General features: G+C 36.7%; 3 protein-coding genes, 1 long non-coding RNA gene and 1 other non-coding gene across 9 annotated transcripts; 2 read left to right on the top strand and 3 right to left on the bottom strand.

Moving 5' to 3' along the window:
• Nucleotides 1-25,877: 25,877 nt before the first annotated feature.
• On the bottom strand, nt 25,878-98,040 carry IFT74 (intraflagellar transport 74). 5 transcript variants are annotated; one of them, XM_070248532.1, is made up of 20 exons: nt 97,934-98,040; nt 90,987-91,121; nt 87,274-87,409; nt 84,941-84,989; nt 83,098-83,196; nt 82,891-82,951; nt 80,715-80,774; nt 79,443-79,504; nt 63,995-64,133; nt 62,316-62,378; nt 58,867-59,010; nt 57,633-57,673; nt 55,504-55,583; nt 42,305-42,358; nt 40,569-40,666; nt 39,418-39,544; nt 31,960-32,123; nt 31,288-31,413; nt 27,509-27,569; nt 25,878-26,184 (listed from the first exon to the last, which is right to left on the bottom strand). In XM_070248532.1, the coding sequence occupies exons 2-20, from the start codon at nt 91,104-91,106 to the stop codon at nt 26,066-26,068; spliced, it is 1,803 nt and encodes a 600-aa protein (XP_070104633.1). In that variant the 5' UTR covers nt 91,107-91,121; nt 97,934-98,040; the 3' UTR covers nt 25,878-26,065. The 5 variants fall into 5 exon arrangements, with proteins under 5 accessions (XP_070104633.1, XP_070104635.1, XP_001498259.1 ...); XM_070248534.1 differs by having other exon boundaries at nt 83,098-83,193; XM_001498209.7 differs by lacking the exon at nt 97,934-98,040 and adding an exon at nt 95,657-95,848.
• Nucleotides 53,536-53,615, bottom strand: MIR872 (microRNA mir-872). Its single transcript, NR_032998.1, has one exon. It is a non-coding gene; the product is annotated as a microRNA mir-872 (primary transcript).
• LRRC19 (leucine rich repeat containing 19) lies at nt 66,103-76,855 on the top strand. The gene is made up of 5 exons (XM_001917652.4): nt 66,103-66,210; nt 70,578-70,664; nt 71,932-72,445; nt 73,933-74,118; nt 74,616-76,855. The coding sequence occupies exons 2-5, from the start codon at nt 70,587-70,589 to the stop codon at nt 74,942-74,944; spliced, it is 1,107 nt and encodes a 368-aa protein (XP_001917687.2). The 5' UTR covers nt 66,103-66,210; nt 70,578-70,586; the 3' UTR covers nt 74,945-76,855.
• Nucleotides 98,041-136,804, top strand: PLAA (phospholipase A2 activating protein). The gene is made up of 14 exons (XM_001498176.7): nt 98,041-98,410; nt 104,957-105,150; nt 114,253-114,353; nt 114,437-114,557; nt 116,391-116,558; nt 117,026-117,161; nt 119,304-119,473; nt 122,861-123,018; nt 123,698-123,917; nt 126,532-126,603; nt 129,469-129,537; nt 132,178-132,279; nt 134,559-134,723; nt 136,069-136,804. The coding sequence occupies exons 1-14, from the start codon at nt 98,061-98,063 to the stop codon at nt 136,632-136,634; spliced, it is 2,592 nt and encodes an 863-aa protein (XP_001498226.3). The 5' UTR covers nt 98,041-98,060; the 3' UTR covers nt 136,635-136,804.
• On the bottom strand, nt 98,714-99,936 carry LOC138920376 (uncharacterized). The gene is made up of 2 exons (XR_011431452.1): nt 99,767-99,936; nt 98,714-99,353 (listed from the first exon to the last, which is right to left on the bottom strand). It is a non-coding gene; the product is annotated as an uncharacterized lncRNA (long non-coding RNA).
• Nucleotides 136,805-144,179: the final 7,375 nt, after the last annotated feature.

Raw genomic sequence — 144,179 nt, 5'->3', positions numbered from 1 at the left:
ACTATTTTAGATACCTCATATAAGTGGAATCATACAATATTTATCATTTTGTGACAGCCTCATTTCACTTAGCATAACGTCCCCAAGTTTCATCCATGATGTAGCTTGAAATAAGATTTCATTCTTTTTAAAGGCCAAATAATATTCCATTGTATGCGTATCCCATATTTTCTTCATGCATTCATCAGTTGATAGGCATTTGAGTTGCTTCCACCTCTTGGTTATTGTGGATAATGCTGCAATGAACACCGGTATGCATATATCTCTTCGAGATCCTGCTTTCAATTATTTTGGATGCATATATACCCAGAAGTAGAATTGCTGGATAATATGATAATTCTATTTTTAATTTTCTAAGGAACCTCCACAGTGTTTTCCATAGCAGCTGCTCCATTTTATTTTCCCACCAACACTGCACAAAAATTTCAGTTTCTCTACATCCTTGTCAACACTTAATATTTTCTGTTTTTTTGATAGTAGCCACCCTAATGGGTGTGAGGTGAAAATGCATCCCTTTTAAGTGTACAGTCCTATGAGTTTTGACAAATGTATACCTTTGTATTAACACCAATCCAATCACCCCAATTTCCATCACTCCAAAAATTCCTTTGGTCCCCATTGCAGTAAATCCCCTCCTCTAACCCACAGCCCCAGGCAATCACTGATATGTTTTCTGTACCTATTGTTTTGACTTTTCTAGAATATCATATAAAGCAATCAAATAGTATATAATTTTTTGAATCTAGCTTCTTTTATTTGGCACAATTCATTTGATATATTCATGTATTTTCTTGTTTGAGTAGTTTGTTCCTGAATGGGTATGCCATTGTATGGACATACCACAGTTTGTTTGTTCACCAGTTTATCTATTCACTATTTGGAGTGTTTCCAGAGTGGTTATGAATAAAGTCCTGATAACTTTATTCACCTGTACAACTTAAGCTGTATATCATTTGCGTACATATATTTTGTGTAAACATATGTTTTTCAAATCTCTCAGGGAAATCCCAGGGACTGGGATTGGTGGATTATATGATAGTGTATGTTTAACTTTATAAGGAACTGCTGACCCTTTTCTGTTGTGGCTGCACCGTTTTGCATTCCCATTACCTATATACAAGAGTTCTCATTGCCCTACCTCCTGGCACTTGGTATTGTCAGGTTTTTAAAAATTTGTTTATTTGTTTTCTAGCCATCCTAATAGGTATCTAGAGATATCTCATTTTAATTTGCATTTCCCTAATGACTAACAATATTGTATCTTTTCATGTGTTTATTTGCTATCCATTTGTCTTCTTTGATAAAGTGTTCAATTGTTTGCCCATTTTTTAATTCAGTTGTTTCTTTTCTTGTTGTTGAGTCTTGACAGTCTTTTATATACTCTTGTCAAAGATCTGATTTGCAAATATCCTCTCCCAATCTATGGTTTGTCTTCCCATTCTCTTAACACTGTCTTTTGCAGAGCAAAAACTTTTTTTTGTATTTATTTACTTATTTTTTAATTGCAGTAACACTGGATTATAACATTATATAGCTTGAGCAAAAACTTTTAATTTGGAAGAAGTGCAATTTATTACTTTTTTCTTTTATAAATGTTGCTTCTATGTAGTGTCTAAGGAGTCTTTGCCTAAGACAAGGTCACAAAGATTATTTTTTAGTTTCTTCTAAAAGTTTTATAATTTTTTGTTTAGTTCACTTATCCAGGTTAATTTTTGTATAAGGTTTCAGGTGTAAGTTCGGGTTTATTTTCTTGTGCGTGGATGCCCAATCATTCCAGCATCATTTGTTGAAAAAACTATACTTTCTCCACTGAATTTTCTTTGCACCTTTGTCAAAAATCAATTGGCCATAAATGTGTGGGTGTATTTCTAGATTCCCCATTCCATGTGTCCATTCTTTTGGGAATACTAGAATGTCTTGGTAACTAGAGCTCTACAGTAAATCTTGATATCAGGTAGCGTAAGTCCTCCAACTTTGTTCTATTTCAAAATTATTTTAGTTCTAGTTTCTTTGTATCTTTCTGCCTACTTTGGACTTATTTTGCTCTTTGTATTCTAGTTTTTTAAGGCAGAAATTTATATCAGTAATTTGAGACTTTTCTCTTTTAATATAATCATGTCATGCTATGAATTTCTAAGCACTGCTTTAGTCGCACTCTACAAGTTTTGATACGTTGAATTTTCATTTTCACTTAGTTCAAAATATTTTCTAGTTTCCCTTTAAACCATGAGTTATTTAGAAGTGCGTTATTTTCCAAATAGTTGGGGGCTTTTCCAGGTATATTCCTGTAAATGATTTCTAGTTTAATTCTATTCTGGTCAGAGAACTTGCTTTGTATGATTTCAGTTTTTTTAATTTGGTTAAGTTTGTATTATGGCCCAGAATATGCTGTCTCTTGGTGAATGTTCCATATGCACTTGAAAAGAATATGTATTCTGCTGGTGGTGGCTGGAGTGTTCCAAAAATTACAGTTAGGTCCAGCTGGTTTATAGTGTTATCTATGCCCTATACATCCCTACTGATTTTCTCTCTACCTGTTAGATCAGTTTCTGAAAGCAGAGTGTTAAAGGTTCAAACTGTAATTATGGATTTATATTTATTCTTTCAATTCTATCAATTTTTCTTGATGTATTTTGAAGGTTATTTGTTAGGTGTATTCATGTTTAGGATTGCTTTGAGTCTTCATAAAGTGACTCATCTTTATTTAATTAATATCTGTCTTTATCTCTGATAATATTTCTTGTTCTGAAGTCTACTTTGATACTGTGGTAATTTTTGAAATTTATCATAGCAGACATCCTCTCTTTTTCACAGTTACTTATTTATTCATATCTTTACCCTAGAAAGGGCCACATAGAAGAAGGGAATCTTGAGGTAGGTACTGAAAGCTGAGGTGTTTACAGGTGAACCATGACAATGGAAAGGAAGGAGGTAGGACAGACATTTCTGACAAATGGACCAGTAGGCTGTGCCAAAACATGAGGTATGAAATAATATACCATGTTAAGGGAAATGTAAGTGATTGAGAAAAGCTGAAATAAGGATGAGAAAGGGCTTGGCCAGAGATAAGGTACAGTAAATAGACTGGGTCCAGATTTGGTATACCCTACTAAGGTCTATAACAAAGGAAATAAAAAATTTTAAATCAAGGAGTGTCATGATCATATTTTCATTTTAGGAAGATCACTCTGAGAGCAATGGACATGTTAAATTTGTAGAGATTAAAGCCAGGAAAACTCACAATAGATGAATATTGCAACGTGGCATCTAAAAATCATAAAAGTCTGAACTAAAGCTACAGTAGCATCAGAAGTGGAGAGAATTACAAGTGTTAAAACAACAGAAATATTAATGTTAATGACTGTTTGGGGTTAATACAGAGGGAGAAGACTAAGATAAGTTCAAGGTTGCTGTTTTGTATAAAAATATGGACGTGGTGGTACTCTGTGAAAGGGCTACAGGACATGAAGCTCATTTGTGGGGTAACATAAAAAATTCAATATAAAATTTTATTACAGCTACACAGCTTTGGGTTGGGTACAGGATTGCCAGGTCTGGATAGATGCTCAGTTTTTGGTGGCTACATGGGTATGAAACCCATGACAGGGATCTGAGCATTGCTGTGGGGATGAATGAGATCACTCAGATGGCATGCAAAGTGAAGGACCCAGAGTGGCCTGGACCATTAGGAGTAGACAGAGGAGGAAGAGTGAGTAGAGGAGTATGAGACATGGCTCCAAGAAGCAGGAGGACAGCTTTTTGAAATGACTCTAATAGAGTTATTTATCACTCTGCATTATAATTCCTTGTTTCCTTTCTACGCTACAAGTTCTTCAAAGACCGGGTCCAGGTCATAGCCATCTTTGTATCTCCATTATCAAGCACCATGCTTCACTCACAGATACTCAACGAAGTTTTGGTAAGTGAATATAGAAGGGCCCATATTTCAGAGAAAAATTTATGACCATTCAAAACAAAACCAGTGCAAATGTCCTTAAAAGGCTGGTGGTAGGGGCCGGCCCAGTGGCACAGCGGTTAAGTGCGCACGTTCCGCTTCTCAGCGGCCCGGGGTTCGCTGGTTCGGATCCCGGGTGTGGACATGGCACTGCTTGGCAAGCACCATGCTGAGGTAGGTGTCCCACATATAAAGTAGAGGAAGATGGGCATGGATGTTAGCTCAGGGCCAGTCTTGCTCAGCAAAAAGAGGAGGATTGGCAGTAATTAGCTCAGGGCTAATCTTCCTGAAAAAAAAAAAAGAAGGTTTGTGGTAAAGTAGTTATCAAATTGCCTTGGATTCAACCCAGATATACATCATAGAAACCAGTCTTTAAGGAGCTGGTTTGTAGAAAACCAAAAAGTACGGGGCTTCAGAATCACTGATCTGGGAGTCACACGGACCCCACTCATTAGCTCTTTCACGTTGGGCTAACTCAGTTCTCTGAAGATGAGTTTCTTCATCTGCTAAATGGGGGAAATTAAATGAAATAATATTTAATTTATGTAAAGCTTGTAAGCATGTTGCCTGATAATGATGATAGCTATTACCACTATCATCAAATACAACCCACACATTTCACGAGTTAAAAAGCATCAACAACCACCTGTGACAACCACAGAAAAAGCTGAATGAGGCCTCTACTGGGGAATCTACCATGCTTAATGTAGAAAAATTGTCTGCCCATCCTAGACTGTGGGCTCCCCAAGAGCAGGAATTGTGTCATATGCATCTCCAGCAGCTATTTCTATAAAGGTTTATAGAGTTGAAACATGAAATACAGAGCCTTTAAACACTACTTAGAAGACATTCTGATTTGTAGAACTTTATTCTGATATCTTGGAAAACCAAATAAAGCCAGTTCACTAGTTCCTACATAAGCAGGAGTTTGTTCAGTTCAGTGCTGTTAGTACTGATGGGTTGAATGTCCATGAAAAGCTCTCTGAATAGAGGCTGTATTTTGCATATGAGGTTTACAATGTCCACCTGTATGTGCCTATAGAGGAAACTGAAGCTCTCCCTGCCAGGCCAGTCAGGAACACAGGTGTGTCACTGTAAAATAACTAAACAGTAACATGATCTCTAGAAATGCCTGCAGAATTGCTGGAAACTCAGACCCAAATTTCTCCCTTTGGAGTCCTTGGGGGTAAAACAGAGGGCGGCCATGGGGTATTCTCTTACACCTGGCTTTGGCCCCATGGAAGACCCCTGACTCTGAGACTCATGGCTGCTCCTCAGCTCTGTATTGTGAACTCTTGCCATGACCTGCAGTGCCCTACAGGAGCCGCCCTGCCAACATCTCCAGCTTTATCTGGAGCCGCCCTCCCCTCGCCCTTTGCACTTAGGCACAATGGCTTCCTCTCTGTTCCTGGAACATTCTAAACTCATAGTCCCATAAGCCATTCCCCCCTTGGGGCCTTCGTAATAAGTTTTCCCTTTGTCTTGAAAGCTCTCGCTGTTAATCACTTCAGTGAAGTGCAAAAGAGACAGAGAAAGAGAACAAAATTAACCTGGAAAGAATGTTCGATTGTGTATCATCTCTTCAGCCACACCCACCCACTGAGATAGCAATCGCAGTCCTTCTAGTCAGATACAGAAACAAACAAAAAAACAATAGTAGAGGAATTTAACAAAACAACTCAAAATAGAAACTAATTTTTTTTTTTTAAGTAAGGAGGTAGTTTTTTCTCCTGCATTTGGCAAAATACTCTTGTAAGTCGAAGGCATGGAGTCTGCCTGCGCTATAAATTTTCTGACACTGGAAAGCCCACATTTGAACTGATGTCTGAAACTGCCATTCCAGCATCACGTGAAGTTAATAACGTTAACTGATGATAATTATCTGTCCTTTAATCTAGCTTAAAGGACAGAAAATTCCTAAGCAGGAAAAACTTATTTAATTATTTGCATGTGTTTAATTTAAAATGTAGGTACGTATTAATAGCTACAGACCCATGAACATGTATTAACACACAGACACACAATTCATGCTATGGCAGATTTAACCAACTGGACCGTCTCTAAACTGAACCAGCGAGGGTCTCCTCCAGCACAGTGCAGCATGTTGTGAAGAGAACAGGCCTCAGAATCAGAAAAGCAATATAAATACCTAAGCCCACCATTTCTTAGCATGTTTCAGTAGATATTTAAGCCTCAGCTGCCTTATCTGTAATAGCAGTTTGGAAGTACTGACCTCATGAGGTTGTTACAAAGATTATATGAGAAAATGTATGTACAGTGCTTAGCCCAGTGCCTGGGACAGACGATGGATAAAATAAATATTACTAGGAATATTGTTAAAGCTTTAAAAAGGAAATTAATAGCCATCATTTGTATGAAGCTTGAAATAATGTATCTCAAATGATTAATTTAAAAGATGACAATAATTGATACAAGTAATGTTCATATACTTTTAAGAGATCACAAGAGAACGATCATAGATAATTCAAGAATGCTTCTGTTTTCATTTATTCTCCAAAGTAATGTTTTACTCAAGTGTGGCTTATGCCTTGATTACTTCTTTTAGAAACAAGAAACATTTGTTAAACCTTATTCTCCTTAAAACAAACAAACAAAAAACTTCAACAGGCAAATAGAGTTAAAAATGGATTTCTAGTTTAGAGATGGTGAATTAATCATATGCGTTAGCTACACCTCCCTCTCAAAAGCCATTAAAATAAAGTAAATGAATTGTTAAAGGACATAAAGCCAACCAAAGAAAACAGGAAAGGACAGAAACCATCAGATTTTGGAAGCTGGAAAACTGCTGGACCAGAGTTACCTGATGCAACAGGCACCAAAATGCTACTGCTAAGAAAACTTTTTCAAGTGACATCTCCAAGTAGATACTGAAATACTCTAAGAAAGATGACGGTGCTAGCCATAATGTTTCTTGTAACAAAGAAAGAATCTGCTTTCTTGATAGGGTAGCCTTACTCTTTGAGAACAAGTTAAGCAGTTCTATGTTTTTTAATTTTCAGAAAATACCTGTTTACAAAAGAGAAAGAAAAACAAGCCATTTATGCCATAACACAGGCCAGGCACTTACATAAATGTTATTATTCAATCTTCCACAACCTTGAAAGGTAGGAATTTCCATTCCCATTTTACAAAGAAACATTACATAAATAAAGTCGTAGATCACAGAGTATGTGGTAGATTTTCAATGAGTATTTATAGGAAGTAAACAAGAGAATGAATTTAAGTATAAGTCATGCAGGTAAAGCAAATTTCCACCCTTATACATTGCTAAGGGTGGAAATACATAATGAATGTAAGTATCGTTTTATTAGAAAGTTCAATTATTGTTCAACGTTTACTGAAATTTTCAGAAAAGGCTTCATTGAAAGGATGAGAGTTGAGTTGGTCTTTGAAGTGTGGACAGGATATAGATAAATGGACAGGGGGAGGACGACACTTCAGGTGGGGGCAGCTGGAGGCAGTCAGGCAAGAACACGGTTGTGTAGAGTGAAGCAGATTATAGCACTTTCCTAGGAGCATTTCAACTAACTTTTTTTTTAACCACAATATATACAAGCTCTGAAATCTATGTTTATTAATTTTATGCTTCTCTTAAGGCTAGTATTTAATTTTTTCAATAACAAATATGGAAATGTCAGTTAAATCATTAAGTCAAAGAACGTAAGAACAAGGAGACTTTAATGCAGAGTATGTTGTTAAAATTTTCCAGGACAACATACCCGGTAGGTCACAGAGTTGGGGCGTGAACAGACATCTCTGGTTTCTGAGTTCTATATTCACTCTACCTACGTGGCTTGACGTCTCATTTACAAATGAAGAACTGAAGCCTGGAGAGGTTATGTTATAAGTATTCATTAAAGAGCTAATTCAGTGGGGTTTTCTGTTCTGACTTTTCTGAAAATACAGAGAACAACAGAATACAAAATATAAACAGAACACAGCTAACAGGCTCCGTCATACAGAAATGGAGTCAAAAATACAGAAATGGAGTCAAAAGCAGAGGAACAGGTTAGGGAAGAAGATAATTCTGTTTGGTTTGTGTTGAATTTGAATTGCTGCTGCATATGCTTTGGATTTCCAGGGCACCCTTCTCAAAAACTCTCCAAATTACAAGAAGAACCACTTGGAGTTTTGGCAGATCATGTACAACTGTTTGTACATACGTTTGTTTATTCTAATCCTAAGGATTTTTCTTCCCCTCCAGTCATGAAAACAAGTTGTGAATCATCTCTTTGACAGTTAGGCATTAGGTGTGTGCATTTCCTTGGCTTGAAAGCTGAAATGATCCTCTAATCATTACCCTCTTTGAAGATTTAGACTTAAAAGAAGAGATACAGTACTTCTTAGTCACTCCCACGCTGGAAGACATGCCTGGTCTGCACCTTCTCCCGCTTCTCTTCAGTTCAGTGGAAACCTGATGAAGACCAGGCCTACGGCTTGTCCAAACCCAGAGCTGATGAAGAAAGACAATCTCAATGTTACTGCAGAAGAATTGTATATATCTTGCCCCTGACTTTTCCCAGGAATTGAGGAAGAATCTCTCTCCTTTTTCATGAACATATTACCCACTTAATTTGAGTTACTGTTATATTTTTTAAGAACAATAAAGTTGAGTCTGTTTAGCCCATTAAAAAGATGACAAATTTCTCAGTAAAATACGTATATAAATGTTTCCAGAATGCTCTCATCATAAGCATAATTGTCATGCAAAAAGAAAATGAAACTGATAAGAAATTAAGGTGTTATTCTCATTACCTAAGGTTCTCAATGTGTTGAGAAAGCAAGCTAATGAGAAGATTTAGACAACTTATGCTGAAAAACATACTTTCATATTTAATGAAACATATTCATAGGAGAGTTTGATTTATTCTTGAAATAATTAAAAATTTTACATCTACTTTGTTTTGAATTTCATCTCATGTTGCCTTTCTTAATTAGCTCACTTGCCCATGAATTAATGAGGCTCTTTTCTTGTTGATCTCAGGAAAGAGGTCTTACAGTTTGAAGTTTTTACCATTTTGAACAGCTTCCTTTTAGCCAATTTTCATCTTTCTATCATATTTTTTAAGTAAATGTGCAAATTAAGTATGCCAATCTTTCTTACTTATTATACATACACTATGCACAGAATTCATACTTTCTCATGGAAATTATTAATGTGGATATTTAAAAAATGTTAACTAGTCTCTATTAGTGTTCTTTCTATTAACAAGAATGGTCTGATAAACTTGTTTTATGAAGTTCCTTTTTCATTCCAACTTGTAAATCATGGTATTTTATTCTGCTCCCTACAAAGATGCACTGTAAACTTAGTGAATCGAGCAGTTAACTCTGCTAAGACTTCTCTTGCATATGCTGAAGGACTTGATAGCATCATCTATAGTTTCACAAGACAGTCTTTGTTCTTGGAACTCTCTCCCCTTCCTCCACTCCTTACCACAGAAAATTGGTGAAAAATGTTTAACTGGTATACATCAGCATGATGCACACCACAAAACATTTAGCCAAAAGAATAAGAAGCTAATGAACTTGCAAGAAAAGATGTGTAACAGTCATCCAATTGTGTATTACCAGGATGCTCAAACATCCTGTTTTAGGACAGGACAGTTATGGAGGGGAAAGTCACCTATTGAGGAAAGTAAACTTGGAAAGATTTCTATTTCAGTATCCTTTCTTCTTCGAGTCTCCTGTCCCCCGCCCCCATCTCCTACCCAACTCCACTTCCCAAGTACAGTAATTAAAAAGGAGGACATATCCCAATGGAATGCATCTTTGTTTTAAACTTCCTTACCAGAAGTTTATTGTTCTTTTTTTTTTTTAAAGATGTCACATTTAGTGCTACATAATTGTTATGTACAAGTGGCATTTTCTGTGAAAGTGACATAAAATGTTTTTACATTTCTTGCTGCTAGTGGAAAAGATTTATCAGTATCTATTAAAATTAGAAATGTAGACATCCTCCAACCTAGCAATCATACTCCTAGGAATTTATCCCAAGGAAATAAATACATCAGTAGACAAAGACACATAATGATGTTTATTGCAGCATAATTTGTAGTGCCAAAAAATGGAAACAAAATGAATGCTCAATGCTTGTGGAATTGCTGGATAGATGATGTTACATCTACATCACGGCATACTGTGCTGCCATTAGAATATGAAGTCATGTTATACCCAGATGAACTGGAGATGCTTCCTCTGGGTATTGGGTGAGGAAAGCAACATGCTTGAGAATATGATCCCATTTTTTAAATTAATGATCAAAAACCCCTTGTATTTGCATATGTATATAAGTATATTATGAATAGGCCTGCACTGAATTTATAAATCAAAGGAAAAAATGGATGGACACATATTTGGCTGTTAATACAGGCTACCATGGGATTGAAGTTTAAAGGAGGCTGAAGTTGGGGTAAAGAGGAGATGACATTAAAAAAAAAAAAACCTCATGGCAGCAGCCTGGTGGCGTAGTGGTTAAGTTTGTGTGCCCTGCTTCAGCCGCCTGGGGTTCGCAGGTTCAGATCCTGGGCGTGGACCTGGTATCGCTTCTCAAGGCATGCTGTGGCGGTATTGTACATAAGACAGAGGAAGACTGGCATAGATGTTAGCTCAGGGCCAATCTTCCTCAAGCAAAAAGAGGAAGATTGGCAACAGATGTTAGCTCAGGGCCAAGCTCCCTCACACAAAAAAATAAATAAATAAACAAAACAAAATACTTCATTATGAAAGCATGTATATGATCACATCTACGCATTTCTAAAATTATATATATACAAATGTATTAATAAAGAAATGAACTTTTTTTTCTCTGAGGAACATTAGCCCTGAGCTAACACCTGAGCCCATCTTCCTCTACTTTATATGTGGGATGTCTGCCTCAGCATACCTTGATAAGAGGTGCACAGGTCCGCACCCAGGATCTGAACTGGCAGCCCCTGGGCCACTGAAGCAGAGCACGAGAACCCAACAGCTATGTCACCAGGCCGGCTCCAGAAATGAACATTTTTTAAAAATAAAAAGGCTTAAGCAATAATATTTGAAATTTGCACACATCTATAACAATTCATCAACGGAAACTAGAAGTCAAGATAGGAAGTAAATCATCTGAGGCAATTTTGTTCTTATAGTGAAAAGGTATTCCTTAGAACATTACAACCATGCTGTAATTTTAAAATGGCATTAAAACTTAAAATCTCTATATTTCCATTACATAATATCTGGGAATATACACTAACTTCTATTCAATAATATTAACTGCTACCATTTATTGAACAGTTGGGTGGCAGGCACTGTGCAGATGCCTTACTGTATTAGTTCATTTCCTCTATATGCTATGAAGGAGACATTATTTTCCTTATTTTGAAGTTGCTAAAATTGAGAATTAGGGAAGGTAGGTCGCCCAGGGTTACTCAGCTAACAAGTGGCAGACCCGGGATTAAAACCTAAATTTGTCTGACTCCGAACCCAGGCTCTTAACCACCATTCCAGCGTTCCCCATTGTTCTGAAACAGATTTCCTCTGTTCTGTAACCCTTTCTTCTCCTGGAGAGGTGGCTGTTGTGATAGCCCAACCTTCTTAGCGGAGGTAAGTCTGGTTGTGGGGCTTCTATGCTACGTGCTCTATCTCCAAAGAAGGAGACCCCATCAAGAAAAATTCCTTGAGTGCTGCTTATCTAGTTTTGTTCACTATCCAACACTTATTTTGACTATCCAACACCAAGCATAAGTTTCTTAATTCAGAATTTCATGACAATGACAAAAATAATCATTTGTCAATTAAAAAAGATCTGTTGAGTACCTACCATGTACAAAGCATTATTCTAGACATTATGGAGAATGAATGGGTCCACAGTCCATTATATACTGATATAAACTACAAACTATACAGGATTTACAGTAAGGTCAGTTTCGTTTTGTTAACAAAAACTTAAGTGCCTACTAGCATTGTTCAAGGCACTGTTGGGTACCACAGTAAAAAAGACAAAGTCCATTCTGTTATGGAGCTCAAATTCTAGTTTGGTTGGAGAGTGGGGGCAGACATTAATCAAACACTTAAGAACATACCAGAAACAGATAAAAATATAAGTGCTATGAAGAAAATAAAACAAGATGATGTAAATAGAGTTCTGGGGAGGTGGGCTCTAGATTGGGTGGTCAGAAATGGCTTCCCCAAGTCATGCAGAGGAGACTTACGGGTCAAGGCAAAATGTTTGGCATGGAAAGACATTGGAGTTTTTAAGCAAGGGAGGATTGTGATCTAATTTGTGTTTAAAAATATCACTTTGATTAAAAATTTTGAATGACAAATAATATCTCATACAAAGTGAAAAGATAAGGCATAGACTGAGAGAAGGTATTTGCTGTATTTATGTATTGAATTGAGAGAGGTGAGAGAGTAAACTTGTTCCTTGAAATATTCCAATAAATAAATTTAAACACCAGATATCACATAGATTAAATAACTTCAACAAGGGATTAAACAAATTTAAACTGTATATTATATATATAGCTTAATAAAATATATTAAATTAATATATATAAATACTATATATATATGTAAAAAAACATATATCTATATCAAACAAATGATTGGGATCCAAAACAGTAATAGGCAACAGATATGAACAGGTAATTGATAGAAGAAGAAAAATTAATGTCCAATAGTCATATGAAAAGATACCTAACCTCACTAGTCATCATGGAAATCCCTTTAAAACAATTTGAAAAAATTTAAAGTTTGAAAATACCACGTTCAGGAGTTAACTGGTAGAAGTGTAAATCAACACAAGCACTTTGGGAAGAATTAATTGAAAATGTGTATAGCCTGTGATCGAGCAATTCTATATCTAGGTAATGAGAGTCGTACACATGCACACAAAGCGTCACATACCAGGATGTTCACTGGGGCCCTGAAATGGAGAAAAATATAAAGCAACCTAATTGTCAACCAATAGCAAAACTTTAAAAAGTCAATTGTGGTTGATCCATACAGTGGAATACAATACATAGCAATTAAAATGAATAAACAAGATCTGTAAGAATCAACGTGGACAGCTTTCAACAAAATAATGTTCAGTGGAAAAAGAAGGTGGAATACATTTTATGCAAATTTTTTAAGCACACAAAACAATCCTCTATTTTGTTTAGAAACACATATATGGAGTAAAAGTATAAAAATAGCTTGGATGGATAAACACCAAATTTAAAGTGGTGATTGATTCTGGGCCATGGGACTGAGGAAAGGAACAAAGACGACATCGCTATACTTGTTATCTGTATCATATTTGTAATGCCATTCATATCTGTAATGACAAAATAGTAACAACTTGCTAATTCTCGGTGGTGAGTACACTGGCCTTTGTTGTAAAATTCTTTGTATTTACTGAAGATTTAATATTTTTCAATAAAATCAAAAGTATTACCATGGTTCTTAAAGAATGGATTGTAGAGAGGCAAGAGATCAGTTAAGGTCCACACAAAACGTGATGGTGGCTTGAATCAGGATTATAGTAATAGAAATGGAAAGAAATAGACTAATCAGGTGATATTTTGGAGGTAAAGTTTTAGAAGTTGCTGTTGAATTGAATATAAGGGGTAAAGGAAAGAAAAGAGCGATGTCTCAATTTTAATTCTATAGACCTACTTCCTGCTTGAAGTTTGATCTTTTTGGGCAAAAACATGGATAGTACATGAAACTAGCTGTGCAGTTCCACTAAATGTTACTCACAAATAGTCACTTGAGACAATTACTAGCTAATCACTTCAGGCATAAAGATAAGAAAATTATACTTCCACATTGTGTTGGGAGGTACTCTACTCCCAAGTAACGCAAAGGCAGCACACTAGCAGAGCATGGTTGGCACCTGCCATATTTCTAGATAACCAGGCTTTGTGATGCTCTTGAGCCCAACCTTCTCTTCACTTGGATCAGACCTTCTCCCAAGCTGCCCACGGCAGTGACTAGATCTTCTTCAACTCGAGTTACCTGTCTTGTAGTGGCAGTACCAAGAGCGGCTTAGGGAAAGCTTCTGAATTCCACCCCTAATGTACATCACTATTATCCAGATAAACAGTGTGCTTGCTATTCAAACAGAACTTTAAAACAAGTCTCCTAGTCATACTTTCAATGATCCCTAAAACCCCCTCATACAGACTCTGGAGTCAACATGAGACTCAACAGTCCTAGGTTATTCTCAGATGTTGGCCAGAACATGGCACTTAGGCTAGAGGTGGATCATAGGGACAGAGGCTATAATATTCACTTACGCTTTCTTCTTTAGAAAGTGATTATCCCTGGCTGGCCCAGTGGTGCAGTGGTTAAGTTCGCACGTTTTGCTTCTTGGCGGCCCGGGGTTTGCCGGTTCAGATCCCGTGTGCAGACATGGCACCGCTTGGCAAAAGCCATGCTGTGGCAGGCATCCCATGTATAAAGTAGAGGAAGATGGGCACGGATGTTAGCTCAAGGCGAGTCTTCCTCAGGAAAAAGGGGACGATTAGCAGTAGTTAGCTCAGGGCTAATCTTCCTCAAAAAAAAGACCGAAAAAAGCAAGTTTTTATCCCACAAAACTTGAGAAAGTTGACATGAATAAGTGAGGTGCCAGGTCTTGAGGCCCTTCTGGAGGTTTTACTTGAATGCCTCAGGAAAAACATCTCTTATAGCAGTAAAGCATTCATGAAGTTGGCAGTTGGGTTTACAAAGGGACACAGTTTAATTTTCCAGAATCAGCTGGTATTTGCATTTACCATGAAAAATTATCATCATATGAAATCGCACTGTTTGTTTATTGTCTGTCTCCACCATTAGAATGTAAGCTCCATGTGGGCAGGAATTTTGTTGATTTTGGTCACTTCTTTATTCAATAAGTATTAGTTGAATGAATTTGATAAATTTGATAAATGGAAATAAATTTGCTTCTAATCCCCATACTTTCTCTCTCTGATTTTGACCCTCTTGCCTCGTTTTAAAGGGATGTTTGTGATTACACTGGGCCCACCCAGATAATCTAGAATAATCTTCCCCTCTCAAAATGTCTTTTTTTTTTTTCTTTTGAGGAAGATTAGCCCTGAGCTAACTACTGCCAATCCTCCTCTTTTTGCTGAGGAAGACGGGCCCTGAGCTAACATCCATACCCATCTTCCTCTACTTTATACGTGGGACGCCTACCACAGCATGGCTTTTGCCAAGCAGTGCCATGTCCTCACCCAGGATCCGAACCAGTGAACCCTGGGCTACCAAAGTGAACATGCGAACTTAACCACTGTGCCACCGGGCCACCCCCTCGATGTCTCTTTTGCCATGTGAGGCAACATATTCACAGGTCCTGGAGATTAGGATGTGGACATCTCTGGGAGGCTTTATTCTGTGTACCACAGCTATTTAGAAATCTTACTTGTATTGAAGTTTTCACTCTTTGTTCATTCACTATGTTGTTGCCTCAGTACAAAACATTTGAAAAATTTAGAGGCACACAGGAGAGTTTTACCCTGAATCAATATAATTGGAAACTTATTTCTATCTCAACCAAGAAGTCCTGATTATTTTTGATAATAGATGGGAGCAGGGGGAATGCCACTTCTTTTATCAATTATTTCAAAAGATTGAAATAAGAGTTACAAACAATGGTTTTCAAGCAGTAAGACTGATCCTCACCATACCCCATTCCTCACCTTCCAAACATACTGAAATCTGCTTTTCAGGTGCATTTAAACGCGCGTTGAACTTCAAAGTAATAAATTTGGTAGGGCAGGCTCTGAGCCCAAGGATGTTGCCTTTATTCTAAACATTTTTATAGCTTCTTTTTTGGAATTGTCTTTAGAGACAGCTCACCAGACACACAGGAAAACACGGCTCGTTATTTTAAGGTCACAAGGTGCTTCGCCTAGTCTGTCTTCTTCCCTTCCCCATTGTCTAATCCCCTTGCCTTCATCCCCACTCCTTCCTATGCTGATATTAGTGCCAGAGATCTGTGGGGTTGAAAGGAAGGCCTGGGGAGCCAGCGCGTGCCTGGGAACGGGGTGGGGAGAGCTTCATGCAGAGCTCAAGAGGGTGCAGTCTGCAATGTAGGTTGATTTGTGTGATCCAGCCTATATTAAATATTATTATTATTATTATTATTTTAAAGATTTCATTTTTCCTTTTTCTCCCCCAAGCCCCCCAGGACATAGTTGTCTATTTTTTTTAGTTGCGCATCCTTCTAGTTGTGGCATGTGGGATACCGCCTCAGCATGGCCTGATGAGCGGTGCCACGTCCGCGCCCACCATCTGAAACAGTGAAACCCTGGGCGGCTGAAGCAGAGCGTGCGAACCCAACCACTTGGCCAAGGGGCAGGCCCTAGCCTGTATTAAATATTATTAAATAGCAATATTTGACAATTTGCTGAGTGTCAAAAAGTCACATTAAAATAAATCCTCACTGAAGACTGTCTGTAACTTCATCTAAACTTCTGTTAGTTCCCCATGTAAATATTATTTTAAATAAAAAGGTACACTTAGTCACCAGACTTTTTGGTGTACTATTTTTGACAGGAGGAGTAGGGGTATCGAAGAAGAGACTAGAAAGAACTCTCCCCTGTGCTGATTTTTCCCAAACAAGGTCTCAGTTTAGAGGCTGTCTTAGAATAGCTCTACACGTAATTGAAGGCTTTCCAAGTCTGGCAATTAAAGTTTACTATTTAGGTACACGAACAAAGGAAGAAAATATCATTGGTAATGACATCATATAAAATATTTATACCATATAATACAGGCTGCAAAATACTTTTGAATACTGGAGTTATGAAATGTAAGCACGATTCACAAACCCTCTGATATTTTCAATTGCTGAAGTTACAGAAGATCTGGCCAGTCGATCCTTTCAGAGGTCTCATTCAGAAGAAAGTATCTAAAATATTGCTAACTACTACATATATTTTTTTCTTCATTAGACCAATTCAGATTACTCTTCATTGAAATATGTCTGTAGTTTAACAGTAACCAAAGGAAATGCAAAAAGTCCTGTTTTAGATTATAATCTCACATAGGGAAGTTTTTTCCCCCATGGGACAGTCTTCCTCTGTTTAACAAAACAGCCATTTGGCTTCCTCTGGTGGTTCATCCCTTGCTACAATCAGAATAAGAAATTCTAAATTCTAAATCTACACTGACCAATTTGTAGCCACTATCTACATGTTGCTATTGAGCACTTGAAATGCGGCTAGTCTGAACTGAGACCTAGTGTAAGTGTAAAATACACATCGGATCTGAAAGATTGAGAATGAAAAAAGACTAAAATATCTCAATAATTTTTATGTTAATTACACGTTGAAATAATATCTTAGATATACCGAGTTAAATAAAATATATCATTAAGACTAGTTTCACCTGTTTCTTTTTCCTTTTTTAATTTAGGTGCTAACAATTTTAAAATTTACATATTTGGCTGACATTTGTATCTCACATTATATGTCTATTAGATAGCACTGTTCTAAATCATCAGGGCAATATTTCCTCCTACAGGATCAGAGAGCTTCACCCTTGAATAGGCATGTTTGAAGGATTTATATGAATTTATGCATTAAAATTTCTTTAATTCAAAATATTTTTAAAGCATTACCTATTTAATCACTAGCTCTCTCTGAAAGGGTAGAAGGCTATGTCTCCCATTTTCCAAATGCAGCTCCACAGAAGTTGAAATAACTGACAACTGGCAAGTTGTACGGGTCCTCTAAGTCTGTACCCAGACTAAGTTACAATGCCTTCACTTTTACTTTTCTTTGTATACTTTCTGAGAGAAGCAATGCTCATTTTATTAAAAAAAGAAAAAAAAAATCCTGCCTAGTAACCAAATCACTGACCCTAGAGCAAAAGCTAGCAAATGGCAGCTTAAGCTCAACCACAGCCACAGACAGGAGAAGACAGAATCAATTGCTGCAGTTGTCAAAAGCATTATAACAGAAAAGCTATCAAAATTCTCACCAATTCCAATACTTTTGTATTTATGGAAGGACAAGTTTTGTATTTGCTTTTTCCCCAAGTGTAATCATCTCTCTCTTTCTCTGTCTGTCAAAACATCCCCAGAGGAACAGAAATCTGGCCTGTCTTTGAGTAAACTTTAAAAAGTTCCCCTTGGATTACAATAGTGGTGCTAGGGAAGAAAAAGGGAGTTTTAGACATTTCTGCTTCCCAGCAGAATCCAAGAGATGTTCAAAGGGCTCCTGAGTAACTGCATCCCTCAATTCCTATGCCCCTCCTTTTTAAAAAAGATAGGAATGAATAAGTTTTTAAGAGTTTCTTCCACATTAACCAAAGACTTTTAATCTAGCTTTATATATGGTTCTCCTAAATTTTCTGTTTTTTTTTTTTTTAAAGATTTTATTTTTTTCCTTTTTCTCCCCAAAGCCCCCTGGTACATAGTTGCATATTCTTCGTTGTGGGTCCTTCTAGTTGTGGCATGTGGGCGCTGCCCCAGCGTGGTTTGATGAGCAGTGCCATGTCCGAGCCCAAGATTCGAACCAACGAAACACTGGGCCGCCTGCAGCGGAGCGCGCAAACTCAACCTCTCGGCCACAGGGCCAGCCCCATAAATTTTCTGTTTATTAAGTGATATAATTCACACATCAAAAAATCCATTTAAAGTGTACGAATAAACAGTTTTTTAAATATTCAGAGTTGTGCAAGCAATCAATTAGAAAAGCATTTTCATCACCCCAAAATAAACACTGTACCTTTAGTCATCACCTGCTTAACTCTCCCTTCCTATCCCTAGGCAACCACTTATCTACTTTCTCTCTATGGATTTGTCCATTCTGGATACTTCATACAAACAGAATCAGACAATATGTAGCTTTTTGTGTCTGGTTAGCTTCTTTCACTCAGCATATTTTCAAGGTTCATCCATGTTATAGCATATATTAGTACTTTAGTCCTTTTTATAGCTGAATAATGTTCCACTGTATATAGATACATTTTATTTATCCATTCATCAGTTGAAGGATATTTGGGTTGTTTCCACTTTTAGATTATTGTGAATAATGTTGCTATGAACAATTTGTGTACAAGTTTTTGTGTGAATATCTGTTTTCATCTCCGTTGGGTACATACCTACAAGTGGAATTGTCAGGTTATATGGTGACTTTATGTTTAACTTTTTAAGAAACTTTAAAACTGCTTTCCAAAGTGGACCCCATGCCTTTTCAATTTGGTTTAGTCTATATCCCACTCAAACTAATTCAGTTCAACAAGCATCCACTGTGAGCTTACGTGCCAAGTGGTCTGCTTGGCAGAGAGGACACAAATGACAGACATCATCCCTTTCTGCAGGGAGCCCACAGCCTGCTGAAAAACGTCAGAGTTTAGTAAAAATGAGTAGGGAGTTCTTCCTACAACCTGGTACCTGCCTTTAAGAGGGAGGAAGAACATACTTGCAGCCAGTAGTACTAGATGAGAATAAGATGCTCAAATGACACTGGTACTTTACAATTATACAACCAGCATTCAGGGCACGTTTGGTAATGGGATTTTTGTTTTTATTGCTGCTACTGTGGCTTTTTATACCTCTGGATGAGGCATATACTGAACTCACGTTAGCTGTTATTAAAAATTATCTACACCTAGTGACAGTTCACAAGCCTATGGGAAATAAGTAATCATGATTCGATTTTCCATTACACAGTTATTCCAAACACAAAATCACTATCACAGAATGAAATTAGCCTTACACATAGAGATCTTCCAATGGCCAAGGGGAAAGAGTTTATTTAATTTGGCAAGCTAAAATTCCCTAAGCCTCTTGTAGAAGCAGAAGAGAAGAGATGCCGAGGGAAAGAATGAAGAATGGACAAAAAGGTTGAAGAATTAAGCGAAGGTGATGTTATAAAATGCAAAGGAAGGAAAAGTTTCAAGGAGGGAGTGGTTAATAATGTTAAACCCAACACAGAAAATATACTGGAATAAACCCAGAAAGAGTCCACTAATTTTAGTAATTAAGATATCACTGGTTGTGTTAACAAAAGCAATTTCAGTGGAGCAGAAGGAGCAGTGTTTGGAAAAGAGACTGGGATGTGAAGAAGACTAATTTTTTAAGAACTCTGAATGTGAAAATAAAGGGAGTAAAATGAATGTGTTTACTGAGAGGATGAAATCGACGGGGGAAAGGTGAAGCCAGAGGAGAGAGGGAATGCTAGACAGAGAACCGAGGAAGATCCGTAAGGAATCTGGAATGGATATGAAAAGCACCAGTGCAGGAATCTGCCTTAGACAGAGAGCGACCTTCTTTTAGAGGGACTTAGAAACCATGCTTCTAAGAGACACACGCTTCTGAGAAGGGACAATTATGCTTCTGAGAGGGAAGAATGGGTACCGATGCAGATGTCTGTGTGCAGGGAGTGGTGAGGGGAACCAGTTAAAGAAATAGAGTAACCACCATTTTATACACTAAAGCAATTTCACACACACTAGTTGCATTTGAGTCTCATAATAATCATGGAAATAGGCTCAGGGAGACTGAACGAGTTGCCCCAAGCCCTTCAGCTAGTGAGCCGCATAGGTGCTTCTTCAAACTCAAAGTCCCGTGCCCTTTCAGCTATGCCGCCTTCCTCAATAACCAGGTACAAGCAGAGCAGTAAGGTGGTGAAGGAAAGATCCACAGGAAGTGAGTGACTAGCTTGGGTCATATGAAGGGTTCTGCCTCTTCCAGCAAGTAAGGGAAACCTTTGCAGAGATTAGATTTACATAACTGCGTCAATGGAGAAGAGTTAAAGAAATGTCTAATCATATTTTTGTGGTGGATGCTTCTATCACGATGGACAAAATAGGGATAAAGTCAGATTATTAGAAGACAGGACAAAGAGTGTGACCCACTTGGTGGTTGAAATCTCAGGGATTTTTCCTTAAGGGTGTGCAGTGTGTTAGTGCTAAACTTCCTCTCGTCTTCATTTTGAAATGCCCTTTTTGTTTACGTTACAATTTCTGAGGCTGTAGCTACACAATGTCAAAACATGAGCTTGGTATGGAATTTCAGACAATCAATCTGATAGACTCTTTTAAAAATTCCTTCCATCAGTTCATACCCTAATTCTCACTGAGAAGATAATTAAGAGATATGGCATCAATACCTGCATGCTTGCTGAGGTTACTGTTGAAGGAGGCGGATGGCGGTGCACAGTGAGGTCATGAAGTATCTTAGGAATCAAGTCTGACAAATCAGAGGGTGTGGTAAGGCAAAACTGTGTTAGAAATTCAATCTATGCTCAATGAAAAGCTACTAGACCAAAGAAACTTTGAATGTTTATTTTACCGGGGGTCTTTTTTTTGGCTAAGGCTGGGGTACCTTAGAGATACTACAGGGGTGAGTGGTTTTGTAAGAAGAGGTTTATTTCTTATTTCTTGACACTCCTTTCAATTAGCTGTCTCTTAAGGTTTCTTATGGATACCTCTGAGGGTCTCACTGGCTACCTCAAGTGTGCTGTAAGAAAAGGAAACAGGGAACCTGGACTTGTACAGCTTCACCAGACCCCTTTCTCTGACTGTGATATTTCTGGCAGTAAAAGGAACTGAGCTAAGAAATAGCTTCAAGGGTAGAGGCCCTGGGAGGGCAGGGCTACTTGGTACTTAAAAGTCCATTTGGCCTTCTGATAACCACTGTGAGCAGGGGACAGGAGCCTGTGTGGCATTATAAAGGCAAGCACTCCCGTACACTGCAGTGATGCAGGCTCCATCCATTCATCTACTCTTTGGCACTTTTGTTATTTCCTCCCAAGGGATGCTTGCTTTTTTCTGTAGGCTACATGGGAAGTTAGAGAAGCTGGAAAAGCAATTTTCTTTTCCTTTCCTTCATAACCATTTCCCGTAATCCTGAGACACAAGGTCCCTGCTTTGTCCTTGGCAGTGGGGGCTGGGGGCTGGGTGGTCAACCTCTCAGGCAGCCCTCCCTCGCTCCAGTAAACTAAGGGAAAGTTCATTTGAACAAGAAGCTAATTAAAGATTGAAAGAGGCTTTTAAAAATGCACTGTAGTTTCCTTTGCTAAAATTCAGGTTGCGTTTACGGACTCAAATACTTTCACCTTCATGTCAGTCTGGACTTCCTCTAATAGGGTGACTTTATCTTTGAAAGTGATAACATAGAAAATGAGATAATATTTCAGTTTGGTCTTTCTTGACCCTATGCCAAATATAATTTTAACTGTTAAGTCTGCCTTTCTTCCATGGTACTACCATGTTGTTACTATGGTAAAAATATTGTTTTACAAAAGGATTTTGAAAGAAAACAGAAGTTAATTTTGAAAGTCTCATTTTAGTTTTTCTATTTCTCTGTGAAAGGCTGTTCTAGTATATCTAAGTCTCCTTAGGTAGTGGGCTGCTTTGACTTCTTCTGACTCACACTCCCTCCAAACCCTCTCATATACTGGACTCGCCGATGAATGTTATTTTCCCTCCTATGACACAGCTTCCCCTTGTGTCTGATCACTCTGATTTGCAGGATAGAGAAAACGACCAAGCAAAACAGCCTTGGTTACCGAGTGGGTTATTCCTATTCCCCTTACGGTGACACAGTGAGGTTTTCAGAACAGCAGTTCATTAAAATCTATTTATTATGAGAGAAGATATTCAGGCAGCAAAGTATAATCTACTATCTTCTAAAAATAAGCAGCAAGCATTAAGCTTTTGTTATTACAAAGTTATAATGAATAAATATTTTTAAAATAGAATTTTACAAAATCAGATGTTATTTTTTTTAGTATGAAAACACATCCTGAATATTCTTAAGTAAAACAGTAAAGTTTGTAATTGCAGTAATGGAGGCAGTTTGGTCTATTTAAAAACACTAAAACCAATGAGGCAGTGCACTGTCGACCTGGACCACGCCAGGGTGGTGAGAGGGCAGGGAAGCGGGCATGCCTGCACACTGAGAATCCTGCCACCTTGCTCAGAGCATTCGTGTCAAGAGCCTGGGGGTCTGCGTACTCCCCGACCCCATCCTATGAGTTAAGCACTATTATTTCACTTTACACACGAAGAAAGTGAAATCCAGAGAGACTAACTTAGTGGAGCTGCAATTCGAACTCAGCTACTCAATCCAAAGCTTACACTTTACGGCTACACCACAAACCCCATTCGATAATATGGGGTTTGTTTTTAGAAAGTATTCCTATAATAGACTAATACGGAATTTAACATGTTGCTGTTCAAGGATATATAATAACATGGAAAAATGTTTGCAAAATTGTAAATAGCAAAAGTAAGTTTAAGAACAATATGATCTTAATTTTATTAAAAATACATAAATATAGGGGCCAGCCTGGTGGTGCACCAGTTGAGGTTGCACGTTCTGCTTCAGCAGCCCGTGGTTCACTAGTTTGGATCACAGGTGTCAAGCCATGCTGTGGGAGGCGTCCCACACATAGAGTAGAGGAAGATGACCACGGATGTTAGCTCAGAGCCAGTCTTCCTCAGCAAAAAAGAGGAGCATTGGTGGTAGATGTTAGCTCAGGGCTAATCTTCCTCAAAAAAAAAAAAAAGAAGAAAAAAACCCAAAACATAAATATATAAATAAAACACATACATGTGACAGATATATAGATGCACATCTAGAGAGACTGGTGAGATCACAAGTAACTTCTTTTCTTTATTTCTCAAACTATGAATCTGCAATTTAAAGACATAACCTACTTTTATTTAAAAAGGTACATGAAATGAAAGATACAATATCAATTTTAAAATAGATTACTACAATTCTCTATTGGTCCATCTTGACTTCTTCTTACTTTAAGTCTGCACATTCTAATTTACTAAGGCTATTTGTGTTGGAACCATAGAGCCAAAGGAAAGAGCTACAGGGAAATGGGGCAGGGGGAGGGAAAGAACCCCTGCAGCTCCTACTAACTGATCTCTCATCTTAGCGTGAATGGCATGGCTCCAAGCTCCAATCCGCTAACTGTGTGCTGAATTCTACACTTTAACATGAGACCAGAATATGGTCCAAAGCAGGGGCTCCCCAGTCCGTGAAAAGGAGTGTCAAGAACTCATGTTTACTTATTGATAAAGGATAAGCACGGGAAAAACAAAGACTCGCGAACTTTCCCATGTTGATCTTTGTTGGTAAAACCACTCAGCATGTTTGTTCAGTCTGCAGCTTCTTTCCACATGACTTGCAAGGTGTTATTTTAACAGGAATGGAACTCACTGAGCAATGGGACTGACTGAGGAAGAGCCGGCTCGTCCAGATAGTAGCCTCCACTTCTATCCCAGCAGAGCGAGTATTCTTGTTGGATTTGTTGAAAAGCTCTGAGAGGAAGGAAGAGACATTAGTGAGAATTTCCCTCAGATAACACATTTTAGTTTAAAGAAATCCTGCCCAATTATGTTCCCCAAATATCATATATGAGTAATTTAGAACGGAAGTTGGAAATTTTGCTTTTTTTCAAGAAATTTTCAGGGTTTTTTCTGCCAAACTTCCTGTTGTTATAATGCAAACACATATATTTAATGGAGAGGCCAATCTTCCTCCCACTTTCCTCCTGGGTGAAGACTGGTCCCGTTCCAGGTGGGCGACTGCAGCGTCATCTTACTATCATTATCTCCCTACCACAAGTTAAAGCACTAACTGTGCACGGGACTTCATTTGAACTTATGTTGTGTTTCCAAGTATTATATATACACCATAGATAAGTTTGAAAGTAGCACAAAGTTCAAGGAAGATTAAAAGACCCACAATCCCACCACTCAGGAAAAACCCTTATTATTAATAGTACATACTCTTCTTGAGCTTATTGCACATTAGCATATTAATGGCTCTGAGCAATCAAGAAGAAAAAAACAATTTAACTTTGTTTCAAAGAATGTTTCCCAAACTCCTTGGACCATGACTCCTTCGGTGGTATAACACCTATTAATAACCTGAGGAACTCAGGATCTGTGGAACACATTTTAGGAATGCCACCTTAATGACTGTATCACTGTCCAGGATCTTCACCCATATTAGTAATCCAGAGTTAACCAAACTCAACAATGCTCATCCTCTACTAAACTCACATAGATGAAAGCTGAATAATTTAGTGATAAATATTTACTTCAAGAAAGCAACATGCATAGGTAATTTTATAGCATGTAAGTTATATCACCATAAAGCCTTTTTTTTTTTTTTTAGGAGAAACCAATATGCTGTGTTTCGGGAATACTAAGAAGCAGATCAACTTGAGGACCATGAGATCAGAGCAAAAGAAGGATAGTTTCAAGGAATATTTTATGCTGGCCAAGGTGACTTCTGCCCACAGAGAGGATATATCTTTAGTTACTATAATGTCTCCCAGATTCATACCAAATAATTCTACCTCTTCTAGATTTTCCTTTCAAATGTTCTGCCAATGCTTCTAAATTAATTTACTTAAGTCCTCCTACGGTTTAAAACAGTGAATGCATACTCCAGGGTGGAAATGAACAGCAGCAGCCAGAGTCCAAAAGAGCCCACCACAAGTGAAGCAATTCTTCTCAACTTCATGTTTTTCCTAGAATATACATGTGATAAACTATTTTAAAAATGCAAAGGTTAAAAGTTTTTAATTCCAATTTTTTAGGGACAACTGATATATAAAGAATACATGTTATATTTCACCTGTGACTTTATATACCTTGAAACACATCAAATGTGCCCTATTTGAGAAGCAAAGCTCAAAGCTAACCATCTTCTTTCTATTCTTACTTTTTCTAGACACAGAAATTGACAAGGTTGATATAAGTGCTAAATCAAAATCACACACCCTGCACCCCTTCTAGAGCTGACACCTGGAAAGATGAGCTCATGTGCTGCCACAGACGGATTATACCAACTAAATGAATCTCAATGGCCACTTTTACTTTGTTTATCTCTCAGTTCTTTGAGACATTTTTATCACCCACATAAAATAACTACAAATATAAAAGGAGATGATGCTTTTTAAAAGGCAAACTATTTATTGAACTATTATATTATTTAAAACATCGCTCATCAGAGGCCACAAAAATTATAGCATTCAAAAACTGTAAGTAAACTCTTCAAGCATAAGCCATTTTTTTGCAGTCTGTACAAAGTTTAGCAGCAAGAGGATACTGCTACAGCAACTTGCAGTTGGTTCAGACTCAGGTTCTGCTCATGCTACGCAGAGCTTCCACAATGGTTTTATTGTACTCTGCAATCTGCTTGGTCACATTCTTCATAATTGGCCGGTAATCACTCTCTTGACTCTTGGTTGCTATGACTATTTACGTGAATTAAGGACGAACACTCAATAAAAATATCAATCTAATCGTGGCTCTGAAAGAAACCAAATCATACTGCTATTTTCTTATTGAAAACTGAAGATAGCACAGAAAAAGCACAATTAGAATATTTTAAAAAAACAACGTTTTATTGTAACTGATTAAGCACCAATTGAAACCTAAAAGGCCAAGCAAAACTTGTTTCAAAAAAGATCACCTATAGTATAAAAGCTTTTTTTATAGCCTATTTATTATACATCTCAGTGCAATTCTGGTCTTGGAACAACTGAATATTCAAAAGAACCATGTTGTCTACAGTACCACACAGAATTTCAGGCAAGTCTCTAGACTTCACTCTGTTTCAAAATCACCTACTTCGTGTTGCACAAAATTAGAGTGCTGGGCTTCAGCATATTGTGAACAGGAGTCTGCTACTTTTAAACTAAGCTGCACTACCACTGGGAATGGAGCCCCTAAGCATCTCATCCGGAGGTAAGCCGGGGTCCGTGCTGCCGTGAGCTGAAGTTCAGCAGGGTCCTGGAGGAGAATCTATGCTGCCGGAGTCTGGATCTAGTTCTCCAGGCACAGATGTCCTTGAATGGGTCAAAAAAGGGAACAGGAAACAACTTTTGGGGAAATGTTTCTTAAAACTCCAAAATACATGTCCTTAGCAGCTGCTTCCTCCTATGATCACAGAAAAAGATAAATAAGATGGGATATAAGTACTATCTTGGTAGAAACAAGATGAAGTTGAATTGGCTGAAACACAGATGAGCTGGAAGGTCAAATTTCTCATAAACACTTCTTGGTTTATCTCCCTTTGCTGCCCAGAAGCCAAGATACAGCATTACAAACAACAACAAACTATACACACATATACTTATATACGGTTATACATAATTTCCCCAACAACTCTATAAGAAGGAAAAATTAATTGTATTTGAGATGATAAAATTGAGGCTTAAACAAATTAAGTAAATTGTCCAAAGTCCATAAACTATAAGTAGTAGAGTCACCAGTTACAATTAGATCTTCCAACTCCAAAACCTATGCACTTAGCCACGATGCCACACTATGACTTTATATAGTCTGCCTTCTATTAGTCACTTTGGTACCCTGCCCCCAGCCTCCCCTGCCCCCACTGGCTATTGTAGAGTGGAAACTGTCTTATTCAATTATTCTCCACATAGTTTAGCTCAGTGTTTTGTACATACTAGTTATTTGATAAGTGTGTGTTGAATTGAATTTCATTTCGGTCTTTAAAGAAATTCCTAGAAAAAGAAATCACTCAGTCTAGTTCATTTGCAGCTTTCTAAAGGATACATTCTTTCATCACAAAATTATTTTGCTCATGGTGTTGCCACTTCCTCTCCAAATTTGTAAGCTAAAAACACAAAAGAAGAATGTTAACCAGTGCCCATATTCAAAACAATTATACACCCTTTTAAGAGGATAAGAAAAAAACCCCACTCAATTTTAAATCTTATCAACTCCTTGCATTTTATTGAGATAAAGCCATGGTAGACAAAAAAGAAATTCAGAAAAGATTAAACAATACTAAATACACTAATACAATGTTGAATTCGACAACAGGTTTCACTCTATATGTTTACTTTAATTGGAAAATATTTAAAATATTTATTATACCAATGAACATGCCAACTGACAGACAATTTATGATTTTCCCTTTCCTAAAAGAACTTAAAAAGGAAGACTGGGACATCATGGGAATCTTTCCTTGAAATCTGGAAGTCTCATGCCACAAATGTAATATATTCTAACACTGTCAAAGGTTCAGCTATATAGAAGAAACTTCCTTATTTCCAGGGCTAAATTTCCTGTCTAATTCCACAAGCTGTGATAAGAGCAGAGCTGCAGTGTGAAGATTATAAGAGGGCTGGTAAAAAGCTGGCACTGTTACAATAATTTCTGCATCAACAGGAAGCTAATGTGGATATTATATTGATGGTTGCTTCCTCAGAAGACAATTTTACTATTATAGAATTAAACTGTTTTTCTGATTTAATTAACCTTGTAACTCTGGGTTATGGTCTTTCTTTTTTAAGATGCACATAGTTTTTTCCCTAAGGAAAGGACTGTCTGAAAAATGAAACTTTAAAATAATGTTCTGCCTGGGCATTTCCAAGAAGTAATGATTATTTTTAAAAATCTGTTAACTGAAGCAGCATTAACAATATTTCTTTCTATTCTCGTGTTAAAATTATTTTCAGGGCATAAGTTCAGTCTTAATGTGGCATCCATCCCATTGTTTCCTCTAGAGATAGAACTAGATATTAGAATGAATCATATCTAATTAATCATGTGAAATGCGTGTGCTGTGTAGTTAACACTACTAAATCAGATCTAGCTCTCCTAGGTAGGACCTTGAAGTTAAGACGGATTTAGGGAAGCAGTCAGCACTTTTTGACTATAAATCTCTAATAACCTTTTGCAAAGTCAAGTACCAAACTTCTCCCCCTTTGTTTCATACAAGGAGAGGCCTTCTTATAATGCAGATCTCTTAAGAGCTACACGAATAATGCTATAAAAGCAGCATATGTCAGATGGTCAAATTCCTTGTGTATTATATATCTATATTAGTGACTTGCCTTTAAACCTCCAAAGATATCATGAAACACAAATCTGGCTTTTTCCTACAACTTATTTAAAAAGCCTGTTATGAGTTCTTTATCTATTTTGGATATTAACCCCTTATCAGATATATGATTTGCAAATATTTTCTCCCATTCTGTAAGTTGCTTTTCCATTTTGTTGACTGTTTCTTCTGCTGTGCAGAAGTTTTTTAGTTTGATGTAGGCCCACTAATTTATTTTTGTCTTTATTTTTGCTTGTGCTTTTGGTGTCAAAACCAAAAAATGTTACCAAGACTAATATCAAGGAGCTTTTCCTCTGTTTTCTTCTAGAAGTTTTATAGTTTGTTCCAATATAAATGTTCAAATTATTTCAAATAAATAATAGCCATACATTAAAAAAAAATCCTGTTACGTAAAATTATTTATAAATGTCAAAAACCATTTTTAAAGAAAATAGTTGCAAAAGATAGGGAAATCAGGATTTGATTTGATCAGCTGGGATTCACAAAAGTCAACAAATACAGAGATGGCTTGTAAATTGTGACTTATGGTACAAGTTCCTATTATCAGTATACATGGTTAAGAATATGATTAGCACTTAATGTGGGAATAAACAAGGTAGCCACTGACTGGCTCTAAGAAACTGTGGCAAGTGTTTTCCTCCTTAAACCATCTATTCAGTGGAAAAGGAGGGCCAATATTCCGTAAGAAATATAATATTTTTCCTTAGACCCATTTAAGACAGTGACCTCATAAACTTTTTCTTGGGTTTCTTCTCCAGCACCCATCACCACAGTACACAGCCTAGGACAATTTTGCCACTTATAAGTCCACATCTAGGCTTGTATATTATGAAGTAGAGACAGAATAACTGACTGATAAATTTGAATTATGTAAATTAGTGATTTCTAAGCTTTTCATAGTTGTGGCAAACTCACATGGGATATTATCCCTTTCAAGAATATATCTTTTTTTTAAATGGTACATCCATAGTATCAAATAGCTGATGTCATAAAAATGTGGTCAAAAAAGAATTTGAAAATATTTAAATAAGAAAATAAATGCTTAAAGACTGTATGCATGGAATGATTTCATGTTTTGTAAAAATAATAATAATAATTTAAATTGGATGCATAATTGCAAAGGAAAAAAGTTTACCAGGGTATTATACCAAAATGTTAATGATGATTGTCTATAAAGATCATGTTACTATATAAAGAAAAGGAAGAAAAATTTTAATGCATTTAGCATTAATAAATCATAGGTGTAAATTGCTAATATAGACTAGTTAGATATGAGAATGACCAATTTTTATCAGACCATAATTTTGTACATGTCATACATGCTTCATTTAATGCTCCAACAAATACTTATTGAACACCTATTATGGGACAACAACCAGCACAGGATGGGGGAAAGTGAACGAGACAGACGTCATCTCGCCTCTCAGACAGAGCTCTCACTCTACAAGGCCTCAGTCAGACAAGTTCAGGCAATTACCAGCAGGACGAGTGATAGGAAAAGTGGGCTTGACTGTGCATCCTGTGTAAATAATCAGAGCTGTAACTCAAGAAGTTCAAGGCTGGGACTGCTCTTTATAGCATTATTTGAACAGTTTTAAAACTAGAAATAACCTAAATGTCCAACAATACAGAATTAGATCAGCAAGTTATGCTATCTCCATCTAGTCAAATATTATATAGAATCATATTTAAAAACAATATCTACTGACAAGGGAAAGTACTTATGATGTATAGTTAATAATGAAAGACAAGTTTCCAAATATGTACAAAATGACACTACTTCTATAAATATACAGAAATAAATGTGTACTTATGTATATATATAAAGTTTGTGTACACATAATATCTACATAAAAACTAGAAGGACCTATACAAAATGACAAGATCTGTCTCCTCTGAGTGGTGGAATACTAGTCATTAGGGTTTATTTTCTTTATCTGTGGTTTTTATGAGTTAGCAAAGTTTCTGCATTAAAAATGCTTTATTATTATTTTTTTTTTTGGTGAGGAACATTGGCTCTGAGCTAACATCTGTGCCAATTCTACTCTATCTTGTAGGTGGGACACCGCCACCGCATGGTTTGATGAGTGGTGTGCAGGTCTGCGCCCAGGACCCAAACCTATGAATCCCAGGCCACCAAAATGGAGCTTGTGAACTTAACCACTAAGCCACTGGACTGGCCCCAAAAATGCTTTCCTTCTAAAATTTTTAAAAGCTGTTATCATTAATGGCTGTGCCAGAACAGTGCCTAGCGTAGAGTAGGCCTTCAATACAGGTTCATAGAAAGCAGGAATGCAGGAGTAAATTTGTTCTGAGTGGACATTGTACAGAACTGGCTACTTTTAAAGTCAGAAAATCTGGTTGGTAAATAAAGAGGTGAAAAAAATGGAAAAAGGTTGTTGTAGAGTGAAAATATAGATTAAAAGAACAGGACAGATAGTTTAAAAACAGAAGTGAAATTCAGAGTCGTTTTCTTTCTTTTTACCTGAGAATGCGTCTCATTTTCCTGCAATTGTGTTTTTAGTGCCTCATATTCTACGTTTAGCTTCTCCATTAATTTCTTAAAGGCATTTCTGCGGGTCAATAATACTGTTCTCTCCTGATGTAATTTCTAGGTAGATCCAAAGAGAGGTACGGAAGAAATAACAACCTTTAGCAAATATCTAGTAAGCCGATATAAGTCATATTTGACAAATAATTTCAATGACATTCTGTTAAAATTCTACCAAGGCTATAATTACTCTAAAACCTGTTTCTAAAAATATCCTTTGAACTATAATATGCTAAATTAATATTAACTGTATTAATAATAACTCTATTAAGGCTGCCATATCTGTTCCTACACCACCAAATTTACTTTACATTAATATAAATGCCACTGAAAAGCCACTGACAGGTCTCAGTTAGGGAAATACCACAATCTAATCTGCATTTAACAAAGTTCATATTTGTTGAAATGCTCTATCCCTTGCTTTTCAATTTTTGCCTTTTGTTTAAAACTTAAATCACTCTAAATTCCATTTGTAAATGTCTTTATTTTTTCTTAGCTTATATATCAAAAAATCAACTTAAAATAACAAATTCTATAGATTACATAGATATTAAATTTGATCAGGAGAAAATTGGATTATAATTTTGTAAGACTGTTACCATTTACCTTTTTCTTTTCTTCACCTGATGATTTTAAAGCTGGCAAATCATTATATGTCTCCAGATCAGTTGTCATTTGCTTAATTTTGCTTTTCAGAGAATGTTGTTCCTCAGTCATCTTACTTTCCAGAAGTTCCATTTTCTGTAGATCCAACTGTAGACGCTGACTATCTGTAACAAACGAAGGTTCAAGGCCATAATAGTCAAACTTTATTCCTTTCACAAAAAGAAATGCAACGCAACCATGAAAAATGTTTTACAAAAGAAACACATGTTCCAATGCAACCAGTGAAACAATACAAAGATAAATTAAGAAAAAAAACCACTCACCCCCCAGGCAACTGCTGTAAGCTGATGCATATTAGCCACACTTGTCTCCACGCTCACACAAACATTTAAGAACACACATAGGTTTTTTTCCTTATTTAATATGACATAAAGACCCATTATTTTTAATGAGGGCATGACACAAACACACAGTCATTTGGGGAACAAAGCAAGTTACAAAACATTACGTATATTTGAGCAAGATTTTTAATTACATATACAGTCAATTCTCATTATTTGTGGCTCAGTCTACAAAGTCACCGTGAACACTGAGTTAGCGAACACGGAACCACTGCTCCTCCAGGAAACACATGGTTAGTTTCCTGTGAGCCTCTAGTCACAATATTTTCATCAACCGACTAATACATAACCTTGTTTCATGTGTGATTCATTAACATTGAACTCACTGCCAACTTATGTCTGAACAAAGCTTATCTAACACACAAGTGTTCTCCATAAGGCATATCCCAGCTTCCTTGCGCTTAGGAACACTAGCCAACACTTCAGCACTCGGCTCGGCACCATTTTAAATAACAAAATCACCAAGAAAAAGCACAAACGTGAGGAAAAAATTGACCTTAAATACACTGTGAAAAGGATACATGTTTATAGTATGAGGACTAAAACAAGAAGGCAGAGTGTTGTCTCTTTGGATCTCCGCTGGGGATGCACAAGGCAGGCAACTCAAATTTTTCACCACTCTGCATTTTCACAAATGACTGTGAAAGTGCTGCAATTATTGATTTGGGGTTACAAATTAATTTGAGTAGGCAAATTTGAATGAATGGATGGTAGGATAGACAGAGGGAGATACATATAAGCTTTTGTTTGTGGAAGGGAATGAGATTATGGGTTGAAGTCAGTTTAGGATACATCATGTTTGAGATATCTCAGAAACATCCAAACAGAGGTAAGTAAAGATGTCCATGTATAGATATATGGGTCTGAGGTCCAGAGGGAAAGGTGAGGTCTGAAGATGCAGATTTTGAAATCATCAGCACAAAGATGGCAAGCGAAGCTATGGGAATGGTTGAAATCAAGAGAAAAGGATTCATAACAGAACTAAATTTTCAAAGGATAAACAAACATGAAGGATCCTGTAAGGGAGAATAAGCAATAATAAATAAGAGAAAAATCAGAAGCCGTGGAGAAGAGACGTTTCAAAAATAAAAGAATGGTTTGTAATGCAGAATCTTTCTTAGAAATTAAAAAAAAAGACTAAAATACGTGTTGGATTCACTGACCAGGAGGACACTTTATTTAATTAATATCTGCTGAGAAGAAATGGGACCAAGAATAAGAGGGCCGTTTTAAGAAAGTTGGCTGTGAAACCTTTGAAAGGGAGGGATGATAACTGGGGAGAGAATACTTGGAAAGGCTTTTTCTTTTTTTCCAGGACGGGATAAAATATAGAAAAAAGTCTGGCACATAAATGTCAAGATTTTAATAGTACTAAACTCTTGATAGTGGAACTATAAATTTTTTTTTTCTGAGGAAGATTAGCCCTGAGCTAACATTTGCTGCCAATCCTCCTCTTTTTGCTGAGGAAGACTGGCCCTGAGCTAACATCCGTGTCCATCTTTCTCTACTTTATATGTGGGACGCCTACCACAGCATGGCTTGCCAAGCAGTGCCATGTCCGCACCTGGGATCCGAACTGGCGAACCCCGGGCCACTGAGAAGCAGAATGTGCGCACTTAATCACTGCACCACTGGGCCGGTCCCTGGCCTTCACTTTTCCTCTATTTTCAAGTAGGGATATGAGTACCCTCAGAAAAATATGTGGTATTTCAGAGTGTCAAAAGCCACACACGAACATCTTCCTTTTATTACTTAGGGATGTAGGAGTGAAAGATTTCTATGTTAACATTTTGGAGTAAAATACAAAATCCAAATCAATTTTTAAGACAAAATTTATCTTATAGTGAAATGTATTGTTCTCTGTATATACATGTTATTTTTCTCTAGCTTCTTTCCTGGTTTTCTGTTTATTGTTGCATTTCAACAGTTTAACTATGATGTGCTTAGGTGAGGAGTTTTTATATTAATCCTGTTTGGAGTTTAATGAGCTTCTTAGATATGTAAAATTAAGTTTTTCATCAAATTTGGGAAATTTTTGGCCATTATTTCTTCAACTATCTTTTCTCCCCCCTGCTCTGTTCCTCCTCTCCTTCTGGAACTCTAATTACATGTATGTTAGACTGCTTGAAATAGTCTATTAGGTCATTTAGGCCCTGTTCATTTTTATTTCTTCTTTGGCCTGGATAATTTCTATTCATCTATCTTCAAGTTCACTGACATTTTTTCTGCTGTCTTCCATCCTCCATTAAGGTCATTTAGTGAATTTTTCATTTTAGTTAGATTTCCAATTCCAGAATTTTCACTTGGTTCCTTTTGCAATTTCCATTTCTCTGTGGGATTCTCCATCTGTTCATTTATTATGATTTTATTTTCCTCTAAGCCCTTAAATATGTTTATAAACTTTGAAAGTCTTTTTCTTTTCATTTCACCATCTGGAGTATCTCAGGTCGAGTGTATTACAGTGACTGCTTTCCCCTTGACTCACATTTTCCCATTTCTGCACAGGTCTAGTAAATTTTTATTGCATAATAGACATTTTAAATGCTATGCTGTAGAGACTTTGGATTCTGTTGCGCTCCTGTGAAGAGTGCTGATTTACATCATACATGAGCAATAAACTTTGCTGAACTGAAACTCAACACTTTTCTCCTTTGGAGTGGGCAGCACCTGACATCTCGGTACTCAGTTCTTCCAACTTCCAGCTGCTGCTTTTCCTGGGTCCCCGAAAGTCCACCCCACGAAGACACGGCTCAGCAGTCAGATCAGGACTTGGCAGAGTTTACACACAGACTTTGGCACTTAGTCTCCCTCTTACCAGGACGTGCCCCTAATATGTGAGCAGGCAATCAGTAGGTTTCTTAATATAAGATTTAACAAAATTTCCTGGGAATTAAGTTTCATTATCTATCCAGGTTCTCTTCTAATGGGAAATCAAACATCAAGCTGCTATTAAATGTTCCTCTTCTACCTATGAAACCAGAAAGATTATTGATTAACATATACCTGGAAGGTGACATAACAATAAAAATCTCATGTTCAAGAATTGAGTGACTCTGCTTACAAATAAAACAATGATCACATAAAGTATAAAATATCAAATAGTAAAAAAAAAAACTCTTCAAAAGACATTGATTTAAGAAAGGAGGTTGTTTTAAGGTGATATAATTTGCTTTAATTTGGTATAATTAAACCTGAACATTTCCTTTTGTCCCTTTAAGTCTTAAGGTTCAACCATATTGAAATATATATTTAAAAACATATATATGGACTTAAACGTTGTCGAGAGGGCTTTGTTTTGTTGGATCCGTGTCTCTGCTGGGTGGAAATAGCTAAGATGAGAATCAAAGTGCTGAAGCAAAGGCACTGAGGCTTATGGTTTTCAATGCTCTGAATAAACAGGAAACGTACTTAGCTTGTACATTTTGACTGGTGAAACTAGTTATATAAATCTAACTACAAGTTTAATTTGAAGATATATTAGGAAAGTATATTTAGTAGCTATTACAAACTGCTTTTCCTAGAGAAAGGGAGAAAACGGTTGGTTGGTATAAAGTTTATCTTCCTTTAACAGCAGGTCCCCATGAAAAGCTAAAAGATTCTCTAAGGGAAGAGACAGGAAGAGGATGCAGACTAGTTCCTTCTGATATGCTATGAAGTTGCAAAGTTTACCAAGCAGTGTGTACACAGTAGCAAAACCTCAGAAGGAACCACTTTGACCTGGGCAAATGCTTGTGAAATATTGTGCCATCAGCCCATTTGTTTATTCCCTGGAGTTTCCTTTCCAAAAATATAAATAAAAACGATTGCTGACAGATCCTTGTGTCTTTACTCATGCCGTACACCAGTGTTTCTCAATCTTTTTTTTCATTATTGTCCCTCTAAGCAGCCATTTGTAGACTTTTTTTTCCCAATCATCTCCCTCCTATAAAATTTTTCTATTACAGATGTGCTGTGTATCTGTTTCTGTACAGTGACCTTTTGGAGGGCCACAAACCACTACAATATCCAAGATTTTTTTTACCCTCCCTTTAAGAAGTAATTTTGCCCCCTTGGGAGTGTTATTGCCCCATTAAGAAACACAGAGTACACTAAGAAAATCAGGTGAGTTCCAATTATAACATCAAGGGCTGAAAGGGAGCAATTCACAATAGCGGAATGTCAAATTCATTATCTCTGAAAGGTGAACAAGAATGTTATAAACCTCTTCGGGCGATCTCCAGATACAAGAAATTTCTTGTGGGAGATGGTGTTAAGGAAAGAGAGAAAAAAATAATTTATATGCTTGCTTTTAAATTAACACTTAAAAATAATTGAGTAAATAAAATTAATTGTAAGGGTCGAAGGATTCAAACCTTAATAAGGAAAATTTTCAGCAAAATTCTTATCATAGTAATAAACTGGATTTTTATTTCCATTGAAGCCAGTTCTCATTCTTTTTCAATTCTACATCTCTGGAGAAAATATAATGACTAGTTTTTAAAAGGAAATGTCAAAACAAAATGACGAAAGGAATAAAAAGTCCTGATAATTGAATTTGTTTCCTTTTACTGATATTTACCTTTTAAAAAATGTATGTTTCTCAACAGCCATTACACAAAGATAGCTTAAAGGAAGCAAAAACATGTTGAAGTAATACTGGCCTTAGATAAATAAAAAACTTAAAACTATGGTCTAAAACACAAAGCAGAGGCTTCCTAGATGGAATAATTAAACATAAAATTCTTTAGCAAATAGGAAAAAGAAAATAAAGATGTAAAAATACTCATAGTCGTATATATCCAAAAGAATTTAAAAAAAGGATCTTGAAGAGATATTGGCAGACCTGTATTCATTGCAGCATGATTCGCAATAGCCTAGAGGTAGAAATAACCTAAATATCCATCAACAAATGAATGAATAAAGAAAATGTAGTATGTACATACAATGGAATATTATTCAGCCTTAAAAAAGAAGAAAATCCTGTCACACATTACGACATAGATGAAGCTTGAGGACATTACAAGTGAAATTAACCATTCACAGAAAGACAAGCATAGCATGATTCCACTTCTATGAGGTATCTAACGTGGTCAAACTCAAGGAAACATGAAGAAGAATGTGGTTAGCAGGGACTCAGGGGGAGGGAGAAATGGGGAGTTGTTTTTCAATGGGCATGTTTCAGGTTTGCAAGATGAAAAAGTTCGAGAGAGCCATTGCACAACAATGTGCAGACAGTTTACTATAAACTTAAAAGTAGTTAAGATGGCAAGTTTTATGTTATATGGTTTTCATCGCAATTAATAAATCGTAGTTATGAATCAAATAGTAGTAGTTATAAATCAAATTTAGAATGTATCTCCTCTAGTTGCCTGGCATATAATTCAGATATACAAATAAAAGAATGGGAAACAAACTAAACAAATCTGGGCAGATAAAATATACTTAGATGTATAGAATAAAAACAATTGCCCACTTACATCATCAATTTAAAGTCAGTTGTACATTAACAGCATTCAGTATGCATTTACAGGTCCATAATCCCTTATGTAAAACTCCTAGGCAGTTGTGTTTCAGAATGCAGAATTCTTCAGATTTTAGAAAAGAAAAATAGTGCATATACTGATTATTACATAACTCCCACAGCAGGGTCTGAGGCAGCATCCTATCATCAAGTACGTGAATATTTCTGCATCACATGTATGAACAGCTACACTAGGCAGGATAATAAAGACCATAAACAGCTTCATGTCAGTTCAGATCAGATTAGGTTTTGTTGCCAAGAGTTTTCTGGAATTTTGAGATTCCAGATAAAGGGATATTGTGGAGCCATTATTGCATTTCAAGAATCGTTCAGCACTTTAAGTTAGCAAATATTATCTTCATTCCCCATAATCCCACTAACTGCCAGAGTAATTCCAAATAGACAAATAAAAACATAACTAATTCAAAGTCACCACACACCAGCACAAAGAACACCCAGAGTTAGAATCCACCAGTTCAAAGATTCCATACAAATTTTTACATGACTTTATCCTAGGCTCTTTAACCCAATCTTGTGTATCTGTTTCTAATCTCTAACTGCACTATCCAAAGTGCAGCCCCTAGCCAGAAATGGCTTTGGAGCATTTGAATGCGTCTAGTCCAAATTGAGATGTGCTATAATGATAAAGTCTCATTGGTCATTTTTATATTGATCATGTGTTGAAATGATAATATTTTGGATACAACGGGTTAAATAAAATATATTATTAAAATTCACCTGTCTCTTTTTACTTTTTTTAAGGTGGCTACTAGGAAATTTAAAATTATATATATGGCTGGCATTACATTTCTATTGAACAGTACTGCTCTAGTCTCACGTTAGTCATCATGACTTAAACTGATTATAATTAAAACATGACCTCCTCTATGATACCTCTCCTAACTACTGAAGACTAGGATGGATATGAGCCCCACATACTTCCACTGCTCCTTATGCTGCTATCATAGCACCATTTTATTATATATATATTTTTTAAGATTTTATTTTTTTCCTGTTTTTCCCCAAAGCCCCCCAGTACATAGTTGTATATTCTTCATTGTGGGTCCTTCTAGTTGTGGCACGTGGGACGCTGCCTCAGCGTGGTTTGCTGAGCAGTGCCATGTCCACCCCCAGGATTTGAACCAACGAAACACTGGGCCACCTGCAGCGGAGCGTGCGAACTTAACCACTCGGCCATGGGGCCAGCCCCCGTTTCATTATATTTTAACTATTTATTTGTTTGTCAATCCCCTGAGTTGAAAGTTCCTTGAGCAAATAGGCTGGATTTTTCAAAAATTTCTGTATACTCAAGTTATAGCATAGGCATAAAGCAAGTATTCAGTAAATGTTAAACGAATGAGAATATTCCAAAAATACCATTAAGTTGATGTGAAAAGTCACACAAAATTCCGAGACCATACATGACCGGAGCAATAGGCAATCATAAATTATATCCTCAGTCTTTCAAAAAACATCAAAGTGAATAGCATTAGACTTTAAAAGTTCCAATTTATTATGAGAAAAAAAAGGTTATTAAAATCTAGATTGTTTTCTCACCTGAAGTCAAATTCCTAGCTGTACTTTGTGATTTCTGCATTTCAGTAGATTTAAAATTGAGATCATCCTGCATCATCTTCAGCTCTTGATTGGTGATAGAGGATATCTGTTTCATACGATTTATATTCTGTATTTGCAGAGAAATAAAAATGGAAAAAATTCCACTGACAATGCTTGAATAAAACTCTTGGAAAACACTGCTCAGGGACTGCATGTTTTGAACGGGTATTCTTTTTCGAAATACATCATTCATTACATATGTTTGATAGAAAAATATAGTGAGACTCAAATCAGGTTTTCTTAATAAAGAGAGGCTGAATTAAAATTTAGAATTGTTTCTTTTACATTTGCTTTACTTCACTGTAGAAAAAATTCACCCACACTGTTTCAGGAACTGATTAGAGTCTTAAAACACTTAGAATATTGAAAAGAGATGATGCATTCTTCTTCCTATGGTACCACACAGTAGTAGCTACTCAATAAACATCGTTTGATAAATCAAGATATTCCTTAGATATCTCGTACTCTCATAGATCCCTACAAGAAAAGAATCTCTTCTATTTATAATACAAATTACATTGTAAAAATATACTAACATTTTCCAAAATAATATCTAGATTTTGAAGTTATCTGCGCAAATCTTACTTCTACAAGTTCAGATAAATTAACTGAAAATGTTAATAATTAAGAAAAGAAGAAAAATCTTAATAATTACTCTGAATTAGTCCCTCACTTACTGCTGCATATTAATATTATACATATGTCATCCTTTTCCCCATCATCCTAATTAGCTGAATTTTGTTATAAAGATAAAAATCAATAGCTTAAAGAATAAAGGTGTGGACATGGCACCACTTGGCACGCCATGCTGTGGCAGGTTTCCCACATATAAAGTCGAGGAAGATGGGCACAGGTGTTAGCTCAGGGCCAGTCTTCCTCAGCAAAAAGAGGAGGATTGGCAGCAGTTAGCTCAGGGCTAACCTTCCCCCTCCAAAAAAAATAAATAAAATAAAATAACAAGCAAGGGAATCTAAAGGAAACAGTTTAAATGAGTAGACGTAATAGTGAACCAATGCAGGTTTTGAGTTGTGTTTGGAAAGGTGATCACAGTAAGAATAATGAGGACGTCAAGACAAGCACACGGCACTTACTCGACTACAGTGCTCCAGAAGGGCGACAATGTGGGCCTCTAACTGCGCCTTCCGTTCCAGCTCCTGATTCTTAGTTTCCTCAAAAGTCTCAATGAAAGCTGCCAATGGAAAAATATGATAAGAGAGGCTACTACTGATACAGTTAACAATATATAAACTCTGATTTGTAGGTCTTAAGAGTACTTTTTAGAAATTTAAAGCAAATTTTAAACTATCACGGTTTAATTTTTTTATTAACCCAAGGGTAATTAAATTACTCAATAAGAATATTTCTATGTTTTTTCAAACTTTTAAAGCTTAACAGTTATAACCTTAATACAAGTAAACTAAAAATTTTAAAATACAGGAGCGGAAGAAATAGTTGATAAAATGGAGATCAGAAAAAATCTCTTTTTACATGTGATCTCCTTGATATATCCATAATTATTAACATATAATTAGCCACTAACTTTACTTCGGAAAATAATATTACTAATTACCTATTTTATCTGAAAATGAGTATTTTACTTATGCTGCATTAATATCAGCTAAATAAGTTTAATAATTTATTCAGATTATAAACAAATATTCTAAGAAATCATTTTTGTTGTCTAATATAGAACCAGTACATAATTTGCCCTTATTTACATTCTCAAAGTATTTCTATGGATCTTTCAAAAGTAAAAAATTACAGTTAAAAATAATTTTACTGGGGGGCTGGTCCCGTGGCTGAGTGGTTAAGTTTGCATGCTCCACTGTGGCGGTCCAGGGTTTCGCTGGTTCACATCCTGGGCGCGGACATGGCACTGCTCATCAGGCCATGTTGAGGTGGCATCCCATATACCACAACTAGAAGGACCCACAACTAAAAGTATACAACTATCTACTGGGGGATATTTGGGGAGAAAAAGCAAAAAAAAAAAAAAAACCAAGAGACTGGCCAGTTGTTAGCTCAGGTGCCAATCTTTAAGATAAAAAAATAAATAAATAATTTTACTGCTAGCAAGAAACAATGAATTAATTTTGAGACAATTTTTGGTACTTGCTGAGATTTTAAAGAAATCTTGGGATATTGTTAAATCAGAGTTGGTAATTACTGTTTTAGAGCATGCTTTTATGAAGGAAACAGTTGACATTAGACCTAATAAAACTTCAGATTCTAGCAAAATGATAATTTAAAAAGGAAACCAGTAATAGATAATAGGCAATTTTGAAAAATTTCTGAATGTACAACATAAATTTAAGTGAAGATCTATTTAGACTGTCAAGATTTTAAAAAAAGTGAATGAGAAGCTGCAACAGAAGGCTACTAAAGTTGCAGTTAGTGATAAAATCAAGTAATAAGACCTGAAGTGAGGGCTAATAAATAATGGGATAAGTATGATAAAAAGTCAAAAAGAGGGTGAAAGATATTTACAGGTGAACATAGTGAAACACATAAAAGAGAGCCTTCACTGTTCAATCAACAAGTAGTCTACAGACTCTGTACAGACTATCATGTGAGTATTAGCTTTAGAATCTATCCCTAACATACAAACACTCATCCACACAGACACACAGACAAAACCTTTTCAGAAGTCTCTACCCATTCCTAAACTATGCTAGATATTTATTCTTCAAGGCAAATGCTTTGACTGTCCACACTTTTGAATTTACTGTTAGCCATTGTATCTTCCCAAAATGAGACCTCTGATTTGGGATAAATGAACAGCTGTCTGAGAATACAGTATTTTCATATCTATAAGATTATTACTTACTGTCCATACTTTCCTCCCTTTTTTTGAGCTCTTTGTACTTCTGATTCATTTCACCTATAAGAGATGCAAAATACAACATTAATTTAAAAAACTCCAGATACAGCGCTCTAAATTAGAAACATCTCTCAGGTTCTCTACATGCTTATTAATCATTGAATATTCAATATTTTCAATAGGTGAAATTCTTCTACATTGAATTATAAAATTTTTAAAAACAGTTACATACGTATGTTTGATTACTTGGAAAAAACAACCTCCTGACTGGAAAGGACTTACAGGCTTTCCAATGGTTCTCTATTTCAGTCCCAGCTTGGAGCTATTCAACCTACACATGAACACTACCGGTGACGGGAAACAAGCTCCCGAGACAGTTCATTCCATCTCTGAACAGCTCACAACAGCAAGCAAGACAGAAGGGTTACTTTCCTCAGAGAGCTTAAAGTCTAGGGATTTAACGAGTAATAACAACTAAAATGTACTAAGTGCTAATATAGGAAAAATATAGGTGCTATAGGAGTACACAGCAAGGACAACTAATCTAGTTCGAGGATTTAGAAAAATTTTCTTTAAAGAAGTAATATTTAAGCTTCATTATAAAGAATGAATGATTAGAAGTTACCTGGTTGAAATATAGAAGAATGAGTCCAAAGTTAAAGCATTACAAGTACAGAAATTTGAAAGTGAGGATGAATATGGCAGCAAAAGAACTGAAAGAGTGGCATGGCTGAGGCAGAGAAAGTGACGTGAAAAAGTGGCACAAGGATGAGGCAGGTCATAAGAGACCTTATAAGACACATGTTACAAAAGTTTGGACTTTTTCCTAAGGACAACGGAAGAATTTTAAGCAGGGAATAAAAATGATGACTTCGCATTTTTGAAAAATATTTCTGGTCTGGAGAATAAGAGAGAAGTGAGACTGCAGGCAGTAAGACCAGTTAGGAGGCTGTCACAGTAGTCCAGGTGAAAGATGAAGGCTGCCTGGAGCAGAATGGTGGCAACTAGGATAGTGCAATTTTGTTTGAGGCATTTATGAGCCAGAGTGAATGGATTTAGGTGACAGTTAGAAAGGGAGGAGTCAAGAGGACTCCCAGGTTTCCGGCATGGGCAAGTGAGGACATGGTGGTATTCTTAACAGAAAAGAGAAGCGAGTTGAAGAAGAAGTTGGTCACAGCAGTTTGGGACGTGCTACATTAATATATGTGAAAGACATGTTTAAAAGGGCGAAATCCAAGGCCCAGACAGAAGGGTGAACTCTGACACTTCAGCTGCAGAAAGGGCCCATTAGCAGAGGTGGATCATGATTATTTTATGACAACAGGATTTTCAGTGTAACAAAAATTGAGTTTTGGAGGTACATGGCTATTTTCCTGGACTAGCGAGATGGCCAGTCCTGTGTTCCCAGGACTCCACGTAGAGAAAGTAGAATAAATTTGTGCTTGCTCCAATCTGCAGTTTCTCCATCCAAGTCAGTTAGTTCTTAGTATTCTGGAGAAACTGAGGAAGCTTATTAAGATAATGCCCACCAAGGATGGAGGGAATAACAGGCTAGAGGTTCCTGTGGGGGTTCCTGATAAGGAGTTGGCCTCAAGAAGGATTTTAGGAAGAAGAGTTTGAAGAAAATGGGGGAACCAATAGTTAGAGTCCAGATGCTAAAACCCTATGGCCAGCCTCTGCGCTATATATCCTCCTATATGGTACACAGTTTTTCCTAGTACTGACTAGAGCAACAGTAAAGTTAGGGAGTGGAGGAAGAGAGTCAGGGTGGAGTCCCTAACTACATGGAGGCATGGACATCCACTTACATATATACTTACTTGGGTGGGAAGTGAGTTATGAGCAGTACACAAAGAAGATGGCAAAGTCAGAGACCTGGGTCAGCAGACAGCTTTTTTGCTTTCTGGTCTGAAAATATTTTCCTCAAACTCACTGAGGACAGTGCTGACACAGAGAAAATCTTGTTAAGGCCCCCCAAACAGTACTAGTAGTAGAAAGCTGAAAATGAAAGCTACTGTCTAAGGATAGTAAACATCCAGGGGTCATGAATTCCTAGCCAGGGAACACCAAGAACCAATGGGAAACATTGGGTTCACTCAGACTAAAGCTTTTGGAGGCATTAACAACTTTACTGAACTACTACTCAGTTCAAATGATCAACCACAGTCTCAGCATACTGATATAGCTTGCTTAGTTGTAAAGAGGAGGGGAGAAAGAATTTGTTATTAATAACAAAATTGCATATGATTAAGTTTTTTAAAAAAAATATATTATAGATGGGTTAAGATTAGCTCTGTAATAATGTCACCATTCACTTACCTTACGGCAATAGTTTTTTGAGCAGGAAACAAAGAGAAAGTATTAGAGCTTGCAGAACACGTGATCTGGAATACCCCCAGGAGGGTGATGTGCATATAAATGTTATATAATGTATGTGAAGCAGCAGAAAAGCTAATGTCTGCTGAACCTGTGCTGGCCTAGGTTTCTAAGAAAGTCCTAGGTCCTTGTTGTGGCTGTCTTAGAAGTTGCACTCTTGAGAGACTGGTCAGGCATTAAAGGATTAGGAGGAAAGCCTGCATCCCAGGCTTTACAGGAATTTAACTATCATCTTATCTTTCCTTTTCTAAACTTAAGAGAATCTCCTATCCAGACTCAAAACATTGCAATGCGGCCTCTCCTCCTGCCATTCCAATGAAATTTTCAATAAGATTATTTGATTCCTCAGTCATCAAATTCAAGGGGCAGTTTCCAGTTCTTATCTTACTCAGCAATATTTGACACTATTGATACATTCTTCTTTCTTTCAAATTTTTTTTCCTTAAGTTTTTGTTGCTGTGCGGGGCTTTTCTGATTTTTCCTACTTTCGTATCATTCCTTCTCTGTCTTCTCTTCATGGTTTTCTCTTTCTTCTACATCTAAATTCTGGGTTCTGCTCTTAGTTGACATCAAATGCTACACTGCATCCAAGGAAATTTCGCTCATTCTCGTGGTTTAAGGACTCTGAAATTTGATCTTTTCCCTGATTTTCAGAGAGTTTTACCCAATTGCGTGCTAGATATCTCCATGTAGATACTTTTCAAGACATCCATAATTAAACTCATCAATCTTCCCCTCAAAGACTGTACCCCTCTGTAGTCCCTGTTACATTTCGAAGTCCTCCACCACACACTTATCATCCAAGTCAGAAACCTGGGAGATTCCCCCCTCCTGCTCCCCTCAAGTCCACACTCCTGGTTGCCATCAGATTGAGCTGGAAGACATATCTGGTCAACGTCTCCAGCTACACAGCTGGCCAGCTAGATAACATAGGACAGGGCTCCCACATATCTTAGCAGATTCCCAAGTTTCATAACCCCCCCCCCCCATATCAGGGTTGTTAAGAAGAAAAGAGATAAGGGCACTAGTGAACTCCTCTATTTTGTGATTGCTCAGCTGGAGGATTAATATCTGAGCTGCCCATGAGAGGCAATGTATAGATGTGGGCAGTCCTAAGGTGAGGTGAAATATAGGGGTTGTTACCAAATCTATCCTTAGATATACTATCCTAGGAGAGGATAGATCATAGATGGGAGAAGTTAATCAGTACATCACACTGGAGGTACAAAGCAGGCAAGTAAAAGGGTCTAAGATAGTAAGGTCAAGAGTGAGGAGACCAAAGGAGAGGGGAAAGATGCTGATAAAAAGAGGGACTTTAGAGCTATCCTCAAATTCTGAGCATTTGATGGATCACAGTTCTCCACAATGTATTTATTCCAAATTTACCGAGTACTACCATGTGCCAGATAACATGACAGGTGCTAGGGGCACCAAAATCAACAAGACCGTTACCACTCTATCCTAGAAAGGCCTACAATCTATTAAGGAGGTTTTTACATAGAAAGTTTCAAGTCTGCAAGGCACTTTAACAGCTAGTGTAGCAATTACAGAGATAAATAAGCTATTTTCCTTCAAGAAATTTATATTCTACTAAGACAAGTACCAAAAGTTTACCCTATAAATTCAGGCCTTTTTTGGGTATGGACTATTACAAAAGACCTGGGATACTGTAGAAAGGACACTAGGGCTTTTTGATACTCTCTGCTACAGCAAGCCTGCGGAGAAAGGGAGACAAATTCCTCCTGAACTACCAAGGGTCTGAGTTCTGCCACAACCGCCTTTGTCCTCACTGTCAGGAAGTTCATCTGACTCTTACTTCTCCACCATCAAATGATGCTCTCTTGACTCAGGCCACACAGAGCTATCTTGACTTTTATGCTCTGAGAAGTAGTGCTGACCCTGGAGAAGGTCTGATTATCATTGTCCAGAGCAGGCAGCTACCCCAAACTTCTCTCCTGATCAGCACACAACAAGCTACGTGAAGTGACTCCCCTGGCCTCAAGGCGCCCACTCGGCAGGCCTACTGATTTCAGGGGTGAAAGGCAGCAGAAAGCAAATAAAATTAGAGGATAAACCCCCAAGGACTTCTGCACATCCAGATTCTTCCCTTTCCAGCCCTTGGGTCCTTCTGGAGAAAGCTACGTCTCCCCATACCTTCCAGTGTTCCCGATGTGGCATGGTTTCAGTCTCCTTACCATTCTATTCATTCTGTTCTTAGTGAGTTGCAGTTTTCTTTACACCTTTTTAAGTAAGATGCCAAAAAACTTAGGATTCCAAGCAGACTCTCACTTCCCACAGTCTAAATATTCACCTTTTTGTTAATGCAATCTAGGATTTCAGCTGTTTTGGAGGCTATCTCACATTAATTCATAGTGAGCTATAACCTAACCCCCTCTAACATTTTCACATATTTTAGTAAGCCAGGACATCATCTCTTCCCTCACTCCTACTTCAATTTTAATTAGTTTTGGAGTCCTATTAAATTTCATTTTTTTACATTCAATCTGTGTCTCTTACCTGCTTTTCACATATCATTATAGCAGTAATAAACTAGTATATCAAATACTACTAAACTGTTATGTGAAAATGAGCACAAATACGTTCTCAACAAAATGTTTTAAATTTTGGCAGGACAGTTTCTTTACAGCTATGTAGACAAGGTCTGGTAATTCTATTACTACATACTTGAGGCACTTTAAAAATATATAATAAAAGTTCTCTATTTAAAAGCTAAATTATTGCTAAAAGCCTCACCATTTCTAAAGAAAAGAAAAAAGACCATGTAGAATTTTGTCTCAACAGAGTAATGTCAATAAAATCAGACAATACAATGAGCAGTCTTTGGCATGTATTAAACACAGCATAAGTTCTTAATTATTTCTTAAAGCAGTGGTTATCAAACTTTAGCACGCATCAGAATCATCAGGGGGGTTTGGTGGAACACAAATTGCTAAGCCCTATCCCCAGGGTTTCACATTCAGTAGGTCTGGAGTGGAGCCCAAGAATTTTTCTTTCTTTTTTTTTTTTAAAGATTTTATTTTTCCTTTTGCTCCCCAAAGCCCCCCGGTATATAGTTGTGTATTTTCAGTTGTGGGTCCTCCTAGTTGTGGCATGTGGGATGCCGCCTCAGCGTGGCTTGATGAGAGGTGCCATGTCCATGCCCAGGAATCAAACTGGGGAAACCCTGGGCCACCACAGTGGAGCGTGCGAACTTAACCACTTGGCCATGGGGCTGGCCCCAAGAATTTTTATTTCTAATAAGTTTCAGATGATGTGATGAGCCCAGTGTGGAGACAATATCAGCACTCTACTGAAAGATACAAAGTGTAGTTTATAATCTCCAAACTGAACAATAAGCAACGATTCATTATTCTTCATTGAAAGCAGACTGAGAAACTATAGAATAACAATGTATAAATTCCATTTGAAATCTCAGACATGAGAAGATAAATCACTTTGGAACTGATTAGATTATCCTGTGGGAAATACTTTCCAAAATACGTTTTGGGAAAATCTCCAGGAAAGTTATTCAAGTTTCAGCTTATAAATTAATAGCATTAATAATAACACCCAGAGCCAGTCCTGATGGCCTAGTGGTTAAAGTTCGGTGCTCACTGCTTTGGTGGCCCAGGTTTGTTTCCTGGTCACAGAACCATACCACCTGTCTGTCAGTTGCCATGCTGTGGCCTTGGCTCACATAGAGAAACTAGAACAACTTACAACTAGGATATACAACCATGTACTGGGGCTTTGGGGAGCAAAACACCCCCCAAAACAGCCAATAATGAACATTTATGTGCCCTTTTTAAACCCTATGCTATTCTGAGTCACATACACACACACTCCATTCATCTAATCCTCACAGTAACTCTAAGATGTGGGTAGGTACTGTTATTATCTCCATTTTAAACACGAGGAAACTATGGTACATAGAGGTCAAGTAGCATGTCCAAGATCAGGCAGTAAAATAGCACAGCCCAGATCTGAATCCAGGCATTTTGGTTGCAGAACCTGTGCTCTTTAAATAACACTATTTGGTCTTTATAAATTCTATTTTACCTGACATAACCAAATAATAAAAGCTTCTAACCTAGGCCTTGGAACCATGTGTATGAAGAAGTATCCTCCCCACAAACCAAAGAAAAATGTTATGTTTTATATTTTTACTACTCTCAAAAGAAACATACAAACTATGGATATGTAAAGTGCAATGAGTTCATTCAGAGTTTAGGACAAGTAATAGCATTTTATGTGTACTTCTATTATGAAACTTATTTATCACATCATAGCAGTTAGATATTTAGATATCTGTGATATGGTGTATTAATAATCTCATGCTATTCAGTTTTACAACCTAATCAATCTTTGGGAAATATCATACTCTAAAAATGAAAGAATAATTTGTAGTGAGTAATAATGCCCAAAAATCCTTCTTGGGAAGACAAACGATTGTACTTTGTTGACTGTATTCATCAAGCCTAGTCTATGCCGACGTCCAGAAAATTAGCCCCACCTACTGGATCATGGGAGTACTACAAATTCAGGCCTTTGAGAACAGTGAACTGTCAGAGAAGTGTATACTATTCTGACTAATAAAAACTAAGAAATGAAATCTTAGAAAATGAAGAAATTTATACTAACTAGCATTGGTGACGGAGCACTTTCACATACTGCTGTTGGTTGTACAAAATGGTACAACCTTTTCTGGAAAGAAATTTGTAAAAACAATAAAAATTGTAAGCATTCTTTACAAAATTTCACTTCTTGAAATTTATCTTATAGAAATATACAAGGTAACAACTGTGTGTGACAAGGTTATTTACTGCAGCGTTGTGCTTAGCAGTGAAAAATTAATGTTAATGTAGTTACAGCAAATACTATTTAACAGCAATAACAACGATGACGTGAGCTAACAGTTCCTGTGAGTGCTTAAAACGTGCTGGGCCTCATTCTCAGTCTGGCTTGAAAGCCCTGACATTGACTAGCGTGCTCTGCATCTTAGAATGAAGCACACATCCTCCTATGGAAGGACGTACGTTCTATACAGCCAAATGAAAAGACTCAAGCTCAGAGAACTACACAGCATTATTCCATTTTTAAAAACACATGCTTGTAGATGTATAGAAAAAAGTCTAAAAGACTATAAACATCAAACTGTAAATAATGATTACCTCGGAAGACCAGGATGAGCATGAAGACACAGGAGATGACTTTTTACTTTATACACTTTTATATTCCTTGAATTTTTCACACTAAGTAAACACTAGATTTGTATAGGAAGCACACAGTTTTTAAAAATAAGTTAATTGGAGTCCTTAGAATAACTTTAACTAGTTTAAGCAAAATTTTTAAAAAGCTTTAAGGGGTAACCTCCTACGTGCTGAGGCTAACTGCACATGAGAATGGTCATTTGAAGCAAAACACACACACAAACCCGGAAAAGGCAGTACATTCAAGGTAATGAACACTCCCTAGAAATTCTGGGCAAGTGAAGTCTATAACTGCTAATTTCTTGATGAAGACAGCAGGTCAGATATACACATCAAATTCCAATCCTCCCCCAAACTCCACTAAAACTATAGTAAAAAGAACTTGTAAAGGTAAAACTCTGAGGAATGAGGAAACCAGAAAAGGAAACAATAGCAATACAATTTTGGAAGCTGGATGCAGATGGACAAGTGGTAACTAATTCAGCGGACCTGAGAAAGCCTAAACCTCAGCTAGCATTAGGTAAAGCGGAGAACCAACTCAATTCCAAAAGGCTCAGGAATTTCGCATAGAAGACTGTTCACTTACCTTGTGCTCCTACTTTACGGGAGGCTTGTCATGTCCTAAAAAAGTAACACTGTTCTTTTCAGAATTTGATGTAAGATAGTGAAGAGTGAAGCAAGGGCCTGATTTGAATTAAGTGGATCAAGAAACACTCTGAAGGACCTTCAATAGGAGATACATAAAGTATTTTTGTGGCGAGAATAAAAAATTTCTTGGTCAACAACTACCTTATCAAAAACAAATTACTCAGTTACATGTTAGAGGCAAACACTGAGGTAAAAGGACGCTTTTTGAAAATGATATCCTGTGTTGAATGAGAATATAGGCTACTATTACCTATTTTTTTATTGTATTCCTTACCCAGAGCAACAATGATTTTTCCACCACTTTCCATTTCTCATGCAGAAGTAGCATTTTAAAAAGCAATAATTTAAGCACATATTTCATATTTGGCACTTCAGCTAAGAAAGGAGAAATCAGGGCGAATTTAGGAGAATTCAGGCTTTCCCAAAAAGTAGCATGGCATCTGTCAATAACGCTCTGCTTTTATAGTGATACAGTTTGTAGCCAAATTCTGACAGTCTAAACAACTTTCAATAGAGCTATTTCTCATTGCTTCTAGTTATCAAAAATAATAATAACAATTCCTTTTCTGCTAACATATAGAACAGTATACATATTTAAACCTAAACATTTTTAGAACCCATATAACAAAATTACCTGATTCACCAATAAAGTAAAACTACTATATGGGTGAAGTCTAGCAAATATTTAACATGATAGAATTAAATCCCCCAGCAGTTTAAAAAAAGTAATGATATCCTATTATAATGAACATTTTCCGTTATGAGATTGTCTTATGTTTTAAAATCACTTATGAAGTCTAAGTAAAGATTTGAAAGCAAAGAAGCCCATGGAGAATTGGTCAAAAATCTAAGTGTATTATGAGGATTTTTTTCTGCCTTACTCCAGATTGTCACAGAAACTGATAACCAGCATCTAGGAACAATGAAGATTCCCATAGAGTAGTCAGATAACTGTTAACTGATTTTATTTAGTTAACCTTGAGACACAATTACTCAAGGTAACTTTTGGCGGATTATAACTTTGAGGACTTATCAAAATGAATATGATGCACTTGAGGAAGTCATTGGATTACAGGACCGTCGTTAATACCTAGCAGAGAACACAACTGTACCTAACCCAGTATCTAAGGATGCCTTTGAATTTAGAATAAACTATGCAAACCTTTTTAAAGTTTATTTGAAGACTGAAAAATTGGAGCAACTAGTACTAACAAAGTCAGACATACATAAACATCATTTATGGTTTATATCCTATCTTAACCAGAACTCCTACAAGGCAAAGGCAGCCGAGTTGGCAAGACATGGAAGCAATCCAAGTGCTCACTGACCGATGATTGGATAAAGAAGATGTGGTATACATATACAATGGAATACTACCACTCAGCCATAAAAAAAAGACAAAACCATCCCATGTGCAACAACATGGACGGACCTGGAGGGTATTATGTTAAGCGAAATAAGCCAGACAGAGAAAGACAAACACCATATGACTTTACTCATATGTGGAAGATAAACAAACACAGGGACAAAGAGAACAGTTCAGTGGTTACCAGAGGAAGAGGGGTTGGTGGTGAGCACAGGGAGCAAAGGGGAGCACTTAAATTGGGACAGATAAGAAACAATGTACAACTGAAATATCACAATGATGTAAACTATTATGAACTCAATAATAAAAATAAAAGGGTGGCCTTGTTGGATTATACACAGGTGCCATATATGGAAGAAGTCAGGTAGCATCTAAGAAATCAATAAAATGGGCCAGAAATGAAGCTGGGGGCAGAGACAAGTATGAACCAGAAAGTCAAAATAACTTAATTATCCTCCATACCTTAGGGAGTGAATTATCCACAATCTTGAGTCAAGGAACTGCTGAGAATGCAGATGTACATAAGAACCCACCACTTTACTGGAAATCATGAATCCAAGGCAGGAATCCTCTGGAAAGTACTAAAACCTTTGCTAACCAATCAAGTTCTCTCTGGAGAAGAGTGCATACGTACATCCTAAGAATTACGAGGACCTGAAGAAGTGACCAGAGCACAACTTTCACCTTTAGTTCATTCTATAGATCCTTCTCTGCTAAAATATAGGACTGTTTAGTTCATTCCACAAACATTTATTGAGTGTTTATTTTACCAGACGTTTGTGTTGATGAAAGAGGTTACCAAAGTAAGTAAGACAGTCCCTGTCCTTGAGGACGTCTAGCCTAAGGGGAAAGACGAACATCTCATAGACAGTGTAACATAATGTGGCGAATGCAGTGATACGTTTATGCACAGTGTGCTCTGGTAATGGGGGGGGGGGGGGTGTCACTCACTTAGCCCAGCCCAGAAATAGGTCAGGGAGGGAAGTTATGTTTAACATGCTGGACGAAATGATACCTGAGCTAGATCTTAAAAAAGGAGAAATTAGTAAGGTATTTAACAGTGAAAAGATCATTCAAAACAAGGAAACAAATAGTAGGAGGAAAGGACTGAGCATGAAATAGTTTGATGTATGGTAAAGAGGGTGAGGTGTGGGGTACCACAAGTAGATTACTATTATAAGAATGTAAGGATAGAGATGATGAAGGTGAGAGAGGAGGCTGACAACGTATAGGCCATATTACAGAGGGACTACAATGCTATGAAAAGAATCTTTTTTTGTTTAAAGATTTTATTTTTCCTTTTTCTCCCAAAGCCCCCCAGTACATAGTTGTGTATTTTTAGTTGTGGGTCCTTCTAGTTGTGGCAAGTGGGACGCCGCCCCAGCATGGCCTGATGAGTGGTGCTATGACCACGCCCAGGATCCGCACCAGTGAAACCCTGGGCCACCACAGCAGAGCATGCAAACCTAACCACTCAGCCATGGGGCTGGCCCCCATGCAAAGAATCTTGAACTTTATCTTGTAGGTTATGGGGAACCACTGTTAAGTAGGAGAATGACACAGAATCCCATTGTACATAAATTACTCTGGTAACACTGTGACGGGTGAAGCTGAGAAGGGGCTAGACTGGAGGTGGGGAGACCAGTTAGGAGGCTACTGCAAAGTTCAGGCAAGAAATAACGAGGTCCTGAACTAACAAGTAACCTTCTAACAAGTAACCTTCTAACAAAACCCCTGTGCTGCTGTACCAATAATTCAGGATGATCACAGTGTAGCAGAACAAGAAACTAAGGCACTGACATATGCGGACGTACATTTATACATAATATTTATATATCACATTTTTATATATACTCATATATAAATCCTTTTTGCTACTATTACATTATATTATAGATTATCTTTTTCTACATTACTAAAAAAGAACAAAGAAAGTTAGAAAACAAGGAGAATAGAAGCTAAAATTCAAAGCATTCTATTTATCTTGGAACTAGCAATTAATAATAAATTGTGACCCTCAAATGAGTTATTTTACTGCAAAAACAAGTTGACTGTTGCTAGCAATTTAAATTTAGGAAGGGGAAAATTATTTAGAATGTATCATATAAAGCATTTAAAATCAAGAATGTTATCAGATTTCTCAGAATAATTTAAGGTATTATAAAGAAAATCTAGACTACCAGATCTACATAAGTCAAAAGTAATAAAATAATTCAATAAAGAAAATAACTTGACCTTAGTCTTAACGATTTCTGATGAGCCTATCTTGCCATGTATACCATTTAATATTCATAAACCTTAGTGAGGGAGGACCATTATATTCATTTTGCAGACAAGAAAACAAAGCTCAAGTAAGTTTACTTACCTAGTAACTGGGACTTAAAGTTTGCCTGCCTTTAGATGCCTTATTTAAAGCCATTAGCAGTCATATGCAAAAATGACTATGTAAGCATTTCATAAGAATATTTTTATTTCATGAATGCAGTATGTCATATCAGAAAGCCAAGATTAGGCCAAGGCAATAGAACTAAGACTCTAAGGTCAAAGAGAACTTGGTTTAAATCTAGACTTTACCCTTTACTAGCTGTGGGAATCTGAGTAACTTCTCTGAGTTTCAAGTATAAAAGGGGTTCAGGTTTCAAAGGGTTCTTGCAAAGATCACCAAGTGCCCAGTCCGGGTAAATAATCAATCAATAGTCGCTAATGTTATTACTCCTAAATCAAGAAAAAGTATAAATAAAACTAAACTGCATTTAAAATTGAGGTAAAAAAATTAATTTAGGAATAGAATACCCTTTCCCTGCTATGAAGGTTTCGTTAGTCATACTAGGGATACAGGTATATGCACACTGTTTACAATACCATACCTAACTCAAGAATATACAGTCAATTCTCGATAACCCAGAACACATTAACTGGTTGGAGTTAATCTGTGACTAGAGTGCCAGGAGGAACCTTTCTCTCCCTTAGTAGAGAAGCTGGGTAAGGAAACTATAACACCCAACCTCCTCCCCCATCCACACACACACTCCAGCTCCTGAAACCCCACCACAGCATTTCCACTTGTTCAGCCCCTAGGCTCCCCCAAGCCTTCTGGTCCCTGCTTTGATCTTCAAGTCTCACTGTTGGGGAAAGTTGGGAGAAGATCAGAATAATCAGTTCTTGCTATCTCATTACTAGGCCCCCGAGGGAATTAATTCTTTCTGGGTTATTTGTGATATTTGTGACTTGATCCTCGCTACGTCCCAACTCTACAAGTTATCCTATTTAACTCATAGTTGACCATGCTGAGGAAGTACAACCTAGAAACCTGTAACAATTTTAAACCATTTTACTTCATTTTTTTAAAAACCTGCTTTGCAAAACAAATTTTTATCAGTTTATAACCATTTTAAGTTATTTCAAGTTTTTATAGTTGGCTAAATAATGTAATATTAATTATAATATTTAGTATTATAGCAGTTTAGTATTTCAGTAAAGTTAGTGATATCATAAAGAATTAAATAATAAATTCCAGGTAAACAGTCCCCGAGGCTCAAGTTAACACTGTATTTATACTACTAAGTATCTGTTACTATGCATTGTAAAAATATCAGAAAAATTACCTTGGTGTTCTTCTAAATCCATGTCAAGTTGTCTAATTTCTTCATTAAATTGATTTATTTTTTCTCTTATATCTGTTAACCTGTTGAAAATATAATTTAATGAATTTATGACAGATAACTTAGATATTCAGTAAAAACAATTAATAATGCTATTAGGAAATCTTAAATCTTTTCTAAGCTGTATAAACAAAATGTAGAAATAATATGCCCTATTCTGAGGACAATAATACCAATTTAGAAGGAAAAATCTTTTCTAGATCTTCTTTCATGATTCTTATTTGGAGTATAAGTATACCCTGAGAATGTTAGGATACCTGACTTCAACAAGAGACCCTCCCCCAACCTTCTTTTGAACTTGACTTGCAATATTAAGAAAGTGAAAAATCTTTAGCAACTTTATTTCTGTAGGTTTATATAAACTTAACTAAGTTGGCAAATTAGTCTCAAAAATTAGAAAATAAGAGAAAATTCCATTGACAAAAGATTATATGGGTTAAAATTTTAACAAAAAGCAGTTGAACTTATTACAAAGCTACAGTAATCAAGACAGTGTGCTAGTAGAATAAGGATAGACATATATAGCAATGGAATAGAACTGTGAGTCCAGAAATAAGACCCTGTATCTACATACAACTGATTTTTGAGAAAGGTGCCAAGACAATAAAATAGGGAAAGAACATGAAATAACACTTGTTGAAAGAATATTTCAACAAATGGTGCTACAACAACCGGAAATATACACATACATATACAAAAGTTAACTCAAATTGGATCACAGATCTAAATGTAAGAGCTAAACTATAAAACTCTTAGAATGAAATATAGGCATAAATCTTCGTGACCTTGCATAGGCATTGGTTTCTTAGATATGACATCAAAAGCATAAGAAACAAAAGAAAAAATATATAAGCTGGACATCATCAAAATTTAAAACCTTTGTGCTTCATAGGAACCATCAACAAAGTGAAAAGACAACCCATAGAATAGGAGAAAAATTTTGCAAATTATTTATCTGATAAGAGACTTGTATCTAGAATGCATAAAATTCAAAAATAAAAGATAAGTAACCCAATTAAAAAGTGGGCAAAGGAGCTGAACAGACATTTCTCCAAAAGATATACATATGGACAATAAGCACAGGTAAAGAAGTTGAGCATCATTAACCATTAGGGAAATGCAAATCAGAACCATATTGAGATACCACTTCACACCCATTAGGATGGCTACAATCAAAAAAGACAGACAACAACAAATGTTGGTGAGGACATGGAGAAATTAGAACCCTTATCCACTGGTGATGGAAATGTAAAATGGTGCAGCTGCTTTGGAAAATAGCCTGGCGGTTCCTCAAAAAGTAAATGTAGAGTTAAATATATGAGCCAGCAATTCTACTCCGAGGTATATACCCAAGAGAAGTGAAAACACATGTCCACATAAAAACTTGTACATGACTGTTCATACTAGCATGATCCATCATAGCCAAAAAAACGAAAACAATCCAAATGTCCATCAACTGATGAACTGATAAATAAATATGGCATATTCACACAATGGAATATTATTTGGCAATAAAAAGAAATTAAATACTGATCCATGCTACAACACAAATGAACCTTAAAAACATTATGCTAAGTGAAAGAATTCAAACACATAGGACCCATAGTATATGCTTCCATTTATATGAAATGTCCAGAACAGGCCAATCTACAGAGACATAAAGTAGAGTGGTTACCTAGGAATGGGCTGGGTGGGGGCGGGGAGGGGTGAGGATGAGAGGGGTGATGGTTAAGAAGTATGGGGTCTTATTAGGGTGACTGAACTATTCTAAAACTGACTGAGGTGATGGACTGAGGTGATGGTTGCATGACAATACACTAAAAACTTCTGAATTTCACACTTTAAATATGTGAATTGTATGGTATGTATTATCTCTTAATAAAGCTGTTTTTGAAAAGTAATTATATTATGTCATGGCTCCTAACTAAACTTTCAAAGAATATTTAAAGCTGCATCAATATTATCAGTGTGAACCAGAGAAAAAACGACTGTAACATGCACCTCTTGTACACTTAGAATGTAATTTAAAAGATGAGAAATGGATGTAAACGTCCTAGTGTAAATGTACTTACTGTCGCTCCATGCTGGCTATTTCCTGATTATCTTCTTTAACCTATAAAGGCACAAAAAGAAAACAGTATTTCAAGAATGACTCATCGTAAGGCTATCTTACAGAGAATATCCTTCTAAGGTATGCTGTACTAAAATGTCAAATCTAGTCTCTTGAAACTTATTTCTTAAAATTCAACCTTTGAAGTTAACAGGAACATAACTAAGGAACTATTCACAGATCTTTTTCCCTCTTCCTCAAAGGAAGGGTGCTGACTGATATACCCATACCTATCCACATGGCACCATGAGGTTAACACCCCTTCAGGCCTGGATCAGTTTACATAAACATCTAGTATTTCTAAGACTGTCTCCTCCCCTAGCCCCGACACACACAAGGTTGGGTTGCCAGATTTAGCATTCCCTGTTACATCTGAATTTCAGAAAACAATGAATAACTTTTAGGATACGTATATACCATGTAATATTTGGAATATACTTATCCTTCTATATACACTTATTCTAAAAGAATAGTCATTGCTTATCTGAAATTCAATTTTAACTAGTCATTCTGTACTTTATCTGACAATCCTATCCCAGGATCACTCGCTCCTCCTCTGCCTCCAATAACCTCTTTCTAAAGAACTTCAGAGATTCTAGATTTTAACACCTTTCTAGAATGATTCTAATACTTAAATAGCTCCTGAGTTGATCCCTAAGGTTTTTCCAAACCCATTGGGTTCAATCTAAGATCACAAAGGAGTCCCATTTGTAGGTTCTTGACTGAAGCTGTTTCCAAATAGATACACGTTTCTCCTAAGGGCCCTAAAGTTAGGGTGTTTCAGGATAAAGAATAAGCTAGTGATAACTCAGTACTAAGTTAAAGCCAGTCTTGGGGTAGCAAGAAAGCTACTGAATACATGTGACACGACCTTGTGACATATTGTGATTTCACAGGCTATTTTAATTCCACACAATTTTTCCTCATAAGGATCCAAAAGAAAAAAATGGCCAAAATATGTACAAATACCTCATAAAATTAATATTTAAGTTAAAAAACAGTTCACGTGAGAAATTATTTTCACTTAGATTTTCTTGGTCAAGTAGTTCATATGAATTTGATGAAGCTCACCTTTCACTGTTTTTTAAGACAATAAACTTAGTGGCTTTCGGTTCAATTCATATGCCTTAAATCAAACAAATCAACGCATTTACCAAATGCTGACATATTAAAATAAGTATGTTTGTTTCTCCTACCTGCTTAAGTAATCTCTCTCTCTCTTCCATCGGAGATCCCATGCTTTTGTCTTCCGCAATCATTTGATCTCGATGGGACTCCAACTCATAAAGCTTTTCATGCAGCAATACAGCCTCCTGTTTTACCTGGGAGTGTGCTATTTCCTGGAGGAAACATTTAATTAGCATTTTATCTAAAACTATTACCAAATAGGTTTCGGTTTACAAGAATAAGCACAAATTTTAAACCACCAGCATCTTTAAATGCTATAAAGCACATTCCTAAACTAGAAGAAAAAAAATAAATTCCTGTATACTTTCATAAGCTATTTTCAGTCTAAGATTCACAAGAAGATGATAATCTTACCTTATTTTATTTTCTAAATATAAGACCTGAGAAAACACAGGACATCTCTACCAATGGAAAGATAACAAAGAAAATGTCACAACGTATGCACAACTTTACCCACAATATCCAATTCCACGTCCAAAGAACTGATCTCTAGAGGGAAGATATCTTCCCCTGAATGGGTCATATACACACTCCCACAAACTTATGGGCTGAATACTGTCCCCTAAAAACATATGTTGAAGTCCTAAGGTCTAATACCTGTGAATGTGATCTAATTTGGAAATGAGGTCTTTGCAGAGTTAGTCAAGTTAAAATGAGGTCATTAGGGTAGACCCCAATCCAGTATGACTGGTGTCCTTATAAGAAGAGATAAGATACAGACAGAGACACAGAAGGAGAACGCCATGTGATGACACAGGCAGAGACGGAAGTGATGCAGCTGTAAGTCAAGGAACAAAAGCCAAGGATTGATGGCCACCACTGGAAGCTAGAAAGAGGCAAGGAAGGATTCTACCCAGAGTCTCAGAAACAGCATGGCTCTGCCAACACCCTGATTTTAGACTTCTGGCCTCTAGAACTGTGAGAAAATGGCTGTTGTTTTAAGCCACGCAGTTTCTGGTACTTAACTACAGCAGTGCTAGGAAACTAACACACACGAGTAGAACTGTTACTACGTATTCACCACTGTTCTACTTTCACAGAGAGAAAATAAGGGAGGTGACAACTTTATTAGATAACCAAAAGAGCTAGGGATGTTGGTGGTGATGAGGGGGAGGGGGAGGAGGAAGGAAATGACATCTGAAGCTGTTACTTATGGAGCAGGCACCGTATTCCATGTTTTTTATACACTCTGTCTAAAGCAACTCTAGAAGAGAGTACTATCACCTCTGTTTTACAGATGAGGAAACTGAGTATCTGGATCTAAATGACTTTTCTAAGTCAACAATGATATCTGAAACGAGGCCCACAGTATGAATAAGACCAGATTTTTAAGAGGGAAGACCTCATCTTTTTTGAAAGCAAAAGAGAACAAATTTTTAAAAGATGAAAAAGTGAACAACAGGAAATATTTGAAAGTCCATAGGCAAATGGTTATAGAGCTCATGTAGTGGATCAGCTTCAGCTAAAAAGGCAAAACAGGAAAACACACACAGGAGAAACACAGATATTTGAGGTATTCCTTTTCAGAGTATCTTCCTCTTCCTTCTGCTTAACCCTCCTATAGACTCATTCAAACTACATCTTGATAAAACTGTTCCTTGAGACTCAAGCTCATATTGATCCTTCACCTGACTTTATCACACCCCTGTGAAATGCATAAGTAATACTTAGCTCAGCAGTAAGCACACAGTGGATGCTCAATAAATACTAGCTGACTAATATTTGACATAATATATTCTTGAAGAACAAGTCCACGCCCCCTCCAAAATGAGGAATCTGGCAAAAATTAAATAGAATTAGTAGTGACTTACACTTTCTTGATTTGAGAATACTGTATCTTTGTAAAAATTCAAGTTATTTTAGGGTTGCAATGATGCCAAAGAAGAGTGGCATCAACACAAACACTAAACCCAGGGGTACAGCTTAGACTTCTTCCTATGGAAACTAAATTTGCCAAGTGAAATAAGACTTGACTCTCCCACACACCCTAAAAAAGATAGTGATGAATTCTTCAAGCTGCCTCTGTTAATACTAAATGTGGTCCTTATTCCCTGAAGCATGTTTCTATCACCAATGAGATTCAAGAAAACAAAAATTATGTGTACTCACATGTGGACAATCTGATACAGAAAACCATCTTAATATTTTTAAGCAAACTATTTTTTTTGATAACAAATTTCTAAAATAATGTTTACAAAATACTCATGTTTATTTCTTTCACAAGCTGGGTGACAGCAATCTTGTCACTAACCCTATCATCATGATATCTACCTGAATCCACAGGGAATCAGAAAAGGCAAGCAAGATCTCAAGTACAGACAGTAGAGTGAAGTGCAAAGGACATGAGAAGACAGTTCACAGAACAAAATACATTGCCCAACAAATATCTAAAGAGATCCTCAACTTCAGGTGTAAATAAATGAAAATTAAAACGAGACAGTAATTTTTACCTATTAAACTAGCACAAATGGAAAAGGTGGGTAATGCTTGCTGTTCATGAATGCAGGGGATAACAGGCACTCATACATTGAGTCTAGGAGGAGAAAATGCAACCACCTTTTGGAAGGCAATTTGGCAAACTCATAACATTTTTAAAGTGTATACCTTTTGACCCATTGCAAGAAATCCATCTTAAGATATACTCATATAATTTTGCACAAAATGTATGTTTTCACTGCAGCATTGTTTATAATCCCCCCAAAACTATAAACAGCCTATTCATCTACAAGGCTGTGTTACTGTCATTCGATGTAGTAATTAAACATGGGGGAAGATCTCTAAGAGCTGATGTGAATAGACATTCCAGAGAGAACGCTAGGTGGAAAAAAGAAAAAAACAAAACAAAAAACAAGCTGCAGACAGTGGATCAGGTGTGAATCCCACTTGAGGTTTTCCAAGATAGTCAAACCAAGGTAGGATTACAGAATTGTTGTGAAGAATAAATAACAATGCTGGTGGTATATGTAAAGAGCTGAAAAAAGCACACAGCCAGTACTCAATAAATGTAAGAGTTGTTCTGTCTGGAAAAAGAGTAAAGAAACAGGCATTTTTACTTTCATTTATTATATTATAAACATGTTTTGTTTTGTGAATTAAAATTGCTTTAAATAAACAAGTAAGAAAACAAATGCAAGCTTCTACACCTTTAAAGTGATTAACTGATCTCTCGCCTTCATTTGTTTTTAGTCCCTTGTTCATGTCTTTAAACTACCATTAGATCTTGCACACCCCAGCAGGGCAGAATGATTTCTTTTGTTTACAGTAGGTACTCAATAATTGAATCTAATTTCTCACTAAAAGTAGGGTATTCGTGGTCCTGAATGAGGAAAACATTAATATATGCCTGTTAGTAAACTGCTAAATAAATATGCACCTAAACGAGTTCCATTAATATATTTAGCTGAATTACCTTTTGTAGCTGAGTACTATGAGAACCCTTATTTGATTTTATACTTACAGCTTCCAGACTCTCTTTTTTCATGTTCAGTGAATCTAGTTCTTGCTGAAGTGTATCTAGTTCCTAAGAAGAAGGAAAAAAAGTAAAAGCATATGCAAGTTACATCAAGAACAATTTGTTTCTGGGCCAGCCCTGGTGCCCTAGTGGTTAAATTCAGTGCGCTTCACTTAGGTGGCCCAGGTTTGGTTCCCAGGCAGGGACCTACACCACTCTTCTGTCAGTGACCATGCTGTGGCAGCGGCTCACATACAAAAAGAGGAAGACTGGCAGCAGATGTTAGCTCAGGGTGAATCTTCCTCTGCAAAAAAAGAATAATTTGTTTCTCTGTTTCTCAACATTTCAAATATGGATGTGACAAAGTAAAGATCTTCAATCCATATCTTGTGATGTGACCAGAATTTATTAACATTCATTATTTCTATTTTTCCCAATTTCTTTCACTATTCCTAAAAACTGCCATGATCTACCTTTAAAAATACTTCATGAGCTTGTCATAGGTAGCTAGACCTTCACACAGAGAATCATCACTGTGTTCTGAGGATATTAAATATCAGAAGCCTTCAAATTAGTGATGTCATTGTTTAAAGTTACAATTTTTTTTTTGAGGAAGACTGGCCCAGAGCTAACATCTGTTGCCAACCTTCCTCTTTTTGCTTGAGGAAGATTGTTGCTGAGCTAACATCTGTGCCAATCTTCCATTTCATGTGGGATGCTGCCACAGCATGGCTTGGTCTGTGATCAGGATCCAAACCTGTGAACCCCAGGCCGCCAAAGCAGAACACACGATCTTAACTACTATGCCACCAGGCTGGCCCCTAAAGTCATGATTTTTAATTTTGATTTTTAATCATGTTTTACTGTTTTTTATGTAATCTCTTTAAGGGTCAAGACCTATAGCACGTTACATGGCTCACTCCTAGGGATAAGACCCTTGAACTGATAACTCATTCAAAAACCCCTCTGTAAGATTAACTACATTTTGATAGTATTCTGACACTTCCATAATACTCTTTAATGTTTCATTGTATCTTATAAATCCTGTCTAAAATAACAAGCTCTATTAAATCATCAACGAAGGACCATCTGAGAAACTAGAAATACATTCATCATTGGCATCTGTGGGGATTAATTCTCCGTTAACTGGTTAAGGGACAGCTGGGCATGAAAGGGCACCAGGACTGCATGTTGGGAGGATTTCTAATAACCCTTCAGCAGGCACCCAAATTGCTTATTTAAACCCCATGATTGGGAAGCAATACTGGTTCAAATCAAGGACATAATAGGTAAAAGATTTGCTGCTTATTAGGCAAGAAGAAAAGGAAGGAAAGTAAATATCCATATGGCTCTGGCATATAAGAGCTTTTTAAATGTTTCCATTAAAAGTTCATTAAAAAGTATTTTCATGTGTCTTTATGACAGGCAAAAATAAAGGATGCACAGAACTGAACAAATAATATAAAAGCTAGGTAATTGTACAGCATAAGAAAATGAAGTTTTCTAGATGAGTGCTTCTCAAATTTAAATGTCCACACGAATCATCTGGGCATCCTGACAAAATGAAGACTCCGATCAGCAGGTCTAGTCAAGCTCCCAGGGGATGCTGATGCTGCCCATCTTCAGACCACATGTTTAGTAGCAAGACTGCTATATGCTTGGCACAGAGTAGTAATTAGTGTTACCTGCAACAATTTTTCATTTGTTGTTTTCATTTCCATGTATTTGACTTGCTTTTCAGGAGACATATTTTTGATAATGCCATCTGCTGCTTGTTTTTCCTGTTCAATTTCTTCTTCTACACTTCTAATTTGTTTTTCCTTCCTGAAATTGAAAGTACACAATATTCCTCTTACTATATTAAGGGAAAAAAACATCAATTAATTTTACTCAGGTCCCGGTCTCAATTAAATAGACTACTTAAAGTTATTCAACCATAGTTTGTGATTTAAAAGTCCTTATAGATGTACAAAAAACTTCTACTTGACCTGTACAAAATTTGTATCTATTAGCATAAACATACGTCTTCCTCCTCTCAATCCTCAAATCCTTCTATTTCCTTACTCTCCATTTTACTCTATTCTCTTATAAGAAAACACCAAGATTATCAAAGAAAATCCTTACAGCCTTTTACATATGAAGATGTATTTACACTTGTTGTTATCATGCCCTCAAGACAATTAAGATAGGTAAATTTTAGAACAGTAGTTTTCAAACATCTTTTGGCCACAGAATTCTCTGACCAAATGAAAATCTTGTATGGAAGTTTACCCTGTAAATCACACAAAGTAACACAGCTCTGACTCAAGTGGGAAGTAGGGAGACCTATATTGCAATCTGATAAAATTTAGATTAATAATACATTTTGTTTAAATTCCCTTTTATCTACTGTTTTAATTAAAGCTGGTATTCCACAAATTATCAACTATATTTTAGTACTGCAAAATAATAAATTAATTTCCCTAAACACATAACAGAAACAATTCAAGTATAATCATATGAAAGTACTAGTAGTGAAGTTAATTACAAACAACAATCATCTTTATCATATGATCACAAGAAATACTAGTGATGTGTCACTTATTACCTATGTAAGGTCAATTATCAATAGGGTAGAGAAAAATTCTGAAAAAAAATAGAGATAAGAAGCTAGTTATTGTGAAAATACTTCAAGATTTACAGATAAAAAGCTTGCTTGAAGAAAAATTTTCAGTCCCAATATCATAAATTTCTATTTTGAATTTAAAAACATGATTATTGTACTATTTAATCTCATGCATAGATGTCAACTTCTACAGTTTTCACAATCACTAGCCAAGCCCTACAGATCCACATACCACCACATACTCTTTCCACGTTCATACCCTACTACCAGAATAAGATAACCTGAACTCAGAAATTTTCCTATAAACAACATCTCATAATAACCAAATAAAAGACGAAGATAAAGAAACAGACAACCTGGAATTTCTATTTATTTCTGTCTCACTGTTGGACAGGGAGTGACATCTTCAATTTGAACCTCCATGACTATAGTATAACAAATGTGTTTGCTGCTGCTACAATTTATATGGGATGTGGGCTCACATGACTTTCAAGCAGAAAAGATCATCTGCTTCAATCTCTTTGTTTTATAGATTAAGGATACTGAGGCCCAGAGGAGTAAACCTTTTGGAACTAACTCATTCTGAACTCCACGATTATTCACTACCAACAGTGAATCTTAACCATGTTTTTTTGCCTGGTATGACTACTGTAGTTAGATGGGAACTAACATTGTACGGTGCTCCATTTTACAGAGGGGAAGTTACAGCACAAGGAAGGAAACCGATTTTTTTAAGGCCACATAATGGCCAAGTGTGAAGTCTTTTATGCTTTGAGTACTTTGCTCCTGTTATAACTTAGCAGTAAAACCACCAATGGCAGTGTCATAAAAATGAGTAAACAACAAAGTTGAAACTCAGTGGAATACAAAAGTTGGTGGTATCTTTTCAACTTGAATCTTACTAAACACAAAATACTTTTAGGACTAACACTTAAATCACCCTAGCAATATTTCTTTCAAAGTATACAGTCTCAATTATTATATATCTTAACTCACAAAGTAAATTTGTTAATATTTAAATTTTTCAACAGTAATTAAGAAACACAAAGGTTAAGCAAACCACCTTACTTGTTACACTAAAAAAGTCAAAGATGACGTTAAGAAATTTTTCTTCTAGTCAATCTTTTGCTAAGGAGGTCTAACTTTTTTTTAAATCACTTTTTTTTTTGAACCTTGGGTACAAAGGTTAAAACAAAGTGAAATGCAATCACATGACATACTTTTTTTTAATGGCGGAGAAGAAACAGAATAGATTCCTTAGCACGCTAGCCTCCGAGACAAAAGAAAAAAGTAAAGGTAAGATCCTATATATGTACAGGTTTGGTGGTGGTTGTTGAATTTTAAAAAAATCATATTCAATTCTGTAGAAAAATCTTTGCCTTTAATAAGTGATGAAAGAGCAGAAAATATGATTATATTTTCACACAATCTACCTTAGAAAATATAAACCTGGAACATAGCCAAAAAAATCTTTCCCAAATAAAGTTATAATGTAATATACAGTAATGATTTTTCTTTTGGGGAAAAAAGGTTTCATCTTGCCAATCAAATTTATAAGATCTTTTTATTTTGTAATATGTTAATAACAGAGCATTTTGAAGTGACATTAATTTAAAAACAAATTTGTAAGATGAAAAAAGACTGGCCACCTGTTAACAACTGTTGAAACCGGGCAAGGACTATTCTCCTTACACAGGGGTTTTTTTCCTTGGAAGTTTCCATTATGAAAGTTTTAAAATTTGCAAAAAAAATCTATAAAACATTTAATTACAAGAGTGAAGTTAATCGTGACTTATTAACATATTATTCCAAATACACTGAATTCTGGCATAAATATCTAAAATATTTAACAGCAAAACTATACATACATTTTATGTAACAAAACCAAAATAACTGCAGCATCTTTTAACATCATGGTATATAACAGTCATATGAAGTAAATAATCAAAAACTCCTAAGGAACTTGGAGTTGAAACTGTACTAAGAACATTGTTTCTTTTTCAATATCTACCATTTCCTTTTCTGTAAAGTTTTTTTCTATAATGTACATTGTAGGCTATGTAAAAAGGCACTTAATTTTGTGAAATAATTAAAAGAAAAGTGATATTCCATTTGTTCTCGATTTTTTATCACTAAATTCAAATGCAAATATCATCTCAAAATAAATTTCAAATAGAGAAAAAATTTCAAAGAGAGAAAAAAGCAATAATAGTTGTTTTCTTTTTTTAAAGAAACTTTCCAAATAGGGTAAATTGGCTTAGGACAATTCCTGCATAACCTAATGACTAGCCTTTCTGCCAATCTGATTTCTTCAGGATAGTCAATAATGCTAGCAAATGTTGTTGTCTAAAGGATTTATCTATTCAGTGTCGTGATAGTCAACATCAACTCCCTCTCTCAATCTTTCCCCTCTCAAGAGACACACAAATATATGAAAAGTGCCACGGACTGTGTGGCTCACTCAACACATTTCACAGCCTTAGACTTAATAATGCTTTAGATCTGTTGAATGCTTTCTTGTACAGAATCTACCTCAAGCTCTGAGTATATACTGCTTCTAACTCCAAAATTTACCACAGAGAAATTTAAAAAAGATTCCTTTTCTAATCCTTATAATTTTATTTCCTTTAGCACACTAGAGAACACAATTATTAGTATTAATAGATGATAAAGATAATGTCTACAAGACAATCCTGCCTCCATTTCCTCACAGGCTCACAGCCCTGCCTGATCTCCAGAACCTTCCTCAGCTGCTTCTATTCCATGGCAACTCTTAATTTTGTTTGCAGTCTGTTTGCTTCCTTTAGTGATCCCTATCCTATTTATTTCTGAAAAAACAGCACTTCTCCTTACTCACCACCTTACCCACATCTGCACCCTACCAGATACATCAGTAAGAACTTCACTATACCACAGAGAACTACTGAAACAAGCCATTGCAGCGGCTGCATACTCATTCCTGGAGACCACTGAACATGGGTTTAATGATGCCCTTTCGTGGGAAATAGTCTGAAATAAGTGAGAGCTTGAATGAATTTCTGACTCTAAAAGAGATGCTATTATGATCTACATCTAAGTTGTAAAATTGATGAGGAACAGTAGCTTTTTCTAACAAACTTGATTTAACTATGAAGAAGGAGAAAGTTGAAGGGGAATAAGCATAAATAGATCAACAAACTGAAGGCAACAAGGAAGTTAACCAGAATAGGCCAGTACTGAAATAACAGTAAGTTGGTCATTGCTAACGAGGCAACAGACTTCAGTAACTCAAAATGAGTCTTGCTTATTCTGAGTAGTTTTCTATTTCCTGCTCTGATAGAACAAACTTCTCCTTAAAAATCACAAGTAACTAACTGCAACAAAAGCTGTAAGAAGGCTCAAATGTCTACATTTTAGAAAACCACTAAGGATGCTAATAACAGGATACATTCATTCCTTTCAAACAGCTCATTTGTTTGCGCCATAGTTTCTAATGTTGACTTTAAGAAAGCAGAGATAAAAACAAGAAACATCAAGCTTATGAATAAAATGACTAAATGGAAAGTAACAATGTGGGCACTAGGCACAAGTGAGTGCAGGGATGCTATGCTGGAAACAGGGAGAGGAAGTTAAAGTTTACACACTAAGTTTTGAGATAAATGCACCTTTTTTGCCACTCAGCTCTCAGGATGCTGGCCACCTGGCCTTATCTGTTCAGACAGTAGATTAGAAAAGTCATTTTGGGGAATCCAACCAGCCCTGGGAAAGGATCTAAAGACAATGACATTCAGGGATTCCCCAAGAAAACAATAAAGCAAGCTCACTCTATAGTAAGGTCTGAAGTTAATGAGATCCACACAAATGCACAGTTTCCAATTCACTTTTTTGTTTCCCACTCTTATATGTAAGTCCTAGACCAAATATTAACAGATAATGAAGAAAGAAAGCCTCTAATATAAAGGATACTGACCAAAATAAACTGGAAAATCACAGCCTGAGGACACAGAGGCTATTCAAGGAAAAAGAAAACAACAAAAGATAATACATTCATGCCACAGTATATTAGCCAAGAAAATTTTCAGAGAGCAAAAGAGCTCTTAGAATTAAAAAGACGACAGAAAAAAAGGAAACTTTAATGGAAGATTTGAAGATAAAGTTGAGGATATCTCCCAGAAAGCAGAGCAAAAACTCACAGAGATGAAATGTAGGAGAGCAAAGATAAAAAATTAGAAAATCCTTCCAGGAGATCTAACACCCAATTAAAGTAGTTCAAGAAGGAGAAGTGAGATTAAAAAAAAAAAAAAAAAAAGAGTACGAAAATTATCAATATCATCAATGAAATAATTCAGAAAATTTCCCAGAACTGAGGGACATAGTTTCCAGATTGAAAGCACCTACCCGGTACCGAGTTTCATGAATGAAAACAGACTCTCACAAAAGATCATAAAATTTCAGAATATTGATTTTGAAAGTTGGAGGGGTTAAGAGGAGGCAAGTTACATAAAAGGATAACGTATTAGAATGGCACAGCATCACAGTTCTGAACAGTAATACCAGAAACCCAAAGACAATGGGGCAATGTTATCAATATTTTGAGGAAAAATTATTTTCTACTTAGAATTCTATTTTTAGCCAAATTATCTTTCAAAGCTTGAAAAAATTTCCGTTCTACAGACCTTCTCAGAAGGCTACTGCAAGAAGCTCCATTAAAAAAGGGCAGCAATCCAAGACAGGCATTCTAGAAAACGGGAACGCAGGAACAAAGGCAAATGGGATCGTTACGTGAGAGTGGAAGGTGTGTGGAAGTTGGATGTGTGGAGGCCTAGGACCAGCTCATCTGGGTTCGAGCAGGGTAGCAGGCTCTCGGAGAGACTTCGTTAAGACAATGAAAAGGTTAAAGACTTAATATGCATAAACTATTGAGAGATTTGCTAAGGGAGAGTCTAGGTGTAAACTCATGAAAAAAAACAAAACTAAGCCTATAAAAAAACAGTACATATATTAATTAACAGTACATATAATAATAATGTATGTGCACATAGATTAATTTGGAGAGAAAAAGTGTGCAGGAGTGGAAAAGTAATCCCGTTACACGGCTCATTCATAGACAGCGTTTACACCTTTGTGATAGTATAGACACTGAACACTCATCTAACCAAAATTACAAGTAACTACGTTTGGAGGAAGAAGAGAGGAGAAGTGTATATTTGATGTGCTGGAGATGAAGGTAGAGAGTCTGAAATAGAGCTGGAGACTCTCATCTCCCACAGTTGGAAGTCAACGGATAACACCAATGGATAATGTCTAACATTGAAAAATCAAAAAGTAGCAATGTAAGCAAATACTTAAACATGTATGTATACATAAATATATATTCTTCTGGACTTTCTTTTGTGCACGTATATTAAAAATGTACAACTACTTCAATTGGTTTAAAGTTCCTTTCAATAGATCCAGGAACTAATGAGATACCCTAAAAAATATTGTCTTTCATCCTCCACAGGAGCTTTTTGGTTTGTTAAGATGAGAGTGCATGGAGGGTGAAAGACATGTACTTGCTTCACATTTTCTATTATTTTAAGAAAACAGAGATTTAAAAGGAGAAAAAAAGAAATCAAAATGTCCTTGATAATCTCAAAAGTTCTAGTCTCTTACTGAGATGAAAATACTCTCTTTTCTGTCAGGCCTGCGAAATGAAAACCATGTGCATCATGATCTTGTTTTGGCCCCTCTCTGTGCTATTATCAGACGAAAGCCAGACTTCTCAAACAGTAAGTTTTTACAATCAAGGTAGTGAAAATATTTTCAAAGGTACACTTTGTGTACATTTAGTAAAATATCCTAAGGCAATAAAAGAAAGCAAAAAAAAATCCAAGGTATCAAAACTAACTCTTTAATTAGCTGTGTATATTCAAAACCTGTGATCACTGAGCCAGATTCTAATTTGCCAAAAGCAGTCTTCATTTTTTTAAACCAAGTTTTTTTTTTTTTTGAAGAAGAAGATTAGCCCTGAGCTAACATCTGCTGCCAATCCTCCTCTTTTTGCTGAGGAAGACTGACCCTGAGCTAACATCCATGCCCAACTTCCTCCACTTTATATGTGGGATGCCTACCACAGCATGGCTTGCCAAGCAGTGCCATGTCTGCACCCAGGATCCGAACCAGCGAACCCCGGGCCACTGAAGCAGAACGTGTGAACTTAACCGCTGCGCCACCAGGCCAGCTCCAAAACCGAGTTCTTTAAAAGTTGATTAAGGAGAAATCTGTAAATTTCCACTATAAAATCAGAGATTAGTTTCAAGACATAAAAAACCACACTTTAAAATGATGGAAACTTTCTTTTAAATCACATATTTACGAGGAAAATTATTGTGTTTATTATTATTTTCGGCAGGACATTTCAACTGCAAAAAGAATCAAAAGAAGAACTACTTCTTTGGATCTATATCCACACCAGGAAAGCACTTCTTCATGTTGCCTGGGTCTTTAAATTCAATATATGGCTCAATTTCTGTTATAAGATAAATATTTCCTTTTAAAACACCAAACTTTGAGCTGTTAACCCTATGAGTATTATTTCTTAATTATTTAATAGCCCTAGGTGTAGTGTTGATAGCCTTGCTGATCTTTTAAAAATTACATATTTTAAAATAATTTCCTTATTATAAATGTCAATCTTGCACTTTGAAATACTAAATAAGTTAGAATTATTACCATGTGTTTCCACATGTAAAATGGGAATATACCAATATTCTTTCTTTCTGTGATGTAATAACAGTTGGGAGATATCCGAATGACAAACTAGAATCTCCTTGCTCAATTATAGGTATCAGAATTTCCCTTAATCCTCAGTATTTCATCTCAATAATGAAAGAAGAGTATTTGCTTTACCTTTTTCACCCTTTAACACCAGATTAGATAGTAGATTTTTTTCTAAAACTATTTCCTCCTAATGTCTATTTGCCTAGATATGAAAATTTGGGAAATTCTGTTAGTATTTTCCCTGATTAATGTATTTCTAATTTGTTTCTTTTTTAGGAAGTCAAATGTAATTTCACTGAAAAGAATTATTCTTTGATTCCAGCGGATATCAATGAAAACGTTACTATTCTTGATCTCAGTTATAATCAAATTACTCTGAATGTTACAGACACGAGTGTTCTACAGACTTATTTTTTACTCACTGAGCTCTATTTGATGGAGAACAATGTTGCTATCTTAGATAATAATAGTTTTAGTAACCTCTCCAATCTAGAAATTTTAAATATCTGTAGAAATTCCATCCACGTAATTCAACAGGGTGCATTTACAGGCTTAAATAAACTAAAACAGTTACATCTCTGCCAAAACAAAATATTACAACTGAATCCTGATATATTTGTGCCTCTAAAAAACCTGAAACTTCTGAATCTGCAAGGCAATTTGTTAAGCTATTTTGATGTACCACAACTGTTTCATCTGGAATTAATAATTTTATATGGAAATCCATGGAACTGCTCTTGTAGTCTCTTGAATTTGCAGAACTGGTTGAACACCTCGAATGTGACACTAGGTAAGCTATCAGAATTTAAATTAATCAAAACCAAAATGTGATTGACTTTTGGTTGTTCCACCCCAGAAAAGTCTTTCATTTCATGTTTTAAAGAAAAAGAAACTAATCCTTAAAGGGAAATCCTTCCTTAAAGGAAAGAAACAGGAAGAAACACTGAGAAGTAACTGTTGAACAGATACTTTCCCCTCTGCCTCTCCAGAGAAAAAAAAGAAGAAATTTAAATGTTCTGTATATGTGAGATGATACTGTTACTTCATGTATTAAGTTAGCGGTTTCAACACTTAAGACTAATTTTTTTTTCCTGAGCAAGATTAGCCCTGAGCTAACATGTGTTGCCAATCTTCCTCTTTTTTTCTTTTTGCTTCAGGAAGATTCACTCTGAGCTAACATCTGTGCCAATCTTCCTCTATTTTATATGTGGGTTGCTGCCACAGTGTGGCTGACGAGTGGTATAGGTCCACGCCTGGGATCTGACCCTGTGAACCCAGGCCACCGAAGCAGACTGCACTGAACTTAACCACTGGGCCACAGGGCTGGCCCCATGACTAACTTTTTTAAGTACTTCCTTTTCTTAGGATATCCTGCGAGAGAGCAGATGAAAACAGTTGCCCTACTTTCTTAACTGCAAGCCATGCTCTGCCTGAGATCCATATTTTTACCATAGTCTTAATTATAACATCTTGACTTTACTAACACAAACTAAATAATAAACAGATACTGCACTCAAACTCTATTTATAAAGTAACTTAATAAACAGGAATGTGCATCTTTCCCTCATTGTGTTGCTAGGCAAATACAAAAGTTACTTTCTTATAATATCTTTAATAATGAGAGATACGCGTATCAAAAATGTGGAGAAAAGGGAACCCTTGTGCACTGTTAGGGGAATGTAAACTGGTGCAACCACTGTGGAAAACAGTATGGAGCGTCCTCAGAAAATTAAACATAGCACTACCATATGATCTAGTGATCTCACTTCTGGGTATTTATCCAAAGAAAATGAAAATACTGATTTAAAGAGATACATGCTCCCTTATGTTCACTGCTGCATTATTTACAATGGCCAAGACATGGAAACAACCCAAGTTTCCACTGATGAATGAATGGATAAAGAAGCTGTGGTAATATATACAACAGAATGTTATTCAGCCATAAAAAAGAATGAAATCTTGCCATTTGCGACAACATGGATGGACCTCGAGGGCATTATGCTAAGTGAAATAAGACAGAGAAAGACAAATAACATATGATCTCTCTCATACGTGGAATCTAAAAAAAAGAAAAACCAAGCTCAGAGATACAGAGAACAGATTGGTGGTTGCATGGGGCAGGGTATGGGAGGTGGGAGAAATAGGTGAACTGTTTCTTGTTGTTCTTTTTTCAGTTTAAATGAAGAAATAATTCAAGATAAAAATAATTATAAAATGTTAACCATAAGAATCTTATTTTCCATAGTAAATCTTAATTTATTCTTTCTGATTTACTAGATAATGAGAACATCACCATGTGTAGCTACCCAGATATCCTGAATTGCTACAATATCAAAACAGTTCCTTACAAGGGTGAATGCTACTCACAATTTCCTTCATTTGTATCTGAAGATCTTTATATCCATCTTCAGTCCATTAGCAACTCAACATTTAATTGCTCTTTGAACAACTTAACAACAACAGGTAACGTACTGGTTTTGAATATTAATATTGCTGAAGGGAGCATACGAAATAAACTGAGGTAGTTCTCATTATTTTTCTGCATTTTAAATTTCTAGAAACAAGGTAAATGAACAATTCCTCATCTCGACAAAAGGTTTACAAAATACTGGATTCCCAAACTACGCTCTGCTAGTTACCAGCCAAATGCCATTATGCAAGTTATTTAACTTCTCTGAGACTTAATTTTAACTAGTTAAGTCACAATTCTTAATAGGTATAAATCAATGATGTTCTTAGGTGAATGAATAAAAAATACCTGCAAAGACGGGTAGTTATTTTTAAAAAAGGTATTCTTCAATCACACTATCAAATATCTTTATTTATTGAAGTTTTAGTAACTGTTGCTTAAAGAAAATTATAATGTACTTTTATTTCTAATAACAATAGTGGGGAGTTATGATTATTTTATTTTCGTCAATTTAACAAAATACTGCCTCTCTCTCGTTATTCCATTTAAGAACATGAACCTCTTGGAAAAAGCTGGGCCTTTCTTGTTGGTGTTGTGGTCACTGCACTGATGACTTCACTCCTCATTTTTATGGCTATCAAATGCCCAATATGGTACAATATTCTGCTTAGCTACAATCATCATCGCCTGGAAGAGCATGAAGCCGAAATCCATGAAGACGGTTTTACTGGAAATCCAAGTTCTCTTTCACAGATACCAGATACAAACTCTGAAGGCTGTGCAGGAACATTTGAACAACTACATTCATTTGCGGTAGATGATGATGGGTTTATTGAAGACAAATATATAGACACTCATGAGTTATGTGAAGAAAACTAATTTCTTTCAATGTTTGATTCTTTAAAATATGTTGTTATATCACTCACAGTTTAGGTATGGAGATTTTGATATGTGACATACCAAACTAGCAGACTTTCATATTAATAGCAACATATTAATTGTAGATCCAAATACAGTAACTGACACTCCTTGACAGCTAACAGTTACAACACTAGCATTATTATTCTCAGCAGTATTCAGGAGGCCATACTTACTAGTAAGGAAAAGTATTAAAAAGCCTTTAATCATTAATTAAACTGATTCTCAAATTCGCCCAGATATTAAATAATATTAAGTTTTACTGCTTGGAATCGGTAAAGAAACAAAGCTTTTGGATTTATATTATGAGCCAAAGTGAGAAACAAAGATAGCTTAAACAAACAATATACTAAGATTGATTTTATGATCATAGAATGAATTCATAGAATTGGAAAATAGTTTTTTTAAATGCTTCCTGAATTAGCACAATAAATTTCCTGAAAATTTAGTAGCAATTTAAAGCACAGGCAAAATGTTCAGGCACAATCTCTAATAAGTTACTACTGATTTTGGCTATAAAGATAGACCATCACCATAATACATGATCGTTACAATTGAATAGTATGGGGGCTTCCAAAGTGAGTATCACAATGATCTATGAATCTTGTTTTAAAAAATATTTATTTCTGCCTCTCTTGGGGAGATTTTTATTCAAATGAGTCTGTGCTGGGACTGAGGAGTGTTCAGCTGGTTCACAGACAGCTGTTTGGGATCCTATAGATAGAGCAATGTTTTCTAAACTGTTTTCAAGACCATTAATTTCCAGAGAGACATTCAGAAGTATTTACAGGAGGGAAAAAAGGTATACAGTCAAATTACCAGAGAACTACTATAGGAACTACCGGGTTTAAACAGAGTGAAACAAGATATTTTACTATAGGACTTATCTAAGACTTTACTAAGCGAAACTGCTTTCTGCTCTGCAAGAGCAAAGTACTAAATATTCTCTAAACTTGGAGCTGGCCCAGTGGCGCAGCAGTTAAGTGCGCACGTTTCGCTTCTGTGGCCCGGGGTTCGCTGGTTCGGATCCCCAGTACGGACATGGCACTGCTTGGCAAGCCATGCTGTGGTAGGCGGCCCACATATAAAGTAGTGGAAGATGGGCACGGATGTGAGCTCAGGGCCAGCCTTCCCTCAGCAAAAAGAGGAGGATTGGCAGGAGTTAGCTCAGGGCTAATCTTCCTCAAAAAAACAAACAAAAAAGAATTCTCTAAACTTACTCGACAACTAGTCTTCCTTTGATGTACGCCCATTAAGAGATGATAGCACAACAATGGTCCAAAGAACACAGTTTGGAAAACACTGGCCTCAAGACTATTATAGGAAGAGTCTAAAGTGATTTGCCAATTCCTTAAAATCAATTAGCAGTGACTATAATTTTAACATCCTAATGCAAACAGTGGCATTAAAAACTGTGACAAAAGTTATCCTTTTTACCTTGCATATGTGGAGAAATTAAGTATATTTATATTTTTTAGAGAAAAGAATATCTCTCAAACATTGAAATATATTTATGGATGAAATAGATACTTTACATTTTCTTCATCATGATACAGGGAAGGCAATAGCGGCTACAGGTGTGGATGGAGCACAGTTAGATATGGGCTGATGCAGCTGGGAGATAAGTACACAGTAGGATAATACACTATTTTATTTTTGTGTATGTTCAAATTTCTCCATCATAAAGTTTTTAAAATGTGTATGTATTTGGTAGTTTCTTAGAAAAAAGAGACTAAAAATAATGTATTTTATATTCTGCAGAACAGTCATGTTAAAGGTTATATCAATAGTGAATTCAGTTCAAATGTCTTCTGAGGAAAATAGAAACTGTTCAGGATGACACATCCTAGGAAACAGAAGAACTGAGTCACTTATTTATAATGTATATCTGCTTGTGTTTATAGAAACATATTTTCAATAAAGGATATAAATGTTTTATGTGTATTATTTCCTAATAGATAATATCAATTACACTTTATTGTTTTATATCTCAAATATAAGAGTAAGATAATTATAGAAACATGAGGCATCTTTTTCTAAATAATCTATCACTTTCCCAAAATATAATTTCCTAACTTAAGAGGGAAATATTAATATTTGAGAAATGTAGTAAAATGAAATATGATTATGAGTGAACTATATCTAATCTCATATTCAAGATTTCTCTATAATTGAATATTGGGTATTCAACAAATATTGGACTAAACAAAGAAAAATAAATGGGTTAAAAATTACAATTACATATGTTTTTAAAGGATAACTAACTTTGCCTAATACTGAACTAGAAAAGTGTAGATATCAGAATTGGAAGAGAATCATTAGTTCAAGAAAGAATGTGAAATTGAATTAAAGCCAAGTGTCTATGTATTGTTATAGTAATCTATTAAGGCTATGTACTATAACCAACTTATTATGAATAGGTGTTCCATAAGAAACCAGATAGCCATGCCACACTACATGGCATACTAAAAGAGAAGAGAATGAAAACCGAAGTTTTTTACACCGGCCTTCTCAAGGTATGGCATTTCCTGCTCCCTTTGAATGTGTAGAGTCAAAGTAGATCCTTTTGTTACTGAGATTTGCCATCTAATTAACACATGAAATAAATCTATCCTCCCGCTGCAAATAAAAGTAAATTTCTGCTTAAAAGGGTCAGGAGAACCTATTTCACTCAGCCTCAGTTACAAACTACAGATATTAAGTTTTGAAACTGCTGACATTTTCAGGACAAAATACCACATTTTAAAAAATTTTCCTTAACCAAATGAACCAAATAGACCTAAAAACCTATGATATTCTTCAACTTACAATCTGGGAGTTACCTTTTTGTATGAAATATCTAAAAAAATGTACATATAATATTTATAATCTGACCTGGGTATTATATAACTTTATATAGATAAATGATGAAATGAATGAGGACCTAAATGTTCTAAACTCTATAATGTCTTCAATGGGCTATAGCTTATTATTTCTTATTCTTTTTAAGTACCTAGGAGCAGATTTTATATGCAGCAAATGGCAAATATTTGTTAAATGGTTTAAAACCAGAACAACAACAAAAAGGAAAGTTTTCAAGTAAGAGTCTGGTGGTCACCATGAATGTAAAATTTTCTCTATTAAAGGGAAGAGACATCTAGTATTTATAATTTTTAAGACAGTACTCTGCAGCAGCATCAAAAGATAGAGTTGGAAAAAGAGATTCTTTGGTTTTTAATCAACAGAAGAATTACATTTATCTTTCAAATATTTTATTATTATATTTTAACATCCTATTCTTCATCAAATATTTACTATACATGCATAGGTAACATGACAGTATATTTGGTGGTAAACAATTTTGGTAATTTTGGCTAATTATTATCCTTGCTCTCAAAGAGATTAATACTGATAAATTTCTGGGACAAAAATGTGTGTGGCATGTGTGTGTACAAAATACCTCATCTTCTATGTTTGCATTGCCTTAGACAATATTTAATTAAGGTCAAAAAGTTGATAAATAATAATTATGTTAACTACTGCTATTGTCTGAATATTTGTGTCCCTCCAAAATTCATATGTTGAAATCCTAACCCATGAAGGTAATGCTATTAGGAGGTGAGGGCCTTTGGGAGATGATTAGGTCATGGAGCCCTCATGAGTGGGATTCATGCCCTTATAAAAGAGATTCCACAGAGCTCCCCTGAAACTTCCACCATGTGAGGATACAGCAAGAAGGTGTCGAGTATGAACCAGGATAGGGGCCTTCACCAGAATGGGACCACGTCAGTGCCCCAATCTTGGACTTCCCAGCCTCAGAAACTGTAAGCAATAAACTCCTATCGCTTATAAGATACCCAGTCTATGGTATTTTGTTATAGCAACCCAAACAGACTAAGACAACTACATCACAACTACTTATTATCTTTGTAGGCATTACTGTCATTGCCAGTTACTGTATTACCAAAGTCAAAGTTACTCGGTATTTGGTTTTAACCAAGTTATATATAAAGACGCACATATAATCTAATCTGTCATGTAGATTACTAATATAACTATTAATTATCAATTAATAATTGAATAATGAAATAAAGCAAATAGCCCACTGACTAATAATGTACCTTTACTATACCGGGGCTTAAAATCTCATAATTCAAACTAGTTAAAAAGCCCAGGTTAAAATTAAAATTGGTAAAGATGAAGATGTTCTTATCTAGCTCAGATTTTAACTCCTAGAAGTACAAATTTTACTTATCTAATTTATATAGAAATTTTATTTGTATAGGATTTGGGTACTTAATGGTAAATGAAGATAAGATGTATAAACAATAAAATTTGTATTGCAAATATTCAACTTTTTAAAATAAAAAATGCCACAGGAAAAAACAAGCAAACGTGTGAAAAAATAAATGACTCAAAAGTTAACCATCTAATACAGCTCACTTATAAATCTGTTAGAGTTCTAAATGGATGTACTTACGCTTGTCTTTCAGTAAATATGATATCCATACTTTGTGTTTCTCGATCATTTTGAGCTTTAAGCTGAATAAAGAGTCAACACAGAAATTAGTGATAAAAAATTACCATTAAACCAAACTATTTCTTTAAAGGTTATTCTGGTTATGAACTCATTGAGAGATTATTATAATAATCCTAATGCCACATGCAAAGTTTTAAAAATATACAGTATTTGTTTCATCTAACAAACCACAACACCAGATACAAAGAAACAGTCTTTTTTGCAGACACTGTAATCTCATACCAAAAATATTCACTGTTCTCTAGTGATCTGTCAAATAATCCAACGTAAACTTAATTTATGTGAACAGAATTTCAAGAATTTTTGGGTCTTTAATAGTTGATTAGTAATATGTTGAATTTAGACCCAGTACAAGTTTTATTCTTAAAACATTCAGGACTTTACCTGAGTACTCCTAGTTGACACTATCTGTGCATATTCAGCCTAGAATTTGAACCTATCCCAAATAAGTGACAAAACACATAAAGAAGTTTCTACTTTTTACATTTGGCATTAGAAATATAGTTTTTTGAATTGGGAATTCTCTTGTGTTCGAAAGCTAAGAATAATTTCATTAAATTATGCTTTTAGAACCCTAATTTAGAAAAGAGTGATTTTATAAATTCTATGCTATCATAGTTTTTGATTATGTAAATAAATTATAAGCTATATAAGTTATAAATTGTATGTCACGTTCTTCCAAATGTTTATAATCAAAATAAGCTAGCTACTATCACTTTGTTTCCTGCCAAATAATCTAAGAACACTGAACACAAATTCTCAATTACCAATCAAAAGTAGTATTATGTCTGGCAGCATGATAATTATTTTTTCTACTTTTCTACCTTTCTTATAAAACTCGGTAAAGGTGCCATGGTATCTCCATTGAGTACTCAGCTCCATTTGTGCAAATTTTAACTAGAAGTATTGCAAACTAGTTTATACACAAGGAAATGTAGATGGGACTCCCTAACTAATGCTGAGTGTGGGACCAGTTCAAACACAGCCTTGTAGAAAGACACTATAGCATCCTATTGGGAGAGCCAACCAACAGGAAGAAATTTAAAAAGAGCAAGTAAGGGAACTCAACCATAATAGTGGTAGTTAGGATCAGAGAAATACCTATCTCTAAGGTCCACAAGGTTTTATCAAACTATTTCCAGATAACAAATGCTTTGTTTTGGAGGATATGATCCATGTAGATCTATTGCTTACATTTATAAATGCTCTTACCATGTTGTAATCATTCATTACTTCTTCCATTTCAGTATTGGTATTAAGTTTATCTACCAACTAAAAAACAAACAAAATACATTCTATTAGTCTTCATAAATTTTCTCTATACTTCCTAATATAGATATTCAATCTTACAAATAATTAGTTATTTAAACACTAATACTTTGAAATATTCTAAGATAAAAACAAATACTGAGCTACCTAAGTAAGCATATACTATGCATTTGGCCAATCAACAAATTACATTTTTAGAGTGGAAAAGTGAGTAGTAATAAACTACTCTTCCTACAGATTGTACCTTGAAGAGCTCTGCCTGCTCTGAAAAGATGTCTGAGCTTATAAGCAAGGTCTAGAGAAGACAAAAGTTTGGGGCAGATCTCTCTCTCTCTTTTTATTTTTCAGAGAAGGGTGTAAAACAGATTTACAAATTTATACCAGTGAAAATGTAAAATGATTTTCTTAGTCTTCTAAAAATAAAAAAAACCACAGGGTATGGCACAAACAGAACACTAGTAAGCCTACTTCAAAAAGTAGGCAATGACAGCAATAGCTAACATAGTTACCTTGTGCCAGACACTGTTCTGAGTCTATTATAGGTATTACTTCACTTAATTTTCACAGTTACTCTATGAAGTAGATATTACTGTCCACATATTGCAGATAAAGAAATTTAGCAAGTCGTGGAGCAAGAATTTGAACAGGAAGGCTACTAAAAGCAAACTATTTGGGTCTAATTGATTCTAAAAGACTAAGCTTTACTAATGTAATATACATCAGTATATATCACATTTTCACTTGTGATATGAATAATAAGTGCTAATAAGACCCAACATTTATGCAGATCTTACTATACGTTAGATACTTAGCTAAGTGCTTTCTCTGTATCAGGTGTTAGCTCGTTAAACCTTCAAACAGCATATTTCATGTTATTGATATTTCTATACTAAGTAATTTACCTAATGTATTCCAGTACAAGTAAAAATCCCTTTCATCTAATGTCATTTTATATTTTCTAAAAAATGATTTTTCTCATATTTAGAACAGGACATCATTTACTAAAAAAAACTGCACTGAATATTAGGCCCTACAAAATGTTCATTTTGGATTATGTTCAACAAATTTGAGAACTATAATATACTATAATAAGCAAAAGTTTGTTTATAAGTACAATATAACAACATCAAGTAGGTATATCATAATTTACCCAGCCATTACGGTAGAATGTTTCTTATTTTGTGTAACACTATTTTTTAATAGGAGATGAGAGATAAAAGTGTTTCTCTTCATTGAGTCCAGGCACTATTGCTGCCTAAAGCACCCACGGAGTCTGAAGGAAGAAAATTTTGTCAGTAGAAATTTTCATGGGGCCAAGATCACCCCAAAGATTGGGGCAGTTATTAAGCCTGCTGAGGGATTATTTCTTCTGAAAATCACACTAGGAAGCATCCTTAGTGGAACTATGTTTATGTTACATACCCTATTTTGACAAAAGGCAAATACTATATTTTGAATGAAATATATGGATGGAGGTAATTTGTGTACAAAACAAATAGATTCTTAAAATTTCATGGTGACACTTCATAGCAATGTAAAATTTTTTTAAGTAATGACATTGTTAGTACCCAATAAATATTAGCACTTTTTAAATTATTTTTATTTTTTATTTTTTGGTGAGGAAGATCTGCCCTGAGCTACCATTTGTTGCCAATCTTCTTTTTGCTTGAGGAGGAGTTGCCCTGAGCTAACATCTGTGCCAATCTTCCTCTATTTTGTATGTGGGTCACTGCCACAGCATGGCCACCGACAAGCGGTGTAGGTAGGCACCCGGGAATTGAACCCAGGCTGTCAAAGTGGAGTACAACAAACTTAACTACTAGACCACAGGGCCAGCTCCTAAAATTATTATTTTAACATTGTTAAGAAAAAAAACATGAGTTTCTGTATTTGTAAGTAAATGCATCTTTTAAAAAAATACTCAAAGAATACATATCAATCTGTTAGGCCAAATTATTTCTAGGGAGGGAAATGAGGGAGAAAACAAAGGGACACTTTAATTGCTACACTTTCTGAGGTTTCCATTTTTTTGCAATAACCATGTCATGTAAATATATTTTTAAAGTGGTAAAAAGCAATGAAAATATTCAAATGAAATTCTCTCAGAAAAGAGTAATACCATGTTGTAGTCTGCTAGTTGTCCTTGGAACTCTTTGATTTCAACAGCTAAAGTCTCAGCTCTGCAAACAAAAAATAAATCCATAAATCAGCAGATGAACATTAATGAACATTATGTATAACTATAAACCTACTATAGAACTCCAGAAACATTACATTAAATGTTACTCATAATAAAAAGATTTATTTTTACTGCAAAATTACTCACCTCTTTTCATATGACAAATATACTGAATTCTCTTGATTGTACATTTCTATTTCTTTCTGAAGTTTATTAATTTCTGTTGTAAGTTCACTTATTTTACTTCTAAATGAAAAGAAATAAGAAAGTCACCAATACTTCTAATTCAGAAAAGAGTCTTTCTCAAAGAAAACAGACTTTTCACAAATGTGCAACAATAATAGAAATAGTTTTGTAAAGTTGCGCTAAAAAAAGAAAGACAATTTTCATGGCTTATTTGATTAGGAATGAGGTATATCCCAAATGATAAGAAATTGACATAGATTCTCTAATCATTGAGAAAGATGAAATAGGACTAGAATGGAAACCTGATCAAACGGGTACAATCTAAAGTCAGAAGCAGATGCCTAACTGTTACCCTCAGAACTCCTGCTCCCCTCTAGAATGGGGTTTCTCCAAGAGCGGTACTACTGACATTTTAGGTCATTAAACAATGCTTTGGTGGGAGATGGTTTCTTGTGCACTGTAGGATGTTTACCACTATCCCTGGTCTGGATGCCATTAGTACATCCCCCAACACCAGCTGTGACAACCAAAAATGTTTCTAAGAATTGCCAAATGTTCCCTGGGGGGCAAAATCACTGCCAGTTGAGAACTACTGCTCTAGAGTCAAATAATTACACAAATAGCTATAACTATTTTCTCATGCAGAAGCACAAATCCTCGAGATGAGAGGCAATGCAATGATGAGAAATAGCTCTACTTCCTTTCCTTCTTTTGATAAAAAGTGGCTGGATATCAAGAGATGCTATACAACTGAAGGCCTCACTGTTAATTTTACTGATGCTAGCTTTGAGGGCAGATGGGCAAAACCTACACTTCTCTCTTTTTTTTTTTTAACATTGGCACCTGAGCTAACATCGTTGCCAATCTTCTTTTCCTTCTTCTTCTTCTCCCCAAAGCCCCCCAGTACATAGTTGTATATTCTAGCTGTGAGTGCCTCTGGTTGTGGCACGTGGGATGCTGCCTCAGCATGGCCTGATGAGCAGTGCCATGTCCGTGCCCAGGATCCAAACTGGTGAAACCCTGGGCTGCTGAAGCGGAGTGTGCGAACTTAAGCACTCAGCCGCCGGGCTGGCCCCCTACATTTCTCTTTATTGCCATCCAGGAGCTGGAGAATCAAAGAGATCCAGGTAACCGAGAAACAAAAGAGCCAAGGACTAAGAAAGAAAATAGAGTTTTTAGGGCTTGATGGAAGGATGGAACAGAAGTAAGAGAGGAAAAAGATATAGATGACAGGCCAAGAAGAAAATAAAATAATACGGGAAAACGGAGACAGGAATGTAGGACATCTGAGAAGAGAAAAAGGTAGGTAGAGAAGGAGAAACAAGTTCCTAATTTAGAGCTACACCCTTAGAGACATACAACAAAGCTTATGAATTAATTAAAATTAGGCCATATGTGTAGGAACTGACTAAATACTCACATAAAGCTGTGCACTAATTAATACATCATAAGTTAGTATAAACATTTTCCCTTTCTTATTAGATGTAACTGGTAACATTTCAACATTATGAATAATATACTTCAGCATAATTAGTGAAGGAAGCATAAAAGATTATTCTTATCATTAGATGAAAAATAGTGAACTTGAAATACATAGCTCACATTCATGCAAATACATAAAATTTAGAATCTCAGCCTAACTGTATGATCACCTCTATTTTGTAGTACAGCCAAATTAACCAGCAATTATGTTAGAACATAAAATAATTCTTAGACATCAACAGATACTTAATCATCTTAATAAGTACCACAGTTAAAACTTCATGGTCATGCGTAGAAAAAAAAATTTCTTTATTTAACCTACCGAAGAAGCCCAAGATAGTAAGATTTGTCTAATATTTGCCTCTGGGGACCTAAAAAAAAATTTTTAATGTATTAGTGTTCAGTTTGGAAATGCCACCAAAATAGCAAATCCAAAGCTCAACCAGAATTACACTCTACAATTCTCTGATAGTCCTCACGAACGCCCCAATAAGTCTAATAATCAAGAAGAATCCTTGAACTGGAAAAGGGAATTAATCTTAGCATCATGACATAAAGGAAACTTGATTTAAGACCACAAAGATGAGATTAGAGGTGTGGCTGTTAAGACAGAGACTCTACAGGTCAGGTTCACTGAATGGAAACTGGGTCTAAGTGAATCTAGAACAGGGCTAATCTAAGAGAACTTTCTGCAAAAATGGAAATATTCTGTATCAGCATGGTCCAATAAAGTAGGATTACTTTGGATAATGTGGGATTACTGAGCACTTGAAATGTAGCCAGTGCTACTGGGGAACAGACTCTTTATTTTACTTTATTTTAATAAATTTAAATTTATTTAGCTACATGTAGCTATTGGGTATCCTAACAGACAGTGCAGATTTAGACTGTGAATTTCTCAATGCAAGCAAGAGATTATGATTTGCCATAATTTGTCTTGGAGACTTTTTTAGAAACATGATCTTACATTTCAGTAGGACTAAGAAAGTATTCTTAGTTTAAACATCCCAAACCTTGAGAGAGATGAAATGCCTGGAAGGTGTGAGAGGGAAGGGTAGGAGTATCGACTGGGAGGTCTGTGCTAGAAGAGGGAGAGAATGTCTTACTAGAACGGGAAATGGAGCACCAGAGCACGTAAGAACAAAGGTCACAGCAGGGCACGGTGCACAGTGGCAACTATCAGAATTAAGAACTAAGACCTTGAAGTATACTGGGAGAAATGATATTCTTTCTGTTTTGAAGGAGAAATTAATACAGCATAAATATCTGATGAATTCTCTATATAATATGAGTATGTTTCTGTGCTTAATATTTTTTATTAAGTAATATTAAACATATAATCATTTCTGTGAAAACATATATATACATTTGTGTGTGTGTGTGTGTGAGGAAGATTGGCCCTGAGCTAACATCTGTTGCCAATCTTCCTCCTTTTGCTTGCCCCAACCCTAACTCTTTCTTTTAGAGACTGTACATTTATTTATTATGTCCATAGCCATTAAATTGACTTTCGATGAGTCAAGTTCTCCCTTTCACTTTTTCTTCTTGCCTTTAGGGGTTTCAAGGAGTTTCCCTTCAGCTAGAGCCAACTGTTTCTTCAGGAAGATTGCTTGAGGAAGACTGTCCCTGAGCTAACATCTGGCTTAGTCTTCCTCTATTTTGTATGTGGGACACCACCACAGCATGGCTTGATGAGCAGTGTGTAGGTCTGCGCCCGGGATCTGAATCTGCAAATCCTGGGCTGCCAAAGCAGAGCATGAAAACTTAACCTTTGCGCCACCAGGCTGGCCCCTCTGTGAATATTTTTAAAGAGTAAACAACTATATAATTTTGACTCTTTTTTTCACAGTATTGATAATTATTAAGCAAGCATTTCTAAATAATCAATTGGTTTTTAATATTTAGTGAGCTAAGTGGTATTATAATACAGGTAAGAAAATTTAAGTCTCCTGAAAGGCATGACATACTATATTCTAAGAGGTAGTATGCTCTCTTACAATTAACCTTGTATCAGTAGAATATCTTCATCCCTGATAAGTCATTTGTCACAAATACAGAAAAAAAATCATTATAAAACAGTTCACCATTCTTTGATTTATATACATGAGACCAATTTTGTGAATCATAATATACAGTATATTGTTATGCCTTTCTAAATACATACAGAGAGGCATAATGAGAGATGTAGTATAAACCTACATGCTAGCCTCATTTCCTTACTTAAGCATTACAATGGAATATTAATTATTAGGAAAGGTAACACTTCTTGACTCACTTCTCATAAATACGCAAATATCATAATAGTGTCATTTTGATAAAGAAATAATCAAAAAGTATTTCAGAATATTTCTATATAGTACTAGAAATCTAGTTTTCATTCCTGAGCTTTTCTTTAAATTATTTCAAATTTCTTCAAGTTAGAGCAACGCTCCATGTTCAGAAAAACAAAGTTCAAAATAGCTCATACATGTATATAATCCTCTAGTTCACAACGTATTTTCACATTCATTCTCTTATTTAAGGCTCACAATAATTTTGTGAATCAAGGAATAAGAATTGAGTAAAACAGTCTCTTTCACTCTATAATTCTGATTTGGTAATATGGTACTATAACATTTCTTATACAAAATATACTCATCTTCTTAAAATAGATACCTTTCATCCCAGTTTTCATTCCACTCAAACCTTGCTGTGTTACAGGACGATCAGCAACTTTGATTTGAGAAGACAGAACTCCTCCTGTTCCTATGGGACCACTCCGAGAGCCTGGTCTTGCTGTTCCAGGTGGCATCTAAATAACAAACAAGACCACGGTTTCAGTAAAGTAGAAAAACACTGTACCTTTACTATTGTTAAGACTGCAAAGAGAATATTAAAAAAAATTAAAATTCTATATAATTTGTAAAATATTCCTTATATTTTTGAATGTCTGAAATATGAAATATTATTAAATAAAATTCTTTAACATTTAAAATTCTAAGAATATTAAATAATACATTTCTTTAAAACTTAAAATTTTATGTGTAGCCATTATTTATAATACCCTGAAACTGGAAAGGAGGTAAATGTCCACATATTTGTCCTTAGCTAACTATAGAAAATAGTTTTAAATAAATTGTAGTATATAAAAAAAATTTACAAAACAGTATGTATAATTCCATTTTTATAAAACAAAAAGTCTGGAGGATTATATAAAAAAAATTAGTAACAACAGTTATCTTTATATAATGATATTATAGTTCATTTTTATTTTGTCTTTTATATAATTTGGTGTTTTCAGCATTATTAGACTAAGTATATATTACCTTTAAAATTAGAAAAAAAAACAATTTTCATTTTGAAATAAAATTAGATATAATTCCATCACAAGACAGCCATGTAGGTTTTAAAGGGCTTATATCATTCAGCAAGTATTCATATTATTCGTCTACATGATTCTCTACTTCAGGTCTGCAAAATCCAATATAACATTATAGGCCCTGAGGAAAGGACAAAAGACTCCTGTCTTGTCAGTTCATATATGCGGTATGTACAGGCATGGGAAGGTATAAAAGACAAGCTGAAATTGTTCCAAGAGATCCTTCTTTTGTTTATCTTCCTTTCCTTCTTTTCTTCCCCCCCCCCCCCCCCCCCGCCAAAGAGTAAAGTAGTAGATTAAATATGTAGCAGAAATTTTAGATAGGGGTTGGATACAACCACTGTCATGCATTTGGATTGTTTTTCATTCTGCTAGCTGGGAGACTCTGATCCTATCAGCTAACATAGTTCTTAAGTGACTCTGAGATTACTTGGTAATTATTTGGAATATGGGGGCCAGCAACAGTAGCACGTTCCAGAGAATACGTTGGACACAGAACACTGTCAACTATAAATTCAAATGAAATGAGTCCAGGCTTATGCCGAGTGATCTTGGGGAGAGAATTTTAAATCTCTCTCTGGGTAAACCTTCTGAATAATTTCCTCTTTGACTTTATGCAAGCTTAATTATGACAGCCACTCAAATAACTATGCTAATTTTTTTTAATTTACCAGATGAAAATATAAATTAAAACTCCACACATTAAAAAGAATGAAGTAGATATGTATTCACATGTAAATATATTTATAATATATTATTGAAAGCAAAGGACAAGGTAAATAAGAATGTATATAGTACTATCCTCATTTTGTAAAATACTAAAACCATACAATAATACATGCACATGTGTTAATGTTCATAAATGGATAGAGAAAAGGCTGGAAGGATACATGTCACATGTTGAGAATGGTTATAACTGGGGTAGAAGGAGGGACTCTGACACTTCTCCTTCGTTTGTATGTTTACGATGAACGTTACTACTTTAAAAACTGCAAATATTAAATAGGTGAAGCACCCAGCAAATAGCAGGTGGCCAAAAAATGTCAGATTCCTTTTACAAATATTTAATTAACAAGCATAAATTCTTACTAGAATAATAGAAGATACCCTAGTTCAGTACTATATATATAAAAACTTTAGAAAAATCATATCAGTATAAGTTGATGATGATGTTGATGATTTCACCCAAAACTCTAGAAAAATCTGAAAACTTTAAACCCTGACTTTACCAAAACTATTCCCTCCCAAAATTGCTGCTCTTCTTATGAATTAAACACAGGACTCAGCATTCTCTCTAGTTTGCAGTTAGCCTACTGTCCGAGCTTAAGTACCTCAAATGTACCTTACAAGGTCATCAACACCATCTGTTGTGAGCATCTGAGAAATTACTATAAATATTTTGGTGTATTCATTTCTATGTGCATATAAACGTACATTTTTATGTTAAATTGACACCATACTGCTTCTTTCACTTAATACTGTACTGTAAAAATATAAAATTATTTCCCCAAATATTCTCTGAAAATAATTTTTACTGCTTACCCAATAGCCAATTATACGGATAGATATACAATTTAGGATTCACCTGTTATAAGGTCATTTAGGTTTTCAAATTTTCACTATTATAATTACAATGAAAATGTAATAATTATCTCTATAGGATATTATTCAGCTCAAAATTATCAGTTTATAAAGTTTATCCAATATTTTCTAATATGGTGTGTTTCTCTTATCGAGTCACTGATTTATGACACTATCTTACATTAAGCTCTTAACATTTACTTGAATTTGTTTGTAGGCTGCTCTGGCAACCAGGAGATTGTTTTTCTTATCATTTACGATATATTTTATATGAGAGTATTATACTTTTCATTGTTGTTTTATTGTTCTACGTGAATTTTAAAATAGTTTTATAATGATATTCTCCCCACTTCTCCAAAAACAAATCCCATGGAATTTTAATTGGACATAGGATTTATAGCCTTAATATAGAAAGAACTCTTACAAATTAGGAAAGTTTGCTTTTTCATTTTAAGATTCTAAACTCTATATATGACATAGATGTTTCCAATATTTTTTACCAGTTTCTCATTTTTCTTTTAATTTTTTTAATGGTGTTTTCAATTTTTGTAAATTCAAATATATAAATATAAAAATACTTTCCTTTTCAGTATTTGGTATTTCTGTCATTTTTACAAAGGCCTAGCCCACACAAAGTTTATACGAAATACTTGCCTATATTTTCTTCTAGTATATCTATGGTTTCTTTTTTATTTTATTTTATTTTTTTTTGGTGAGGAAGATTGGCCCTGAGCTAACACTTGTTGCCAATCTTCCTCTTTTTGCTTGAGGAAGAGTGGCCCTAAGCTAACATCTGTGCCCATCTTCCCATATTTTGTACGTCTGACACTGCCACAGCATGGCCGACGACAAGTTGTGTAGGTCTGTACCTGGGATCTGAACCTGCAAACTGGGGTGGCTGAAGCAGAGTGTGCCAAACTTAACCAGTATGCCTCCAGGCCAACCCCCTGTGGTTTCATTTTTTAAATTTAAAGTTTCTAAAATATCTAGAATTCTGTGTGAGAGAGGGATTAACTATTTTTTTAAAACAAACGGTTTACCAGTTCTTTGAATGCACTATTGAATACTCTATGCTTTTCCAACTAATTTGAAATGCCACCTTAATCATGAATTAAAATCTTACACATGTCTGATTCTGTTTCTGGTCTACTCCATTTCAACTGATTCTGACACCAATACACTATTCCACTTAAATTACTGTAGCATTAAAATAAATTTGAATATCAGCATGAGCAGACATCTTCTCTCAATAGTGTCTTTCAGACATTCTCCCACAGTTATACTTTTAAATATTTTCCAAAAAACAAACATATAATAATATGCTTATAGAATAAAGAAAGAATAAAGAATCATCTCTTGTGATAGACAGGCTTTCCAACTTCTACCAATACATATGCACAAGAATTCAACAGATTTACTTTAAACTTACTCCAGTCGCCACTCGAATATTTCCTGATGGGGGTCGTACTCCAGAAGGAGGCCTTCCTGTCAACCCAATTCCACCTCGTGACACAGGGCGAGCTGCTGAAGGTTTGTGATTACTGGCCATTGTTTACTTTAACCACTGTTTGGAAACAAAGAATAGTTCAATTCTCCTTTGCTGTCTTCTATAGCAAGACACCAGCGACCCACATACCCTTCCTTCAAACATTTAACCCATGTTGACTTTTCTTGCAAATTGCCATTTCAGCTACCGCTACAAAGCTAAGCCTGCTTTAATTTTGTTCAAACTTGATATTAGTCTTCCGTTTAGAACCATGAAATCATTAATTACAACATGCTTTCCTCATTTCCCTTACCAAAATGCAAGCCCCGCTGGTTACCTCTCTCCTGTGCTTTCATGCATACTCTAGTAAGTTTTCTCTCCTGACATATCCTGCGTCTTTCTTCTCTCCCTCTCTTTTCTCTGTGCTTTCTGGTCCATGATTAACTCCCTTATATTCTCAGACCTGTTATCAAATACTTCCTTTCACTCTTCACCTTAACGGAATCCAGGCTTTCCTAGAAAACACTTTCGGCAGTGAAGACTGCTGTTTTAGGTTGCCATTCCACAATTCCAAAACAAAGGAGTAGGAGGCACTCTCCTTGCTCCCCAGTGTCACTTTGAAAACATTATTCTTCCAAGTCCTTACAAAAACAAACAGGATTCTCTTCCTTTGAGGACCAGGGAATGCAATCAATGGCGCTGGACCTTTCCTGGTTGCTTTAATCTAGGAACCTCCTAATCTCCCCCCCAACCTTTCCTGAAGTCTTTTGCACCCAGTTCACAATCTATTCCAGTCCCACCAACATCCTGGATGATTTCCGTATGGACACTGGATTCACTGTCTAACATACTAGCTTCACAGTTCCCTGACCTAATTTCAGTAACCATCTCAACATCACTTCAGTCATTCATAGCCGTGGCCAGACCTGGAGCTTGTCATCATCTGGAATTGCTTCATCTCAAATGCCTTAATTGAAATACTTCATTCTCTGCCCTTAATCTCCTCTCCTTCTGCCCTTATCTCATCTTTATTCTCACTATACTTCCCTTTAAAACCATCTTCTTAATTCATTCATTCTCTTCCAGTTTATCAGCCCCCTCCTTTACTCCAAAGAATACATTATTTAAAGTTTGGGCTCATAATTTAGAATTTTATTTTTAATTATGGGTCATGACCTATTAGTGGGTTGTGAAAACAACTTGGTAGGTTATGACCAATATACTTTAGACATAAAATAAAACAGAAATTATGAGAGTTCACTGCACATAGGAAGAGTGTTGCTTCATTAAATTTTTGTTTCAGTTACATTTATAAAAATTTAAATAGATATGTATACTGGCTTATAACGTAAAATGTATGTCCTATTATAGTTCATGTTCAAAAGAGTTTTAAAGATACTGATCCAGAGAGAATAAAGAGAAAAAGAGTGCCCAAGACTCTGGCCTAAGGAATGTCAATAAACACAGGTCACACAGAAGAGGAGAAACTAGTATAAGAGATTGAAAATGAAGCCTCAGAAAGCAAACAGAAAAACCAGGAGCGCATGTCAGGAATGCCAAGAGAAGGCAGGAATGGTGAGCCACGCCACTCACTGTGGGAATTCAAGTAAGATGAACACGGAAATATCCACTGGATCCCCATGTAAGAAGCCACTAATGGCCTTGGGGAGGGCAGTTTCAAGGACTCCTTTTCTTCTCTACACCAAACTACGGTCTCATGAGCACCATCAACTAATTTGTATCCTGGAACTCTTCTTCAACCCATCCGGCACCATCAGAAACCCTTCTCTACATCCAACCTGGACTGCTGAGCATGGCTGGTGGAAATCACACATCTGTACAGACTGGAGTACTGTAAAGTAATAGTCACCAAACTTAGCTGGACCTTCACCTCAGAAATTGTTTTATTTATCTTTGACAAGCTACTTCTCTCCTTGATGATTCCAATGCTTAACCACTTTTCTACCTGACGTCTGTTCTTGCCACTCTTAGTAGATGACTTAATTTTCTCCTAATTTGAGAAAATTATGACTTAAAATCTATCATGTTTGGAGCACACAAACTTACCTATATCCACCCTGCTCTCCAATCTCAATAGCTATCCTTTCTCTCATTCAAGATCAATCTCTATTCTGATTTACCTTCTTGATCCCATCTCCTCTGGGACATTAGCCTTCCTCCTCTTGTCCCCACCCCCATCTCCCTTGGGGCATTCTCCCACTCCTGCCTATATCTTTAAACTTTCTCTTTTCTTTCAGTCCCCTTATCATGTTCAATTCTTTCCTGACCTTAAAAACTACTATCTTGATCCTGAAACCACTTTTAACTCTGTCCCATATATCCTTTTCCGACGCAGCTAAACTCTAAAGAATAGCTTATATCCACTTTTCTCTACTTTTTCAATTTCTACTATTTTCTGGATTCCTACTACTCCACTCAAACGGTCCCTGCCAATGTAGCTAGGGATGTAAATGCCACCTCTCTGTTACTGGTGTCCACTCCTACACGAAATCATCTCCATGATACTCCCCTCTGCTGGTTCTCCCTTTTCAGTCACCTCCATCGATTCTACCTGCTCTTATTAGCAGAATTCCTCAAAAGACCATCCACGCTCTATTTTTCTTTTTTCTCTTTAAGCTCTCCTTGGGTCACCTCAGCTACACTTACAGTTTTAACAATTAATAAACAGATGATTCACAACTTCATATGTCCAGCCCTGACCCCTCACACTCAATCTGAGGTATTTATATCTAAATAATTACTTGACATTTCCACTTGGATGTCCCACAGATATTTCAAAATAAACACATGTAAATGTAAACTCATTGTCACCACCCCCCCCCATGTGCTCTTCTTCTTGGTACAACCTCCTAGTCATATAAGTCAGAAACTTAGTCCTTGATTTCTCCCTCTCCTTCTTTTCTCATAGCTAATCACAGAGTCCTACTGATTTTATTTCTAAATCTTTAACATGTACATTCCTCTCTATTCCTGTAATACTGATCAGGGCCTCACGGACTCAAGTGTATTGGAATCTTGGCCTCCTAACTTGTCCCCTAGCCTAACTACACATCTTGCCTGTTATGTTCCCTAAGAATCCTTACATGACCAATTCATAACCACCTCTACTTTCTTCAATTTGAGTCCACAGGCCTGTCCTATACGCTACTATGCATCCTGAGCGTATGTCTATCCCAGTGCCTCTCACACCGATTGAAATGATCTGTTTAAGTATTACTCTCCCTTGAGGGCAAGAGCTGGAGCTTATACATCTTCATATCCCCAGTATCTATCTCAGTGCCAGGTAAAAACTTTCTGTTCTCTTTTATACTTTCTGAATTTCCTCCCACATGAAGGCATTGCAGATTACAAAATTTACTAAATTGTTAAAAACGAAACAAATCATTTCTTTAAACTAAAATGGCTTCTCAGTTGTTAGACTCTGTGTCTAGTACTTCTCTGGTTTTCCTTGGCATCACTCATGATCAGTCTTAGATTGCCTGTCTTCTTTCTACATTCTTTCATCCTCTTCTTACAACTCCAACTATGTTGATGACACATAAATCAATGTCTCCAGTTCTGTCCTTTAAATTGGGCACCAATTCTGGATTTTCAACTGTTCATTAGAAATTTCTATTCGGATATCCCATTATCACTTTATTCTGAATGTGTTCACACCACATTTACAATCTTCCCATTCCAACTAGCTCCGTGATTCTATTCCCTTGCCATTCTGAACTCTGCAGACAAAGTAACAGAATTATCACTATTATTATTTCAAGGGGAGTTTCAAGAAACGACTTTTTGAATGGCAGACGAGGTCTATGATCAAAATGGTACTCTAGCTTTCTTGATAACTTTAAGAAAATGTACAATATATAGAATTTCCCATCCGACGTTCTTTGCCACTGCTTTACTGTTGTGGAAAAAGCTTAGCATTAAGTCAGTCCCAGCGGGCAAAAAACCCAGGAAAGGCACTAGTAACAAACATGCCACTAACTCCGGGGTTATTCACTCAAATATTCACACAATCTCCGCGGTTATTCACACAATCGGAGAGAAAGGCTTGCCTTTGGTTCCAGAAAAATCAGGGGTTCAAACTTTAACTCTGACGGTACTAGCCGTATAATCATCCCCTCGGGATGTGTTTCCTCAACCTTAAAACACAAGCGTGTCAACGAGGTCTACCTTGCAGAGCTGTTGTGAAGATTACAGATACTATCTATAGAATAACCTGCCTCCTAGTTATTATAACTATCATTATCCTCCCATTTTAACATATATGAAGGAGAGGAAAGTTGCCAAGTCCCGTGCGATGACCAACAGACAGAAACCTATTATTCCTTTGAGGAAAACTCCTCAGGCCATGGTGAATTTTCTCTGGGAGGCTCGTGGCTTCTTCTGGTCTGGCCCTGGCAGGGCTCCTCAGGGGAGTCTTTGAGGAGGTCTCTGCGCACCCTCCGCCCGACTACAGCTGGGAGTTCCCTGGGCCCGGGGAGAAGAGCTAAGAGCGGCGGAGCTCGGATTTGTTTTGTTTGGAGCGGAGCAGCATCTCCAGGGGACGATAAGGCTCAGGAAGGAAGGTGGGAGAGACGGAATACGGGATTTCTCACCTCCGCCGCCGCAGAAGGGAGATCGCTCCGCTCAGGGGCGCTCGAACTTCCTTCCGAGGTCACCTCCAGCGGGGCGCCCACCCGTAGCGCCCGCTCACCCACGCGCAGCTTGTCTGGGCCCTCAAGCCTAACCCCTAGTGGCCGCGCGCCGCCGCGTATCCGGGCAACGGGGGCGGGGCGGGGCGAGGCACTGATTGGCCAATCCTCGGCCTCAGCTCCTGGTACCTACAAGCGAAGCGAGAGTGAATCGCTCTCGCGAGACTTGAGAACTAAGTTCTGTTTTCTCAATACCTCAACGCTTTGCTGGAAGAAGTAGAAAACGGAGAGTTGGCTAGAAGAGAACATTTTATTTGAAAACCTTGGTTTTCTTTATATTCAAAGCAACTTTTCTGATTGTGTGCTTGACCTGAACTCACTCCTAGCGAGTTTTATTATATCGCTATGTAACCTCCCGTCTGCTACCGTGTAATACGTTAGATTTTTTTAATAGGAATTGTTTGACATTATTCTCTGGCAGACAGCATTGTACAGTCTTTTTATTTCTAATTGCTGGTAGTTTTCCTTCCTGTTAGGACTCACAACGTACGCAATACAACATTTAAGTATGGATGCGATTCTGGTACCATCTGTTTCTCTTCATTTCATTGGAAGCTTCATATCTTTACGCTCCCTGTCAGCGTTCTTTTGATCAAGCTTGTGGAGAAGGCTGAATTAAATGGAAAGTGGTCCTAAAAGAATTATTTTAAAATCAGTGTTTTAAAAAAAAGTCACATGAGAAATACTTCATCTCAAATCTTACCTCTCTCATAAAGTAACGAAGTTTTTCTTCCAGTCTTCTTATAGACAGAGCTTAAATGTGATTGCAGCTACAATTATAACATACATACATGTTGCACTTTTAACATTTTTCACATTATTTCCAACTTGCATACGTAATTTATATCCAGATTTATTTTCTTATATGCCTGCCTTCAAGAGGTTTAAAATCAATGCAATGCACAATCAAATAATATGAGCTGAGTTTTCACTTAAAGTTTGTAAAACATTTTCATATAATTATCCCATTTGAGCCCAACATATTTGTAGTGGTCATTTGTTATCCTTTTGGTCACTGTAGTGAAAGGGAGTATAATTTGCCACTCTAAAATATGCCACTTTAATATAAGTATTATTTTGAGCTTAAGGCAATTGAAAAGAACCGGATGCAAGAAAAGCTCTCTACCATTCCCCTATTTGCCTAAAAGGAAGGCATAAATTTTCAAAGGTGTCCCTCCTTGCCTCTCTACTAGGAAGGACAAAAGTTAATCATCGGAGGCAACGTCAGACCCTTTATCAGCCTGGAGACTGCACCAGAGGAATCTAAATAACACTTCACTAACTAGCCTTTGTCTACCATTAGTTTCCCGTATATTTGCCTTCTCATAATTCGCTGCCTCTAAAGACTTAAGGTCCTTTTCTTTTCTTTCTTCTGTAAAAATCTATTGTTCGTTTGTTAAGAAATGCTATATAAGCCCAAGCTTTAGCCAGCTCTTCGAGTTAGTCATCTGTGTTTCTCCCTTGTATCATATGATATACATATTAATAAACTTATGTTTCTTTTTCTCTTGTTAATCTGTCTTTTGTTACAGAACACCAGCAGGAAGTCTAGACGGGTAGAAAGAAAAAAGCTATTTCCTCCCGTGCAACCTCTAACTGCCCAACTCTTCCATATATTATCTCAGAGAGAAGCTACTGACATTACGATTTCTCCCTCAGTGCCTTCAGACGTTCGCGAAGGGGATCCAGGATTTGTCATCTGTATACAGATGTGAGAGCTGAGAGAAACTATTTCTTTTAAATCTTTCAATTGCTTAACACATAATTTTTTTTAAATACCAAGAACCCAGTTTCGTGTTCACAGAATTTAAGGCAAGCGACTGTTTCCAATTTGGCCGCAGCCTGTCTCTTTTTAATTAAAAAACAACGTTCAGTTTGTAAAAATCTCAGGAGACTGTGCAGAGAAGGTTTGGGGAAATCGCAGTAAGGTTGTCCTAACAGAACGCTCGAAACAATCTCATTCAATCGCAAGGCAACGCACAGCCCCGCGGACCAAAATTTAAAATGCCCGGATTCGGCGCGCCAGCGACTCACGCCCCGTTGGCGCGTGGCATTGTGGGATTTGTAGTCCAGCCCGTATTCCGTATTACAATAGACTGTTCAGCCGGGGGCTCGGACAAGGCGTTGGCTGGGAAAGGACCCGGATTTGCACGCCGGAGCGGAAGGGCCGGGCGCGGTTACCTCTTCTTCGGCCGGCGGTGTAGGGTGCAGGCGGGAAGCGAGCCTGAGCTTGGTGTCGGCCTCGGCAGTCGGGACGCACACGGTCTGCGTCATGGCGGGCTGGGGCCGATGATGAATTCCGGTGTGCATGTCAGGGTTGCTGTGTCACTCGGCCCGCTCGGCGCGCCCCTTCCCCGCCGCCCTTCCGCACCGGCTTTCGGGCTCTTCCGGTCTCCGGCCGCCCCACACCGGTAGGGTCCTCTCCCGCCGCGGCCCGGGGCACGCCCGACCTCCCCTGCGGACTGACCTCGCGCGGTGCCTGGCCCCGGGCGCCCGACCTACGAGGGCCATGGCGGGCGGCGCCGCCAGGTACCGGCTGAGCTGCTCGCTCCCGGGCCACGAGCTGGACGTGAGGGGCCTGGTGTGCTGCCTCTATCCGCCCGGGGCCTTTGTGTCCGTGTCCCGAGACCGCACCACCCGCCTCTGGGTCCCGGACAGGTGAGCGCGGCGAGTCTGGCTGCCCCCGGCTGTGTTGCAAGCTTCCTACCGCGAGTGGGGGGAGAGGTACCCTGCCCTGCTCTCCCTCCCCGGCCTTCCCTCTGGTCTGCGCTCCTTCCTAGTTCTCAGAGCTCTGGCACTCTGGGCGCGCATTGTAAGAAGCCAGTGAGATTAGTGGAAAGAGCACGGATTGGGGGAACCGACACCTACTTTCTTGTCCTGACTTGACCACTAACGAGCGGGTAACCTTGGGCGAACCTCTCACCTTTGGGGGCTTCAGTTTTTGGACGATGATTTGCCATGTTTGTTTCAGATTTGAAATTTTACTGATACCAGGTGCACCGTCCTAAGTGAGGCAGTGTGAAAGCATCTGGCGTGTAATTGAAACAAGTCCTCTTTTTTCCGCTAGAATTTGCTCCCTAGTCTTCCTTCGTATTTAGTTTTTGAGAAGCGTAGTCCTTAAGAATTGCATTGCAAAATGTTGCATTGGCTCCTTTCCTCGTTGCCCAAGTCAGAGTTTCTTAGTCTGCCGTCTGTGATGGGCTTAGGCGGACGAGGTGAGACCCCTTAACTGTTTGTGGCTGTGTAGGGATGTGCTGTTTTCTTGAGGAGAGAAAGCCCATTGCTTTCAAAAGATTGTCAGGGAGGTTAACCAAAACAGGATTAAGAAACAGAAGGTTAGGCTCCAGTCCAAGTTCAAGGGTTCAGCCCTGATTTGGCTGGTGTAATACCATCTGGAGGACAGATCTCAGTTCAGAAAGAGAAAAACTGAGGTGAGTTACTTTGTTATGTAGTAAGCCTCCCGTCAGTAGAGGTGTCACTCAGAGTTTGGGTGACCATAAATTCAGATGACAGCTATTTATTGAGTGTCTCCTCTTTGTTTGGGATCCTGAAGAAGAAGACGACAGACCAGTCCCCTGTGTTTATAGAGCTTTCTTACAGTCTAGGAGGGAAGATGGATCAAAAAACAGTGAAATAAATACTCATTGGCATCTGCACTATGAAGAGAACAAATGTAGATAGAGAATTGAGTGGAGAGAGATGTTAGAGAAGGAAGTCCATCTGAGGAGAGTTTTTGGTTTTTTTAAGCTGACACTGAGAATGGAGCTGGTCGAGGGAGCGAGGAATGAGGAGGGTTGAATTGGGAGAGCATTGTAGGCAGCAGGGGGAGCAAGCACAGAGGCCCTGGACTGAGAAAGAGGACAGTCTGAGTGCAGAGGGAATCAGCTGTGAGGGGAGGGCTGGTCTTAGGGGCTGGCAGGAGCCAGAGCATGCCGTGGTAAGGGCTGAGGAAAGGAGTTAGTAGGTAGAAGCCTTCCAAGAGTTTCAAGCAGGGAGCACAATGGTTTGATTTACCTGTTCACAAGTTTCTGCGAGCTGCTGGTGGGGAATGGATTGCAGAGGATACATGCGGGAGTAGATCTGTGTGGAGGCTTTTGCAGTAGTGCTGCCAAGACATGATGATGGACTGCACAGGGGTGTTGAACAGCTCTCTCCTGTATTGAATCGCGTGAGAAGACCTCTGCAGGTCTCTTCTAACTCGAAGATTCTATGATATTCCAAACCTCTTAGTAACATGAATACGGAACTTTTTTGTGTATTTGAGTACAATTACTGATTATGCTTGTAGGTTTAAAACTGAATGCGGGAGAAACGTATGCCCGGTAGGATATAAACATTGAAGTACGGAGTAGCTAAAGGATGCCTGTCGTAATAGTTGAATCCTGTCATTAACTTTGTACAGCTGTGTTAGGTTAACAAGAACTTAAATCACTGGAGTGCTTGCATTTACCAGGAACTTGAGCAACTTTGGGCTGAAATGATCCTGTTTGAAAACTGGTTCTTTTCATTTAACTCCTGTGATTTTTTGCTTCTGTTTTTCAAAATTCATTTATGTATTTATTCAACTAATACTGATTGAGAGCCTGCATTGTGCCAGGCACAGGGCTAGATAGTGGGTGATTAGTGAAATAAGCTTGCCTTACCTCTCATTTCCAATCCTCAGGTTAGAGCATCTCATAGTTAGTGGGTGATGAACCTCTTATTCATCCCAAATAGTGTCTCAACCATACCTTTAGTGTTATAAACAGCGTCTTTAAGGCTGACATCCTGACAATTTATATTTCATGGTACATTAATAAAGTTAATGAAGTGCTGTAAAATGTTTGGAGCCAGGTAGTAAATGAAAATTGTTTTCCCGTGTGCATTGCTGCTAGGGTTCTGGATCAGGATGTGAAGTGTAGGGATGGACTGGGAGTGATGGGAGGAATTTAATTCAGTTTCACAGAGGCAAAATAGTTCTATTCCAGCATGGACTAAACCAGATATCTTGTCTGTCCCAAAAGCCCATTGAACACTCAGAAAGTCACTGGGCTTTCTGAAGGCCCTTCAGAACGGAGACAGTATTTTTTGGTTGTACATTGAACTTAACCAGTTAACATGCCATTGTTTCAGACTGCTTCAGGCCTCTATCGGCCCACTTCAAATTAAACTGTATTTCTCAGGTCTATCCCCGACCATTGCTTTGCCTTTTGAAAACTACTCATATTTGAAAGATGCAACTTCAGATTTAATATCTTGTCTTGAGTCTTTCCTGACCATACAAGGCTGAAGTGACTTCTCCCTCATGTGAACACTCAGCACTTTGGGTCCTTAGTCAAATAGTTCAGTGGGTTTCTTAAGAAATCAGGGCCATTCCCTTCCTACTCTCCCCCCTTCTGTTTCCCTTTTTTAGAGGCAAAATTTTCATCTCTTTTAACATCTTATTTTTGTATTTTACTTTCAGGTCAATATATCTAAAGTGCTGTATTGCTCTGTCTTTTTATTTTTAAAATTTTTTATTTTAGGCATTATTTTATTCTTACTGTGAAATATGAGAATTTAGCTCTCTTTCTGCCCTCTACCAACGCCCATCACATATGCATCCTTTGTATGCCCTGACCCTTATAATTTAACTGAATTTAGACTAAATCAGTATTTTGTGACTGCACAGAGTCTATCTACACCTGAGCTGTGGAATAAACTCTTATAACTTCTCAGTTTCATGGTCTCCCTATAGCTAATAATTGTCTTGCTTTTGGTTTTCGTTTGCTTAATTTTCTGTGTATTTATCACTAACTCAACTTCAGATTCTTTGTTGTCTAAATCTCCCCTCGAGACCGTGGGACGTATTGGATATTTTACAGTTTCATCTTCCTGACCTGGTGTGTCTGCCCCTGGTGCTCAGCTGGTCCTGGGCTCGCTCTCCGCGGTCATCTTAGCGATTCTCCTGTTGGGCCGTTTGTGTTGGATTTCTATCATCAACATCCTTTAACTTTGTGTTTCTTCCTTTGACACTTTATTGGAGCACATCCTCTGGGAACTTCCTGAAACATATCCATTGATAATAAATGTATTAAGACCTTGCAAGTCTGAAAATTATTTTATTCTGCCTTGTTACTTGAGTAATAATTTAAGTCTTTGTAGCATTCTAATTTCCAAGTAATTTTTCTTCAGAATTTTGAAGCTCTTACTTCATCGTCTTCTAGCCTCTAGTGTTAGAGTTGAGAAATTTGAAGCCATTCTGATTCTTGACCTATAATTTCTTTTCTCTCGAAGGCAGTCTATATTCATCCATTGTTCAGGACCATTAGTGGGCCCCTTTAATATCAAAACTCCTGTCTGTAAGTTCTAGGACATTTTCCTAAATTAATTCTTTCATTTCTTCCTCTCCATTTTCTTTGTCCTCTTGTCTGGAACTTTTAATTTAGATATTGAACTTGTTTCTAAATTTCTTTTTTATTTCTCCTTCCCTCTCTCTTTTTGCTATACTTTCTCAGAAATTGCCTTGACTTTTTGTGAAATTATGTTCTTGTTTCATAGTTGCAATATCTTATATTTAAGAATGATAATGATTTTTTATTTTTAAGTTATTTTTTCCTTAGTGATCTGTTTCCTCCAAATTAGTTTTTACCTCTCCCTATTTATTTTGGTCACTATATTTCATGCTGGAGGAGGCTTTTCCAGAATGGTCAGCGTTAAGGGTGGAGAACTAAAAACTTCCTGGGAAGCTCGGCTCATAGGTGAGGCTTGCTGGCTGTGAGCTTCACTGTAGGGTTATCTGGCTGGACCGTTTCACTGGGCTGATCTCCTGCCTAGAGGATGACTGCCTGACCTGCATGGTTTTGTCTTTGGTGGTCTTGGGCTCCATTATGAATGTACATGTTCCTCACAGCCCAAGGCTCAACCATGACTTGTGTCCCTCCAGCCAAAGATTTTCATCTTTTTTTTTTTTTTAAAGATTTTTTAAATTTTTTTCCTTTTTCTCCGCAAAGTCCCCTGGTACATAGTTGTATATTCTTTGTTGTGGGTCCTTCTAGTTGTGGCATGTGGGACACCACCTCAGCGTGGTTTGATGAGTAGTGCCATGTCTGTGCCCAGGATTGGAACCAATGAAACACTGGGCCGCCTGCAGTGGAGTGTGCGAACTTAACCACTCGGCCACGGGGCCAGCCCCTCATCTTTTTTTTTTTTGAGGAAGATTAGCCCTGAGCTAACTGCTGCCAATCCTCCTCTTTTTGCTGAGCTAATATCCATGCCTATCTTCCTCTACTTTATATGTGGGACCCCTACCACAGCATGGCATGGCGTGCCAAGTGGTGCCATGTCCACACCCAGGATCTGAACTGGCGAACCCTGGGCCACCAAAGCAGAATGTGCGAACTTAACCCCTGCATCACTGGGCCAGCCCAGATTTTCATCTTTTATTTAAAAAAGCTTCAGGGGCCAGCCCCGTGGCTGAGTGGTTAAGTTCACCCGCTCTGCTTCTGCAGCTCAGGCTTTCGCTGGTTCGAATCCTGGGCACGGACATGGCACCGCTCATCGGGCCATGCTGAGGCAGCATCCCACATGCTACAGCTAGAAGGACCCACAACTAAGAATATACAGCTATGTACCAGGGGATTTTGGGGAGAAAAAGGAAAAATAAAATCTTTAAAAAAGCTTCAGACTTTCACTGGGTGCAAGAGGGACAATTGTCTGGCTAGATTGTTTAGCTGCTTTTTTTCATTAATACTTTAAGTATTTTTCATCGATTCAAGAAATACTTATAGGAACTTTGGAAAATAAAAAGAAGAACCAGATCTGGATTCTGCCATTAAGAACTTCAGAGACACTACAGAAGATGCACGTAAATGTCTATACTGGGAAATGCTAAGGGACACACATAGGTAGATTTAATGGTTTGCATAATATAGAGTTTTAAACATGTCCCATCTTTTAAATGTCTTTGGGCTTATTCGTAAAATGGTTTCTAAAAGCGCATTTAAAAAAACCCACCAAAATAAAACGGAAAAGTTAAAAATAGCTACTACCAGATACCTTCTTTTGAAGATTTTTTCTTTTGATTCAGCTTCTAACTCATTCTGAAGCCTTTCAACTAGTCTTCTTTATTCTAGTTCCTACCTTCTTTGGTGCCCATCTCTAGAGATCCACAGTGCTAATTCTTGAGCCTTTGGGGAATCATTGGTAAGTTGGTCCCCTACTTTCCCGGACGCCTGCTTAGAGTTCGTTTTCCTCAGGTCTCTCAAGGCCTTTACTACTTTTCTGTCAGCTTTCAGTATTCAAAGTTCTATTCCTGTTCCATTTTTTTGCTCATTCTCCATGGCCTTCTGGGTTTATCCATTTCTTAAAATATATGTACATATGTACATACATATATATTGTTTTAGTGGTGTTTGGGAAGGGAACAAAAATAGATATGTGTTCAGTCTTTATCCAGGAGTCCTGTCTTTTTATATGCCTAGTCTTATCTCCTTGAACTAAACTCCAGACTCCTTGATTTAGCTTTTAGCTTGTGTAAGGGATATAATTCTTTATATCCCTCTCAGCAGCTAACTCAAGTGCCTTCCACATAGTGTACCATCATCTGTTTTTTGACTTGTTATGTAAGTGGTGATGCTGAGTGACTGACGTGTATAACAAATTGGTTATCCTTCTGATCCCAAGGCACTTATTAGTATCTTGTGTTCCTAGAACAGTTATTTATATATCCCTGTATTAGTTACTTTAGTTTGTATATTGAGAATGATTGGTATTCCAGCTATTTGGGTACACATACTATACTAATGGTATAATGTTCCATACTCTGAAAATGTCTTCTCTATGTTTAAGGCTTATTGATAGTAGATTCCATTATCCTAATTGTATGAATATTTCACTTCACTTGGGATTTCTTAGGGTAACAGTCACTGATGGGTGGAAATGAAGATGGAGGATGAAAAAAGCCGCTTAAAATATTTCTTTCCCTCCCTTTTCTTCCTTGATCTTTCTGTTAATTAACAGTCTTATCAATGAAACACTAATTCAGCTTCTCCTAATCTGATGTAAACCTCTGTAGTAGCTAATGTAAACTAGCTATTTAATATTTAATTTAAAACAAATTCTTAAAATAGTGTGTACTCTAAAGTTCAACCTAGACACTAAATGAAAAGGAGTCCTTTGTCAACTTATGTCCTGGGCTAAGTCGGAGGACAAGTACATGTCTTATTAATTATCATGTCTTTCCAGTCCTAACAGGGGCTTTACAGAAATGCACTGTATGAGTGGCCACTCCAATTTTGTATCTTGTGTATGCATCATACCTTCAAGTGACACATACCCTCATGGACTGATTGCCACTGGAGGAAATGATCACAACATTTGCGTTTTCTCACTGGAGAGTCCGGCACCACTTTATATACTAAAAGGTCACAAAAATACTGGTGAGTATAACACTTTGGTGTTTTTCTGTTTGGAGAAATTTCATCCTTTTGAAAGTAAAACTCACATATCCGTTTTTCCTAGTTTTTGTTATGTTTGATTTACCTATAGCTATGGCTTGATAATGAAAACCTTTTTGCATCATCATTGTTCTATATATTCTCTGTTATAGATTTACTGTAGTCATCAGAAAAGGTTGACATGCTTGTATGTGTAAAAAGTAAAGTTTTCAGTTATGGAAGGAAGAGGCTCTATAATTTTAGTATACTTTTTGATTTTGGTTTCTTAACTATTTGGTGCAAGGAATTCATTTACTCTGGAAAACTAGGAGTATTTCTTTATCTTTTGGCTATGTATATATTTATGCAGCAAATCGAAGATCCAGAAGGAAGGTGTTTAGGACATTAGTATCATTATTGAACAATATTTAATACTTTTGAATATTGTTTTCTATGATTTGTATATATTTCTGATTCTCTTATATTCCTAGATTTGTGTACGGCTTAACAGCTCTTTGTTATAAAATGATATGTTTAATCAGTGCAGTATGGTACTTATTTTTTTTATGTATCTGGAATAGTTTGGGACATCACTAAGCAAATAGTATGGTCCATAAAAACTTTAACTTAATTCCTTTAAAGAGTTTGTAAAATGTTTTGTGTGTATATGTGTGAAATCTTCAATACAGAGTGATAGTTTTTTTTTTAACTTTACTAAGGAGATCTTCAAATGTATACGAAAGTAGAGACATAGTATTTTATAATGAGTTGTATATAAACATATGTAAAAGAGAACAATACAATGATCTCTTTCACCCAAGTATTTACATAGCTTCAAAGATTATCAACATGTGGACTATCTTGTTTCATCATCCTCCTCTTCCACAACATTTTAAAGGAAATTTCCAATATACTGTTTCATTTGTGAATAGTTCAATATGTAGCTCTAAAGTAGAGCTTGGCAAACTTTTTCTCTAAAGGGCCAGATAGTAAATATTTTAGGCCATATGGTCTCTTTCGCAACTACTCAACTCTGCTGTTGTGTGCAGAAGCAGCCATTGACAATAAATAAAGAGATAAGCCTGTCTGTGTCTCAGTAAACCTTTATTTATGGATACTGAGATTTGAATGTCATATAATTTTCACATGTCAGGAAGTATTTTTGAATTTTTTTCCTCAACTACTTAAAAGTATACAAACTATTCTTAGTTTGTACATTGTACAAAAACAGGTGGCCCATGGGCCATAGCATGCTATAAAAGTTTTAGTTTGCTCTAAAAGATAAGGATTCTCTTTTTTTAGAAAACAATATCATTATGATACCTAAGACAAAACAAAATCTAATTTCTTATTTTCAATATCTAGTGAATGTTCAAATTTACCCATTTGTTTCATGAATTTTTTTTTACAGGTGGTTTGAATTGTGACCCAAACAAGGTCTACATATCTTTCCATCTGTTGGTTTCTTCCCTTTTTTCCCCCCTCTCTATTTGAAACCAACTTATTGTACCTGTAGAATTTCCTACAATCCGAACTTTGCTGATTTACGTCTTGTTGTTTCCTTTAACATGTTCCTCAATCCCCTCAATGTTTTGTCAGCTATTAGTTAGATCTAGGAGCTTGATCAGGTTCAGGTTCATATTTTTGGCATGAATAGTTTGTGGGTAGTATTGTATATTTTCTACTGTAGCATGTCAGGAGGCACATAATCTCTCTTTTTGTGATGATAAGATTGATGGGTGGGTTGAAGTGTTGTATCATCCATTCATTATAAAATTCCCATCATCCTTTTATATAATGGTTTTTAGCATCTGTTGATGATCATTGCATAGATCCAGTATTTCATTACAATTTGCAAAATGATTATACTCGAATTCTACCATTATTTCTGCATTTAATAGCATTTTTCTGTATAGAATTTTCCCACATCAACTCTTTGGTTACCATGTGAGACTTTTATGCAGAGAAGACGGGATAAATGATTGCCTTGCCCCCTCTCCCACCTCTTACTGGATTCCGGAATGAGTTGGTTGCCGACCATCTTTTTGTTTGTTTGTTTTTGATTCTCAAATTGTCCTGTATTTGTCCAGTGGAAACCTCCTGTGGCCTTTTGATAAGACCTTCGGTAGTCTTCCTTGCTTTTGATGTTCCAGGTTCACTTTATGCATTTTTTATTCTAGACCTGAAAGCACCCATTGTGCCAAGAAGCTCTCTGTTTTTCTTTTAGTGGAAACATCATATTTAGAAACCTCAATTTGGGCTGTAGTGGTGCTGACTGGGATTGTTTTTTATCTTCAAAGGAAAAACTACGCTACAAGGTACATTCGGAGAAGTCTAGATTCTGTCTGTATTGCCGTCTTGCACCATCCATCCTTATAATTAACTATTTTGTGTTAACTTTGTTCTTCCTTTTAAAAAAAATAGCAATTATGTGTATTTAGATTGTCCCTTTCTTAGAAGATAACACTATATGCAATTTTCTGCCCTTGCTATTTTTGCCTGATAATATTGTTCTGGAGATGACTTTATTGCAGTGTTTAGAAATCTTCATTCATTTTTGCAGCAGCATTGTACTTCATTGTACAGCTCTGCTGTAACTGTTCCAACTTATTCAACCAGTCCCCTATTGATGGACATCTGAGTTTCCAGTCTTTTGCTAGTGCAGATAGTGCCATGATAAATGGCTTTGTGCATATGCCAGTTTGCTTTTTTGTGAGTGTAACTTAGGTATAATATCCATTTCTGGATCAAAGTGCAAATTAAATAAGTTCTGATTTTTAATTCAGCTTGATACAGTATTATCCATTAGGAAATATATCGTATGATGTAGGTTTTTGAAGATAAATTATTGTCTGAGAAATAAGATTATAAAAAGAAGAAAGCTTTAAAAAATTAACTGTCTCCAAAAAACTTAAGATTCTTTGTTTTTAGACTAGCACATGAATAAATTATTAATATAAGGATCAAATGGTTGAATTTACTGTCCTTCTAGGCGTTTGAGTTTAAAGATCAAAAGAAAAACCAAAAGATAGTGCATAAGATTTAAGTCAATCTTTTTAAAAGTATGTACTTATTTAAAAAGCAACTTTTCATATAAATGGAAAAATTCACTTTGACTTCCAAAGTGAATGTGAATTCAAACACGTTAATCATATATTTGTACAGTAATCTCTTTCTGTCTTTCCCCTATGACTAAGCACATGTAATGCATTATGGATCCATAGGAGATGTTTTCTGTTCTCATTGCCAAGACTGTTTGTGCGTTTCCTGAGCATCGAATCTTTTTTCATCCTAAAGATTAAAATCATTTAATCTCTCTGAAGTTTAGTCTCTTCATCTGTTGAATGAGAGTAATAGCATTTAGTTCCTGGGGTTCTTGTGGAATGCGATGCACTTTTTTACAGTGTCTGGTACATGGTAAGCCCTTCATAGCTCTTAGGTGTTATTACTAAGTAAAGTACTTCTTTGCAGAGGCCCAACACCAGCACCTGTTCATGACCTCATGTCACGCATTTTACGTACTGTTCCTGTTTTCCTTTTGTCCTGCTTTCCTATTCCACTTATTTTTAATTTTTGTCTTAGTGTATTGTGTGTATTTATGAAAGTCACTTAAAATTTTTCTACAACAGAGTAGGTAACAAAGTTTGGAGAATGCTTGTTTAAATGTAATCATAATGCATATGTAGTTTTAAAACTTTTGTGTTTTTCCTAAAGTTAATGACCCCCTTCTTGTTTCCGTATCTTTCTGTGTAACTATAGCTGATTCTTTACAAATATTGCAAAGATCTGTCAAATTCCTATTACTTTTTTCACATATTCTAACGTAGAATGAGTCAGGATAGTCTAGGTTATGGTATGGTAACACTTCCCAGATTTCAGTGGGGGAACACAAAATATGTATTCATCATGGATTATTGAGGGAGCTTTGCTCGTCAGGAGTTTCTCAGGGACCCAGGCTGATGGGGCTTCCTCTCTACATGTGCTTTAGTGGTGGTTGTGGCAGTGAAAGGACAATATGAATAATAAGGTACTGTCTCTTAAAAACATTTGTCTGAAAGTGTCGGCCACCATTTCTTCTGTTGACTGATGCATGTATCAGGCTGTGCCTACTTCAAACGGAGGAGGAAAGTGCCATCATACCACTTTTGGGCAAATGCCAGTGCCCAAAAAGGGGGAGCTAACACAGCCTGCCTCTGGTCACCAGTTACTCAGCTTGCTCTTCCTTCTGCAAGCAAAATACCCACCTCTCTCCGTGTCAGACAAACCAAAAGTCCCATCCAGTTACAGCATCAAGCCCAAAGACAAGAATCTTGGGTGATACTTAGTACTCTAAACATCGCAGGGGTGATGCTCAGGTGTTTCTACATCAGCTCCAGATATAGTTCCTCTTAAATTCAGAGGTCTATGGGCTAAAAACAAGTATCTGTCACCTGTCACCCCATATGCAGTTGTGGAACAGGGATAGGGGAATCAGAACAAACACTCCCATTCAGAAAAGTGAGCAATGCAAGACAGCAGTTTCTAATCTGTACTCTTTCTGGAATTCAGATGGGTGGCCATTTCAGGGACACCCTTCTCCTCTGAGATTGGTAGATTTTTGTAATCAGTTCCCTCTGATCTCTAAAAGGGGTTCCTCAATCCATTGTTCTTTATGGTTCTGCTTTGGGACCCTCTGGGTTACTCTTGTCTCTTATTCTCCTTGGTGACATTGAAGTTGCTCCTTGGGGACTAAGCAACTTTCTCAGCTTGCTTTCTGCTTGTGGGAGTTGGGTACACAAGGATCATTTTAAGCCTTGGACAGTCACAGCCTTTTTTAGTTCCTGGCAGTCTAACTCTTAAAAACTTGTTAGGCTTCAATTCCAGTCCAATCTCTGTGTCAATAGCCATACCCTCAGTTATAGTCTAGATTTACTATTTCTCCCTGCCTCTCCTTCCCTCTTCCCCTGCCTGCCTCTCCAGATTTAACTGCTGAAACCTTGAGCCTGTCAGATTTGAATGGGAAAGCTTAGATTCTTTTTCCTGAGCTGTATGCCCAATTGAAAGCGTTAATTTTTGGGCGGACAACCTTAATTTTCTTTGCTTTGAAAATACTTTAAATCCATTTGGAAGTTTTGGCACTGTGCATGATGGCCGTGTTTTTGATTTGTTTCTGTTGCATGGCTGAGTTTCAGTTGTCCTTTGCTGTTGGAAGGCTGCCTCAGGTGTATATTTTTCATTTGGGTTTGAGAAGCAGTTGGCTCTTCCAGTCCTGCAAGTCACTGTTTCTGGACTCTTCGTTCCTTCTTGAGAACCAGCCACTTCTTCTTGATCTCATTCCATTCTTTTAGTGCTTCGTCAAATGTAGCCAATAGCAAGCAACACCTATCACAGAAGTCCCGTTTTCCAACCTCTTTCTTCAGACTACAAGTTTATCATATCCTGAGTTATTGCCAGCAACAGTTTCACCAGATGTTCCTCACTTCATAATAAGGATCTCCAGTCTTCCATTCTCTGATTACAGTCTTCTCATTACCTGCCCGTTAAGCCAATGCCATATATTTTAGATTTTTGTTTCAGCGGTGCCTTATTTTTGCTACCAATTTTCCATCAGTCAGGCAGGCTAGATGATATCGTGGTAAGCAGTAACTCCAGAATCTCAGTGGCTTAACCCAGTAATTTGCTTTGCGTTTTTCAGATCCAGTGCAGCAGTGGCCTCTGCTCCTTGTAATCACTCATGATCTGGGATGACCGAGGTTTCATCTCAACATGTGCTTTCACAGACAGTGGAGAGGAAGCAGGGCTTAACTGTGCACCTGTCCTTAAAGCTTCTACCTGAAAGTAGCATTATTTCTGCTCATTTTTCAGTGCCAGAACAAGTCATGTGGCATGCTTAAAGCCAAAGGAAATGGAAAAGTTCAATCTTGCCTTTTGCTTAGGAGGTGAAGAGCAGAAAATATTAAATGAAGATCACTAATGGCTACCACACTCAATTAAAATATTTGTCTGTTCCATGTTTTTCCTGTAAACTTCCCTCTTGCACCCTGCTAGCCTACTGTTGGATTAATGCTCCCTGGGCTAATGTCATCCCTGGAATCTTCTTTGGCGATCTATTTCCTGGATCCCACATTTATGTCGTTCTTAACTTACTCTTTCATTTTAGTGTAATACAGCTGTTGCAGCTTCCTAAGAAAGCTGTGACATGGGGGTAAATATATTTTATATTTGCGTATTAGAAAATGGCTTTATTCTACCCTTACATTTGACTGTTAATTTGACTAGACATAGAAGCCTGTGTTAAAACCAGTGAGTGTCAGATTTGTGAAGGCAGTGCTCTGTTGTCTTTAGTGTATGATGTTGTTGAGAATTTGATGCTGTTCTGATTCACTGTCTTTTCTATGGGACACTCTTCTGGTCCCCTCCCAAGCTTTTAGAATCTTCTCTCTTTCTGATGTTGTAAAATTTCACAATGCATTTTTGCCTCTGTTTCTGAAAGTGCCTTTCACTGGGCACTTTTGTGGCTTCATTCAGTCTAGATTTTCATGTCCATCACCTGAACTATTTCTTTGTCCTCTTTGCATGCTTCCCCCTTCCCGTTATTTCTTTCTGGAATCCCTATTAGTTGGATGCTAAACACTCTGAAATTATTTTCTAACTTCTATTTCCTGTTTTTCATGTCTTTTCCTTTTTGGTCTAACTCTCAGCAGACTTTTTCTATTTTTTTCCTAGTTCTATTATTTTTTTTTAGTTCAGTTCTATTTTTAGCTTTATTTTCTTGTCCTCTCATTAGTCCTTTTTATATAGTATCTTATCTATTTGCAGATAATATAGTAGTGAAGATTTTTTCTGCTTCTTAAAATTGGATTTATTTCTTCTGGATCCTCCAACCCATTCCCCCTTATTTTTGTTTGTTTTGATTCTTCTCTTTCATGTTGGAGACTTTTATTGAATGGCTGTTGGTATTAGATTGGCTGCTCATATTTAACAATAAGGTACAGACCTGCAACTAAGATATACAACTATGTACCAGGGGGATTTGGGGAGATAAAGCAGGAAAAAAAAAATATTGGCAGCATTTGTTAGCTCAGGTGCCAAAAAAAAAATGAAGGTACAGAGAAGTTGGTTGAAAAGTGTTTGGCTTGTATAGATGGAGCTTGGTAATTGGTGGGCTTCATTCAATGCTGATTTGGTGGCAGTCTGACTTTTTAGACGGGAAACCCTCTCAAATGTCCATATCTAGAGTTCTTTAGCATTTTTCAGTCCTCTAGAGAAGTTCTCCACCTCTTACGTAGGTGGAGGGGGATCTATGCCTGGCTGCTGGTGTTGTGGAAGCAGAGGCCTGTTGGTACCACGTTTCAGGATGTAGACATTCTGCCTATTCTCCCTTACATTTCGTAGGGCTCCTTATCCAGCGCTTTATTATGCCTAGTGGCCTGGATCTGGACACTCTACCACAGTTCCTCCAGAGAATACACCTCTAGTCTCCGCAGTGGGTGGGGGTCAATCTCCTGACACTGTAGGCTGAGAGGAGACACCTAGTGTTGCACTGTGTTGTGTGCAGACTTTGCATCACTCTTCTCATTTTTCAAGTCCTCTGTATAGCGTCAACCTCCAACCTAGTAGCTGGAGACTGAGTCTCATAGTTTTGTGGGGCCAGTTGCTCTGCTTCTAATCCCTCTGTGTGAGTGTTTAAATTATAACCTCCTCCCTTTTGTTAAGTCAGTTATGTTGTTTTCTGTTTTCTTTGTCCTTGTAGATTAATACCACTTATGACATTACTGTAGACGATCTACCATTTTTTTTGAGGAAGATTAGCCCTAAGCTAACTGCTGCCAATCTTGCTCTTTTTGCTGAGGAAGACTGGCCCTAAGCGAACATCCATGCCCATCTTCCTCTACTTCATATGTGGGACGCCTACCTACTACAGCATGGCTTTTGCCAAGCAGTGCCATGTCCGCACTCGGGATCCGAACCAGCCCACCCCGGGCCACTGAGAAGCGGAATGTGAGAACTTAACCGCTGCGCGCGCCCCCATCCCCCCGCCCCCCCGGGCTGGCCAAACAACCTACCATTTTTTTTCCTGTTTTTTTAAATATTTTATTTTTTTCCTTTTTCTCCCCAAAGCCCCCCCGGTACATAGTTGTATATTCTTCATTGTGGGTCCTTCTAGTTGTGGCATGTGGGACGCTGCCTCAGGGTGGTTTGATGAGCAATGCCACGTCTGCACCCAGGATTCGAACCAACGAAAACACTGGGCCACCTGCAGCGGAGTGCGTGAACTTAACCACTCGGCCATGGGGCAAGCCCCCAACAATCTGCCATTTTTAATCAGAACTCTCTTGATTTCTATGTTTTTTTTTTTTAATTTTATTTTTATTTATTTCTTTTGAGGAAGATTAGCGCTGGGCTAACATCCACCACCAATCCTCCTCTTTTTGCTGAGGAAGACTGGCCCTGAGCTAACATCTGTGCCCGTTTTCCTCTGCTTTATATGTGGGACGCCTGCCACAGCATAGCTTGACAAACAGTGCGTAGGTCCGCACCCGGGATCTAAACTGCGAACCAGGGCTGCCGAAACGGAACGTGTGAACTTAACTGCTGCGCCACTGGGCCGGCCCCTTATTTCTATGTTTTTAGATAATTTTTCATATTTATAATTCTTAACCTGTATAACTTTACATCAAGATGATAAGACAGGTAATTAACCATTCCATTACTGTTGAACATTTAGCTCTGCTCCAGTTTTTTATCATTTTAACTAAAGCGACTCTAAATATTTATATAAACAGCATTTCAAAATCATTTGCATTATCTTCCTGTGTGGTTTCTTAGAACTGGAAGGGATTGTGCAATCACTTAATCCTGCTCCCTCATTTTACAAATGAAGAATTTGAGGTTGAATAATATCCCTGTGGTCAGCTCATGAGAGGCATAGGTACGACTGGCAAGTCTGGCACCAGAGTCTGTGCTCGCCACCACTGCACTCTTCTGCATCTCCATTGAGTTCAGTCTTAACTGGCTAAGATACTGTCACTTCACTGTTTTTAAAATTGCAATGCTTTACTATCTAGCAAGGATAAGCATTTTTCTATATGAAAATGTGTTAACTAATGTCTTTTTTTCCTTTAGTTTGTAGTCTTTCATCTGGAAAATTTGGGACATTACTTAGTGGCTCATGGGACACCACTGCTAAGGTCTGGCTGAATGACAAGTGCATGATGACCCTACAGGTACAATAATTCTGTGTGACTGTTCTGGATAATAAATATAGTGATTCTGTGGCAACTTAGCTTGATACTCGTTTTACTCACAGGGTCATACAGCTGCAGTATGGGCAGTAAAAATCTTACCTGAACAGGGCTTGATGTTAACTGGATCAGCAGACAAGACTATTAAACTGTGGAAGGCTGGAAGGTGTGAGAGGACTTTTTCAGGTGAGATCAGAGTAGACAATTTTTATCATCTCCTTGCTTCATATTTGCTTAGATGGTTTTTTCTCAAAAGTTTAGAAGCTTGAAAGTAGTATTTGAAAACAGTGTATTTGAGCCATTTAATTTGAGTGAATGTAATTTTTCTCATGGTTAATACTTAATATCTTTTTAAAAGATATAATGAGACTTCTCATTAAAGGATCAGATGTGGACTAATAAATAGCTACCTGATCAGCTATAATGTTTGTAACTGCTTCTCTGTATTATATGTATGTAATTTTTGTTATGCAGTTGCGTTTTTGATTGTCATTTGAACAAATTCAACCTGAAACTTGCAAGCATGAGAAAGCCTCACTGATGGTGGGTCAATAATGTTACCTTCGTTTATGAAAGAAAACATAAGTGCTTTTATTAATATTGAAGTAAATTGTTGAATAATGACAAATTTTAGGCTTCGTTTGTGAGGTGGTTTTAGGTGGGCAGTCTTTTTAAACTTCAGCTATTAAATAACTCCTATGCTGAGGCATCTGCTGTCTAATATTAGTATTGCTGATTTACTCTTGTGGCAATTGCATTTTTGGTGTGAATTTTCGTTTTTTCTTTGCTTTTATTTACTCCTTAAAAATTGATCACCACTCTGGATAATAGTGCATGAAGTCCTTTTGTGCAGATAAAACTATCTGTAGTTGTAAAATGGACAATAAGTTATAACTAAGAATCCCTCTGTTTGTTTCCATACATAATATATGCATCAAGTTGTTTATTAATCTGTCATAGCTAATCTAAATGAGCAAGTCTTGAGCATGGGGAAAGTTTGGACTTCTGATCTACCTTATTAGATCACAAGCTTCAGAGAATGTTTTGTCCTTAAAAAAAATTGTAATGATGTCTTCTACAGTGCTTCAATTAATATTGAAAGAAATAGAATTTTATGAAGTTTTTAAAAACATTGAATATCTTTTAATAAGTGGAATATATATACTACATATCCATTTACATAATTAAGAACATATTGCAAGAAGTTTATTCTGTAAATTCTTGCCTTTTCAAAAAAATCAGTAATCATTAATGTTTATTTTATTTTAATACCTGCATTTATATAAATTGTGAAATGTTTCCATTGTTAAAGCATCAATGTTTGGCTTTATATTTGTGTTTTTGTTGAATCAAAGGGGTAGGAGAAGTTATCATTTAATTGAATCCAGAGATAGGGTTATGAGACAAGAAACTTGAATTCTTGCTTTAGCTTTGCTGCTAATTGTGTGGTTTTAGATAAATTAATCTCTCTCAACCTATTCTTTCATATTAAAGTTTACTTTTCTCTGATGAAGGTTTTATTTCAAACTCTTAAATAGTTGGAACCTTTTTGTAATCTTAATTTTTCTTAATTTTCTCTAGTGCTTTATAAATATTCATCTCAGTATTGTATGTTGAGAAATTTAGGGCATATTTACTCTTTGTTGTATATTTCTGTTATAGTTGAATAGCGTGTGTGATATGAATTACTCTTGTTATTGAGGAAGAAAAGTTGAATTGTCAGATAAAAATGGAAAATTGTGGAGATTAAAATCCTGTTTCTAGAGAGTTTTAAGAACTAATTTGGAGAAGATACAACAAATATAAAATAACTTCCCAAGACTGATGATAAAAAATAATTGCCAAACCTAAAATACAAATTTTGGTCAACAGGCTTTTCTACAGAAAAAAATTAATTTCTTAAAGTTGAAAATCAGTTTCTACTACTCACTAACATGTTTTATAGTATTTGTGAAATACATAGAACCATCAACCAAATGATCCATTTTATTGGTTTATATTTTTCTTTTTTTAATACAGGTCATGAAGACTGTGTAAGAGGTTTGGCAATTTTGAGTGAAACAGAATTTCTTTCCTGTGCAAATGATGCTAGTATTAGAAGGTGGCAAATCACTGGCGAGTGTCTTGAAGTATATTACGGGCATACAAATTATATTTATAGCATATCTGTCTTTCCAAATTGTAAAGGTAAGATTATACCATGTATTTATAATTTTGTATGGAGCATTGTTCCTTCCCATTCTTGAGGTGGAGGGGGGAGGGCTGATGACTTACGTCAATTTATTAACTATAACTCGAATAATTTAGTAACTTTATTTCATAAGTATCTTTTTCCTAAAGAATAAAATTGTATGATCCTCTTTATATTAGTTCAGGTTTGATGGTTGTGTTGTAAAAGTTCTCAGATATCTGAGGAAAGACTTTGTATAATTTATTGGCGTAAAGTATAGTAGAGTATGTAAGATGTGAAATGTATAAAAACATGATTTATGAAGTTGTATGTGGTATGTGACAAGTACAGAAAATTTAAAGCTATAATTTAAAAATACCCTAGGGTTAAAAAAAATCAGTATGCCTATCTAGAAAGATGGTATGTATAAATTTACTTAATTTTATTTGTTCAAACTAATTTTTCCTATATTCATGAATTTTAGATTTTGTGACAACAGCAGAAGACAGATCTCTGAGAATCTGGAAACGTGGGGAATGTGCTCAAACAATCCGACTTCCAGCTCAGTCTATATGGTGCTGCTGTGTGCTAGACAATGGTGACATTGTGGTTGGTGCGAGGTATTTATATTCTAGTCAATGAATAAATAATGCTCATTTACAGATAGGCCTTTGGTAGACATTAGAGTGCACAGAGGTAAGCCATGAATATTTCAGATGAATTGGGGAGACCATATGCTTATTACTGTTACTGGACAAAACAGTGGTAGGGTAACAGCTTTTACACTATTGCGACATGATGTATTATACTAGTAGTGTACCGCAAGCTGTGTAGTCACAACATTGAATGCAAAAGAAGTTAGAGAAGGTAGAGATTAGTGTGGGAAAACTTTCTGGAGAAGAAGAAATTTGAATTGGATTTTGAAAGATAATCAGTAAGAAGGGAAATGAGAATATCTATCAAAAGAAACAGTGTAAGTAAAGATGTGGCATGGAATGAAAGTGACATGTATAGGAGGTGAAGGAAAATGGTGGAGACTAATGCTGGGGAATAGTGGATATTAGGCAAGGGGCTTAATTATGGAGACCCTAGAATGCCAGGCATTTTTTAGATTCAGTACTTGGTATTAAAGGGTGTAGCTCTTGAGCAAGAAGTAATATGGTTAAAGCAGAGCTTGTGAATTATTAAATATGTATGTTGGATTTAACTAGTGGTGACAGTGGACAGGAAAGCAATTTAGAAAGCAGTTGCAATAGTGGAATGTAAAGTTATGAAATACTAGCCCCAAAATGCTGATGGATGAGAGACGGAGAAATGAAATAATGCAGAGGAAATGATCAGAAAGGGGATGAAAGAAAACAATGAAGCTTCAGACTTGGTGATTGGAAGTCTGCATTAATAAAAATGGGAAGTGGTAGAATTGGTTTAATGCAGAAGGTGAAGACTTGGGTTTTAGGCTTCCTGACGTCTGAGGGTTGATGAGCCACACTCGTGCCAGTGGACCATAGTGGACTGGAGCCAGCTGTAACAACTGAGACTGAAGATAAAGATTAGCACAGAACTGCCAAAGTCAGGCGATAGAACACCTTTCTCTGAGGGAAGAAACAGAGGAGGTGGAACAGAAAACTAAGGACCGAATCTTGTGATGTACCGTGGGTAGAGAAAGGGAAGCCCGTAGGCTAAACAGAAAAAGGAATCCAGATGTTGACGTTCAGAGATGAAGAAGGAGATTTGCGAGGGAGATTATGGTCACTGTCAAGTACGTGAGGGGTTAAAGAATGGAAAGTTAGACAAGCTTTTGGATTTGGTTGAAGGATGTTTTTAGTGATTTTTTTGATGTCACATTTGGGTAGAAAATTATAGAAAGTTAAATAAGAGGAGACAGATAAAGAGTTGTTTGAGGAAATGGGTGAAAGAAAGCATTATACACTCCTCTGGTGTTGAAGGCAAGAAAAAGAGGGTCCAGTAAAGTGGAGATGTTTTACGTTTCAGCTGGGCTGGGGGTTGATTGGTTGGTTTAGTTTTTTTCCCCCAAGTATATTTAAAGTTGAAGAAAATAAATTGAAAGGTGAAATTGATGTTGGTGGAAGGTTGAGTAAGAAACAAACTTTTCTGTAGAACTGGGTGGGATTAGTAAGTTGAAAGCAGCTAACTTGCCTTCCCTACCCCAGAAGTTAGGAGAGAAATCGTGGAGATGAACTCATTCTGCTGAGGACAGAGGTTGAGGACTGCCATCTCGTGCAAAGGCGAGGCCGTTTTTCTCTTGATTGGGGTTACGTTGGTAGTTGATAGCATAGTGAAGACAGACTCCGTGTTTCCCTAATGAACACATATTCAACATTCTGCTGTTTTCTAAGACTTCTGTTGGGTATTCAAGCTCTTTATAAAGTAAACCAGCCCACTACCCTTCTTCATACCTTCTTAATTACCATACGTAATATTGACTTTAAAAGTGTACACTGTATCTCTAGATTTTTATGAGGTTAAATATTTCACTTGGAGTTGGAAATTGTGTTTAATATTTATTTCTCTGTCCTTTGTCATTAACTTTTCCTTTAAATAGTCTTTTTCCACTCTGTACGTTGCTTTAGAAAGTAAAGGGTGGCATGTGCTGAAGTCAGCATAGTGCTGCACCCAGTAATAAATACATGGTAGTGTTTCTCCTATTCACAGATAACAGATGATTTTTGTTTTGCATCATTCAGGTATGATAATGTTAATACACTGACAATGACGTAAAATCAGTTTGTTTTCCCTTGTAGTGATGGCATTATTAGAGTGTTTACAGAATCAGAAGATCGGACAGCAAGTGCTGAGGAAATCAAGGCTTTTGAGAAAGAACTCTCTCAGGCAACCATTGACTCCAAAACTGGTGATTTAGGGGACATCAATGCCGAGCAGCTTCCTGGGAGGGAGCATCTGAATGAACCTGGTAAATATTTTAGTGTGTCTAGTAGTAAAAGATGCTACCATATTTGACTTTTGGAATAACTAGGGTAATAAGAAAAAAACGCTTGTTTTGCTAGTCATTCAGTGCTATTCTCATTGCCAGATACTGATTTTTGAGAATTTTTACCATTGCGTATAACCACTATGAGAAACCATGTTCTCCCCTCTCACACACAGTTTTAAAGACTTTGACCTAAGCTCCCCATAAATAGAAATCTTGTTTTTGATTTTTTAAGTAAATTTCCCAGTGTTAGCTCATATATAGGTACTCAAAAGTCACTCATTTAATACTTTTTGGTTGATTGGATTCCCTGAGAGAAATTATGCAGACTCAAAATAAAAGTGAGTTTAAAGAAAGCAATGTCTTCTTGGTGAGTTGGGGATCATTTGAATTTGAAATCAGAGGACAGCAGCTGTCTCACGTGAGTCTGGGGTTGGATATGTCCCTGATCCATTGTATCAGCATTTCTCAGAACTTGGTCTGTGGACCCCTGAGAATTCTGTGATCCTTTCAGGGTGTCCATAAGGTCAAAACTAGCTTTACAATACTAAGATGTTACTTGACTTTACACTGTGTTAACATTTGCGCTTATGTACAAAAGCACCGATGGGTAAAACTGCTGGCTCCTGAATATACAAATCAAGGCAGTGGCCCCACATACTCTGGTGGTCCTTGTGTTCCTCATTGGCATACAGTCATAGTAAAAAAAAAAAATGCCATCTGCCCTTAAGAATGTCCTTGATGAAGCATTAAGGTTAATTTTATTACCTCTTGACCCTTTTATTACATGTCTTTTTTAATATTCTGGATGACAATGTAAAGTACCCATAAAGTGTACCAAAGTACCATGGTGTCTCAGGGATCGGTGTTGTGCAGTCATTTGAGTTGCCGGCTGAACTGTTCCCTTTTTTCATGGAATGCCACTTTTATTTCAAAGAACCACTAACTATGGTCATTTAGGCTGGTATTTGGCTTACATGTTTTGAAAATGAACAAAGTGAACATGTCACTTTAAGGAAAACATCTGACGGCATTTGTTGCCAAAGGTAAAATTCAAACTTTCAAGTGAAAATTGAAATTTTGGGAAATTTTGATCTGCCACCAGGAGCTTGACAGTTTCCCAGTACTTAGAAGACTGTTCTAATGATACCAGTGGTAATATTAACAAATGGGATTTTTTGATGTTGAATAATAAAATGTATAAACGTGGAAGATCTGGATATCTCAGTGAACCAGTATTTTCCAAATGACAAGTTCGTGGATAAAAGAGTCATTCAAAGTGTAAGATAGACCAATAGATTTTAGTGTAATAGAGCATGAAAAATTCATTGGTATGGTTTCAGATTCTATCTTGTAAACTTCAAGGACCTACTGCTTGTTGATTTTCCACATTTTTCTGAAAAGGCTATTAAACTAGTCCTCTCTTTTTCAACTGTACTATCTGTGTGAGGCTGGATTTTCTTCATATGCTTCCACCAAAACTACAGATTGAATGCAGAGGCAGATATGATAGTCCAGCTGTCTTCTAGTAAGAGAGGAAGTAAAGAGATTTACAAAAATCTAAACCAATGACAGTCTTGTCACTAAATTTCTAAAAATACATTTTATTTTTCATTAAACTATTATTCAATATGTAATAGATCTATTGTTTTTCATGAAGTAAATACATTTTTTACTCTTCTCATTTTAAATATCAAATCCCATAAATCAATTGATATAACCCACATAAGAAAAAGCTCTTTGTTCTTCTGAATAACTTTGTGACTGTAAAGAGATCTTGAAACTAAAAGTTTGAGAACTGCTGCATTATATCCTGTTTTTAACATTCTTACAGTTTTTTACAAAAATGTAGTCTTTTCATCACTATATATATACATTCAGTAAATATTTACCAAGTACCTAATGTGTGCCAGGCATTATTCTAAGCTCTAGGGAAAGCAACAGATAGCCAAAGGGACGTGTAAGTATGTAAGATGATGCTAAGTCCTATGGGAAAAATAAAGCAGGGTTGGGGCTGTTGTATAATCTTAAATACAACTGTCAGGGAATGTATAATGATAGCACTAGCTCCCATCACAGATAACCCCAAAATCTCAGTGACTTCACTCAAGAGAAGTTTATTTGTTGCCCATTTAAAGTTCAATTGCCGGCAGGATATTCTGGAGCATGTTTGTAGAGTAATTTTGCTCCTCACGCTCATTCAGGGACCCAGGCTGTTGGAAACCACCATCTTCGACATGTGGCTTCCAAGATCACCTCGAGTATAGACATCCAGCCACCAGACAGGGTAAGAGAGACTAGAGTAGAAGGTGATGGACCAGGCCTAGAACTGGCCTGTATCACACTCACCCAGATTCCACTGACCATTACTCAGTGTGTGACAGCTAGGGACTGGCAGATGCAAGGGGGCTGAGTAGTGTCACTAGACAGCTACGGTGCTACCCTGTGGAAGAGGAGCATGAGTCTCTGAAGGACCGCTAGCTGTCTCTGCCACTGAAGGCCTTGCTGGGAGTGTAACGTTCAAGTAAGGTCCTTAAGGAGGCAAGGGAGCAAATCTTGCCAGCGTCTGTGTGAGAGAGTCATAGGCAGAATAAACAGCCAGTGCGGACTCTGTGGCTGACGGAGGGTGATGAGATGAGGGAGGAGTAGTGGAAGATGGGGTCAGAGGGGATGGTGGGGGCAGATTCTGTCTGGCCTTGTACGCCGCTCAAGCACTTAGGCTTTAACCGACAGTGTGATGGGAAGTCATTGAAAGGTCTATGGCATAGGAGTGTCAGGAGCTCCTTAAACTTGTGAAAGAATTTCTGTGGTTGCCAGGTCGAGTATAGACTGGGACTCCCAGGGCAGGAGTAGGAGGCCATTGAATCAGTCTGGCTGAGAAATGATAGGGTACCAGTGGGTAGCTACGGAGATGGTGAGAAGTACTTTTCTAGATATATTTTAAAGATAGAGCTGAGAGAATTTGCTGAAGGTTTCACTGTGGGGTTGAGAGAAAGAGGAATCAGACCCTTCGACACTTTTTGGCCTGATCAGCAAGAAGAGTGGAGAGTGATTTACTGAAATGAAAGTGTTGTCAGAAGATACTGAGTAATAAAACTTGTTTTATTTTCAATGGGCCAGCTACTTTCTAGAAAAATCACATTTTTTTTTAACATTCCTTTAATAAAGTTTCCTTTTAACTATCATTACCTTTTTGGTCACTTTCCAGTAGAATTACATTTTAAAATCTTTTTTTAAATAAAATTTTCTATTAAACCAAAATACATATTATCTTTTATGTATAAATTTTAATGTTAAAAATTTTCTATCTAAATGTTTCTGAATTTTTCTTTGCATTCTACCTTTGATTCTTAAAATTTTTGTTTTAAGGTACTAGAGAAGGACAGACTCGTCTAATCAGAGATGGGGAGAAAGTCGAAGCCTATCAGTGGAGTGTCAGTGAAGGAAGGTGGATAAAAATTGGTGATGTTGTTGGCTCATCTGGTGCTACTCAGCAAACATCTGGAAAAGTTTTATATGAAGGGAAAGTATGTGGACTTCTACTTTCTGATTACCATTATCTTCAAGCATTAGACAAATTAAGATTTTCTTTTCCCTTTTCCCCATGCTATAAAATTCTCTTTGGTGTTTTGACCTTTTAAAATATGTTTCTATGGGAAATTTTCTCTTTTTCCTGTCTTGTAATAGATTTTTTTAAAACTCTGTTTTTATGTAGAGAGAACTGCATTTGATAAACAGATTAGTAGTTTCCATACGTAAGCTGTTCCCAACCATTTTGGATTAGGAGCTTCTGTGCCACCTTTCGTCCAATGCTTCATGCCCAACCGTATTTAACTTGACATGGCATGAGGACCCTGCAGGGCAGTGCTTATAATGCCAGCATGTTTTGATGAGTGGAGCATGGTAATAGCTAATACTTGTGGCCTTGAGATCAACCAACTGGAAACGCACCTTTGGCCTTAGAATTAATACGTAGTCGTAATCCGTCCCCCACCTTCACTCCCAGTGAAATACTAATCTTGCAGCACATAGAGGTGCTTGCTGTTATGTGCCAAGCGAAAGATTTTAGCATTGCGTTTTGGAGAAAGTTTAAGTACTATAATTATTAAAATAAAGAACACATAACATTTGTGTTATATATGCCACTAATATATATGAACAGATAAGTTAGTAATCATTTATCTCCTTCTTATATTCCAATTAAAGGAATTTGATTATGTTTTCTCAATTGATGTCAATGAAGGTGGACCATCATATAAATTGCCATATAACATCACTGATGATCCCTGGTTAGCTGCATACAACTTCTTGCAGAAGAATGATTTGAATCCCATGTTTTTGGATCAAGTGGCTAAATTTATTATTGATAATACGAAAGGTCAAATGCTGGGGCTTGGGAACACCAGTTTTTCTGATCCATTTACAGGTAAGTTAGGCTTGTGTTAAGTCTTACGAACTTCCATCAGTGTTGATTTTCTTTTTTGTTCATGTGTTTAAATACCCATTATGATTGCTGTTTAAATAAAAGCCAAGATCTACAACAGATTTTTACTTCACATTCATATTTTTAAGCCTCACATATAGTAATTCTGTATTTGTAGAAACAATTGTAAATTGTTCTCTTTCAAAAATACAGCCACACTGTAAACTAAATGAAGAAATTTTAATTCATTTGTTTAAAAGGAAAAGAAACTTGTAAATTCCTTTATATAGTTGCTTCTTTTAAAAATCTATATTTAGGGGCTGGCCTGGTGGTGTAGCAGCTAAGTTTGCACGTTCTGCTTTGGCAGCCCAGGGTTCACTGGTTCCAATCCTGGGTGCAGACATGGCACCACTTGTCAAGCCATGCTGTGGCAGGCGTCCCACGTAGAAAGTAGAGGAATGGGTCTGGCCCCGTGGCCGAGTGGTTAAGTTCATGCACTCCACTGCAGGCAGCCCAGTGTTTTGTTGGTTCGAATCCTGGGCGTGGACATGTCACTGCTCATCAAACCACGCTGAGGCAGCGTTCCACATGCCACAACTAGAAGGACCCACAACAAAGAATATATAACAACTATGTACCGGGAGGTTTTGGGGAGAAAAAGGAAAAAAATAAAATCTTTTAAAAAAAAAAAAAGTAGAGGAAGACGGACCCGGATGTTAGCTCAGGGCCAGGCTTCCTCACCAAAAAGAGGAGGATTGGCAGCAGATGTTAGCTCAGGGCCAATCTTCCTCAAAAAAAAAAAAAATATATATATAGATAATATATTTTTTGGTGAAATTTTAGTAAACAGAAATTTTGTTTTCACATGAGGCTCAATTGGTTAATTGTACATCAAATCTAAGACTGAATTGTGGATAGTTTTAATTTGTATGTGATTTATATTCTACATGTTCATTTTATATGTTTGTAATTAGCTCAGTCAGCTGTTTGTAACATAGTGTACAGTGTCTGAAATGTTGTAAATGGGATAAGGTTCTCATGCCAGTTCATGAATTATAAGTCTAGTGGTGCTAGTCTGAGTCCTGGCTCCTTGGAAATGGATTATAATTCTAGTAGCATTAGCCTGAGTTCTGGGTCCTGGGAACTGAGGCTGTGGTACAAGAGGAAATAAAATGCTTCCTCTTTTCTTAGGTACAGGGCCAGCTCTAAATACAATTTTGAAATTGGCACTTTATTGTTAATGGTTTCCTGCTGTTATTTCTAACTCCATTTTTCGTGTACGAGTCCTCATTTTCCTTATTCTCTTGTAGATACTTCGTGCTCCCAATTATCTCCTCTTCCTCTAGTTCAAAATTCCATTGCCTCTTCACATAATAAATCTAGTCTCATCTGCATGTTGACTTGTAAACAGAATTATCAGACTGACTCACCACTGAACTATAAACGATGTGACCCTCCCAGTAGTTGCACTTGACAGAAAAATGAAAAAAATGAGATGTTTATTACCTGGATATTTCTGTTACTTGAATTTCAGACTATAGTACAAAAGAATGAACACATGAGTACAGTACTGTGTAAGCTATTTTGTGAGATGGAGGACAGATATTAAAGCAGCTGGCTCCGTCTGGAAATCTAACAACTGTTTGGCTTTTTTTTTTTTTTTTTGCTCTTCTGATATTCTGACTTTATAAGCATCCTTACATATATCTTTTTGCAGATGCCTCTGATTATTTCCCTGAGGTACTAACAACATATATACACACACACCACACATTGGTAAACGTATATGTGGGAATCCATTTCCTTTGTAGCGGGCATCCCCTTTGTAATTCTCTTCTCTAGTAGGCTGTGAGCTTCAGCAGATACAAGCAATCTTGTTCCCTGTTGGATCCCCAGACTGAATGCGCTGTTTGACACGAGTTAATGAGTCCAGGGGTTCTCTGAAAGATTAACATTTGATGCCTGTGGTTTTGATAGCAACAGCAACAGCAGGAATTTTAGTGAATTTGTATAGGAACAGGAACAGGAGCTGACTGTATGTGTATATTATTTCAGGTCAGAGACCACCTGCAATTTCTGTTTTTATATTTGATATTGAGTTATTTTACTATTTAAGTGCAGGGACTAAGATACAATAAAGTATTAAAGTTAAGAAAAAAAACTTGGAGAACCACTGAAATTTTAGTTTCTTACTAGTTTTTCCAACTATAAGACTTCTGGGGCCAGCCCAGTGGTGTTGTGGTTAAGTCGTGTGCTCTGTTTTGGCAGCCCAGGGTTTGTGGGTTTGAATCCTGGGCATGGACCTAGCACCACTCATCAGGCCACACTGTGGCGGCATCTCACATAAAATAGAGGAAGATTGGTACAGATATCAGCTCTGCAACAGTTTTCCTCAAGCAAAAAGAGGATGGTTGGCAGCAGATGTTAGGTCAGGGCCAAGCTTCCTCACACGCACACACAAAATAGACATCTGACTGTAATTCCTGTTATTCTAGCATGTGACAGCCTTCCACTCCTGTTTTTCTCCAAGCTTAGATTCTTCTAATGTAAGCATTGTGCTGTATATGAAACTCCAGACTTTCACACACTTCAGCTTTTCCTTTGTTTGCATGTACAGGTGGTGGTCGGTATGTTCCAGGCTCTTCATCAGGATCTTCTAATACGCTGCCTGCGGCAGATCCTTTTACAGGTGGGATGCAGTTTTGATTAATAAATCTTTCTGCAGTGAATGTGTAACATTTTGCATTATATGGTTTTACATTTTGGGGATATCATCCAATAACTGTGATAATTCCCTTATCTATATTTCCAATTTTGATGGATCTCCTTTTTTTTGACTTCTAATTTTTGCTTTTTCCTGGAGTACTTTTGTAGCTTTCCTCATGACTTTTACATAGCATATTATTAGAACTCATCGTTTTCTCCAGTGGTCCTTCCCTCAAGGAGTAGCAGAGTCATTAAGAGCATAGTTTTTAGAGTCAGAGAGACATTGGTTTAAAATCTGACTCTACTACTTACTTGCTGTGAGAAGTTGGCAAGTTATTTAACCCATCTGAGCCTATTTTTTTTATCTGTGAAATTGGATAATAGGGGAACCCACCAACCAAGACACAGCATGAGTGCTGTCAGTGGCGAGCAGCCCCCGATCACGAGCAGAGAAGGAGCCATGTGAGTCCGTGATACTGGATGGAGCAGTGCAGTCAAGAAGTCTGCCCAGGCATATTTTGCCTTAGCATGGAAGGAGCCAGTTCACCCAGCTACTCAGGATTAGTCTGCTTAATCTCAGTTATTAATGGCCTTCATGAAGCCCTGGAAGTGTTGGTGTGTCTCTTCAAAGTGACTTTATTTGCCAAAGTATGCGTGCTTCAGTGTCAACACTACTGGAAAAAGATTGTCTGATTTGGACTTTAATGCAGCTGAAGAAGTCTCTTGTTTTCAGAATAGGTTTTGATATATATTAGGATGCTCTTCTTGGATCTTCAGCCAGAGTTCCTGGACAATAAACCAAATTTGGGAAGAGACCTGTAGCGTTTATGGTATCCATTGACATTGCAGACTTAGTACTGTGATTACTTAAAGTGACAACGTATAGTCCTCTCTAAACCATAGATTGGACCAACACACAACCTCAGGTCAGTGTCCTGAAGTTGTGGATTGCCCTCAGTGAGCTTCCTTTCTCCTGTGAATGAATTGGTGGCCCAGCTGCAAATAGCTGCACCCTGTGCATTGCTAACCATTGGACTACAAAAACCAACTAGCAAGCTAAATGTCGTGATGGCACAATGGCTGTTAAGGAAGTCTTTGATGACATAATGCAATTTGGAAAGGTAGTGAGGATCTGAAGAGGAGGTAAGATGACTTGCTCTATCAGCATATCAGGCACAGTCATGTCCTGAAACTTAGAACAACAGAATTCCTGAATCTTATTGGTGGCTTTTTTTTTGGAACGGAAACACCATACAAGCTTCAAACAATACCAGCAAAATAAAAAAAACTCCTGGGGCCATCATAACTGGAGCATGACTCACTATTGCACAGTGTCGGTAACTCAGAAGATGCAGTGATTATGGAGATATGCAAGATAACATACTAAATGTCCAAGAGAATTATGGAATTATTAGGATAACTGGCCCTCACTATGATAAATAATAGATAGCAACACCCACCACGTTAGGATATTATGAGAATTAAATAGTATAATATAAGTAAAGTGTTCAGCAAAATGCATGGAATATGTTTAAGCCCTCAGTATAGTTGGCTATTATTATTGATGATGATGTTCCCCAACTTTGCCAGCAGCACTAGGGCCAGAAGGTTTCTCCATCTGGCTTACGATTTAAGGTCAATCTCAATTCCTTTTTCTTTTCTTTATCTCTGTGGTTCTCAAACTTCTGATGTCAATTGGAATCTCATGGGATGCCTGTTTAAATTACTTATCTCAAGGTCCTACGCACAGAGAGATCTGATAGACTAGGTTAGTGAGGAGGTTAAAAATACTCATGCCTTGATCCCTCACCCACGGATTCTGATTAAATGGTCTTCAGTGTGATTTGCTGTTAGGTCGTTTTAAAAGCTCCCTGTAGGTTTCTGAAGTGAAGCCAATTTGGAATATGGAGAAACGCTAGGTTATTGTAGGTGGGCCTTGGGAATCTGCATATTGAACAGGTTGCCAGAGAACCACATTTAGAAAAGTGTGGGACTACACTTTACCTCTTAATGCCTTGGGAAAGTTATTCAGCCTTCCTCTTCTAAAATATCATGAATAATAGTAGGATCTAGTTAATACTTAAATGAGGATGTGCGTATAAGATCCTTAGCTTGCAGGCCAGCATATAGTAAAAACTCAGCAAATCTGCTTACTGTGGGTTCTTCATCATTTTAATTAATCCTATTTATCTCCGAGGTTTTTGTTTTGTTTTTTAGTTTTCTTTGCTTTTTCTGTAGGGGGTATACCAGTTATACCGACTCCTAGATATTGAAGTCAGGGCCTAGAACACATAAGACAAATAGGAAAGAGATAAGGTAAGAGTTAGGGATGCTGCGACAGTAGCCCAGTGTCACATTTGAGATTGTACTTGTGGCTGTCTCACTGAAAACGCAAAGAAAGGAACATGAAATACAAATGCAGAGAGAATCAGCAGGATTTGGAGATGTTCGGAGTCCTGCATCAGCATTTGTCTTATGTGCCAGCTAATCCTCTCTGTTTCAGTAGACTAGTGTTCACATTTCAATATGGAAACCTTTTAATTTCTTTCTCTCCAATCCACTAATGCTTTTGTAGTTCATGAAACTTCTGTAGTTATAGTATGTAAGGCATCTCATGTTTATTTGGTAACTTGAGAATTGCTTTTCTGGCTAACATTTCTTGGGCACTAACTCTGAGCCAGGCACTATTCTAAGCTTTTTCCTGTATTAAGTTTACAGCCCATTTCTTAAGACGCGATTCTGAAGTGTGACTGATAATGAAAATAAGTTATTCTGTGTAAGGAAGGAGCAGTTTGAACTTTATAATCTGCGGTTACCTGTGCTTACTAGAAGTATTATTGCATTTTAGGTGGTGGTCGTTATGTGCCAGGCTCTGCAGGTACGGGAACTGCCATGACTGGAGTTGATCCATTTACAGGTACACACATTTCATTTCTTTTTCTTTTTTATTAGATTTTTAAAATTCATTAAAACTATTTAATGAAAGGTTAAGAAAATAGGTCTTTTTCTTGCTGGAGAACTTTTTATATAGTAAATCAATATCAAACTTCTTGACTTGGCTTCTAGTGTGTTCTCAGAGGTGTGTCATTACTGCACATTAGAATCATCTAGGGAGCTTAAAAAAAGTACTTTCACCTTGTCCCCAGAGATGCTCACTTGGTCTAATACTGCTCTTGGTTGGGGCCTTGGCAGGGATAGTTTTATGATCTTCTAATGTGATTCTCATGTGCAGCCAGAATTGAAAACTGCTGTTCTCCTGGAGTAAGACTGGTTTCCTCACTATCCTTACAAACTCTGAGTTTATTCCAATCTCTCGCCTTTCGTTATTACTTAATGTGTTGAGAATATTATTCACTACATTATACATTGTTCTCTTTAAGAAGACTCAGAGAAGAATATGCTTTTATAATTTAGGGCTTCTCCTGAGCAACTTACTATTTTTTTATCCTTAATGTGTAGCCTGGAGTCTGGCATATCTTAATTATTCATCATTGTTGAATATATGCAGGCATGGTTTCCCCTGTATTGGCTGCCAGGAAACGCAGAGCTAAATTTGTGGTTCATCTCTTGCAAGTTTGACAGATCTCTTGGCATATATTATTCCCTATTTATTATTTTATACAAGAGAATATGTATAACATATATTATTGAGCATAGTAAATTAAATACCAAAAAAACCAACAGTCTTCGTAAGAACTTGGTATGTGATTTTGTAGACTGTTTTTCATTGCTAAAGTAACAGTGGCTGGCAGTATTGAAGTATAACAAAGCAGTTAAGATTAAGGACTCTGGAGTAAAAATGCTTACATTCAGATCTCAGTTCCACTACTTTTTAACTATTTTCCTTTGAGCAAGTCATTCTGTTTCTGTGCCTCTGTTTCTCTCATTTGTAAAGGTGAGGTAATATCTACCTCCTAGAGTTGTTAAGAGCTTTAAATTACAAAATATATGTAAACCACTTTGTACAGAAGAAATGCTTAGTGATTGTTAGCTGTAGCTGTTCATGACAATGGAGTCTAGATTTAACAGTGCTTTGTCCCATTTTTCACAAGTTGCAATCTTTAACAGTTTGGTGTGTCTCCTGGGCCTTGATGTACCCTCATCCAAGCTATTGTCATCTCTCACCTAGACTGATGAACTAATAGCCTCCAGATTGGTCTCTCAGTGGTCTGTACTGCAGCCAGTGATCTTTTCTGACTCTGTCTATGCCTCTCCCTTGATTAAAACCCTTGAGTGGCTTCCCATGGAATCTTTTCCTTGCATCACATTCCTCTCTGCTGTTTTTCTGCCCAGTCACACTGGCCTGTATCAGCTTCTTAAGCATGCCATGCTATTTTCTCCTTCAGGAGTTTTGTACACGCTGCTCCCTTTTGGAATACTTGTGCCTTTGCTTTATATAGGCCACAGTTGTTTCTTTTTTCCTTCCTTTTTCTTTTTTATCTAATTTTACCGTGTAGTATTTATTAAACGGACTCAGTGAAACTTTCCTGGACACTTGCATATGCCCCTTTTCAGATCCCCTGCTCCGTCATAAACTCCCATTTCACCTTATTCTTTTCCTTCAGGGAACCTTGCACTGTACTTAAGTGTTTGGACAACATTTGATTTGCATTCTCCTTACCACAAGTCGACTGTAATGACAAGGAGTGCAGGCAGTGTCTATAGAGCTCATCTTTGATCATGTCAGTAAATAGTTTATGTTTTATAAGCAGTTCAAATTAATTTTGTGCACTTATCTCCTTACTTCCTCTATCTTTATCTGCCTTCCCCCTTTCTATTTCTAATATACTCACAAGATTAAAATGTTTTATTCACATTTTTGCAAAATGCCTTAGTTTTACATTAGAATAAAAATGTATAATAAATTAAGATTTGAAATGTAAGTGAGGTATAAATTAGATTTAAATTGCACTTTAGTCAAAGTAGCTTGTTCACTGTGTGTTGCTGAATTTTCATCTTGGACCAGTTGTTAGTTCATCATCGGATGCTGAGTTTCAGTTACTATAATAGGGACTTGAGTAAAAACGGTAAAAGACTAGGACTCTTGCCTTTCAGGAACTTACACCTTGGGGGGATTTATAAAAACGATGTAGAAAATGGCAATGCCTATTAGATCATTTAGAACCAGCAGTAAAAGACATGAGAAGAATGAGATCAGTATGCCTTAGGGAAGATGGGAATGGAAAGTTTCATAATTGTTTTGTATTCTTTGATCTTTTAAAATGTATAATTTAGATTGAATGTTAAAAATATGAGAGAAGTACAAAATTTGAACTGAAAAGGCTTTGTTTTACATGTAAGCTCCCTTTTGAACTGAAAAGGCTTTGTTTTACATGTAAGCTCCCATTCCGAAAACTAAAATTTTTTATACCAACAAATATAAACAGTATCCTGTGAATGATTTATTTTTCTTTTTTTCTGAGATGACTTGTTTTTTTTTTTGCATGCACTGAGTAGTTAAATATCTCTATAACTGTGAAAACAAAGTCACACAATTAGAAAAATCTGATTTTTGACCATTCTGTCAAATTTTCATTGTCTTCTGTTTTGTAAATAGGGAATAGTGCCTACCGGTCAGCTTCGTCTAAAACAGTGAATATTTATTTCCCTAAAAAAGAAGCTGTCACTTTTGACCAAGCAAACCCTACACAAATATTAGGTAAGTGTATTTTAATTAAATAGTTCTCTCGGATATCGACAGACTTTTTTGGGATGCACTCAAGCTGTTTTTCCTCCTAACATGCGCTGGGAACTGGTGCTTAACGTGATAGAGGCTTGTATTGTGGTATTACACAACTGTGTCGACTACAAATACACAATCCAATAGTAGACCCTTAATACTTTGTAAGAAGCCTTATACAAATATAAAGTAAATGCTTTATGATGACTTAATGTGGAAAAAAATTAAGGGGAAAAATGTAAATAGTGTCCCCAAAGCTCTTAATGTTTTCAGGAAAAAAAAATACTGAAAACAAATGAGTAAAGCATTTAAAAATTAAAGATCTTGTCTTTAAAAAATTAGTGGCCCTTAGAAATAAGAATAAAAGGCTGTTTAAATTGCCCATTAAAAATGAAATTGCTCTGTTGACTTTGGTTGCTTTTTCTGTTAATTTGTTTTTCTCAAAACAAAATGACAGGGTATTTTTTTGGACTAAGAGTACTACTAGTTCTGTTTGCCACAAAGATTATGGTGAGAATTGATTGAAATAAGATAGCATACATACCTGAATAGAAGACAGGGGGTTTTTTGGTCAGAATTACCCTCATGCTATTGTTATAAAAATAATTCATAATTGTTTTCTCAGTTGCTTTATTTTGAACAATAAAGAAGTATATGCACACTTTTAGACAACTTGACATTTTTCAAGTCTTATACAAATCTAAAAGGTCTCTTGCTTTTTGCAATCCTTTTTTTTTTCTTTTCCCGAGGAAGATTAGCCCTGACTTAACATCTGCCAATCCTCCTCTTTTTTCTGAGGAAGACTGGCCCTGAGCTAACATCTGCGCCCATCTTCCTCTACTTTACATGTGGGATGCCTACCACAGCATGGCTTGCCACATGGTGCCATGTCCACACCCTCAATCTGAACCTGTGAACCCCGGGCCACCGAAACGGAACGTGTGTGCTTAACTTCTGCACCGCGGGGCTCGCCCCTGCATTCCTTAAGTATAGTCATGTGCTGCATACCAGTGTTTTGGTCAATGACAGACCACATATATGACAGTGGTCCCATAAGATTAATACCATATAGCCTAGGTGTGCAGTAGGCTGTACCATTTAGGTTTGTGTAAGTGCACTCTATGACGTTTTCATGACAACGAAATTGCCTAATGACACATTTCTCAGAATGTATTCCTGTTGTTAAGCTACGCTTGACTATAAACTTTATTTTGAATATTCTTAGTGTTAACAAAATTTTTTCTTTTTGATTGGCACCTGAGCTAACAACTGTTCCCAATCTTCTTTTTTTTCCCTGCATTTTCTCCCCAAACCTCCCCAGTATATAGTTGTATATTTTTTAGTTGTGGGTCCTTCTAGTTGTGGCACGTGGGACACCACCTCAACATGTACTAATGAGTGGTACCATGTCTGCACCGAGAATCTGAACCGGTGAAATCCTGGGCCACTGAAGCAGAGCGCGTGAACTTAACCACTAAGTTTTAATGCCAAAGAATGGTTGAAACACGTCCAAGTTTCCAGTTATGATTCATAAACATTTGTGAATTTGGACAATTTTTCCTCTTTAAACCTTTTGTGATGTGGGAATTTGGGCTTTTTTATTCGAGATAAAGATTTTGGGGAAGCAGTGTTAGATGACTCAGAGTAGCATTAGTGTTGACAGGGATGCTGATATTGAAGATGCATGTGAAGAGTTTAAAAGAAATTGTTTCATGAAATCTGAATATGGTGGGAAAAGGCAATATTTCCATTAAATATGTTTTTAAAATAATGTGATGTCAAATATGCATATGGAACTTAGTCAATAAATTAAATATTATAAATAGACATTTGACCATTTCATTGTTAATGATAAAAATTGACATAAGTTGACTAGAAGTTGTTAGAAATTTTCTCACTGAGAAAATAGGGCATTGGTGGATACTTGGGTATATATGATGTGATAATGCTTTGAAAATCCTTCAGAATGATTTCAAATATGATATACATTAAAACTTATTCCAAGTGGAAAGCTTCAGAAGATCTTAGAAAATAACAAGTAAGATAAAAATCGTCACAGTAACCTTTCTTTTTATACTGTGCTCAACTTAAAAATACTCACAGGCCTTATCCTTATTTTTATGGTCTTGGATAATTGCGGTGAAAGTCTCACATCCCCATGGTGTATGGTAGAGTACTCTTATTGAAAATTTTGGCATTTATGTATTATATCTGGCTAATTACAGTTAGAGAATTTTTGAAATGGTTTTGGGTTCTAGGTAAACTGAAGGAACTTAATGGAACTGCATCTGAAGAAAAGAAGTTGACTGAGGATGACTTGATACTTCTTGAAAAAATACTGTCTTTAATATGTAATAGTTCTTCAGAAAAACCCACAGCCCAGCAACTTCAGATTTTGTGGAAAGCTATTAACTGGCCTGAAGGTATAGAAACACTCTTTAAAATGTGATTAGAAAGCTGGAAATATGTCTTTTCATTTCTATCAATATTACTGGGGTTTCTAGTTAAATAAAAGTTAACCTGGGGAATTGTAATTCGCACTGTGAGAAGCTTCACAGAAAGGATTTATTATACCACTGTGATTCATAGTCTTGTTTTGGTCATATGCCTAATGATCCCCATACGTGTGCCATTTTGTATACTGTTTGAGAGCATTTGTGGATCCCCTGCAAACTCCAGGAAACTCTTTGTGACCTCTTAACCCTATGCTAAACATTTGTTGTAAGTATTTTTTATTTTTTTAAAAAATTAATTCACTTAATTCCTTTTGAATTCTAAAAGTGTCCTCTCCCCTAGTATTTTTTCATGGTATTGATTTATTGGAGAAAAAAATCATTTGTCATACAAAATCCCATACTGTAGATTTGGCTGATCACTTACTGTGTTCCTCTATTTCTATAGTTTCTATTAGACATAATTAGATTCTGGTTCAATAGATTTTTTTAGGTGGTTATCCTTTATAAATGATGCTGCATACTACTTTTATATCACTGGGCACATAATTTCTAGTTTGCTCACTTTTAGTGATGCTAAGATTGTCTAGTGCATTCATTTAGATGGTGTCTACCCAATTCCTTGAATTTAAAGCTCTCGACTAATCTGTAAGCATCCTATTAGCGTTTGTCAACTGGAATTCTTCTATAAAGAACTTTTCCTCTTCAACTCTTTGATTGAGATATAGGACTTTTAAAACCATCTCATTCATACCACAAGGATTTATTGAATACTCACTGTGTGTCAGGCTATTTGATAACCCAAGAGAGTTACATTACTTTTGATGCATATATGCTCTAGTAGCAATAAATCCAGTATGTATAAATATTAAAAATTAACTAAGGGGCCAGCCTGGTGGCACAGCGGGTAAGTTCTCACATTCTGCTTTGATGGCCCAGGGTTTGCCAGTTCAGATCCCGGGTGCAGACCTACGCAGCACCACTTGTCAGGCTGTCCTGTGGCAGGCGCCCACATAAAAAGTAGAGGAAGATGGGCACAGATGTTAGCTCAGGGTCCGTCTTCCTCAGCAAAAGAAAGAGGAGGATTGGTGGCAGATGTTAGCTCACGGCTAATCTTCCTCCAAAAAAAAAAGAAAAAAAATTAATTAATGCGAGCTTTAGAAATAGACACATTTTGTAAAGCAGGCATATGATTTTTAACATTTTCTGAAATAGTATTAATTTTGTAACAGGAACATAAAATCCTTAAAAATTGAGTAACAGTCATAGGAATTTTCTGGATTTTCATAAACATTAATGATTTTTTTTTTAATAGATATTGTGTTTCCTGCACTTGACATTCTTCGGCTGTCAATTAAACATCCCAGTGTGAATGAGAACTTCTGCAATGAAAAGGAAGGGGCTCAATTCAGCAGTCATCTTATCAGTCTTCTGAACCCTAAAGGAAAGCCAGCAAACCAGCTGCTTGCTCTCAGGACTTTTTGCAATTGTTTTGTTGGCCAGGCAGGACAGAAGCTCATGATGTCCCAGAGGGAATCACTAATGTCTCATGCAATAGAACTGAAATCAGGGAGCAATAAGAACATTCACATTGCTCTGGCTACATTGACCCTGAACTATTCTGTTTGTTTTCATAAAGACCATAACATTGAAGGGAAAGCTCAGTGCTTGTCAGTAATTAGCACAGTCTTGGAAGTTGTCCAAGACCTGGAAGCCACTTTTAGACTTCTTGTGGCTCTTGGGACACTTATCAGTGATGATTCAAATGCTGTACAATTAGCCAAGTCTTTAGGCGTTGATTCTCAAATAAAAAAGTATGCCTCAGTGTCAGAACCAGCTAAAGTAAGTGAATGCTGTAGACTTATCCTAAATTTGCTGTAACGATGGGGAAGGGAGCTGAGATTTTAAATTGATTAGTGTTTTTTTCTCACATTTTACATGACTGATTACAGATGATAAAAAAGAATGCTGTGGATTAAGTAAAATTTCAGATCTTGTAAAGTGAAGGGGAAGGGGAAACGAAGGAGAAATAAAATTTTTGCACTGATGAACTATGAGATTTTCCTGTGTAATGTGGGTAGCTTTTCAGGAGTTTAGACAAATTAAGAATAAGCTATAATCAACAGCTCAACAACTACAGTGGCGTAATTTCCGTACCTTAGCCACACAGGAGAAGACAAGGACTTTTACTGTGTGTAATCTGCTTTTACTACTTACGTATCCCAAACTGTTAATTGTTGGTGGTTGTCTTTAATTTCTGCTCTTCTCATTTTCATTGCTGGATTCTTTCAACAGCACTGATACATTTCAAAGTCTTGTTTTAGGATAATTATACAACTTTTAAAAATTAAGTTTGTTATAAATTATTCTAAATATTGAAAAGATATAAAATAATTTAATTCACATCATTTCTATTTATAAATAGAAAGTGTATTTGTTTGATGGCTCATTTTTAGATGAAGTAAAAGCAAATTACAAAGCTATGTTAGGTCGTGTATCAGTTCAGACAGATGAGGTCCCAGGTTAACTCCAGGCTTCTTATCCAGTTTCTTTTGCCCTTTGTTATCTGAGATAACATCATTGTGTTCATTCTAGTTTTGATTTGATTGTTTATTTTTGGTCATTTCCTTTATCTGAAAGGGAATTTGGAATGTATTGAATTTTATCAGGCAGTGGTGCAAGCAAGAATATATCGAACTATGTTATTTGCAAGTCCAGAGCCTGTCATATAAAATTAGTATTTTTGAGCCCCTACTGTGGTCCAGGCGCTGTGATAATGACTTTGGTATTTAATTCCCAAAACCCCTTAAACGGAGGGTGATGTTATCTCTCTTTTCAGAAGTAGAGATAATGGATGGATCACTATAGGAGAAAAAAGGAAAAGTGTATATACCATGCTATAGTTCCTAGGGAAAGGGTGTCAGAAATTGGTCTCTAAACATGCTAGCAACTAATACGAAGAGGGAACCATCCCATTAATTACATAATTTATTGTGTCACAGAGAACTTCAGTTTCTTAAGAGAAGTGTAACTATTTCTATTTTTTAAAGTGGGAAAGATCTTTTCAAAAAGAGAACTTTGCCTAAAATACTGAGCAGCATTCTCAACATTTGTGGTATATGGCACCATGAATTTCCTGGCTTAATGCCAAATTGCAGTTCTTTCCCAACAAGGGAGGAAAAGTTTGTGATTGTCTAGGTTAATCCAAGGAAAAACTTTTGGAATATCAAAAGAGAATGGGCAAAATATAGATAGAGGGGATGTGTATTTTGCTAAGTATTAAATTGCAACTTGCTCGTGTGTACCTAGACTTTAAATATTCTGTTTGCTGGTTTCATTAAGAACTTGTGCTTTTGCCTTTTGTTAAATTGGGATTTAGGTGGGTAAATCAAAGTTAAATGGCAAAGTTAAGAGTTTAACCCAGGTCAGCCTGGTTCCATTACAGTACACTGTTTTCTTGTTAATATGTCCAGTGTAGTGTGCAATTTTAAGTACAAAAAGTTTATCTACAATTTTGAAATACTAGGTACCTTTGAATATGGTAGGACATAGACTCTTGGTTAAAAGTATGAGTTTACTCTTCACAGTTTAAGAGGTGGCGAATTGTAAACACTTTGCTTCCTATTAGTGTACAGGTCTTTTTATATCAATTTTTATTGTATCAGTATTTCATGTGTATTGAAGAACAATTATGAAAAGTACAGTTTAGTAAAAGGAAAAAAATAATCTCACTTGGAAGATGTGTTAAATGGTGGTTTAGTGATATTTTAAAGATTTTTTTTTCCTTAAACTTTTTCCCATGATTCCCTTAATATTTTTTCTGAATGAAAAAATACAAATTTGTTGAATAAAACACACACACATCAAATAAAAATTATCTGTAATCCCATTAACCAGAGAGAACCATTCTTAATATCTTGTGGCATATCAGTAGGTATGTAAACATGTGTTTTATCTTTTTAAAAAAGGGTTGTATAATACACATTGTTCAATAGTCTGATTTTTAAACTTGACATATATAGTATGCACACTTCCACCTTAATAAATATAATATTACATTATAAGGATATATCTTTTTCCTATAATCTGACATTGTTTGCAATTTTCAGCCATCAAGCAATGTTCTGACAAATCTCACAAGAGTCTTACTAGGTCCTTGGGATACATTTTATACATGGAGTTGGTGAGTCAAGTTAATGCACATTTTTTAGATTTGATAGATGTTTCCAACTCACCTCCAGTGGTAAATGTCTTGGAGTTAATGTCCATTTTGCATTTGAAACACTGTTGCCTGCAAAAGAGCTAAGTTATCATTGTCCGTGTTGCACAACTATTATCCTCCCTCTGACATGACATGTTTTAAATGATCGTGTCACTATTGTGATTTTTTTCCCATGACTAGCTGAGTTTATGACTAAATAGCAATGCAATGAAATGTTTTATCCACTTCATAATCTTAAATGATGGAAGAAACATAGCTAAAAACAGATGCTTCACAAAGGTAATTCTGGTGATAATTCTGGGCTATAGCTTCCTTAGCAGTTCCTGCTGTATATCTTATGGTTATGTTGTGAAGAAATGAAAAAACTTAAGGAGGATCATTTGTGATGGATCATCCTTCCTACAGGTCTTGAAATAATAAGTTAGCCACTTGAGATTAGGAAATGTTATTCAATGTTTTTAAAAATAATTTCTTAAGTATTGTACTTTCTAATGCATTTTTCTGTAAAAAATTATACACAGTGTCTTAGTCTGTTTGGGCTACTACAACAAAAATACCATAAATTTGGCGGTTTGAATAACAAACATTTCTTTCTTATGGTTCTGGAGGCTGGAAAATCCAAGATAAAGGTGCCAGAGAGCCCACTTCCTGGTTCTTAGATGCTGTCTCCTTACACGGCAGAAGGGAGGAGGGAGTTCTCTGGGGTCTCCCCATTCATGAAGCTTCCAGCCCCATGACCTAATCATCTCCCAAAGTCCCCACCTCCAAATACCATCATGTTGGGGATTAGGTTTCGGCACATGAATTTGGGAGGATACAAACATTCAGCCTATAGCACACAGTATAGTTGTGATTATAAATATAATTTTGAAGACTAACATCATTTTTCTATGTGGTTCCCTTAAGTTTTTTTTTTTAAAAAAAAGATTGGCACTTGAGCTAACATTTGTTGCCAATCTTCCTTTTTTTCTTTTTCCTTTTTTTCTTCTCCCAGCAGCCCCCTAGTACATAGTTGAACATTCTAGTTGTAGGTCCTTCTGGTTATGCTGTGTGGGACGCTGCCTCACCGTGGCTTGATGAGCGGTGCCATGTCCACGCCCAAGATCTGAACCAGCGAAACCCTGGCCACTGAAGTGAAGCACGCAAACTTAACTGCTCAGCCACGGGGCTGGTCCCTCCCTCCAGATTTTTTTTTTTTTTTTTTGGTATTTTAATGTTTGTGTTAAAAGTTATTTCATTTTTTTATTATTATTAATGTTATGATAGATTACAACCTTGTGAGATTTCAGTTGTACATTTTTGTTAGTCATGTTGTGGGTACACCACCTCCCCCTCTGTGCCCTCCCCCCACCCCCCCTTTTCCCTGGTAACCACCGATCAGATCTCCTTATCAATATACTAACTTCCACCTATGAGTGGAGTCATATAGAGTTCGTCTTTCTCTGACTGGCTTATTTCGCTTAACATAATACCCTCGAGGTCCATCCACGTTGTTGTGAATGGGCCAATTTTGTCTTTTTTTATGGCTGAGTAGTATTCCATTGTGTATATATACCACATCTTCTTTATCCAATCATCAGTTTCTGGGCATGTAGGCTGGTTCCACGTCTTGGCTATTGTAAATAATGCTGCGATGAACATAGGGGTTCAACGGACTCTTGAGATTTCTGATATCAGGTTCTTAGGATAGATACCCAGTAATGGGATGGCTGGGTCATAGGGTATTTCTATTTTTAACTTTTTGAGAAATCTCCATACTGTTTTCCATAGTGGCTGTACCAGTTTGCATTCCCACCAACAGTGTATGAGGGTTCCTTTTTCTCCACATCCTCTCCAACATTTGTCACTCTTGGTTTTGGATGTTTTTGCCAATCTAACGGGTGTAAGGTGATATCTTAGTGTAGTTTTGATTTGCATTGCCCTGATGATTAGCGATGATGAACATTTTTTCATGTGTCTATTGGCCATATTCATATCTTCTTTTGAGAAATGTCTGTTCATGTCCTCTGCCCATTTTTTGATCGGGTTGTTTGTTTTTTTGTTGCTAATCAGCGTGAGTTCTTTGTATATTATGGAGATTAACCCTTTGTCAGATAAGTGGCTTGTAAATATTTTTTCCCAATTAGTGAGCTGTTTTTTTGTTTCAATCCTGTTTTCCCATGCCTTGAAGAAGCTCTTTAGTCTGATGAAGTCCCATTTGTTTATTCTTTCTATTGTTTCACTCAACTGAGGAGTTACAGTGTCCGAAAAGATTCTTTTGAAACTGATGTCAAAGAGTGTACTGCCTATATTCTCTTCCAAAAGACTTATTGTCTCAGGCCTAATCTTTAGGTCTTTGATCCATTTTGAGTTTATTTTGGTGTGTGGTGAAAAAGACTGGTCAATTTTCAATCTTTTGCATGTGGCTGTCCAGTTTTCCCAGCACCATTTGTTGAAGAGACTTTCTTTTCTCCATTGTAGGCCCTCTGCTCCTTTGTCGAAGATTAGCTGTCCATAGATGTGTGGTTTTATCTCTGGGCTTTCAATTCTGTTCCGTTGATCTGTGGACCTGTTTTTGTACCAGTACCATCCTGTTTTGATCACTGTAGCTTTGTAGTATGTTTTGAAATCGGGGATTGTGATTCCGCTGGCTTTGTTTTTGCTCAGGATTGCTTTAGCAATTCGCGGTCTTTTGTTCCCCCATATGAATTTTAGGATTGTTTGTTCAATTTCTGTGAAGAATGTTCTTGGGATTCTGATTGGGATAGCATTGAATCTGTATATTGCTTTAGGTAGTATGGACATTTTAACTATGTTTATTCTTCCAATCCATGTGCAAGGAATGTCTTTCCATCTCTTTATGTCATCGTCAATTTCTTTCAAGAAAGTCTTGTAGTTTTCATTGTATAGATCCTTCACTTCCTTGGTTAAGTTTATCCCAAGGTATTTTATTCTTTTCGTTGCGATTGTGAATGGGGTTGAGTTCTTGAGTTCTTTTTCTGTTAGTTCATTGTTAGTGTATAGAAATGCTACTGATTTATGCACGTTAATTTTATACCCTGCTACTTTGCTGTAGTTGTTGATTATTTCTAATAGTTTTTCTATGGATTCTTTGGGGTTTTCTATATATAAGATCATGTCGTCTGCAAACAGCGAGAGTTTTACTTCTTCGTTACCTATTTGGATTCCTTTTATTTCTTTTTCCTGCCAAATTGCTCTGGCCAGCACCTCCAGTACTATGTTGAATAGGAGTGGTGAAAGTGGGCACCCTTGTCTTGTTCCTGTCCTCAGAGGGATGGCTTTCAGTTTTTGTCCATTGAGTATGATGTTGGCTGTGGGTCTATCATATATGGCCTTTATTATGTTGAGGTACTTTCCTTCTATACCCATTTTACTGAGGGTTTTTATCATAAATGGGTGTTGGATCTTGTCGAATGCTTTCTCTGCATCTATTGAGATGATCATGTGGTTTTTGTTTTTCATTTTGTTGATGTAGTGTATCACGTTGATTGACTTGCGGATGTTGAACCATCCCTGTGTCCCTGGTATAAATCCCACTTGATCATGGTGTATAATCTTTTTGATGTATTGCTGTATTCGGTTTGCCAAAATTTTGTTGAGGATTTTCCTCCCTCCAGATTTTTAATGAAAATGTTCATAGGCACAGAAAAGTTGAAAGAAGCAAAGTGAACACTCATGGACTTGCCAACAAGGTTCTACAATTAACATTTTGTCATATTTGCTTTAATTCTATACTTTCTATTGAAATTATTTAAAAATAAGTCACAGTCCACATTTATCAATTAAATACTTGAATATGCATCTTCTAAGAATAAGGACATGTTGAAGAATATGACTTATAAACAATATCACATTTAACAGAATTAGTAATTTCATAATATCTAGTATCTAGTCTATTGAAATTTCCTCATTGCCTTCAGAATGCCTTTTATAACTTTCATTTTAAAGGATCTAATCAAGGTTTATGTATGTATTTGGTTATATGTCTCTGGTTTCTTAATCTAGAACAGATAAGTCCAGAATGTGAAGTACCCCCATTTTGTATTTGTAAAACACATTCCTATAACTCTTCTGTGTTAATTATATCTATTAGTAATATCTATTGCTGCTTAATAGGTTATTCCAAAACATAACTGGCTTAAAACAGCACACATTTATTTCAAATTTTCTGTGAATGAGGAATCTTGGCACAGCTTAGCTGGATCCTCTGCTTCTTTGTTTCACATGAGGCTACAATCAAGGTGTCAGCCAAAGCTGGGGACTCATCTGAAGCCTCCAGTGGGGAAGGATGCATTTTCAAGCTCACTTACATGGTTAGTGTTTACTTCTTTTCAGGTTGTTGGATTGAGGACCTCAGTTGGTAGCTGGCTTTTGGCCAGAGGCTGCCTTCAGTGTCTCGCCTTGTGGGCTTCTCCATCATGGCAAGTGGCTTCACCAAAGCCAGCAAGGGAGAGAGTCTGCTAGCAGGACCAAAGTCAGAATATATTCTAATCACAGACATGACATCCCCTCAACATCAAAGTATTCCATTGGGTGGAGGCAGACTACTCAAGGAGAGTGGATCACACAGGCTGTGAATACCAGGGAGAGGGATCATTGGGGGCTCTCTTAGAATCGGTCAGCCACACCTTCTGTTTCCCATAAGTCCAAAGGCTTGGTTAGATGGAGGTTAAACTATTGTGGCCAGAATACTTCATAGGTGATGTGTACAGTCGTGCAATGCATCATGACGTTTCGGTCAATGGTGTTCCACATATACAACCGTGGTCCCATAGAATCAGTACCATAGTGCCTAGGTGTATAGTGGGCTATACCATCTAGGTTTGTGTTAGTACACTCTGATGTTCACACAAGGACAAAATCGCTTAATGATGCACTTCTCAGAATGTATTAAGCGATGCATAACTGTACTTGGTGTGTTTTCTCTTTTTTTTTTTTTCCTTGATTGCATCGTATCTCAGCTTCCTTAAAGATACTTCCCTTCCCTAACTCAAGGAGGTTAGAAGAAAAAAAGAAGGGTGCTTTTGGCCTTCTAGGTACCATTTAATAGAGATGGAAGAGTGTTTTTAAAAGTCTTCGCATAACTAGTCGTTAGTAACAAAACAATGGAGAACAGAATGATATTTAATAAATGATGTTGGCAAAACTAGATATCAGTGTGGAGAAAAATATCAGTTTGTGGTAGCCACTTTATCATAATAGCA

The sequence above is a fragment of the Equus caballus genome, chromosome 23 (assembly GCF_041296265.1).
Source record: "Equus caballus isolate H_3958 breed thoroughbred chromosome 23, TB-T2T, whole genome shotgun sequence".
Taxonomy (NCBI): domain Eukaryota; kingdom Metazoa; phylum Chordata; class Mammalia; order Perissodactyla; family Equidae; genus Equus; species Equus caballus.
This window is presented reverse-complemented; position numbering and strand designations above follow the sequence as displayed.

Coding starts and splice junctions, on each gene's coding strand:
- LRRC19 (XM_001917652.4), top strand. CDS start 70,587: ATGAAAACCATGTGCATCATGATCTTGTTTTGGCCCCTCTCTGTGCTA. Junction 70,665..71,931: donor AAAGCCAGACTTCTCAAACA/GTAAGTTTTTAC, acceptor TTTCTTTTTTAG/GAAGTCAAATGTAATTTCAC. Junction 74,119..74,615: donor GAACAACTTAACAACAACAG/GTAACGTACTGG, acceptor ATTCCATTTAAG/AACATGAACCTCTTGGAAAA.
- IFT74 (XM_070248532.1), bottom strand. CDS start 91,106: ATGGCCAGTAATCACAAACCTTCAGCAGCTCGCCCTGTGTCACGAGGT. Junction 32,124..39,417: donor AGCTAGGAATTTGACTTCAG/GTGAGAAAACAA, acceptor CGTTTGTTACAG/ATAGTCAGCGTCTACAGTTG. Junction 27,570..31,287: donor AAAATGAGACGCATTCTCAG/GTAAAAAGAAAG, acceptor TTGTGTTTTTAG/CTTACAAATTTGGAGAGGAA.
- PLAA (XM_001498176.7), top strand. CDS start 98,061: ATGTCAGGGTTGCTGTGTCACTCGGCCCGCTCGGCGCGCCCCTTCCCC. Junction 116,559..117,025: donor TGTCTTTCCAAATTGTAAAG/GTAAGATTATAC, acceptor CATGAATTTTAG/ATTTTGTGACAACAGCAGAA. Junction 129,538..132,177: donor TGGAGTTGATCCATTTACAG/GTACACACATTT, acceptor TTTTGTAAATAG/GGAATAGTGCCTACCGGTCA.